The following is a 144,179-nucleotide window of genomic DNA, read 5'->3' as shown; positions in this document are numbered from 1 at the left end:
TTCAACTCAAAAAGAATAAAAGTAAGGATTGCCAGCTGGGGAGAAAACCCAACTGTTCCTTCAGCAACTTTTTCTAGTTATATTAGACATAATCCTCTTATTCTTCAGGGGTATTTTTAAGATGTTCCAGTGAGGTGCTTTAATAGTTGGCAAATTAAACAGATTCTCATCTAGGCTTCCTTTCCCCTGAAAAGTTGGACTGCATGACCTTTTGATGTCCCTTCCAACCTGGCCTGTGCTATGATTCTTTCTAATGAAGGATTTTTTTAAACATACTTTTCCCACATAGGATTTTTCTCCAGTGAAATTGTCTTTATTTACAAAAATTCTACAAGTTCTGCATGACTTCTGTTCCAAAAGGACTATGGGAGGAGAGTCGCAATGAGGCAGTTTTGTTTCCAGTTACAAAAGAAATAAAACATTATATTAGTGCAAAGGATACTAACCTTCAAAATAGCTCATATTATTTTAAAATTTACCATTCCTGAAGCTCTATGGATAGTTCTTCCATTCTCCACATAACTGCAACCTCTGGGGAAGTCAAGAATTAAAAAAAAGAATGAGCATTAATCAAAATTAGTTTTGAATAATGGATTTTCTTTTCGTAAGCCCATTCAAAATGGGAAACAAAGACTTCTTACTTAGAGATTAAACTGTTAGTGACCAAGGGGACACTAAAGCATTTTGTCCCTGGATATATTTTTTAAAGCAAGAGAATTTTTTTCAGAAGATAATAGAGCGAGCACCTCTCCTCCCAAGTCCTCCAGCACCTTGTTGTGTAATTCTCTATTTTCTTCAAACACCAAGATGACGTTTATGCTATTCCCAGCTAAGAAATGTGGATCTCTTCAGCACCTGTCTTCCAGTGTCATGACAGCATGGCCTCTACAGTTAGAATTACTGGCTTTTTTTTTTTTTTAAGACAAATGTGACTGTATTTTGCTTTGGGAAAAAGTTGCTGGGACTTGTTATGGATGGATCTGCACCTTAGCTGCTGCCTGGCTAACCGAGTGATGTGGCTGCAGGCAGACGCCTGCTCAGGACCATTCACATGCCATCGGGAGAGCAAACCTTGAGGGGCTTCACTTTACAGTTAAACCTTACTAACCAGCTTCACGAATACCTGTCCTTGGGCCAGCCATCAGTCAAACATCATCCCAAGCATTGTTCCTCTAAGGAGGGCTGTAAGTGCTGAAAATGGCACGCTTCTCTCTCCTGCCCCCTTACAAATTACATGGAGTGATGGCAGAGCTTACCTGCCAATGTCTGATACAGTATCTCATCATCCAAGCTGTCCTCCCACCTGTATTTTATCTGATTGCAGGTCTTAGTCACACAGTCAATGAATAAACAGTCTGAATGGAAGTTTGAGCAGTAGGAGGAAGGACTATGGAAGGCCCCACGAATCTGCCAATACTCAGCATCTGCGCTCTTTTGTGCCTGTGCTTGTGCCCGCGCCTTGCTGAACCATTCAGTAAAACAAAAGAGAAACACAGAGCAAAACAGCCAGGGCAAAACCAGCAGTAGGTACTGCAGCAGCACGAAACCTGGGGCAAATGTCTTCCCTTGGGGCAGCCGCCTGTTCCACAACCAGAAATTTGGGTCCGTCACCAGATCTTCAAAGTTTAGACATTTTCCTGAAGCAGGTTTTGTGTTTGTCATCTTTAAAAATCCGTAGCAGGGATCAGTGCCGTGGTCAACCTTATGAAACGACGTAGGTTAAAAAAATTGAAAGCTTTAAAAATTTAGTTAAAAACACAGGAGAGGGAATGTTGGTAGCACGGCATCTTGTAAAGATGCGTGTACAAAAACAGGTAAAACAGAAAATGCAGAGAAAAGGTCTTCTTTAGTGGTGAAAAACATTTAGAAATATGAAGTTCAAGTAAGACAGTCTTAACAATAAGTTTTCTAAAAAAAAAATTAATCAGAGAACAACCTCTCTGTGTGAGAATAACTGCTAAGCATGAAGGTTGCAAAGATCAGCAACCTGTGCAGACCATATTTTTCTTCCCAGATGAGAGGTTAAGTGTGTAGGTCACATGTCTCCTGGGTCTGGCTATCTACTAAATTAGGAAATCACCAGGGATCAAGAGCCCCTTCTTTGCACTGAGACAAGATCTGCTGATAAGCACAGCTCTGGAGCAGCCAAATGCTGCTGTGGGGCAATCAAACAAGCTTGCATGCCTCTGTTAATGTAAATGTCCCATGTATCAGGGAAGAGCATGTCAGCTAGCTTTAATCAGGTTGACTCACATAACAAGGCTGGGAACTCCATGGAGGAGAATTTACCCTGTTTCTTGGCTGGGTGAGTTAACCCGTTCAGCACTCCATGCTAATGATGTGGCATGATGTTGCTGGTACCCAAGCTCTCTCATTTCAGCACTTAAACAAATACAGTCTGCAGAACGAACAGACATCTTTTTCTTTTCTGCACTGTCAGACACAGATTTACAGTGGAATAAGGTTTCTGTCTCCATAACTCATCTCTGGAGAAAGAGGAGGCACAGGGAGAAGGTCGTCCTGACACAATTTGGTGGGCAAGGCAGGACTTACATGTTTTGACAGTGTAAGGCTGTACAACTGATTGCTATAAATTCTGCCCAAAAAAGGTTGCAAGATCCAGCTACCCATGTCTCTTGGCTCCACGGTATGGGAAAATACAGCCTACGATGTTCATAGGTTAAAAGTCTCAGGATTTAAGGTAGGGCATGAAAAGAGGAAAGTGAAATGAACTACAAGGAATGAGCTGAACCTTAAATGAGTATTTTGTGTAGTATAAAACAAAAGGGACTTTTTAAATGTACAGTGCTAAGAGTCTAAAGTGTTATGAGAAGTGATGATGAGTTTTATTTTTTAATTCAATAGTCTCTTTAAAGCAAATGATTATAAATTAAGAGTATTATTTATTACAAATTATTACAACTAGAGTAGGCATCTAGTCTAGTTATTTACAAGAAATCTGGGTATTTTACCGCCACAGAAAATTTTATTTATGTCTGGCTAAAGTCAGGATGAAATCTGCATTGAATCCTAGTTTGTATCAGATTGCAGCTCAGCAGCATTTTATGAACTTTCACTGCCTAAGATTTACTAATTTTTTTACTGAAAGTAGATAAAAATGAGTAATCATCTGTAAATGATAATTATACCCCTGCTTGTGGGAGGAAGCATGGTTTGAAGATCGTCACTAATTATTGTTTCTCATTTGCATGTGCCAAGATCTACACCAGAAAAGCTTACCTCTGAAGTGTGATCCTGGAAGGATTTCTGTAAAAATAGCTTTGCAAAACTTCTGGCTTGTGGTCTTCCATTGATTCCAGGTCAGACTGATTCAGGCCCAGGTTTGCAGTGGTTAGGCAAAAGGGTGCATTTTCAAATGAGCTAGTTACATCATGGCAAAACTCATCCTGGAGATTCTTAAATGAGTTTAATATGGGTGTACATCAATTTGGCTTAAGAAGGTGCCTTACCAATTGAAAATATACCTGAAGCATTCGACTAACAGTATGCAGTTTCTTATAACTGGAATTTCAGGTTAGAGTGTAATTGTTTTCAAATATAATGATCTTGAGCATTGCCAACATGACAGAAGCATTTATGAAGTGGATGGGAAGAGTCTGTAGGAAGCTGCATACCTGTGGCAAACTGCATCACTGTATAATCTTTGTTAGAGAAGAGTGCAGCCAGGAATTTCAGCAATGAAAAAAACAAATTTCTCCCATTTTGAGGACATAAAGGCTGGGAGCCGAGACACACTGAGGGAGATGAGTCTTAGTCCTGACCTCACCCTGAGCCAGAGCCTCTCTTGCCCCTCCAGAGAGAAGATATGATGGGCTGCTATCTGCTAGAGTAAGCGCACATGCACAAATCTGGCCTGCATGAGCACTTGTTTTTGCTCTTGCACAGGTGGGAGGACACAGTCACACCTCATCGCTCCGAGGAGGTGGTGGGTAGCTACCAATGCCATCAGGTCTGGTGCAGGCACCGACACGGTGGCACCAGGGTGCTGCATCCCTCCATCTCCTGGTCCCCATGTCGGTCAGCATGGGGAAAAGCACACATCCCCCTGGGCCTCCTGACCATGGTGGCAGATTTGACTCGTGCTCTGGTCTGAACAACAGGTTGGGTTATTGTCCTGATTTCGGCTGTGGGTGAGCAACGCATACCTCCTTTTATCCTTGTTATCCCTTCTTCCACTTCTCCATCCCTCCTTTTCACCAGCCTTGACCCTCCCTTTCTCCATCCCAGTCTCTTCCCAGATTGACAACCCTGCCTGAATGACCTCCTCCCCATCAGTCCCCATTTTGCAACATCCATACCCAGCTCTGGTATTTCTGTTATATAGGCAAGCTCAGCCTTATATGTAATTACTGATATGGTGACCGAGGTGCTGTGGGTCTCACAAAGCTGTGCTCCCAAAAGCGCCCCAACCATCCCTCTCCACTTATCTGTGAAGCCATTTTTCACATAACTCCATCTCAACCACCTGCAAAACCCAGCCATCCCCTGGGGCACCATCTGTGACTTGTCAGGTGCCTGCACTGGTATTTGTCAGGTGCCTGCGCTGGTATCTGTCAGGTCCAGCGATTTCTCATGTCGTGCCCAGCAGTGTCCCCCGTGCTGTTCACTCAGCCCATCCTCTGGCCAGGACCGAGCCAGGGGTTCCCTGCAGCCCTCGTAATTTTCATTACACAAACACGCTGAAGAACAGGCTGCAGGCCATTATATCCTTGATTACAACATACTGTGCTCTGGTTATTTATGTCAGGGTGAGTTCATGTATGAGCGTTAGTTGGATGCCCACAGATGGAAATACAGAGACAGCTGTGCCTCCACACGCCTTGCTTAGTGCGGAGTTCCTCTGATCTGTCTTCCCATCACGCTGCTCGGTTCACCGGCGTGCACAGGGAAAATCTAACTTGAAGGTCAAATTCATAGCTCAGTTCATACAAGCTTCATAGTAATTTTATTCTTGGCCTCGTTCAGTCTGCGCAGAAAAAGGTCTCATCCCTAAATCTGAGGCCCTATAATGCAGCTAGGAATTTCTCAAAGACAGGTTCTTACAAAATTTCAGATCTCACACAAAAATAGCCATTTCATTTACTGTCTTACCCCAGTTTATGCTGTTGTAAGGTTGGTTACCAAGGAGCCATGAAGTCCAAGAAGATCGGCTGACTTTACAAGAGCAGGATGATCTCGAAAGTTGCAAGATCTTGCAAAATAAATTTGAAATGAAAGGCTTGAATTTTAGTGCTTTGTATATGAACTTGGAAGAGACAACCTCTTTGAGATAACAAGGAAGACTACTGGAATTTTAGCATCTTCCCATAGTTTGAAATATTAACGTGATCATAAATGTGCTAAGTCATGTTTTCCATAAGCTAACCACCTGTCATCACAAAGCACGTCACAGATTCTTGCCCTTCACAGCTACAGTCATGGAAATATTGAAAGTGAAAAGCACTCAGACCAATTCAGGGTTTAACAAAGTCAGATTAATTTATCGCTGTCCAGGGCACAAAAATGTATCATTTGCACAGAGCCATAATTGCTTAGAGGAAATGTAAAGCTGTGGATGTAAAGGAACTAACCTGTCCTGCACATATACATGTGCAATGCCAGTTCCTCTTGTTCTCTTCAAGTGATGGTATTCCATTTCTTATGGAATGGTGAAAAGTTCAGTGGCCAAGGAGTGGGAGTCAGTCTGTCTATCAGAACTCTGCTACACAGTGGTCCTCTGCTGATAAGGTGGAGATATTTTCTGGCAGGAGCAAACATGGACATTGACACCTCACAGCTTAAAGCTGTCCAGTTGCTTTTAAGGAACAATTAATCATCCTCTTCCCACTTTCCTCCTCCCAGACAGCACTCAGTGTCATTACCAATAATCAGCTAATATGATACGTGATTGATTCCCATTTGGAGGAACCCAGATGAGTTTCTCCCACCAAATCAGTAAGATTAGTCTGTGTGTGTAAAATTCACTCTGTATGAAATGACTGACAGCTTAAAGGGATACAGCCGCAAAACACAAACATGGCAATGCTTTTAGTGAGAGTACTTTAAATAAGATAACTATGTTATTAATGTCCCTTCCAAGAAGTCAGTTATGAAACCACAATCAATTACTATAGTGATATAGTAATTGATAGTAATAGTACACAAGAGATAGACATACTGGAAAACAGCTATTATTGACTAGATATAGTAACATTCTCCTTGTTAACATGCATGACTTTTTCACCAGATTCTTTGTAGCTAGTCTCTCTACATGTGTTTGTCATAAATGACCTAACACTCAGACTATAAATTTTAAAATACTGTGTTTTTATGAGACCAAATCTCAGAGTCCCTGTGCCCCTTCCCCAGTGCTCCAGGACTGGTACCTGTCCTGGCCATGCCAGCCCTGCCTTTCATGTAGGCTCAGCTGAGAAGCAAATCATGGAGTTGCCCTGGCCAGACCAGAAAATGAGCGCAAAGAATATGAAGCCACATCCGTTCCCCAAGCTAATCCTAAACTGAGTGACAGGAAGCCCTTACACTGGGATTACCCCAGCAAGCTTTGCCTTCCTTAATCACAGCCTGGGTTCTTCTGTTCTGTTTTGGACTAGATGGTCCCTGACTCTGCTCAGGGGCGGCCAGGTACTGCCAAAGACAGGCAGTAAACAAAGGATTAAAATACAAGAACTACAAAGTATATGACAACAACCACACCTGCATTTTTAAAGATTAATGACAAGTAGCATTTAAATCCTGCCCTGTATTAATAAGCAAGGTCCATCACTGCCACCTTCTAGTAAATCACTTCCCATTTTAAAACCCCATCTCTTTTCTGGGCCAAAATATTCCATATAGGTTCCTTCTAATTCAAAAGCAGAGAGCAGAAAGCTGGACAAGTGAGGACAGTGAGGGACAGGCTGGGGCACAGGCACTGCGGGTGGCTAGAGACGAGCCCTGGCCAAGCTGCTGGAGGTAGCGGCTGAGATGGCAGCAGCAGGTCAGGGGAGCATCAGGCTGCTCTGGCACAGGAGGCGAGCTGGGAGGCGAACGGCGAGGGCTAAGGGACTGCGTGTGCTCTGGGAGGCAGGAGTCGGGATTAGATCGTATAGAAACAAGGATGGCTTGGAAAGGGGCGCAGCAAAGGGAGCAGCAGGAGAAATAAAACACAATGCCTACAGTCAATGTTACTAATTACTGCTATAATGCCAGTGTGTATCCTCATAATGTGGGTAAGGGATGAAAAGAGGCGCAGACTTAAGCCGGAGAGGAAACCTTCAGCCCAACATCTCTAGACTTTTCAGCATGTAAATATACTTCCTTAATAATGTTGGTTTCATACAGTTCTTGTATGTGGTATTTATATGGTCTGAAGTGCTAAGCGCTCATTTCTTATGAGGAGCACAAGAACTAAAACCAAATAACTCCCCAGTGATGGATTTTGACGTGAGGCGATGGGCCTGCCTGATCTGAGGTACCTGCAGGCTTGTGTTCTGCCGTGAAGATGCTTTGTTTATGTTTTTCCCCATCTTCAATTATTGCAGTGGTTTTCCAAGGAAAAAAATGTTGGCCCTGCTGAGCGGTGAGCAGACTTAAACAACCAAACTCCCCTGTGTGATCGGCGGTACCCTTTGTCGTAATAGAAACCTGGTGCTTGGGCCTGATAAAGTGTGATGGGGTTTGTTTGAAGACAAGTTCATTAAGGAAAGGAAGAATTTATTTTTCAGAGTATCCTTGTGGTGCAGAGAGCGAGCAGAGCTCAGAAAGGATTTCCCTGTGGGTACATCGGTGTGAAGGGCCGTTTGGGGAGAGAACCACAGCAATTTGGTTCCTACTGGATGAAAGATGGATAGAGGCAGTGCTCAGCAGAGAATAAGGCGGGGACCACACAGGATGGGGAGAAATGCCAGGGCCATGAAACTTCAGGGCTCCCAGAGAAGTCAAGGACAAGCAGAAAAAAATGCCACTTACATCAAGAAGCAGCAGGAGCTCTGTTGTGCATGGACCAGATCAATAGGTGGTTGTGGAGGACGTGCGAATCCCATGGTGTCTTCCAGTACCTTTGAGTGTGCTTGTGGACCAGAGGGCACTTGCTAAGTGATGACGCTGAGGAAGGCATATGGATTGCAATTGCTTATGGTCCATGCTCCAGGGATGCAGAGAGGTAGAGAAAATCTCTTTGCTTTATCCTCTGGTCAAAGCGTCAGACATAATCAGGGTGCAAACTAATGAAATCAAGATCCGGTTTGACAGAGAAGACTGCCATGAGCCATTTGTGAAGGAAGTTTGAGCTGAAGTTTTGGCTTTAGGCCTAAATGACCAAATCGGCATTTCCAATGCAGTAACAAACCTCAAGATCGATGGATGAATTTCCATCTGGCGTGTCCAGTCTATTCTTAATAAGCAGACCTGATACTTTTCTCCAGGGCTATTGATACTTTAAAGCAGTTTCTGAAGAGCAGAGTGTAGTTTGGGGGAGGGCTTTTTCCGTCCCTTGGGTAGAATTTAAAACTCACATTTTGCTAACCCAGAGTCTGTGATGATACAGATCTGCTTTCCTAGGGCCTCTCTGCAAAGAACAGGTTTTTTCCTGAGGTTTCTATTTTTGGTTGTTCCTCATTCAGCTCATTCAGAAGACAGCACTCCAATTTCTGAATAGGAGCATATGTACACAGAGCTAAGCAACTAACTAGCTTTAAATTCATAATTCCTCATTCAAATTCTTAATTCCTCATTAGCTTGCATGTGAAAACTCTCTCTCAGAGCCTAATCGAAGTCCCACTGGTGTCAGTGAGAATGGGTTTTACCTCTCAAATTTAGCCATCTAAATATCAGGCATGCATTCTAAATGCAACTGTGGTGGAGCCACTTGTAGTCAAAATAAGATCAGCATTTCCAGGATGTGATTCACACCATCTGCCTTAAAGACTTGTCTTGAGAGGGGACAAGTGTATTTCTGGCAACCACTGTCTCATTCTCTTGCCTGTCGAGGGAGCCTGTACAACTAGCCTAGAGGAGTCCTTACTCTTCCATAAGTGAAGCCAGGAGAAGGAATACTTCTGTTTATTTTAATGGAAAAGGATTCAGGCTTTCAGTTTTCTGACAGCCTTGATGCCAAGGTAAATTATAAATGAGTAAGCAAGGCCTCACAGTATATCCCAAGTTGCATCTCACAGACTGCTAAGTCTGGCTTCAGTCAACATTTGGATGTATGTAAAGACATATGAACTCCTGAAACAAAATTAAACCTTTTCTTTTTAATTATTGTTTGTACCTTGCATCGTACTGGATTGCCTGACAGGGAGCACAATTTGGTAGAAATCTCAAAGCAAAGGCAAAAGCTTTTTGTCTGTCTCCTCTGAAGACACACACAGTGGGGTATGTGAAATGTCAGGAATAATTAGACAAAACTATATAAGCTCCTAGCAACACTAATGTGCTGTGTAAAACTAAGCATTTGCCATAAAGCTTTAAACATTGTTTGAAAGCTGCATGTTAAAGGCAACCTGAGTAATTTTTAAGTACAGTTTCCAAGATATTAATACAGACATGGATTTGAAAAAGCAGAATAGAAAACTATGAAATGCTGGTATGCCTTCACGGAGATAGACTGCTCTGCTTCTTTTTTCCAAAGGTGATATATCAGAGTAATTGATCCCTCTCATATGGCAATTAAAATGAAAAGGCAGATTTCCTCAGCTCTTCATCTGCTGAAGCCTATTTAACAAGCAGGAAAAGGACTAGCTCCTAGTATCAATAATTCACAGAGATCATAGGAATGTTTGTTGGAATGGACCTCTGGGGGTCCCTTACTGCAACCTCCCAGTTTAAGTGAGATCTCCAAAACCAAAGGAGAAATAACCAGTTCACATCAGCAGGAAATCTGGCCCAAAGTGCCCTTTAGAGAATAAAGAGAAACAAACTATGAATGCAGAGAAAAAGGGGAAGAAAAGGCAGGAGAGGAGAAGAGAAGGAAAAACAGACCAAAATTTTCATTTGAGGTGGTAATATTAGAAGCATAGGGCTTTTTGCCAAAATGTGGGGTTTTTCTAGGTTCACTAACAGATGTGTTTTTATCTTCTAGAAAAACAATGAACAGGAGGAAATCTGGAAGCTTTTTGCTGCTCTGTTGAATATGGGATTATAAAAAAGGATTGCACCTGGAGCATCTCTGTCCCTCTTTCAAATGGGTGACTTCTGAACCTGGAACTATTCATTACCAGAAGCAGCAACTTCTTCTTTCACTGTGCATCCTGGAGGGGAAAATGAATTTCACAAACTGCACCACTGAAGCCAATGTGGCTACGAAGCCAAAAACAGTAACTGAAAAGATGCTCGTTACCCTGACCTTGGCCACAATCACAACCTTGACTATGCTGCTGAATTCTGCTGTAATTGCAGCAATCTCCACAACCAAGAAGCTCCACCAGCCGGCAAATTATTTAATATGTTCACTAGCTGTGACAGATCTCCTTGTTGCTGTTCTCGTCATGCCCTTGAGCATCACTTACATAATGATAGATAAATGGACTTTGGGATACTTCATCTGTGAGATCTGGCTTAGCGTCGACATGACCTGTTGCACGTGTTCAATCCTTCATCTGTGTGTCATCGCTCTGGACAGGTACTGGGCAATCACAGATGCTATCGAATATGCCAGGAAAAGAACGGCAAAAAGGGCTGGGCTGATGATAGTCACCGTGTGGACTATCTCCATTTTCATATCAATGCCCCCTTTGTTTTGGAGAAATCACCACAGCATCAATATTCCCAGTGAGTGTCGCATTCAGCATGATCATGTCATCTACACTATTTATTCCACATTTGGGGCATTTTACATCCCCTTGACTTTGATCCTGATCCTGTACTACAGAATTTACCACGCTGCAAAGAGCCTTTACCAAAAGCGGGGTTCGAGCCGCCACCTCAGCAACAGGAGCACCGACAGCCAAAACTCCTTTGCCAGCTGCAAGCTCACACAGACGTTCTGTGTCTCGGACTTCTCCACCTCTGACCCAACCACGGAGTTCGATAAAATCAACGCGTCCGTGAGGATCCCTCCTTTCGAGAACGACCTGGACCTGGCTGGTGACCGGCAGCAGATCTCCACGACGCGGGAACGAAAGGCTGCTCGCATTCTGGGGCTGATTTTAGGTGCTTTCATTTTGTCCTGGTTGCCCTTTTTCATCAAGGAGCTGCTTGTGGGCCTCCACGTTTGCACTGTCTCTCCAGAAGTAGCAGACTTCTTCACCTGGCTGGGATATGTCAACTCCCTTATCAACCCTTTGCTGTACACTAGCTTTAACGAAGATTTCAAGCTGGCCTTTAGAAAGCTCATCAGGTGTCGAGAACATACTTAAAAGTACTGGGAGATGATATGATGACGTGACTCCTGGCCTTAAGAATGAGCAAAATAATTTGACTCTGTCACCATTTCCCTTGATAACGGGGATTTTTGTGTTTACCTATTTGCTTGACTTATCTTTAGCCTGTAATTTAGCCTGCCTTTTTTTACCTCTAGTGTTATTCATGGTAAAGAGTTTGAAATAAAATTATTCCACAAAGGAACAGATTTTTTAGCAATGAAACAACAAAAAAAGGAAACTATTAGATACTCATCTTTAAGACATTTTGTGTAATCAATGATTCGAGTAGCAAACAATGATATTCACTTTTATACTTTTTCCATTTAAGAATCAAATATCTAAATTATCATGAACTGTAGTAATAGAAAGGCTTATAAACTGAACCCCATAAATGCGTATTAAAAATTAATAAACACTTCATGGTCATGACAGCTAAACGGCAAATCTTTACTGTGGCATTCTGAGAAAACTGTAACAGTCATTTAGAAGGAAAATAACCACCATTTCCAGCTTGGGCTAAGGCAGAATAAACCATTCCTTTCTTCAGGAATACACTCCCAAAACAGAAAGCAAAGTTCAGTTCATTCCATCTAAAAATGGATCCCATTTTGTACTCCAAAGTAATTATTTAAGTGGCTCTTTTTGTGTAAGATTCCTGATTTATGTTCAAAGTACCAGGCAGACACCTGTGCAGTTTGTTTGGCAATTGAGAGGACACAGCTAGCAAGTGTCACATTTGTAAGACCAGCTGTACATCTGACTGGTCACGTTTTTAATACCACTAACCATATTTCTTCAGGGCTCAGGCCTTGTGCCTTGGTCGATTCTGGGGTGGCATTATTCACTTTTGCCACACTTCACCTGGACCATGCGGTGCACAACCCCATGGATCGATCGATTGATCTTACCCTGCTGACTTAAACAACTGGATATCTTCTCAGCAGGCCAGCAATATACAGAAACTCAGAAACATCATCTACAAACAAATTATTTTCTTTTGGACAGCAGCGGGAAAAAAAAAAAAATTAGGGAAAATAATTTTTTTTAAATTGCAGTCTGCACGTCTGCCTTACTGTCATCTTACAATTCACAATGGCATTCTTGTCAGCTTAACCTATGATCAGGTCCTCTAGCAGGATTTCTTGTTCTGGGACTCCTTCACGGAGTTCCTTCCCTTATCTTGAGAGACAGACAGAGAGTCCTTCGTACCCTGTCTTCTGTGCTTATGAAAGTTAAAATGTCCTGGTTCAGATATTGTGGAAATCAGGCTGGGAAGGGGCAAAATCAAAGCTGAGTAGCTGGTATTGTCCATTAGCAACTCCTAAGCACTGTTTAAATATTGATTACTTACCTTGCACCATAATTTTCTTCCCCGTCCATCTTTCTGGACAAATTCTTTTTGAATTATACCGATATACCACACAGAAACTATCACATACATCAACCTGACACGCAATAACAGTGAACTATGGCATGGCAGCTCCAAATCCATCAAAACAAATACTAGAGGTAGGAAAAGTGTTGTAACAGCACTGGAAGCCATCTCTGAAAAATGCTTTGAAAATTTACAAGATGACAATCATTTGTCTTATCAAGAGTCAAGGAACTGTAAGTAACATGTGAGTAATAAACTCCAGATGGAGCTGAGAAATGACATCCTTATTTCTGAGAGAAAGTGTTTGGTTGGAAAGATGCAGTGCCACAAGCTGAGTGTAAATCAAGTCTGAAGGTGACAAAAGTGTGACCTACCACTTACCCATATGCAGTGGGATTCTGCTTTAAGGACTCCAAGTTTTCCGTGCTTGAGTTTAGGATGTTTATCTCCAGCTCCCCTTCTGAAGCTATTGTCACAGCTGCCTCCTCCAGCTGCCTTCGGGTTCCCTACTAGCTAACATTCATATCTAAAAAGAGGGAAAAAATTATCTCAGCCACTGAAAATGTCTTCTAGTGAGGAAGCACAGAGATCCATTATGGTTTTTCCCTTTTGCAGCTTGTTGGAGGTGGAAACTGTTGATTGAAGCTGGAAACTGTGATTGAAGCTGGGGAAGAGTGGTCTGACCCTGCCTATCTATAAAATTTCCAAAGCAGCTCCCCAGAGTACATACACTATTAGGAGAAAAAATAGCCGGGAATTAAAATAAAAAGTAGTATTTGTAAGAACTGCTGCAGAATAATTTTATTTTTTCTTTCAGCAAGCTCAATAGAAATGATTAATAAAGAACACGGATTGTGCATAATTTCCCCAAATAAGGTGACTACTGCAGGGAAGACAGGACACACAGGCAGTGGTTGCTAGAAGAAAGTACGTTTTGGTGTCCCTCGGGCAGTTTGCTGCTCTGCTGCAAGGGTGCCCAGCTACAGTAATGATCAGAGAGGGAAAAGTAAAAGTGCAAGTCTGCCCCAGCAGACAGTTTGAGTCACCCTGAGGCGCTCGGCTAAGATGAGGCAGAAGCTGCACCCCAGCCAGCTTCCCTGGGGCTGTCTCTGGGGCTCAGATTCAGCCGCGGGGTGGGCTGCATGGGGGTCTTTGCTGGGAGAAGGGAAGAGGTGGGAGTGACAATGCTGGTGAAAGGTGCTTCAGAGGGGAGAAACCAACAAAGCGAGATAGGCTGCCAGCTCTGACTGCTGCTCCTAAGGGCACACCGGCACACAGAATAATTTAGGTTGGAAGGGATTGCTGGAGGCCAACTGGTCCAACCCCCACTAACAACAACCCTCAAAGTGGAGCCAACCCCACAGCTAGACGCTGCTGCTGGCATGCCGTGTGCAGTCACGTTTCTCCTGCAAAAGTAACAGCTCAGTTAACTCTGTCACCTATACTGATGCTCGTTTAAAGCCAAAAGTACGGCTGAAGGACCAGAAATGGTGAACGTGACCTCCACAGCAGCTGTTTTAGGTAGGTAGAAATGTTTCAGAGACAGGTATGAAAGCTGTAAAATACAGGACCTGCATCATCATTTCTACTAATGTCTTTCTTTTAGTATCTGATCTCCACTATTACCACTCAAACTACCAATCAGGTTGAAGACTGTATTCAATTTTAATATTTAGCGGTAATTAACAGGAAAAAACAGATGGATGGCTAATTTTCGTGCTTCCTTGTTAAATAAAGACTCACCATTCACTGCCAGCTGACTACTGCTTTTCTAATTAAGTCATTAGCTAAACACAGAGCTATGTTTTCCAACAAATGCCACCAGACTGACGAAGATGTCCTGTATGTTTTCCCCAGGCTCAGACTCAAAGTCAGGAACAATTTAAAGGATTGTTTACTTAAAACAATTTAACTTGATCAGAAATTACCTGTCACATGGAAATAAAAACTTTTACTAGTCTGGCACCGTTGTTTGGCAACTTCATTTTTTTTCTGTTATGTATTTGCTGATTTTACAAAGGGTTTGGAGACATTTCCTAATTTGACTTCCATGGCAACTCCCCATTCATACCTGTCCTGGATCAAGCCCAGCCACACCACTCTTTGCAATGCAAGCTCTTCCCAGCAAGCTCTTAATGATGCATCCAAGACGTTCAGCCTACATCCATCTTCCTTAGCCTCTCTAAAACATCTTTCCTCCTCAAAGTCTTATTTTCCCTAATGCTCCCCTTGCATAGTTGTCTTCCTACCTTTCTTCCTATATTTCTCAAAAGGTTTTTCCTCCCCTCTCCTCCCCTCTCTACAGCAGGGTTCATACAGACCTGCCTGTTCAGGCTCTCTCATCACTTCTATGTATTTTCTCTGAGTGCTGTTTCCTCCTATCTTTACACCCCTAACTCACCATCCTGCCTTTGGGTTTCTGACTCTCTCTAATCCCTAAATTTATCGTGGTCCTACTGGAGCGAGCCCCTGCTCTCTCCCCCCATCTCAGTGCTGCTACCTGGATTCCCATGGCTGTGAGTGTTCAAGTCTGTCAGGTTTTACTCTCTTACATGTGTCCAGGCCATATCCAGAAGTTTTTCCCTCTGTGTAAGCAGCCAGTGCTGTGGAGTTAGTTCATACATTCCCTAGCACCCATCAACCAGTTGGCCTCCCCAAAAGACACTCTTTGAATGCTATTTTACCTGCTATTTTTATCTTGTCACCCTCCTTCTGTGCCATATCTTTGTTGTCCCCTTTCTACCACATTAAAATCAATGTGGTATCTTCACTTTTAGGGACCTGTACCTGCATGGGTAACTCAGGTTGCACTCAGCTTCTGCTCTTCTGCTTGTGCCAACCTCAGCTCTCTTCTCTGCAAGCTTTGTCTTCACCATCTCCATACAGTGCAACCTCTCTCCTGTTCCTTGCAGCTGATGGTTTTTTCCTTCTCAAACCCACTTCTGACATGACTCCTGAAAGGAAAACAGTCAACATGGGCAGTGGAGGAATTATTGTGCATGTATAATTTGTACTTTTTCTCCAGCTTTCTCACATAGATCACATCATCTCCCGAGGTGAGCTATCTCTCTCCAGTGCATAGCACATCCTAGACACAGCAAAAACATGTTAAAAGCTATGTATGTCCTGAGACACTTAGATCTGGCTCATCCACATTCCTTCAGAGCTTGGGGGTTCCCCACCACAATGACGTACCGAGCTGTTCACAGCACGTGAGATTAATTTTGTTGATCTTCCTGAATGGAGGTAGATGATGGGATTGAACTTTCCAAATGGGAAAGTTTCAGCCTGTTTCAACAAGTTTATGTAAAAGGCTGCCACTATTCAGACTTCACTGCCATGTACCTCAGCTGTCCAGTTTTCCACAGTTGCCACTCCTTATTTTTCTATACTGCCAGCAGACTCTGTCCTTTGCATGTAACAGGAGGGAATAAAAAAAAAGTGGCTTTACTTGGTATTAAAAGAATAAGGGAATCTTTTCCAAGGTCTCTATTTCTGCTCCTCTGTTTTCAACCCCAGTTATCAAAAAGCAAACAGCATTGCAGTGTTGAGGGGAAATACAGGCTTCCAGCACAAGTGCAGAGATTGTCCTTGTGCCTGTGTATTTAACCATTGCAAATATCAATAACAGACAGGCTGGTTTACATTCACCTTTTACACACCCAATTGATTTGTATGAAGAATTATCTTAAACTGCTGTATTGTTTAAGTGGACACAGTAAACATTGTGATATCTTTTATTGGTCTAGCCAATATATTACAAGTTGTATTTCATAAGAGTCCCATATAACACATACTCCTTTCGTAATTGCTATCTGTTTTTCTCTTAAGGCCAAAAAGAATAAAATTTTTAAAAATTATCTGAGTTTGGATAAATGCCAGGTTCATCAGCTGTAAAATTATTCTTTAACATTTTCTATTTTATGCTACGTACATAATTTTAACAACATTGCTCCCTTCGCCCACCCCCACCCCCCCACCCCCACCACTGCCAGGGGATTTTTACTTTTTCATGAATCCCATGTAGGTGATCACATGTAAATGGTATTATATGATGAAAATACTCCTTCCCACTCAGTCTAAACTAACCATTTCCTACATTCAAACTAATGTAAACTGGAAATTGTATCCTGCCATGTCTATCAGCCCTAGAGAACAATTTATAAAATTTCTCATGGTTTAATGTGTCCCCACCCAAGTATGCAGTAACTCCACTGTGGATCACTGCTCCGTAAGTGTGACTGGGAAGAATTCTGCTAAGTTGTATAAGCACTGAATCAGCCCTTAAAGGTAAGCTTTTAGTGTTGCTACTGTAAGTAGAAGATGTAATCATGAGCAAGCTGTGGGAAAAAACATATACTAGCAAATGATATGAACATCTGCTCAAAGACCTAAGGAAGAATGATTTGTTTCAACTAACTTTCTTCTTAATCACTTTTCTTTTCTCCTCATCTCACTATTTCCTGGTCTGTGGCTCCTGTTCATGATTTTTTCCGTCCATTTCTTATCTTTCTCTCCTTCCTTTCCTTTGCAGCCTTCCTCAGCACCACAGTGGCATCTAGTAACCTGCAACAAGAAGCAAGGCTACTTTGTGCCATGTTGATACGCACCTCCTAAGCATCACTCTGCTCTTGATTTCAGGAAATCAGGTTGCAGGCTCTGCTCCATGACACTGCTCTGCACAGACTCTGCTACTGTTTTATTGCAGTTTTAATACAAATCAGATTTCTAATGTGCGTCAAGATTCTTCCAAATGAAGGATGCTGCATAACACATGACAATGCCTTCCCATGTGTCATGATTTTTTAAGATCCTTTAATAATTCTGTCTCTTCTCCTCTCCCATGGGGCTTCTATCAGTGGAAACTAAAGCCACAGCTAGTATGGTTCCCAGATGCAATAAGCAGTGTTGGAAATGCCCCCCTGCACCACTCCACTACTCCCCCCCCCCATCTTTCACCCTCTTCCAGTTGCTTGCACTGCATTCTTAAAATACATTAGCATATAGATCAGCTCTCTGAAGTTTTTGTGGATTAATTTCCTGCATGACAAATTCTCACCCTCATTTCTATCTGGTGCAAGATTCCATGTCATTGGGGTACTCAAATCTTCTAAAGCACTATGTCTCCCATACTCATTTCATACACCACGTGACTGCAAACAGACACATTTCTATGAGGTGAGGCAGAAAGCACTCCCTCCTTGCAACTACGCTTTATAAAAAACGCACATTTTGTCAATTAAGAAACAAAATGTAACTTCTGGGAAGAAGGAGGACAGAATTCCTATTCCTTTGTAAACTGTTGTTTTGCACGTAATTTGAAATGACTCAGCTTCTGGCTGTTAATTTTAAAGGATCACTAAGAAGAAAAACACAAAATCACACGTGCATGCCTGAACTACCTGCAACAAGCAGAGTGACCTTCCAGTGGATTTTACAAGAGAAAATTGTTTCTCTCCAAAGCTTTCTACAACGACCTTTTCAGGGGAATAGAAAGTTCCACACAAATGACTTCCACTTCTGTGATGCCACTAGAAATAATATCTCGGTCCTTTATAGAACGAACAGCCTGCCAAGCTGCTAGAGTGCTGGCATAAGCCTCAACAAGCTTATTTCTCCAATAAATAAAAAAATCAGGCTAACACCTTCAGCTTGAGAGTATTTAAATTGGAGAATTTGACCACTAAAACCAAGTCTGTCAGCTAGAGTTTTACTTTTATTCATACACATTCCAGTGCAATTCCTCATTCTTTCATTGCTAAGTCTGCGTATAAGAAATAAAAAGACTCACTTTTTACATTTAGAGTAACAAGAAAATACTCTATCACTTATTTTTGCAATTTCAGGAGAACATTTTTGTATTATGACTGGATGGTCATTCTGAAGCAGACAGAAAGAAAAAATTAATCCAATTAGGTCACAGAACTTAATCTATGATTGCAAAATTAAGCATGGTTGTCTTGGTCCAATGCTTGCATATACACACAAGTCACAGATCATAATCCTTTAATTTTTCACTACAGCAGTTTGCTGCTTGCTAAAGAGCACGTTATCTGTGGTTTTAATTAAGATCGGCAAGAGGCTGTACCCCTTCCTACCATGCACGCAGAACTCATGGGCAGGAAGGGGATTGCGACCCACGGCTTCGTGGCTGGCAGAGGCTGCGCCTTGTCTTCCACTGCGCAGCGGGGACACGGTGCTACCGCTATCGCCTGCCTTCCTCAGAGCCCGGTCTGCTCTCAGCCACACCACCGCTTCCACCTTCACCCGGGGAACTCAGGGCACCTCTGACCGAAATAAAAGTGGGGGGTGTGAAGGACAGGACCGCTGCCTCCCCTGGGCTGTGGCACTAAGCAAGTGGCCGGAGTTGTGTGTCCCCTGACCCCCTTACAGCAGCAGGAGGGTGACAGAGCAGGACAGGCGTCCAGACAGGTGACAGACTGCAAGCAAGCCGCCTGCATCAGCATCGCGTCCCAGGCACCTCTCAGCAAGGCACAGTCCCCAAGGCAGCCACTGTCCCTTTCCCTGCAGCATGGCACAACACACCACACCTGCTCCACGCCAGTGGCTCCACTCAGACCGGCAGCAGAAACCCTCGGGAGAGCAGACCTGCCTGGACTGAGCACATGCTACTATATCCCCATCCCTGCTTCTTTAATCCAGCCTGCATGGCAAGTTACCGCAAAGCAGACAACAGCAAGGGATAAGCATTGTCCCTCACGGGGCTGTACTCATGTGTCAGCCCATGCAGAAGCTCGGGCCACAGCATCTTGGACAGATGTACCCCAGTTAATGTAGAAAAGACCCATTAGCTTGTGTTACAGGGATGCTTTTGCTTTGCTCAGTTGACCTGCTTTTTTGCCACCAAACTCTTCTTCGTACTGCAGAGAGGCACATACCGCACGGTCAGTAACAGATGAACTCAGGTGGTAAAACAGCCATGCGGAAGACAGTTTCTAAGCCTCCCCATTCCCTAAAGCAGACTAACAAGTCCTGATTTTCCACAGAGCAAAACGCTACCAGGCAGGAGATTTGAACTCACAGTAAAAGAGAGCATTGCCATTCTCCTCCTCCACCTCTCCTGGCTGGAAATAAGCCATTTCCCCAGTACAGACACCGCAGCGACTGTTCAGAGATACCGACAGCACAGACACGTTACTGAGACCAAACCTAGCCCACACACAGAAAGCCAAGGCACACAGCGGCCGTGCCAGCCAGTACTCATCACCAGGACATTTAAAAGGCTGTGATGACAAAACCGAAGGAGGGGTTGATAACACCCACCACGTGGTGGCACCATTAATCCCTGAGCACTGCACCTGGGCTTCCCAACACCTCGCACAGCGGCCACCAATGTCCACAAAAGCAACCATTGCCAAAGCCTTACTAGTCTTTAAAGGGGCTGTTGTGGTGACAGCAACTTCTCAGCTCAGCGCCCAGCTCGAACAGCTGAGGAAATGCAATGGAAGATACCAAATGCCCTTTCTCTCCCCCTGCTTGGGGAATTGCAAGTTGGTGCCACTGCAGCCCCAAAGCAGCCACAGACCTGTGGCCTTGCCACTCACCACCTTCCAGGTGGGCACAAGTATGGAATAAGGGAGTTTTGGTCACAGCTGACAGCTTAGCTCACTCTTAAATCTGCCATGCAGCAACCATCAAGAGCAGCAGTGGGACTCAGCAGCAGTCAGGCATGTAAAAGCACATGAAATAGCTCATGGGGCACAGAGAGTGCTGAGCAGCTCCCACTGGCTTTCCTGGCTAATTGACATCCTCTTGCCTCCTTCCACATCCGTGTTTGCTCGTTTTCCTCTCCCTCTTTGGAAAATCAATCGTTATTGATGGATCCTGATGGAGCCAGCACAGTCACCCCAAGTCAGTGGTGTTGACTAACAGCACATAAAGGCTGGAGGTCCTCTGGGCCAACTGCACTCCCTTTGAGTTTACAGTTATTTCTATATTGAAGAAACAGCCTGTAGGTATCTTCTAAAGGAGAATTGCTTTTAGAGGACAAAGTTTTGAGAAGTTCTGGAGCATGGTGAACTACTCGTCATGTTAATTTTTTATATATTGTACACCCATAAAACTTTGGGAACTGGATCCAAAGTCGCACAAGTCAGTGGTAGACCTGGTCCTGTCTTCGACTACCTTTGAATCACTCTCTTGATGCACAAAATTTGGAGCTACTTTTGAAGGTTGTTTGAAAACTTGACTTAAAATCTGCCTTTTGGAGTTACAATAACCAACAATGTCTGAATGCTGATCATTTTAGATGAGAGATCTTGTCTTCACAGAATCACAGAATCACCACGTCATTAAGGTTGGAAAAGACCTTTAAGATCATCAAGTCCAACCATCCTGATTCCACCTCTCCATTTCCTCCCCATTCCATACATCCCCCCTTTATCCTGTTGGACCAATATTTTACTGTGAACCATTACCTTAGATCCAGTGGGGCAACTTGACTTCAGCAGCAGCACATAGATTAGCATGTGCATTCCCCAACCAGTTAACCAAAAGCCACAGCAAACATGAGCAGCAGGACCTGGAACACCACCAGAGGTAAAACATACCCAGGATGAGGGTTGATTTGCCCTTCTGATTTGCTCTCTACCTGTCTTCCCTGTATTTCTCAGCAATTCTGTATCTCTGCAAGAGCACTCTGCTCTTTGTAGTACTCTAAGATCAACACTTCCGTCATTGGAGTGACAGGGAAAAAGCTAAGCAAGCTGAAAAAGTGACAGGTGAAATGTATTCTGCTTTTACAGATATATGTGCACCATTAGGGACAGAACTACCATCAGCAGCATGAAAACCACGGGCTGCTGTCATCTCAGCTAAAAGGCGTACTTTTCTAAAAAGAAGTCTTGCCTTCTTGGCAGGCCAGCAGCTGGAGGCAGGCGTAATTGCATGCCCCCACACAGACCCCCAGCGCAGGAGGCAGGGGTGGGCTGCCCGGCCCCGGCCCCAGCCCCAGCCCCAGCCCCAGCCCCGATATTAGGCTGTCACAGAGCAGACACGCGCTGCATTGCCACCCCCGTGGCACTTGTCGGGGACGCTCCGCTCACCTTGAACACTGACACAGCTCAAGTCTGGGTTTAATTCACAGTTGTCGAGCATTGTCTTTCTCTGCTTAGGAGTGTGATTGCAGAGTGGAGATGATACCTGGCGGGGAAAACAGAGGTATGGAAGTGAACCTCCTGCCAAAGCCTATTCCTCATTCATCCAGCTGCAAGGGACTTTGCCATGGGGCTGGGGACCCCAAGGAAGCTGGATACAGGGCTGTGCATCCTGCTCGCTCATGTGCTATTAGCTAGAGAAACAGCACTTTTACCTATACCGAGTTTGACTTTGTTTTCCCCCTTGCAACTGACATCACATATTTTTTATAACATCGCCAAAGAGTTTGATTCGAGGCGACCGACCCCACCAGGAACACCCCGCTGGGTTCAAAAGCACAGCCACCAGCCCCAGGAGCGCGTCCGTGTCGTGGATGTCACTGCCCTGTGCCAGGGCAGGCAGCGGGAATGCAGCACAGGCAGTGGGAAGGCAGCGGCTGCATGCCCGGCACCCACAGCTGAAAACTTCCATTTCTCAGGATGGCCATGAGACAGTCGCCTTTGGAAACACTCCCAAACACCCAGCTTGCTTTGTATTGTGAACAAGCGCCTGTGTCAGAGCTACAGTACCCCGAGGGGAGTTTGGGCTGAAAAAGGAAAGCTACTGTTTATTAAGTTAACTATTAAGTTCTCTTTATTAGAAGGGTTTATTTCACCAACAGGCTTCAAACATAATTTGCTAGACATATAGTTTGCCAAAACACTATCAAAAATTAACATGCACAAGCCTAAAAATCAAGCAAATCCCATTTAAAATGTTCATTGAAAGCAGCACAAACCCAATATTTTTTAAGGGCATTTCGAGCTACATAGAAGGAAACAGCCGGGGGTGCTCTGGAGATGAATCTGTTCCTATAGGCCTTCACTTATGTTGATGAACTGACTCCGTGCTCTAACCTTCCCAGTTACTTTACACTGAATACTCTCCAATGGTAGTTTTCTGGCTTTTAACCAACTTAGTACACACGTTATTTTCACTGCTCATCGGGTGTGTTAGGCACACAGTTCTTCACATTAGTCTTTTCATTTTTCCTGGTTACCCACAATTTCGCGATCTTTTTAACCTATCTAGGTTAAGGTGGTTGACAAGTGAGCATTTTGAGAAGCCACATTAATTAAAGAGCAAAAATCAAAAGCTTCCATAGCTATAAGACCTCTCATCGGCTCTAAAACAGCTTTGCCACTTATTTTTCTAATTCCTGCCAATGTAATTGCTACATTATGCCTTACATGAAACTCATTTTCTTGCTAGAACAGGAAATGTAGTACTTGGCTTTCTGGGATATAGAAAATTCAATTATCTAAAGCTTTTTGGTGCCCAATTCATGAACACTTTGTTTTCTAAAGACAAAAATGAAAGTTCTGATTATTTCACGTAACCCTTTGCTTAAAAAGGAGAGAGCACAGAGCTCAGTTGCTCTTTGCCAGCAGATGCAAAATGAATTGAAATCCCAAATGGTCAAGGTTGCATCATATCCCCAGCCTAATGAGATTGCGATTGGGAGCACAAGAGGGATATCAGGGAGCGTCTGGAATGGAGACAGACAGGATGGGATCTGGCTGCATATGAAGACACCCAAATTTAGATGTATACTGAGAAGTTCCTACATGTGTGCGGGGTTTGTCTGCTCCCATTACAGCCAAGAGAGACTTGTCCAAGGCAGCCTTTGGAGTCAGGGGTTGTGATTCATTTCATCCTGGAAGAGACACCCATACCCAGGCATGACACAGGCCTCACCGATCTGTACCCTTGCAAAGCAACAGCAGGACACTTCAGGGCACCTCAGGTATCACTAGATGCCTACCTGTAGGCAACTGACTTAAGCCTTAGATTCTCACTGGCTCCAATGGGAGCTCGGACTCCTGCCTTGTCTGTAGGCAACTGCACGTACACACTTGAATGCTGAAACACGGTCATCCAAGAATGAGTTCTCTAGTTTGACCTTTTTAAAATAAAGTCTTTAAAAAACACGTTCTCTGTGAACAGCCTGTCTTCTAGGGAGAGACAGTTTTCTTCTTTTTCCCACTAAGCACTTGCTTTGGTCTGTCTTTGAATTACATAAAAGTATTTTCTACTTAACTTTCTCAAGAGAGTCACGTGTAGATCAACAGGGTGCTGGAAACAGCAAGGCTACCCAAGGAAATAAAGGTGAGAATATATGTTCAGAAGAAGGAAATAGCCACCTTTTTGCAGTGAATACATGAGCACACAGGGGAAAAGGGATGCAAACAAAGCCAGTCTTGTGGGTCATGTAATTCCAAGCAAAAGACATGGAAAACTGGACATAAGAGTGAGTTTCTGCACACACACAAAAAAAGGCTTAAAAATAACTGTTGCAGCCAAGGCAGTACAGTTTCTCTGCTCACAATCTCATGTGCTACATGTGGCTGTGTTAACACAATTTTCCTTGAGGGTATTTTCTTTTTTAACTGATAGTGTATCTGTATGGTTTTGCTAATGGACTGTATAAAAACCTCCTTTGGTCTATAGGCAGAGAATGGAAACATAAACGTGGTGGAAACGCCTTGCCTTGGCAATAGCCATGAATCCATGTGTAAGCTGCAGCCTCATGCAGCTGCTCTCCAGGACAGCCTGGTTTGCACAGCTGCACAGGAGAGAAGCACCAGCGCTTTGAGGAGCAGCACGGTTAGGGGATTAGTCTCCAGGACCATGGCTTCACTGCTCTGTCAGGTTGTCATGACCACATCAACACTGCTGGGCAGAGAGGGTAATATCAGTCACAGCAGCTACCCCACAAGTGGTTTTAACACTCCAGCTAGGTTCCCATCCTCATCTCATCTCCAGTCAGAGACTCCTGATCTCACTGTGTCGTCCTCCCCTGCCCGCTCAAGAAGGGAGAGAAAAGCAGCAGGACATCCTTGCATGCTCCAGGCACATGAGGTCATGCCACAGTACTCTCTGTCATCTGTACTGCCGATGTCCCAAGGGTATCTTAGGAGCTGGAGCCCCACCACTGACACCAGCAACAGCCAGTCTTTCACACAGCAAAAGCCCATTGCCAGGAGCTGTTGCGATGAGTTGTAGACATACTATGTCTTGACAGTTATGGACACGTCACAAGCACCCTGTTAGGATTACCCTATACTTCTGATTTGGAAGAGTGCTAGGCCACTAATTTGAGGAGGTGGATCTTCATGTTCCTGGGCTCAGAGCAGCCACCAGCTTTGCAGTGGCAGCTCACCCATGTCCAGCCCTCAATCCCTGTACAGATACAGGTAATTGCTCTCTCCTGAAAAGTGGTCACATCAGTTTCCTATCCCCCTGACCCATAGTAGGAGCTAACCATCAGCAAGTTCATCGTGGCCATCCTTATCACGGAAGCCTACAAGTCATACTGTCATCTGTTGCCTCTCCAGCTCGTTCCCCCCCTTTCCCCAGCCCAGGCCTCACCACCCCCTCCCATGCGAGCAATATGCCCAACTGTTTTGGAGCCATTGACTGGACACCTATTTCCCACCCAGCATCCCTCAAAGCAAAGTAGGGGTTATTGCAAACACGGGACGAGCAACTTCTTCATAAGAAGATTTCTTCACCAGCCACTGCCACAATTCACACACATCAACATAATTTGCAAATAAGATGCTGGAATACTCTGGAGCCCTGTTTTTTCTCTAAAACATGTACCTATACTGACACCTAGGGCGTAATGATGATGACACTCACCAATTTTACCACCATTTTTACCATCATTCTGCTGTCCCAGCAATCACAGCGGTCACTGGAAGACCGACCGTGTTGTCATTTCCCACCTGATGCTGTCAAGCACAGATTTTGGTGGCCAAAGGCCAGCTGGTACTAGCTATAAAACCAGCCACAGCCGAGGAGGCTGCCTAGATCACCATGACCAAACTGTGCATTTCACACACCACGGGGAAAAGGTGGGAAGCAGATGCTGAGCAGGTGGAAGCAGACTGGACACTGTGAAGGGCCCTTGCCCTGCCAGCTGACTACCTTGGACACAGCTTAGGTTCATGTGGCTCCTGTAAAGGACATATATCATGTCACCTGAGGCTCTGTTCAAAAGCCCAGCGAGAGAGGGAGAGCCAGGAGGGGAAGCACAGGGAGCACCCGGGGAAGGGGCACCATGCACAAGGCAGTGTCAAGAAGATGCTGTAATTCACACAGGTCTGTCTTACACCACTCACATCCTACCTGAATCAAGAATAACTCACACTTCAAAAATAACCAGCAACCCCTCCCCAGTTCTTTAGAAAGTGTAGTGCTGTATGACCCAGTCTGCAATATTAGAAGCAGCAAGTGTTACACTCAGACCTTTTAAAATAGGCTTCCTAAAAGGATTCCCTTATCCCTCACTTCATTTTAGGAAATTAACCCCAATTAAACATGAAGTGTTAAACTCGTGGCTGTTAGGCTTACTGTTTGTACTCACAGTGGTCTAACAGTCTGACAAACACATTGCTGTGGTGTTGATGCCAACAGACTTGTACGTAGCAGATAATCCATCTCAGACAGCCAGCAGATCATAAGGCTGGAAGGGCCTTATCCATTCTCTAGCCTTAAGGCAGGGTCACCTACAGCCACGTCACTTCTGACAAATGTTTGTTCAATCTTGTCGTGGTTTAAGCCCAGCTGGCAACTAAGCACCACACAGCTACTCACTCACTACCCCAGTGGGATGGGGGAGAGAATAGGAAAAGTAAAAGCGAGAAAGCTTGTGGGTTGAGATAAGAACAGTTTAATAAGTGAAATGAAATAAAATAAAATAATAATTATAGTAATAATGAAAATTGTAATGAAAAGGAAAATAACAACAACAACAAACAAGAAAGGCAAGTGATGCAAATGAAAACAATTGCTCACCACCCTCCGACCGATGCCCAGCCCAAGCAGCGGTCCCCCGGCCAGCTTTCCCCCCAGTTTATATACTGAGCATGACATCATATGGTCTGGAATATCCCTTTGGTCAGTTGGGGTCAGCTGTCCTGGCTGTGTCCCCTCCCAACTGCTTGTGCACCCCCAGCCTACTCGCTGGTGGGTTGGTGTGAGAAGCAGAAAAGGCCTTGACTCTGTGTAAGCACTGCTCAGCAGTAACTAAAACATCCCTGTGTATCAACACTGTTTTCAGCATAAATCCAAAACATAGCCCCATACTAGCTACTATGAAGAAAATTAACTCTATCCCAGCTAAAACCAGCACACTCTCCACCCCTTATTCCACACCATTTATGCCATACTCAGGTAGCACACTATCCAACACATTTTCTACCTACCATAACCCTTCCCATCCTTTGAAATCGTACACAGATATCATTCCCTTAGTCTATGAATCACCCCTGTGAAATGTCTGCAAAGTGTCCATAAATATCCACAAATGTCCATAAAATGTCCATTGAGTTCATTTAGTCCATGACTTTGGGCTCCATCTGTTATGGTGGTCACTCAGGACAGAAGAGGTGTTGTATTGCACGGAGATATTGGGCACCACAGCCAGCTCAGGTCAGGTCACTGCTGCACTCACACTGCTTCTTGTAAGGCTTGTCCTCCATTGGTTCAGGTGGTTCCTGCTATAGTAATTCCTGTAACATGTAACTCAAATCACGGATTAGTCTCACCCAGAATTAAATCACCTTGAGGTACGCACTGGACTGCCCCATCCTTCTGCATTACCCACCAAGTGCACCCAGGTCCTTGAGCAAAAACAACCCCGCGAATAGGTTTACCTTTTCCTGAGGAAGGAATAGCCCAGACTGTTTTTCCCAGCAAGTTCTTTATATGTACGGGGATCTTATCTCCTTCCACAGTGCACAGGGGTTTTGATTGGGCAGGGACAGGTCGACTGGCAGAGCCTCTAGTGTTAACTAGCCAAGTGAGAAAAACGTGTTGGCGATATCTATTGTTGCATACCATTTGGCAGCCTTTGACTCCAGTTCATATTGAAGTTCTAGCATGTCTGGTACGGCAGCACTCAGCGGCAGTGTGACTTCATTTAGGCCTCAACAGTTCACTGTTAACCGCTGCTCTCCGTTAGATTTTTGCACGGGCCATATGGGACTATTAAAGGGTGAATGAGTCTTACTGATCACTCCTTGACTTTCCAGTTGATGGATCAAGTTGTGGATGGGAACCAGGGAGTCTCGATTGGTGCAATATTGTCGCCGATGCACTGTCATGGTAGCAATTGGCACCTGCTGTTCTTTAACTTGCAGCAACCCCACCACAGAAGGATCCTCTGAGAGACCAGGCAAGCTAGACAGCTGTTTAATTTCCTCCGTATTCAAAGCAGCTATACCAAAAGCCCACCGGTACCCTTTTGGGTCTTTGAAGTACCCTCTCCTGAGATAGTCTATGCCAAGGATGCATGGAGCCTCTGGACCAGTCACAATAGGGTGCTTTTGCCACTCATTCCCAGTTAGGCTTACTTCAGCCTCCAACACAGACAGTTCTTGGGATCCCCCTGTCACTCCAGAAATACAGATGGATTCTGCCCCCTTGTAATCTGATGGAATTAGAGTACGCTGTGCACCGGTGTCCACTAGAGCTTTATACTCCCGTGGGGCTGATGTGCCAGGCCATCGAATCCACACAGTCCAGTAAACCCGATTGTCCCTTTCCTCCGCCTGACCAAAGGCAGGGCCCCTCTATTCCTGGTCTGAGTCTTCATTACTTGGTTTTTGTAAGTGCAAAACAGAAGTCCCTTCATCAGGATCAAAAGTACAGTAAGCCCTTCTACTCTGCCCAACAGACACTGGAGCAGTCATTTTTCTGGACGGATGCCTTTTGGCTGTTGTTTTCCCTTGCAGTTCCTGCACCCGAGCTTCTAGTCTCCAGGTAGGTTGACCATCCCACTTCCTCATGTCCTCCCCCTGGTCACGCAGGAAGAAGCACAGGGTTGCACGTGGTGTGCGCCACCGGTACCCTTTCGCTTGAACAGGAAAAAGCTGACTCTTAATAGCTGAGGCTTTGGTTGGAGTGCATGAGGAAAACCTACCCTTCTCAGCTTGCTCAAACATGTTTTGGGTCAGTCTATGTCTGTCCACAGCCGAGACACAAGCACACATGGAGGGAGCAAGGTTATCTTCATATTCTCGGAGTTGCCTGGCCAGTTCATCTATAGTTGGTGCCTCAATGTCTGTCCAGTTCATTATCGCCAGGGTGTGGGTGTAAGACGTCGCTGCATTTCGTACAAACTTTCGCCACATGGACCGTGTGCACCAGATTTCATCCGGGTCTTTGCATGCCTGGTCATTATAGATCACCTCCAACACAGCTAACTCCCTCAGATACTGGATGCCCTCCTCAATGTTGGTCCATTTCCTTCGAGAATTTGCAAGTTCTTCCTTGAAGGGATACCTGTCCTTCACACTTGACAGGAATCGCTGCCAAAGACTGAGGACTCCTGCCTTTTTTCCAATCCCTTCGTCAATGGCCTTATCCTTAGCAAGGGATCCCAACTGCCGGGCTTCCTTACCCTCTAATTCCTGACTACTGGCCCCAATATCCCAGCATCGAAGCAACCAGCTGAGAATTAGCTCACCTGGTTGACGGCTAAAATCTTTTCGCATATCTCGCAGCTCACTTAGGGATAGGGAGCGGGTGGTTTCTGTCTCATTGATTATCTCAGTCTCTTCCTCCTCCTGTTCTTGTGGCTGCTCTGCCGCAGAACAGGCTGCCTCTTCTGATTCTTTCTCCTGCTCCCTCTTAGGAGAAGCTTCTTCATCCCTTACTAAATGAGCTGACTTCCGCTTCCACTGTTTCTTTTTAGTTATAGGGGTGACTGATACAGTGCCTGCTTTAGCCACAGTGTCTGTTGGTTTGTTTTCCCTCTCTTCTCCCTGAGGGTGCTGCATGATATCGAGCAGTGTTTGGTAGATGCTGGCCAGGGCCCAGCACAGTGCAGTAAGTTGTGCCTCTTTGGAGTAGCCACTGCATTTTTTTTTCAAACATTCTACCACTTCATCAGGATCCTGTAGTTGTTCGGGAGTGAAGTTCCAGACCATTGGAGGTGAGAAGTTCTCTAGATACCTGCCCATATTCTCCCACATGCCGTGCCACCCATGATCACACTCTTGTGGAGCCTGGGTCATATTCCTAAATTGCTTGTTAACCTTAGACAAAGCTGAAGCAATATTTCTAAGAAATACCAATAGAAGTATTGTAACTACCCAAGGATGTTCAAGATACTGAGAAGTCATTGTAACGAGGGAGACAACGTCACAGATAAAGGTAGCAAGGGTGCCGTTCTGTATTTCCTCCACAAAAAACCTCTCAGAGGAAGGAGTGTAACTGTTAAATGTCTCCATGAGATGGTACCCGAAGTACAGTAATGGCTTCAGTACAGAGACCAAATACCAGATTAAGCTCAAGGTCAGTGTTTTAAAAATGAACCTCCCAGGCAAAACATCACTAATCACTACAGAGCACAGCAAACTGAAAAAGCCAACACCATCTTTAACAGGTACAGCAAAATAAAGAGCATGGTGCAGATCAAATAAACTAATGTCAAGAACAGATGAATCAATATTGTGACTTGTAACTTTTAACAGATAGAAACCCTTTCTAATAAGTTCTGTTGAATCTGTTATTATCTCAAACCCTTTGAGCCCCACGTTAGGCGCCAAAAAGGACTGTCGTGGTTAAGCCCAGCTGGCAACTAAGCACCACACAGCCGCTCGCTCACTCCCCCCCGCCCCAGCGGGATGGGGGAGAGAATAGGAAAAGTAAAAGCGAGAAAGCTCGTGGGTTGAGATAAGAACAGTTTAATAAGCGAAATAAAATAAAATAAAATAATAATTATAATGATAATAATAATAAAAGTTGTAAGAAAAGGAAAATAACAACAACAACAAACAAGAAAGGCAAGTGATGCAAATGAAAACAATTGCTCACCACCCTCCGACCGATGCCCAGCCCAAGCAGCAGTTCCCCGGCCAGCTTTCCCCCCAGTTTATATACTGAGCATGACATCATATGGTATGGGATATCCCTTTGGTCAGTTGTGGTCAGCTGTCCCGGCTGTGTCCCCTCCCAACTGCTTGTGCACCCCCAGCCTACTCACTGGTGGGGCGGTGTGAGAAGCAGAAAAGGCCTTGACTCTGTGTAAGCACTGCTCAGCAGTAACTAAAACATCCCTATGTATCAACACTGTTTTCAGCACAAATCCAAAACATAGCCCCATACGAGCTACTATGAAGAAAATTAACTCTATGCCAGCCAAAACCAGCACAAATCTGTTCTTAAAATCCTTCAGTGATGGAGATGCCTCATCTTCCTGAGACAGCCTAGCTCCCTGCTTCATTTCCTTCAGCAACAGAAAGCTTTATTCACCGTCTAACCTGAATCTCCCTTGCTCCAACCGGAGCATGTTGCTTTTCATCCTGTCTACCACAGACAAAGAGAAAAAAAAAAAATACACTATTCTTTGCAGCAGCCTCTGAACATTTATCATCTGACAAATCTTCCTTCCTATTCTGCTTATGTCTTGCCCATAAACAGATTGCAGCTATTCAGACACTATGGTCGGAAAAGTTTCCCTCAAAATGTCATGTGTTTTTAAGGCTTCCAATCTGAAGACTGCTGCTTTGCTGCAATTGCTTCACAGACCCCCTGAGACCTTTTCTGCTCAGTTCAGCCATGGAAGAAGGCACTAATACTCCAGCTTCTGTGGAGAGTGTTTGCTGACAGCAAATTTCAAATTTGCTTAATATTAGTATTTGCTGAGTAAACTTTGGCTGCACAAAAATATATGGGAAGCAAGCCAAGAACTTAGGCTGTAGACAGACATTCGGTGTTCAGTGCCGGAAACCACGCACTGCAAAAGAAGGTATTTAACACCAGTCTTCACCACCACCTCCTACCTGCACCCTCGCCCAGGGTCTGCCTCCTGGGCTCCTCAGTGCCCTGCATCTCCTGACCCATCAGCCTCCTTCTTGAGGCACCACCAACCACCTCTTCTTTTTCAGTGTCCTCCTCTCTGTCTCAGGCCCCAGCAGTGCCACTGCAAACCCCAAACTAGCAAGCTGAGCACAGCTCAACAGGGTGGATGCTGCTCTACCGTCATGATGTATAATGGTGGCAGCACTTTGAGGTTCATCTCACCAGTTAGCGACTGGTGCTGTAAGAAACAGTCAGGTGGGATTTGTTTCACCTAGTTTTGGCCACTGGGAAATGAGGCACCTGAGCTACTCATGTAGTCTTCTTCACTACATAATGAGGACACAAATGACCCCTGTAGAGGGACACGCCTCTCTCCGCTGATTATAGACGTAGCCCTAATACCAAGGCAATTTAACAAATCCCACTCCTAGTGAAGAGAAATAGTTTCCATCATCAATGCCAAAGCCATTGGATTTTACATGGTTTCCAACAAAACTCAAACAAGGAGCAGAGTTTGAACAAAATATGACTATCTCATACCTAATAATGAAGAGGTCAAGGTCAGTATCAAAGCCTCACTGCACAGACAATTCCCTTTTCTTAAGATGCTTGTTTTTGTGCAGATCTCAGTGCACAAGGAGACACACTAGTTGTAAGTGAAAAAGATGACCATCAACTTCCCCTCAAGTCAACAGGAGTAGAAGACAAGAAACCAGCCTACATTCAATAAGCAGTTCAGAATGACACATTTTCTTTTTATTCCTCTTTAGTTGAGTGTCTATTACAAGTACTTACAAGTATGAAATGCCCCATACAGCGTACATTTAACTATCAGAATACTCTTCAGCAACTCTTATCGCAGGAGATAAGTATTCCGGGAAGCACATCACTTAAACAAGCATGTGTTTACCAGAAGAAGAAATTACCTTTAGCTCTTATGCATATCTCTGAGCTCCAGGCTTTACAGCCAATTTCTTTTCATATGCCTCACATATATGCATAAAAAAGTTGTTTTTCAGTAAAGCTTTGTCTTGTAGTGATCAGTACTTAAATTAGCACAGGCTTCAAAATATTCTGAGTCTACCCTGAGTGACTATGATTTCTGTGTAAATGGTAATGTCCCACTTTTCCTTGCTTCTGCACCCACCCCACCCCGCTTTCCGCTTCAGAGACCAGCAGTAAATCCACTCTCAATCCTCAGTGTATTGAGCTTTCTGAATGTAGACATCAACCACGTTCTAGGCCTCAGACCATTCTGAAAAAGTAGTTCTTTTTCTTTTTTTTAGCTATGAATCACATGAAGAGAAAAGGTCTAGTTTCCTTTCCAGATCGTGGGGCAGGGAATGCCTTTTACTGTTCTTCCATACAGCACCCACCGCATTTCATTATTGCTGGTAGCAGATTTGACGGTAACAGCTAGCAATGGCACAGAATTAGTAAGGCATGCTAAGATTTCACGAGTTGTCCTAAACACACTGTTTAATGAAAACATCAGTGTGTATTTTAGCTGGACTCTATGATAATAACTACAGTATTTCAGTTGAAATACATAAATATGTGCATGCCCATCCTTCTCATTTGAATTTACAATTTGGACATAGAATTTGAACTTCTCTCCATCTTTTAACTCTGTTATAAGATACCAGTGTGATAACCAAAATATCAGCCTGGGTAAAACAGCCCCTCATCTTCTAAACTTCTTACCAGAGTTCACTGACCGATTTTGGGTTGTGAGTTCAGCTGGCATAGCTGTAGCTCCTACTTGTGTTCCCCACCTCTCTTCCTCAGGTTACCATTCCTGTTGCAGGGATGGCTTAAGAGGACAAATATCTCAGTTCAGTGATTTAATTATGTATGTAATATAGCATTAATGCAATTATATACATTCTCCTTTTCCCTCTACGTGGCTGCACAGTGCAGTGGCAGCTGCAACCAGTGGGAACTTAAAAGGTCATCAAAGACAGACTAGAACAACTATGTTTCCTGAAGTCCATTTTCAAATATTTAATCAGCGACGGTGGTAGCGCCTCTGGGATAGCGCAGAAGGGGGAAAAAAACCCTGTGCAAAAGCAGCAGAGAAAGGAGTGAGAATATGTGAGAGAAACAACTCTGCAGACACCAAGGTCAGTGAAGAAGGAGGGGGAGGAGGTGCTCCAGGCGCCGGAGCAGAGATTCCCCTGCAGCCCCTGGTGAAGACCATGGTGAGGCAGGCTGTGCCCTGCAGCACATGGAGGTCCATGGTGCAGCAGATATCCACCTGCAACGCGTGGAGGACCCCACACTGGAGCAGGTGGATGCCCGAAGGAGGCTGTGAGCCTGTGGGAAGCCAACGCTGCAGCAGGCTCCTGGCAGGACCTGTGGACCCGTGGAGAGAAGCCCACGCTGGCAGGTTTGCTGGCAGGACTTGTGACCCCACGGGGGACCCATGCTGGAGCAGTCTGTTCCTGAAGGACTGCACCCCGCAGAAAGGACCCACGCTGGAGCAGTTCATCAAGAACTGCAGCTCACGGGAAAGACTCATGCTGGAGCAGTTCGTGGAGGACTGTCTCCCATGGGAGGGACCCCACGCTGGAGCAGAGGAAGAGTGTGAGGAGTCCTCCCCTGAGAAGGAAGGAGCGGCAGAAACAACATGTGATGAACGGACAGCAACCCTCATTCCCCGTCCCCCTGCGCCGCTGGCAGGGAGGAGGTAGAGAAAATCAGGAGTGAAGTTGAGCCCAGGAAGAAAGGAGGGGGTGGAGGGAAGGTGTTTTTAAGATTTGGTTTTATTTCTCATTACCCTACTCTGATTTGATTGGTAATAAATTAAACTAATTTCCCCAAGTCAAGTCTGTTTTGCCCGTGACAGTAATTGCTGAGTGATCTCCCTATGTCCTTATCTTGACCCACAAGCTTTTTGTTATATTTTCTCTCCCCTGTCCAGCTGAGGAGGGGGAGTGATAGAGCAGCTTTGGTGGGCACCTGGCATCCAGCCAAGCTCAACCCACCACACCTCCTTTGGAGAAAAATTAGACAAAGGAAGCTATTTCAAGAGATTTTCAATACAAACCAGCAGTATGGCCATCAGCCACTCATGCTTTGGGCATCTTGAAACAGCAGTCTTCCCAATTAACCTCAGTGTTAAATCACTAATGTTTATTTGTCAGATCTTAATTTGTTGAAAAGTTTCCATTAAACAAGTGGTAGAAACACTGTGAAAATGTGGTTTTCAAAACTGGCAGAGTCCCCAGAAAAATCGAAGCCCAGGCTTCATTCATGGCTGTAGAAGCAACAGGAACGCAAATGACTTCATGAAGTGTCACCTAAAGTTTCCATTCATTTGCATTGCAATAGAGCATTGACCGGAGGCATTTGTTGGAGAAGCTCTGCAGATGATTTCTAGACAAGAGTATTGACGCACTTTCCAGTAAGGCAGCAGGAGAAGTTTCCTAGTTAAAAATTTAACAGGCAGCCACAAAACTGTAACTTCTCATGCACATTCTCCCACCCATCCTTGATGGACTGAACTCTGCCAAACTCACTTTCTACAGGGAAGAGGTTTCAGCCCTGGATTTCTCTTGACAAAGAAACTAAGTGAACAATGGTGTGGTCATCTTCTACAAGGGGAAAGACCCTTCCAAAGTGCAATCTGATTTGGCTTATTGTCCTGTGGGGTTGTTTAAGTTCAGATCCCCCTGGTCCTTGGGGTCTCTGATGCTGACTCTCTTTAGCCTACTGACATTTAAAGCTCCTCTTTCCCAAGAGCATTCCCAAACCACCAGGGCAGAGCCTCAGCTCTGCACTGACTGGAGTCAGATATCTCTTTCCTGCTGGATTGGGATTACTTTGCAGTCCCAGTTTTTTTATCCGCTATCCATCCACCCCAGCCATGTACTCAGACAATTCACCACAAGTCTTCAGGAGAACAACTGAAATGCATTGCCATAATGATGGAAAAGGTCAGTCCACAGAAGAGCAACAAAACTTCTTCAGCTGACTTCAGGTTGGGCAGGTCGGGTTCACAGGAATCGGACATAAATAAAACTCAAGTGCAACTGAAGGAAACTCAATTAATTCAGTAATCGCTTCTGGGAACACAGGTGGGACAGGGCTGTGCAGCTCCCGGGTGAGAGAGGATCCTCTCCCCAAGCACCCCTTGGCCGCTGGCAGGGGTATGCTCAGCCATTTCCCCTCCGTGACGATCGAAGCAGGCTGCTCCGGCTGCCTTTGTACTCACAAAATTTTTCTCCCTGATTTTTTTACCTAAATCTTCCTGGTTGTACATTAAGCTGTTTTTTTTTTTTTTTCTTGTCCCATCCCACCACCCTTTCTACTGTTGTCTGTATAGGAAATTTCTGTCTGCTAGGAGACTATTAAGTTCCCTCCAGTCATCTCTCTCCTGGGCTAAACAAGCCCACATCCTCCAGCTTTCCTTCACAGCCCATGTGTCCTGCACCCCTGATGAGACACAGTCTGCCCACAAACACCTTCTCCCCCAGAGCTGAACAGAGCCAAGTAAATAGCTTTCTCTCGTACAGACTCCTGTCCAGCTAATTCAGTACAAGGTGTCATTTGCCTTTTTTTTTTTTTTTGAGTTAGCAATGCCGGTTTTACTCCATGCAGCTTGTGACAAGAGGCTTCTATTCTGTTGCTGCAATGCTTTTATATAGATAATTATTTTTAAATATGTGCTTCACATTAGACTTCCTGTGTGTTGCACTTTCACTTGCCTTTGTTTTTATTTCGCTTCCTTGAGTTGGAACATTTGCCCAATTTATCAAAATCAGTGTGAATTCTTCTCCTCCGATGTACATAAAACCACTGACCACTTAATGACATCCACAAACTTCGCAAGTATTGCGTCTAGTTTATCATCCAAGTTATTAATAAAAATAATTATTAGAGCTGCCCTCAGGTGTTGTCCCACAGGACTGCATTTGCAAAGTCCTTCTTTGACAGTGAATCCTTGAAAATGATTTATGAGCACAGTTTTTCTGCTAGCTGTGCACTCATCTAGGAATGAAAATTTTCTCTAGATCCAGACATGATTTGAAAATAATATATCCCATAGCTGTACCAGAATTTTTACTTAAATGCAAGGTAAATTACATTTCTCACTTCCCCTCATAGAGTAGGCCATTATCCTGTCAAAGAATGAAAATAGTTTTCTTTGACACAATTTATTTTCAACAAATCTATGCTGACTATTTCTTTTTACTTGAGGAGGTGTACACAGATTGATTGCTTAAAAGTGTGTCCTACATCTTCTCAGGTGTCAGAGTTAGTCTGTCTGGGACTGTAGAAGGTTTTTCTTTTTTAGGAATAATATTATTCAAGCTCTATTTGCACTTTTCTAAATGCAGACACATTAAGCCTCCCCACGCTCCTTTAATTCTCTGTGATAGTTGTTAATTACACAGAGGTAGCTTTGACTGGTTCTTTCCACACTTGTTTAATCAGATGCAGTCAGCCTGAAGACATCAAACTTACATGTTCTTTAACCTGTTCTTTGAATTAATTTTAGCCTATTTTTAATCACTCCTTCCCCTTTCTGGCCTTGCTGTGGAGAGCAGAGGAGTAAGTGGAAAAGAAGCAGGGCTGTCCTCCCCTCGTGTACCTGGAGCTTCTCGCGTTCTGATGGCATCTGTTGGCAGGCACTAGATATGCCACTGCGAGGTAGAGAGGAGCCAGCAGACAGACACGGACTGTCAACAGGAATATTTGCACCCCCAGTGACAGAGAACAAAGTGAGAAAGAACTGTAAGGATAGTTGCTGGTGAAAATGGGGATGTTTTGTGAGGAAATTTTCTCTACCCAGCATCCAAGCTTGCCCACACTGGAGATCTCTGCTGCCTGCTGGTATCGCCGCCGTCCTGAGCACCAGCAGGACACGTGGCAATGACTGCAGGGTACCATGCAGGCAGGCACAAACAGCCATGCAAACAGTACCTGTGCCTCTCTGTTGTCAAGATTAACTCAGTGTAGAAGTCCCATTCCCTCTCTGCTTCCTGAATCAGCTTCCTCTATCCCTCTACCAGGAATTAGTGGCTAACCCCAAAAACAAAGGGAGACACTGAACCCCCCTGGGCAGCCTGAAAAGGACAGTCAGCACTGGGGAGCAGAGGCAGACACTGGAAGGACCAGGCACCCTGGACCACAGGCAGCCCTGCCTGCCTCTGCCTTTCTCTCTCCACTTGGGTGCCTTCCTCCAAGATGTGGGGGTATGTATTGGGTCTGGCTGAGATGGAGTTCATTTTCCCCATAGCAGCTCTCATAGTGCTGTGCTTTGTATTGGTAGCTAGAGAGGTGTTGATAACACACCAGTGTTTTGGCTACAGCTGAGCAGTGCTCCACAGCACCAAGGCTGTCTCTCCAACATTCCCCCTCACCAGTAGGCTGGGAGTGGGCAAGATCTTGGGAGGGGACGTAGCCAGGACAGCTGACCCAAACTGACCAAAGGGGTATTCCATACCATATGACATCTGCTCAGCAATAAAAGCTAAGAGAAGAAGAAGGGGGGGGGGGGGTGGGGGGGGGGGGGGTGGCATTTGTTATTTACAGTGTTTGTCTTCCAGAGCAACCGCTATGTGTACTGAAGCCCTGCTTCCTGGGAAGTGGCTGGACATCTCCTGCTGATGGGAAGTAGAGAATAAATCTTTTGTTTTCCTTCACTTCCGTGCACGGCCTTTGCTTTTGCTGTATTAAACTGCCTTTATCTTGACCCACAAGGGTTTTTTTTAATCTTATTTTCTCCCCCCATGTCCTGCTGAGGAGGGGAGTGATAGAGCGGCTTGGTGGCACCTGGCGTCCACCACAGGGTACAAGGAAGGCAGGGAAGCTTGAAAATATGGTACTGCTAAAGGCTGTAAAGCTAGCAGGCAAATAAACTTACAATCTATTACTGCTAATAATTTCATTACTTTTATGCCAGGCTCTTAATTTTTGAGGCTTGATCTATGCTTATTTTTCAGCACTTGGAGAACTGCTATGAATCCTCGTTTCTAAGAGCACTCTGTTCCTTGAGAGATGCGGCAAATAAAAGAGAGATGTGATTTGCCTCATCAAGAGAAGTGTATGCAGGATCTTCATGAAAAAGGCATTGGGAATATGCCTGTCAAAGCAAAGGGTAAAGAAAAGTAACACCAACAGAACTGAGTGAGACCTCTTTCCTGGGATTACTGTTCAGAGACAGGCAGACTTGGAGTGTTAATCCCAAAATGTATGCCACTGTTGTTACGATAGCTTCCCTCAAAACTGTATCTAAGGAAGTCAGTGGCATTGCTGATCCCATAGTCCTCATCCCATAGCAGTCCTCCCGAACATGCAAATGGTTTAAACACTCAGGATGAAATGAAACAGGAGTAGGTACCATTTTGTGCCTCACCACAACATCTGAGGACTGAGTAGCCATTAATGCCAATGTCAAACATAACTATAAGCAGTGTGTGGGGTTCAGGAGCTATTTGACTACTATATTCTAGAGGCCCAGGACTTGTACACAAAAGGTACAGACACTCAGCCAACTAACAGTACAAGTCCTTGCTCCCTGCTCCTGAGGCCAGCTCAGGAGCTCTCTGTCCTTCTCCAAACTTGTCCTCCAAAACTGGAGCCATACTGGAACAGTCCCCAGTGCTCTCTCTTGAACCCGGTCTGGGATTTGTGCTAGATGGCATAAACCAACACAGTGTCATGGATTCTGCTAACAGGTCCCAGGTATGAATGACCAAGTAGCTGGGGATGTCCCCGGCACTGTTTGATAGTAGCCAGGGAGAGGTGAACTGTTACGTGGAAACAGCATGAGTATCCATTCATCCCTGCACTCCAAACCCTTGCAAGGTAATTGGTGAGGGAGGGTCCACATAGGAGCCTGAGGCTTCAAAACAAGGGTTGACCCTCATTGTCAAATTGGTGATCTAGCACCGGGCAGCATTAAGTGGTCCCAGCTCAGGGTGCAAGTGGGGAATTTGCTGGAGGGAAAAAAATCATAGTTTGACATGAATCTCACTGAAAAGCAGAGGTGACTGGACAGAAAATATTTTAAATAGGAAAATTTGCCCCAAATGACATGAATTTTTAAAGACTGAAAATCAAAATTTTGCAGGGATATAAAAGAGAAGATGCTTCTCTTCATTAGAAGAAATAAGAAAATAAGGATTTGTTCTTTTTTGTTGTTGTCTTGGGGTGGCTTTTTAACTGTTTCTTTCTGTTTTCTGGCCATTTACCTCTTTGCTCATTCTGTATTGCCATCATTAAGTGGCAGGGATGGGGAAAAGCAGACACTGGATGAGGAGAGAAAACAGTGAAAACCTGACTTTTGAAATTGTGGTTTAAGAACTGAGCAATGATAACTATTTGAAGAACTGTGCTTATTCTGTATGTTTGTTGTTTGGGGTTTTTTATCAAAACCAAACTTTTCAAAAAACAGGATATCTTTCTAACTTCCAAACAAACCTGCTGTTTATTGGACAGGCTGAACTGTCAAAGTTAGTTGTTACCTGCAGTCTGTATTTTCCTAATTGCATAGAATCAAATCCTTATTGAATCCACACCATTGGAAAGGTAGAAAGTACTTTTACTTAAGTAACAATGTACTCTCAACAAGGCATATTTTGCAATCTCTGCGTGTCAAGCTTCTGAAATACCCAGTTAATCCAAAGCCCTGCATGCAAATGGTTAACGAAGCAGTCTCCCTCCACGTGAGCACACATTTTATCTCTCCCGATCTTGCAAATCCCAAGAGAAAATTCTGCCGAAAAAAATCATGATGAAGATGAAAAAGTCAGCCCTTGCAGTTGTTTAAAGCTTGAGCTTTAAAGCTAGACAAATTCAAATTATAAATAGAGTATATTTCTGTCTCACATTTTAAAGAAGTGGGAAACACCAGCTGGCTTTTCGGTTGCTGTGACCTGCCATATAAAATACATTTTTATGGTTTCTGATTTCACTACAAATAGAGCACAAGAATGATACGCTGTTAATGTAGAAATAATTTTACGTGTGAACTTGCCGTGGCTGGAGGCATTTATCAGCAGGCTGGGAGATGCCCTGCCTCTCCACCACTGGATGGCATTCAAGGGCCGTAAATACTCACACCGGCAACTGCAGCAAAAGAAAATGCCTCTTAGAAAATCAAACCGCAAACCATCCAAAGCCTTTGGATTCTTGGTAATGCTACTGTAATATATTCATGTTTTCGAAGTTCCAAGGAAATGAATCCGGAAAAATGAAAAAACAGTTTCTGAGGAGAAAGGAGCTTTCCTTTGAGATGCAACTGAATATGCATGTAGGACGCGGGACAGATCTGAAAGCAGTATTTCAGTTAGGAGAAGCCAACAGTCATATCTAGGAATCTCAGTCTACACCAACATTAATAGAGGTTGGCAGGAGACAACTGCATGGGACTTTTGTTTTTCCTTCCAGATATGGACCCAACAGGGAAAGAAAAATTGAGAAGTTTTAACTTGACCTTGGATCTACACAGACACAATGCCCTAGTTGTGTGACATCTGCACACAGGAAAAGCTCTTTAAAGCATTTCTGCCTTTGTCTTCTTTCTTTAAAGCTCAGACCCATCCCACTGCCAGGCAGCATCATTAAGGGCCACCCCATCTCACAGCTGAGTTGGCTGTGAGCAGGAGGTCGGGCTGGAGACCTCCTCAAGTCCCTTCCCACCTGAACCGCCCTGCGATTCCACAGCTTCAATAAGAATAAAGACAGATAGACATTTTTTAATAGATAAGAAGAGCACCCCACAGTGGTAACGGTATTTGTGGGGGTGTAGCCATAAGGGTCTGGGAGTGCGAGTAGGGTCAGGTTTGCTGAGAGGCAACTGCTTTTACATGCCAGCTGATAAACCCGGGAAAGAGGGGTGGGCTCTGGAACAGACGAGCATCTCCTCAGGTCTGAAAGAGCACAGCAAACTTCAGGCTAGCTGCAGGCTGGCAGTATTTGCTGAGTTTTGCCAATTAAAGTAATTGAAAGGAAAGGATAGTTTGCACCTCTGTGGTATAAAGAAAGGCTCAGAAGAGGAGAGGTGACAGAGCCACAACCTCTGCGGTGTAAAGATAGGTAGAAGCAGCGAAAGACTCACAAGCTGCAGTATTCTAGGAAACCAGTGTCCTGCCAAGTCTGTAATTTTTGCTATGAAGCCTAGCTATGAATTTTAGTTCCCTCTTTAGTTTTTTTAAGTCTGCCTTGGGAAACCACTGCTCCTGCCACTTGCTGAGAGTGTGACTGGTGCCGGTGGTCTGGTCTCACTCACACCAAGGTGTTTGGTGAGCTGTGTTTCTCAGGCTGTACTCCCTGGGGTACTTGTCACAGTGTTTCTAGCGATGGGCTCAGGACTCAGTTTAGTTCTGTTTGGGATACGATGACCACAGGATATGTTTGCTTCTGGAGAGGATTTTGCCGTGGCTCAGCGGATAGATGTCTGAGAGTAAAAGGGGGCATCTGAGAACACCTAAGTTATAATGAGATCTTCTCCAATTATTATATAGGGCATTTTGCAACAAAGAGAAGTGTACAGTTGATGGGGCTTCATCTTCATGTAGTAGTAAATGTGTATGTGGTGTTCAGGTAGTGGATGAGGCACTTAGGGACATGGTTTAGTGGTGGACTTAGAATCATAGAATCATTTAGGTTGAAAAAGACCTTTAAGATCATCAAGTCCAACCGTAAACCTAACCCTGCTAAACCATGTCCCTAAGTGCCTCATCCACACGTCTTCTAAATACCTTCAGGGATGATGACTTAACCACCCTGGGCAGCCCGTTCCAGTGTCTGACAATCCTTTCAGTGAAGAAGTTTTTCCTAATATCCAGACTAAACCTCCCCTGGCACAGCTTGAGGCCATTCCCTCTTGTCCTGTCACTCGTCACTTGGGAGAAGAGACCAACACCCACCTCTCTGCAACCCCCTTTCAGGTACTTGTAGAGAGCAATGAGGTCTCCCCTCAGCCTCCTCTTCTCCAGGCTAAACAACCCCAGCTCCCTCAGCCGCTCCTCATAAGACTTGTGCTCCAGACCCCTCACCAGCTTCGTCGCCCTTCTCTGGACACGCTCCAGCACCTCAATGTCCTTCTTGTAGTGAGGGGCCCAAAACTGAACACAGGATTCGAGGTGCAGCCTCATCAGTGCTGAGTACAGGGGCACGATCACCTCCCTACTCCTGCTGGCCACACTATTTCTGATACAGGCCAGGATGCCGTTGGCCTTCTTGGCCACCTGGGCACACTGCTGGCTCATATTCAGCCAGCTGTCGATCAACACCCCCAGGTCCTTTTCTGCAGGGGAGCTTTCCAGCCACTCATCCCCAAGCCTGTAGTGTTACATGGGGTTGTTGTGACCAAAGTGTAGGACTCGGCACTTGGCCTTGTTAAACCTCATACAATTGGCCTTGGCCCATCGATCCAGCCTGTCCAGATCCCTCTGTAGACCCTTCCTACCCTCAAGCAGATCACCACTCCCGCCCAACTTGGTGTCGTCTTGCAAACTTGCTCGATCCCCTCGTCCAGATCATTGATAAAGATATTAAACAAGACCGGCCCCAATACTGAGCCCTGGGGAACACCACTTGTGACCGGTCGCCAACTGGATTTAACTCCATTCACCACAACCCTTTGGGCCCGGCCATCCAGCCAGTTTTTTACCCAGCAAAGAGTGCACCCATCCATGCTATGAGCAGTTGGTTTCTCCAAGAGAATGCTGTGGGAAACGGTGTCAAAGGCTTAGCAGGGTTAGGCTTACAGTTGGACTTGATGATCTTAAAGGTCTTTTCCAACCTAAATGATTCTATGATTCTCTATCAGTTCATTGTATATACATGTCCCTGGAGATGTGTCCTTTGTTCAGAGAAGATCCCCAGCTGTGCACAGGGTGCTCTCCTTCTAACAGGCTGGTGGTATCTTAAAACCCAGCTACACATAGCTTTTAGGGGTGTTTGGTTACGGGTTTTCTGGAGAGGATCATATTGGTCTCCGGGTCTTTGATATATGATAACTTGTAATTATCTCTCTGATACAGATTATGAGGCCTAGAAGGAAAATTATGGAGTTAAAACAGCCCTGCAGGTACAACCTTGTTCTCCCAGCCTGTGCACTATTCACATCAGGGCTTCAGGGCAGGGAGAGGCTCTCAGGGAGCAATCTTCTGGTCTTCTTTTACACCATCTGCTCAGAGGACTGCTTATCAGATACAGACCTTGTCCAAACCCTCTTCCCTGTAAGGCTCATTTTATGTTACCTGAAGAGGTGGAAGTCGGTGCTGTGGTTTCCAGTCTTAAACTATTATCTATCTACTATGCACAAGATTTTCCGCCCAGCCCATTGAAATGAGGTTTTAAAATAACAAAAGCAGAAAAACACACTTTTTTACCCTGGAAGAAAACAGTAACGATTTTACTTGACACTTTATACTGCAGTGTAATATAAAACAGAAGAAATAGGAAACATCAAGGGCAGAGTTTTAACAGTAAATATCAAAACAGTGACTGCAAATTGGGTTTTAGAAACTACAAAGCACAGTTCAAATATATGACCGTTTCTCAACAGAGATTATATATACAACAAAGGCATTATGTTTTAACACATTCCTCATTTAAGATTCCCAGCATTATCTTCGCTCCTTAGCCACTCTCTCTTATCAAACGCTCAAAAGGAAAAAACCCTTTGTCATTACCTGCACTACGTTCATGGCCACATGGACACCCAGAATCCCATCAACTAATAAGAAATGTTGTTCCACAGTCATCAGCTTCTGCCTGTAGACCCTAACATCCAGTTCAACAGCTGGGAACTACAACTCCTTCCTGAGCTGATCCACAATGCAACCACCAGACTGATCCAGAGCATAACCACGGGACTGACCCATAACATCACCATCCTTTCTCTTCCCAAGCACTTCATAGAAATCTATTGCATCCACAGCATCAACAAAAAGCCAACGGGCTGATGCTGCCCAAAGATAGGGAAACTGCAGAGTGCCGAAAGGCTACTTGTTATAGTAAATAGCTTTACACTGTCTCCATGGGCTGCTTTGGTATTTGCAAGGACTCTTCTGTTTTTTATTCTTCCCACTGCCTGACAACACATCCAGAGCAAGATCATGTTTTCTTTTCCGCTTGGGACAGAAAATATCCAGTAATACTAAGGAAACTAGAAAGAATCTGTAATAGGAACACTGTCTCACTAGGAACCCCTGTATCATCACCCCCAGCAATGGCCAATACCTCACGCCCAAGAAAAGGTAAAAAAAAAAAAAAAAGAAAAACTGTCATGAACAGTATTTGCTCTGACCAAAACACAATGAAGAAAAACATTGTTCCTAATGCCTACAGGGCCAATTTACTTATTGAAGTGCTGGATTTGTTTATGCTTGGCATTATCTTTGCATTCATAGCTGCAAATGTTACTAATGGCCATGCAATTATGCATCTCTTTTAAACGTTAAATTAGAGCTGTTTCAGACTCTGACCTCCAGCCCTACGCTTGGAGGCCCCATCAGCTGGAGCTCCTTCCCCCAGGCTCCCAGGCAACTGCGCATCCCTTATGACTTTTCAAGAATACATGGCTCAATACTTTGCACTTTAATTTATTTGGTGACTTTTCAGAATTGCTTTGTTTTTATATCTTCCTCTGAAGTATATTTGCATGAAAGGAACATTATGAACCGCTTAGTATAAAGACATAAAACAAATGAAATGACAAACACATGTAAAAACATAGCTATTCCAAATCAAGCTAACTCAAAAACTTGCAGGGGAAAAAAAATAATTCTCCCTTCATGCCCTCATCTGGCCTTACCTTACTTGGCAAATTAATGAGTGTACACTCATGTTAAGGAGTGAGAACAAGGAAGAACATCCTCTATCCCTGTCTACTGAGGATGAGAGCTGATGGGCCTCTGCACTCGCTCGAGTAACACTATGGAGAAGATGGGAAGAGAAGGATGAAGGGGGAGAAAATGGAAAGAAAAAAAAAAAGAGAAAAAGCGCATATTCGCTCTTTCTCTTTAAACACCGGTTAGCTTAGCTGTGACCATGTGGTGGAAGTTATTGTGTTGCTATAGGCTAGCAGTAACTTACTATAATCATTTCTGGAAGGAGGAGAAACAGGGATAGGAGCTGTGGTCAGAGTGGTGGTTTTATTTCTGGACCAATTCTTCTCCGGGCTCTCTCCATGCGGAGGTGTAGGAAGTGGCGATGCAGCCAGTAAACTCAAGCCTTGCTTTCTCTGAGCCTAACTATAGTTAGGCTTGCTCCAAAAGAAAATATCCTTACGAAATTTTCAAGAGAGGAAAACTGACTCAGCTGTGAGGAGACCTGACTCCAAACGCAGCGGCAGGGTAAAGGCAGTCTTAGCAGCCACTGGGCAGTTGTTCCATCTCTATCAAGCAGCAGCCCGAAACAGCTTGAGCTGGATACTAAGATTTGGTATGTTTTACAATTATAACACTGTAGAAAATGGAGACATGCCAAAATAATGCCAAAAGAGTGTTTTTAAAGAAACTTAAGTGACCACAGGGTTGGAGGAAGGATTTCTCTTATGAAATAAAAGCTGGCTTAAGGATAGAAAAAAAAAGGGTAAGGCTTAATGGGACTTTTTACTTCCAAGGAAAAATGCTGGAACCAGTTTTATTCAACATATTCATCAGAGATCTAGTGAAGGAAATCCACAGTGAATTTTCCAAATTCACAGATTGTACTAAAGTCTTTCAGACAGCCAAATCTTATGCTGATAGTGAAGGACCCCAGAAAGACCACACAAAACTGAACAGGCAAACAGGCGTCAGATAAGCTTCAGAGTAGATAAATGTAAGTTAATGCATCTAGGGAAAAATAAGCCAAACCACACCTACATGATGCTGAATACAGAACTGACAGTGGCATGTCAGAAAAAAAGATCTTAAGAGTCATCATTGACAAGTCTCTGGTCATCAATAAAAGCCAAAACACTATCATGAAAAAGGGTACCGAGAACAAGACAGATGGCATCATTTTGCTGCTACCTATAACTTTGGTGTAACCACACTTGAGTATAGTTCATGGTCTGCTCTCTGCATCCCAGGAAGGATGCAGTAAACTTAAAGCAGGTACAGAGAAAAAAAACCAAAATGATCAAGCAGCTGCCTAACAAGGGAGAACCTAAAAATGCTGGGCTTTTTGTGATGGAGAGGAAAATGCTAAGAGGAACAGCTGAGTATTACAAAATAGTTGAAAACAGATTAAATTAAGTATTTTTTATACTTCTCTAACTTATTGTGACAGGAAATTATGGATGCATGGGCAGAGACAAAAAGGACAAAGCAGAGAAAAACCCTCTAATACCCCCCAATAAGCAAATGTGGATACTGGGCATGGTACAAGGAGAACTGACTGCAAGAAGTGGCCAGACTCACGTGCTCCCCTAAATAGCATTTGATATTGCCAGAGTCAGAAACAGAGTACTTGGGCTAGAAGGATGTTTGCTTTGACCAGAAAGGCATTTATTACGCTTTTAAAACAACCAAATCATGCAGAGAGACAGATGTTTTTAAAAACAAATGCTCAAACAAACAAACAAAAAAAAAGCCCAAGAAATTATGCTGAGTTGAAATCCTCTCCCAAAGTAAATTTGCTGGCTTTTTTGTTTCCCTCAAGCAAAAGAATACTGGTTTATCTCATACCTCAACACCAGAATGGTTTGGCAGGACAGTAACTGTTAGATTTACTGCTTACACATGTGCATATAATGAGATGGCATCTTACTGCAACCTGACCACGGGCCAAGTGCTGGGTTAACATATGACGGAGACATGGGAAACTGTGGAGCAACAGGGAAACCCCTTAAATGGGGAAATCCTCCAGACACTAATTAAGTGATTAACTGTTAGTTTTATTCTATCACTAAATGTGTTTACGTGTTTCCTGATGTCATCTTCAAATCTCTCTTTTTTCATGGCAATCCCCTCTGACACAGCCAAATGGCCTTCCCTCCACTGCAAGAGGCTCCTGCTATATATGAATATACTTAGGTGACTTCCAAGTCAGTAGGGAGCTTTCACCCAGCTGTAAATGGGAGATATATAGCCTGCATTTAGCCACCACAAGTCCTGGGATATCCTTCTCTTTTCCCCTCACTACTATTTAAAATCATTGTTTAGGCAGGGTGACAGGGAGAGAAAAGGAAGGCTACTGCTCACTTGGAGCTTCTCAGGCTTGCTAAAAGTAAGAAGTCTGGTCTGAAATTTCAGTTTGTTAAAATCCCTGCAGCTCGAGAGCTTTGTCTTTCTGCCGAGAAGACACCCCTCCTGCACTCACCAGCTGTGGACTGGAAATCGCAATACCTCTGAATCATCGGAAGGATTTTTAGCCTGGCATCTTGCAGCAGTGAGACACTCACGCTGTCTGTCTGTCCACACAGCTGTCTGACAGCCGCTCCTCAGCAACTGTTTAACCCTTTGGTTGGTTTTGAGCATTTCTGGGTGACGGGTAATGACCTCAGACCTTCGAAGATCTTGCCAGTTTGGGGAACATCAACACCTGCTCATGGCAAAATATAAAAATTGGGGTCTGATTGAAAAGAAGTCAGTAGCAGCCTATTCCCAGCTCTAAGAAAACACACCGGATGCACAAACGGCAGCATGGCCCTGGCGCTGGCTGACAGCTCTGCACCAGCTCGGGAGAGCACCCGATGGGGCTGCCCCGGAAGGAGGGAGAAGGGTTTACTGAGGACAAGGGAAAAATGGGGCTTTGGTGATGCAGGGCACAGATTGTCAGGAAATCAAGCTTCATTAGTCCCTCTGCTCACAGAATGAATTTGTTATTAGGACTACGGTGATGTAGGTTTATATAGGTCACTGTGACAGTAAAAACATATCATTTTTATTTTCAGCTTGCTTGACCTTCAGCATTTTTAATCCACGGTATCAGCCTGACTGATTTATTGCTACTTATAAACCCCACTGACAAGGACTCCATTTTATCTCCATGCAAAAATACCCTGTTCCTAAAATATAGAAGATGCATGTTGGCTATCACTGTAAACAAAAGATCAGTCTCTCTTCTGAATTTGTGATATTGTCTCTCTGTGCCCTCTCGAATATGTATTATTGATCTAACCTCTATCTCAGCCATTTTCTAATGTAAGGAAACTATATTGTACTTTTTTTTCTGTTTTCCTTTCCTACTGGAAATCTGGCATTTAATCCCTACAGATGTAAATCTAGATTGTCTTCCAACATATATTCCTATTCATATCCCATTTATTCTCTATTATGGTCAACTATACTAGCTTCCTAACAACATACAGCATTGTTTTTCCTAGACCTGACTGTGTATAGGCTCACTGACCTACCACCACCCTCCTTCTGACTATGGCTTTGGTTTTTACACTCACCTTCAAACATAAACAACTAAATTCTGTCCTGATTCTAACAGCTACAATGTCAAAAAATATTTCTGGATAATAGATGATAAGGATGTAAAAGTTGGCTGCTGAATCCCACATACTCCAGGACCCAGGGATCCTTCCTTGCTCACTGCTGCAGCCCAGCCAGGGGCATGCAGGGACTCAGGAGGTCTCTCCATCCCAGTCTGATGGACACAGCTCCTGTATCTGCGTGCAGGTTTGGCCAGCAGCGAAGCTGAGCATCTGTCCCAGACAGGCGCACACACACACACATACACACAGAGGACACCAAGGCAGCCAGACACACAGACTACCCGACAGACCACTGCCTTTAGCCACACTCACATAAAAAAAAAAAAAAATAAACAACATTTAAATTAAATGTAAGCAAGCCCAGTCCTGTTCCTCCTCTCTGGCTGATCAGGATTGAAGCCCTCTGTGAAAACGTATGTCTCCTTACTTTCTAGATTCACAAGCACACTTACATTCACAGATCCTTGAATATCAGCCCAGCCTGTAAAGCCCTCTAATACTCATGCCCGGGCTCCCTTACAGGGTAAGCAGGTCTCTGTCTACTTGCTAGCCAGTCCAGCTTGAACTTTGCTAGTAAGCAGAGGTGTGCACTACACACTCGTCTCACAAGCACCCCCATAATCACAGATCACTTGAATATTAACGCAGCTTCAGCTTCTCAGCCCACCTGTGCCCAGAGCCTGGGTCCCCTCACCCAGCACAGGCTCTGACCTCAAGTCCTTCCAGACACAGGCTTCCTCCTGCTCACCAACTACTCCAGCTTGAACTTCGTTAGCAAATTACACATACACATGCACACAGGATTAAATTCACTGAGGGAAAAATCAACACACTTTGGTATTTACAGGTGTTACTATTTAGATCTCTCCCACATAAACATATACCCCGGTCCCTCCAGTTGCCGCCACCTATCCCTACAAGCCGTATGGCCCCTGGTCCCTCCAGTTGCTCCCACCCACACCTCTCTTGCATATTGGTCTCTCTAGTTGCTGGCACCAAGACCAGGGTCGCTTCTCCAGTTGTTAGCACTTACACCTTGCAGCACTCACACGTAGGATAGAAAGTGAGATTAGACAGGGAAAAAAAAAAGTTAAGGAAAGGATTTAATAAGAAGATAGGACAGACTGCAGTGATCAAGCAGAGGGCTCAGTCAGACAAGCATATTGGCTGGCAGCTTGCACTCACGACTGGCCCCTTTAATACCCCTCTCCTCTGTCCTCCGCCGCTTGCTCCTCGCCAATCCAGCCTGATCCCCACCACCACCTTTCTCCACCTTTGGCCCTTCCTCTAACCATCCCATAAGAAGTTTTGCAGAGTCCCACGAGCCCCTTCCGATAGCCCGTAACGAGTTCTGCACAGCCCCCCGTGCCTCCCTCACCCCCCACCGCAGCGAGGGCAGCCCTGCTCCCCCTGCCCACCGGTTAGAGAGCCGGGGCTGCCCCCCCGGCCGCCGTGCCCCGGGGCCATGCTAACGGCCCATCAGTCAGCGGCTGAAGAGGGCTGGTCATCCCTATTGTCTCCCCTACCGCCCGCTGTCAGGTTTGTGTATCCGCGTGTTTATGTTATCACTTTCCCCGTGTTACGGAAGATTCGGAGCCAGATAACTTAACGAGGCGGGTGCTCCCGCGTTCCACATAGCCTCACAATACACACTTTGCCAGCTCGTGATGCCTGAGGTGGCCTTAGGGGGGGAGAGGGAGCCATGAGTTGAGAAGTTCATCACTAAGTGGCTTTGTACAAGCAAGAGGGAAAATCCGCGAAGCACGAAAAAGAGACCAGGCATCCTAGAATGACACAGGGCTACAGCATCCCATGTCTTCTTTAAAGCACGGGTTTCACTCTAATTGGTTACTGGTTTTCAAGATTTCTACGGTTTTACAATGCAAAACATGGAAGTTGATTCAGAAGATGCAAACAGACGTTTGTCACGACACAACCTGCTATTGTGGGCAGCACAGGCATAAATAGACAAGCAAGTACTTGATACTGCCAGAGGAACTCACTTGAGTAAGAGGTCATCCAAGAAGTTTGGCAAGATGAAAAGGCACATCTCCCCTGCAAGTGAACTTCAGAGAATGTGTTTCCCTGCTCTCCCTTTCAGTCCTGTCAAACTTATGAGAAAATGCAATACCATTCCCAAAGGTAATCATCTTGCAGCTTCAGATCACTCCTCCCTCATTGCCCAGAAATCCCAGGGAAGACCTGGTTCTCTTGCGAAAGTACCCGCATCAATCACGTATAATAAAATTGTACAACTTGGAATTGTGAGTCAGCTATAGCGGCTGCTTGACATGTATTCCCATAACGTCTTGAGTGATGATCCAGAATGAGAAATTAGACTTCTCATTGTGAAAACCTGTGCTGCTGATGTTGTTAAACTCATCCTAAAGACCACCCTACTGGACTACCTCCCTTCTGACCAAAAGTAATGTTGAAGCAAATGAGACATAGATAAAACATTACGGAGAAACTTTCCAGAAGACTGAAATTTTCCAGCATAGTAAGAATAGTGAGGCAACAAGATCGTCTCCTTGGAAGATTCTGGAATAACCACTGGAGGTTTTTTCCAAGATCAAGTCAGGCAAAATATTTCCCAGGGATGGCACGGTGCAGCTGATTCTGCACTACGACATGGTACTGGACCAGACCAGTGCTTCCCAGGGGGCAGAGACTGAATCACAGGGTTAAGGCATGGAGATCAGTCTAATAAGATTTACTGGACATATGCTGAATAATGCCTCTCTAAGAACCTCATCTCTCCTGTCTATGAGAAGTCTTTTCTTCTCCACAAAGCCCCATTACTGTATTCTTAGGAAACAGCACTGAATTTGCACTCCAATAGACAGAAGGGTGGAGGAATAGTGGATTTAAACCATCATTAGATCCTGCAGGTCTTGGGCTCCTCAAGTGCCCCATCACACCTTAGCCCCGGAGGCCTGTCTAAACTACTTGAGTCATTTGGCACTGATGCAGATATCAGCCATGGCCATGCCCCAGGGCACACCAGCCACCCTCACAGCCTGACCCCAGGCAACCTTCCCCGTTCCCATTAGAAGCTCTTACTGCTACCTTCACAGCATCTACTGCAGGGAAATCCCCCACAAATATATCTGAGGCTTTTTGAGACAGCACATTTAAACCCTTGCAGCCAGTGACCGCAGCAAGGCTGACGTTCTAACCCCAGATATTAGGGTGAAGAGCAGGGAAATTCCTTCACTTCAGTTCCCATGGGCAGGCTCCAGACCTGCAAGCAGTTCCTCCAGAGACCCCGATCCAACCCACTACAACTGAACAAGTGCTATCTCTAAAATCCCAGTTTATGATATTAAGGTCATGTATTCTGAATACATACTCTGTGGTCCACTTCTCACCTAACATATTCCCTACCTTTCCCATTTTTATATCTGGGTCCAGCAGATTGCATTTGGGAATTACTAAAGCCCTATACCATGCTGCTCAGGCATACCTTAAATAGCTAATATTGTTGTAGCACCCCTCTATTCTACCATTGCTACATCAAACTGTACAATTCTTTGTAACGTCCGATTCTACATCCATTTATCTATCCATATGAGAGGAGATTAAGTCCAAAGAAAAATAAAAGATGACACAGAAGGACAGAGTACTGCACATAGATGATACACTGTTAAACTTTCTGCCCACAAGGTAAAGAAAAAAAGGAAGAGAAACAGGAGAAACAAAATGTTGAGTCTTCAAAAAAATGTAATCGCTAAATGAATAACGGGAAATTATTGCTTCTTTTTCTGTCCACTTTCCCATCTCTCCCTTCCTCCTTCCCTCCCTCTCCCACAAAAAAGAAGAAATCTAGAAATTAACTGCAGCAGAATCTTATTTTTTGTTTTAAGCTATTAAATCATCATTTTTCCTCAAGAAACATTGATGATTTAACTGACAGTTTATTTTAAAAATAGATCAAGCCTTCAGTTGTCATGCAAGTGCTGTATTTTATCCCTAATGGAAATAATTAAACTTACTTAAATGCATGAAGCAGCAAAGAGGAAATAAAACAGCCATCCATCTTATTCAAAGATCTACCCAGTGTCTTGACTAGAAAACATAAGCTTTTACACAGCGGTGCTATAAAAGCTGAAAAACAAATATTCCGTTCACCGTTGTCCTTGATCATTAACAAAGAGACAGGCTTTAGGATTTATGATAGTAGCAGGTACTGCAGTGACAATCTGTATGGTTCTCTATCTTCACATTGTCCTTAAGGGTAATCTTAAAAAAAGAAAACACACACACAGAACAAATAATTAGGATTTGCTAGACAGTAAAAAAGCATTCTCAAGTTAAATATGTCTGAAGCCTTTTTCTTAAACACAAGGTACACAGGTTCTTTGGGGTACGTCTATTAGAACAGCCTCTGAACGCCAGCCTGTGAAGCTGCATTATCAGTGGCTTTCAGAGCCATGAAGAGAAAGTTTTCAAAAGTGACATAGTTTGGTGTCCTTAATTTGGCACTTCTCAAAGTGTCTAATTTCCAAAAAGTGTCAAGTAACCAATCTATAAAAAATCAGGAAGTGTCATTAGAATTTTTCACATGGGGATTATAAAAGCAGAGACCACAAACACGATGAGTCATTTTTATTTTTAATCTCAATTAAATTCTAGTTGCTGCCTCAGGGCAAGTATAATGTCAGTGGTCTAGAAAAAGATCTATGCTCTACTCAGATGAAGAGCCAGGATTCAGCCAGCTTCAGCTGTAGGTGTCTATAGGTAAGTCAGGTATCTGGGCTCTCATCACAGCCAGTGGAGACACAGAGCTCTGTTCAGCTGCGCACACAGAGCTGTCAACTGCCACTTCAGATGCCAGAGGGAATCCCACCAAGCCTCCAGCTGCCACTTCAGGTCTTTTATGGGTCCTGTGTCTGCCAGCCCTACACTGATGTCTTGAGTACCCCAGGGTACTTCAAATGGCACCAGGTCTGTGAATGGGTATCTGAACTGAGCCTCTAGTAAAAACACTTACTGAGCCTGATTCGGACCATCACAGGACAGACACCTTAGCTTGTTCCAACTACCTCACCATTTATTCAATAAAATTTAAGGTTTCTTCACCTGGAGCTGAATCACTCCCAAAATAATCAGCTTTAGCAGAATCTCTCTTTAAGAGAACCTTCCAGATGAGAACGTTAAATGCTCAAAGCAGTTGCACGTGTTTACAGTTCCTTCTTGGTTATACTATTAGAAGTAAACACAACCTCAATTAATCTAACGAGCACAGATGGTTTTGGCCCCTCATTCCCATATATGTAATTGACAGTATCGACCAGCCACCTTCCCATAGAACTCCTGCCTATGCAGGAAAGACGCAAGGAAAATGACTAATTAAAATAAAATACACACTGCATCATAGCATTTAAGGGGAGGGTGCACATCCAGGAGAGTTAAAAACAAGGGGACAGCAAGTGTACCACCAGAACTTCAGGTGTCATGAGTCAAAGTAGTTTCACTGAAGCCAGTGACACTGCATCAATTTCTGCATCCCAACTGAATATCAGACTCGGTACTGGTTGACACTTTAATTTCCTCTTTAGAAAAAAGAAAGAACCCAAGAGCAAAGGATACAAATGGCAAGGATGTTTCCCTCAAATAGTTCTCCAAACATATTCTTTTCTATTCACTGGTTCAGCTATACATTGCATCCTAAAACAAGCTTAAATGGGTCTCATTCACAGCCTCACCTTGGTAAAAGCCTTTGCTACGCAGCACGTTGCTTCTGATGTAATGTTCTTTGGAACGAGCATGGTCTTCTTGGACCTCATCGGAGTGGGATAGGCCCGGGAGAAACAGCACCCAGTGCACTGGTAAATGGGTGCTCCTGGCTTGGAAAAGAATCTGTTCTCCCCTAGCTTGCACTCTGGACAACCTGCCATAAAAATATAAGGAAGAGACTTTTACTTGGTCTCCAAATGTATTTTCATCTCCATAAAGAAAGGGAAAGTGTGGGCAGTAAGAGGAAGTACTGGCCGCATTTTGCTGCTTGACGTCTGCAGAACAGAAAAGCGCAGACAGCAAAGCTCTCCTCTTTAGGGCCCTTCAACTCTGCAACACACACCATCTGTAAAACCAGAGTGTGGCTTTCTAGGTAAGGCACAAGCACCATTGTATTTTTTCTCGTTTTCTAACTTAATTTTGTTCACAGCTGTGGAGAGATTTTTTCCATGTCTACTACACTAGCCGTCCCTAGAAAACTTCCTACTAGCTACAGATAGTTAAATAGCACCAGCAGGATTTGTAGTACTTCTTAAACATTGCCTGTTTTCGGGCAAGACTTTTATCAAGAGTTTTAAAAATGCCCAGTTATCCCAACATTTTTGTAGCTCGCATTTTTCTATATTCAGTTTGAGGCTGAATGAAAAAAACCCACAACCTCCAAAACATCCCAAAAATCTTCCTAGTATCACAGAACCACAGAATGATAGGGGTTGGAAGGGACCTCTGGAGATCATCTAGTCCAACCCCCCACCAGAGCAGGTTCACCTAGAGCAGATTGCACAGGAATGCGTCCAGGAGAGTTTTGAGTATCTCCAGAGAAGGAGACTCCACAACCTCTCTGGGCAGCCTGTTCCAGTGCTCTACCACCCTCAAAGTAAAAAAGTTCCTCGTCATGTTTAGATGGAACCTCCTATGACCAAGTTTGTGCCCGTTACCTCTTGTCCTATCACTGGGCACCGCTGGCCCCATCCTCCTGGCACCCACCCCTTAAGTATTTATAAGCATTGATAAGATCCCCCCTCAGTCTTCTCTTCTCCAGACTAAAAAGACCCAAGTCCCTCAGCCTTTCCTCATAAGAAAGATGTTCCAGTCCCCTGATCATCTTTGTAGCCCTTTGTATGCCTCTTTTGTAGAATGCTACACCACCAACATCCCATATTCTGGGATCTACAGAGAAAAAAATTCTGCATATTATGAGGAGAAGCTATGGTTCTGCTATTCCTGATGTTACATTGCCATTTAGATCTCAGGAGTACAAGAAACCAAAACGTTTCTATTTGACAGTGTTTCAAGGATTAAGATCACCCATGTCAACATGAGGACATGGTCATCTGGGAGACTCTTGACCTGGAGAAATCAAGTTTAGAGAAGAAATAGGAACCATACTCACACCAAAATTATCTTGATTTATTATACCATTGTATCTCAGTGTCAATAAATGCAACTTAATGATAAGATTTATGACCACATTTATAAAACATGTGGAAGGTTAATTAATACTCTTTATGAACAATTGCTCTATTTCTGAATGCTGAAAGCAGCTTACCTTGCATGAGAAACTCTCCATCTGGGAAAGCATGAAGAAGATGCAGAAACACAGACAAAATGGTCAAAGTGACAGCTGCATACTTCCCGTAGCAATCCATGATCTTTCTGGAAATACAAATACATACATTTTTAAGGGACTGTTTTGCATTGGGTACAGTACCAGCATCTAGGCCACACACTGATACAGCATTCAGTGCAAGTAACAGAGACAATTTAGAACCAGGATTGGAAACCAAAAATACAGTGTACTGATGTGCAGTAGGTTTTATAGGCTCAGAAAATTTACTTCATCACCATAACAAAATTGTGTCTTTCTTTCTGGCCTTAACAGTGTTTTCTGAATATTAACATAAACCACAGCACATAAAGTTCAAACGTCATAACTACCTAATATTTATGGTAGACTGGATAAAGCCAGCAAATGCTTACGGAGAGGATGAAAGAATCTGCAGAATCTGGGCCATGAAAAGACTAATTTCAGGGGAAATAATTTCACATCAGGACACAATTTCCTGAACCAAGAGTCAGGTTATTTGTCCACACAGTGACCTCTTTAGTGTCAAAGTTCCCATAAACAGATTTTCACAGTCCTGTCCCTCGGTGGGAGAAAGCTCCTCCAACCACTGTAATTAGAGAGGCACTACATGCTGTGCTCCAGAGCGCTCAAGGAGACACGGTGCCGGGAGAGAGCTCAGGCGGGCTTGAAACAGCCCCGGGGACACCGGCATCACATGGAGACCTCATCAGGGCAGCTCAGGGTCAGGGTGGTCCCAGGGAGTTCAGCATCGCTGCGACCTTCTGGACCAAGATTTCTTTTAGGCTTAATTTTACTGATGCAGCAAATTGCTTTTGGGTTCTGGTATAAACACACCACAGTTGGCTCAAACTTTTACAAACTTTTTTAGTAGATTCATTTTGTGCAAGAAGGCTACATGCAGCACTGCACATCTGTCCTTCTACTGCTAGCACACAAGGTGAAGTGGCCATAAATAGCATATCGCATGTTGTCTGGGTAAGTCAAGAGAAATGCAGTTGTGTGGCTATATTTGATCCAGATCAAATCTATACCACAGGGTAATGCATATCTTTGATACGAATAACTGGGGGAACCATAACATTAAAGATGCAGAATATGTAAGTTGCAACCGTAGGAATATCATCCCAAATTCTCTGCTTGATTTTTTTTAAATGAATTTACTTTTTTTCATTATTATTCACAATAAGGTTTCGGAGGGGGAGGGGCAGGGATGACACACACACAAAACCTCAGTTCTCTCCATATCCAAACATCAGATGTACTAAGAGCTACATGCAGATTGGCAGGATGCTTTTTGGTAATTACCACAGGACCTTTAAAATTATTCTGAAGCATTTTGAACCAGCCTGGTCAGAGACAAAAAACTAGTCATAAACTGGTCATAAGAAGCTGGTGTTTCTTTCGAACCAGAGAACTCCTGTGTCTGTGGCATGGCCTGGGAGGACCTCCCTTACTGGAAAGCCAGGCAGGATCTAAGTTAGGCTAAAGATGCCACATGCATTTTTGGATCTTTATGTTATAAACATCTGGTCAACTAATGCTACTTTTAAAAATCTTGGATTCATCTGAGCTATGAACACATAAAACAAAATACTGAACCTCACTTCTGCTCTTGACAGTATTAAAATGTAGTATTTTAGGCATGAAGTTTGTAACCTTCCTTCTCAAGCACTAAGCCTCTGTATTGTACTGACAACTTCATTGTGCTCAGTCAAAGGCCGTTTTGGCCCAGTCTCTCACTCAGAAAACAGAATTTCCCCCTTAAAACTTATTTTCTTCCAAAGCATAGACCTGAGCCCTTCCTTTAGAAATGAACAGGAATTATTTATATCCCATGGTGAAGTAACTGGGTCCATGGAGAAAAGAGCCGTATAAAGGATGCCAAAGCATTAAATACCCAAACTGGGGCAGCTTATGCAGGCGACAGAGACAGCAGCAGTCCTTCGCCCAACCTGGCTGGCTGGGGACAGCCTTGCCTTGGAGGACTGAGTTTCAGAGTCTTTTTATTGCTGAGACACAGAGCACATTTCAACAGGGGAACTTTCCCTGCCCTTGCAGATTATCCTGTGAGGGATTCTGAGCTGAGCACTGCTCACCTTCACCCTGAAGAGATGGTCCTTGGCTGTGGCTGTGCAGCAGTGCCTGGTTCACCCACCCCAGTTGTTCCTGACTGGCTTCAGTCAAGCACCCCAGGCAGCATCCCAAGCCCGCAGCTCCTAATCACCAGACTCTTTACCTGTCTTCTCAGAAATGTTATCTGATCATGCAGATCTCTCCACCTCTGCAGTCACCCACCCAGTCCGTGCCTGGAGCTAACTGACAGCTTGTTTGGGCTGTGTCTGAACTGCAGTGCCAAACTGCATCTCCAGACTCTTGCAGCTGGATCTTTTGAACAGTTTATTCTGTGCCTGCATAGAGCACCTGATCCCTTGACTTTAAAAGACTGAAATTGTCCCAGAAGAGCATGATGTGCTAATGACTGATGTGTAGGATAAGGTCCCAAGCTGACAACACTGATATATACATTCTAGATACTGAAAGCTACTGTGCTTAGCAAGCAACAACAAAAAAAGCATTCAATCCTTAACTACTTAAGATATTCTCTTCTTCCAAATACACCAGTCGATGTGTATGAGGTGGCAATGAGAATGACAATAATACTAGCAACAAAGAAATTGATCTTGAGATTTGGTGTAGAGGTTATTTAAGCATGTGATACTGATCAGAAAAGGCACTGACAACCCTAACCAGGAAAGATGGTAGAAAATCAAGAGGAGAAAGTATAATTAAACAAAGATAGCTTTTGCATAATGGAAACATATTTTTTTTCAGATTATGCACCTACCCAGCAGAATCCCTGCAACAACTGCCACAATGATGCAAATGTTCAAATAATGCCTGCTCACATCTACAGGGACAGGCAAACTTGAGGTGGTCCAAGGAGTGAAGCTACTTGCCTTCTATGATTATCTGAGAGTGAACCTGGAGCACTGGGATGTGTGCAAAGAGAGTATTGATTAGCAGACAGACACTCCATCACTGCACAAAGTCCCAGAGATATATGGGGACATGAGGCTGCTACGCACAGGTCAGCAGGTCTTGGTTCATTGATCAAACAGACGTACAATGCAGTCATCAAAGGTAGCGGTTCAGACTGCAGCAGAGCACAGGCCCTACAAGGTAGCTTTGAAACCAGGACAATGATGGAAACAAAATCAAAGAGAGCTCCATCCTTGTAGCAATCAGAAAAAGATCATGCCGAGGCGGATGAGGCTGAGACCAAAGGCAGGATGATGAGAACACGGCCCTTGCCTGACTGGGGTTAGCAAAGTGGAAAGAAACAAAGTTTATGAGCAAGACCGATGCGCAATGCTCTCCAGTGCAATGAATGAAGGCACAAAAGTGGAAACAAGCCTCTTCCTAATTAAGACAGCAAAAGCTAGAGGTAAGAGACTGATCTGAAGCCCAGCTAAACTGAATGGCTAAGAGGCCAATGAGGTTGCAGTTAATGGGTGGCAACGGTTGGGTGCTGGGTACAAGTAATTTCGCCTCCTCCCTCCCACCTTCCCAGCGAGTCAGTCCATGATGGCACAAAACAGAGGATAAAGGAGTTAAAAGCAGCTGATAATGAACAGGAAGAAAAACCATTGGCAGTAATTGTGGAAGCACTGGAAAGAAGTGTTTGGAAGAGGTATCAAAAAGCCAGTTCAATGTATGTATGTATGCATGCATGCATGCAGGCTGAACGCAACCTGTAGTTACTCATCTCTGCTTGGGCTTTTACCAAAAACCCATCCGAGAACAAGAAATAGTATTCTGACGTTAGTCAACAGTTGGCAAAGGAAACGGGGGGTACCATTAACACAGTAGTCCCACGGAAGCATTGAACACGGCTCTCAAGTTTCTGAGAAGTCGCTGTCAGCTCTCTGCACCCTGTTCCCTCAACAAGAGTAACCTTTGTCCGCAGGAGAGAGGTGGTCCTTCACACCATTTAGATCCACAGCCTCCTATGGTCCTGCCAAACATTTCGGGAACTGAACTGAGCTCAGTCACATCCATGGAGTCGCACTGAATAAATTGGCTGGATCCCTCCCTCCAGCATATAAGGCTTTTTTTAAGGTTATTTACTGTATATGCTCCTTCCAGCCCCACACAGGGGGTGTGACTGCTGGCAGACTTGCCTGCACTGGGACACAATCCCACAGTTTAATGTCAAGCCCTGCTCCATCCAAGGGGACATTCCCCAGAATGCAAGGAGCCAGCTGGAGGGGCCCATGCACCAGCACGAGAAGACAGACAGCCTTTTCCAAACAACCTGTTTCCACATCATCCTGAGCCTTTTGATAGCCTGGATTCCCCAACAGCTCCAGTAAGATGCCAGCCACAGGAATAACACCACAACCCTTGACTGATTATTCCATGATTTCATGCTCTTTGCTGAAGGCACCGTGGCATTCTCCATCCTAATTTTTCTAAGAATGCATAATGCTATGATTTGGTACATTAGAATGGTTTGACACAATCCCAGAGGGAAGTAGTTGAAATTACATTAACCAAAAGGGGAATTGAAATTGCAGTTTTGCACTTCCTCTATTGAGTCAGACTGTCAGGCTCATATCAAAAACACCAAAGATACCTGTCAGTAAAGCCCAGATGTGATCTTCTCTACTCTTCCAATGTGGCAGCCATTTTGCCTGATGATCTTACTTGGTTTTCTGAGTATGCCTGCGCTGCTAACCCAGTTAGTGTCTACACCACTCATTTCATCTCACCATCAAATCGAAGGAAGCTTTTACTTTGGTCTATTAAATATTACCTGTCTTAAGCTATTGGAACGTTATATAATGCATAAATTTCAGAAGCTCTTTGGAAAGATGGTAATTTTAAGTCTTCCCCAGCTGTTAAAGTCTCGCCTCATTATTTACAGTATCTTGTCTTTTTCTGTAAATAAGTTATCATATTATCAGTTACCATCATAAAGACAGGCGATCATCTGTATTTGCAAACAGGTCTTCTGTTCAGGTATGAGTAGGACTCTGTGGTTGCCTTTACTTTCATGTGAAGCTCCACTGGATCAGAATCACTCATCTAACTCTGTGGTCCATGTCCTGGCACAGATGTGCCAGCAAGCTCTGTTCAACGGGCATCCTTTGTACTGATTCTACGAAATAACCTAACGTTTTCAGCATAAACTTGGGATGCCCCTCTATACTTTTCCATAGGGTGATGGTGGTGCTGTCATACCCAACAGCAGTTAAACACTTTGCACATTGTGTTCATTTCTTTCCGGAATACTTGGCCGTGTCACAGCAACGATGAACTACAAGTGCCAGCGCTTCACTTGCAGCCCAGTGTCATGTACACAGTAACCTGTGAGCAAATAGCTGAAGACGGAGAAATCTTCACTAACATTTTTTTTTTTCTTCCCTTAACATATTTAATCATGACTGGCAATTTAAAGACTCTAAAAGATATGTTAGTACTACAGGTTGTGTAACGTTTGACGTTTGACAGCAACACCATTGACCAGGAGAAAAACAAAAAGTTACTGATGAAGAATTACCAGACTCAACCAGAAATCACAAAATATCAACATTTAGCTGCAATACAATTCTAGAAACTTGTTTTCTCTTACTTACAAAGCTAGTTTAACCCCAAGCACTGATATTTTAGTCCCAAAGCAACCTTTAAGTTAATTTTCAAAGTAAAAACTTTGACAGAATGGAAAAAGAAGAAAACTTTTTGAGTGAAGGGAAAGAGAATGTTAAAAAATATGTAACTGTTCCTCTTTAACAGTAACAAAAATTTTAAAATACGTTACCTCCCTTGTTCCACAAGAATAAATTAGACAGCTGAGAAACTGCAGGACGGTGTTTGAAGGTGAGCTGTCCTTGACGCTTGGATGTACGTTCCCAAAACTGATGTATGAAAAAGTTGCATCTTTCTTTTATACCAGTAAAGCTAGATCATATTCCTTGCCCATGTCTAAGCCATGGGATCAACTGTACATTTTATCTAATGACTGAACATTACTTTATGTAATTGCCAGCCCACCATGCTGATCTTATCTTTGACTTGACTTTCATAAAAATTATTTTTTTTCTTATATAATGAAAGAAAGGTCAGTTTGCGAGCACGAAGTCAGTGCTGTATGAGTTTCCTGGAGAACTCAAATATCGAGCATCCAGTCATTTGCTGCAGTTTTCAGTGAACAGAATCTCATTTTAAAAAAGGAAGAGTTACTGAGGTTTCCTAATGCTTCTTATTAAACTGGAGAATAATATGTTTTTTAAAAAACATAAAACACTTCTACAGCAATGGCATTGTTTTAGCAAAGAATAGCAAAACAAAGAGCAGTAGAGATCTATACAAACATTTAAAAGAATAATCTCCATTTGGATTTAATGCCCAGAGAATGAATGCATGGACAAATACAGAAGGATTACCTTTATAAATATAAGATTTCTGGCAAGATCTCATCTGGTTTTTAGAGTAAAGCTAATGCAATGGAGGCACTTGTGAAAACTGCACCAGAGTGCAGATTTTTAAGGCTTAGGGACTTGCAAGTCCTCAGTTTCAAGTGACAGAGTCTATGTCAATGCTGGCTAAATAAGACAGGTCCCACTCTGCCTTCTGGCATGGAGGTGAAGTGGCACAGCGGGGCTTGCATCCACTCTACTCTTCCTTTCCCCTTCCCAAAGGGGAGGTGCACATCCAAACACCTCCTGGGAACAGCTCCTGGCAATGCAGACAGTCCTGGGTCGGTGCTCAAGGCCATTCCTGCAACCCTATTCTGCTTTCAAGTCCTGGAGACTTGAGGGAGATTCACTTCAGATGTCAGAAGTTCACTTCAGAAGTTAACTGCCTAAACTTGAGTTACTCGCGCTAGACTGCCTTTATAGTAAATGGAGAGAAATAGCCCTAAACATCTATTTCGATACAAGATTAAGTCACTTTTCTGGTGCGCCTATTTTTCACCATTGAGAGCCCAGGGTAACTGGCTTGGAGTGCTCACTGTCCTACACTTATTGCTTTACAAATATTTTATAGCTTTAAGAAACTCTTAAACATCCAAAGGCTTAAAATTACTTTTTACACACCTACTTTTTGTCACTCACTGTTGGAGATGCGATATTGAAAGAGACCCCCGTAGCTTCTTGTGGTCCTATGAAAATGAGACTTTGATTCGTGATTCAATCAATCTCTTCCAAAATGTTTATTGTGTAGTTGGATTTGGTGAATCACACCTGTCCAGATTTCTGCTGTTCAGTTTTCTTGTCCCTTGCCTCGACTCTCTTTGTAATAACAGCAGCAGCCCTGGACTCTGTTAGCTATTTCAGACACATTCATCGCAACCTTATCACCTCTGCCTTCACTAACATCCTCATTTGCTTCACAGTGTTGGACACCTTTTTCTCTTCTATTTGTTCAGCTGATCACTACAACAAAGTTGCACTCAAGACAATTGTCCCCAGCCTACACTTGTCTTGAAATTGGCTTCTGTTTCAAAACTGAAGATGGATTTCTGCACCTGGAAGCGTGTCTGTTTTTTATCCAACAATATGAGCTGGTCTAAAAAAGGATAAATAAAAAAAGTCTTTCTCCCTAAGATCTTGCTTCATTTAATAACAAAACCATAAGGCTGAAACTTGAAAGCTATTGGTAAACATAGTTTACTGAGAAATATTCCCCTGGAAGACAGAAGCCTAATATTTCTTGTCATTCAAAGCAAAATTGATTAAAATTGCTGAAGTTTATAGAATGCCTCTGACTTGGCTCTGCCCTGCCCATTTCATACTCACCCCAGCTTGCAGTCCTATGGGAGACCCAGGATGACTTGTGATGCTTCACAAAAACCAGAAAACTCTCTTCATCATCAGGAAAACAAGTAATGATTGTATTGTATATTCATATGTGGTACTTACTTAGCTATGTATTGTAGCATGTCATCAACTAGTAAAAAGGAAATGCTATACAAAATAGTTCTTTCATTAGAAGGACTCAAGCACAGTGACAATGTTACCTCCACAGCATAAAAGAAAAATAAAAGTGCCCACAACCTGGTACTCTTTTCCTATCAGAATGTATTAGGAACAAATCTTGTGAAGTCAATGGAATTACACTGGTATAAAAGATAGTTTAAAAAAAGCTCCTATTTTTATTAAGAGGATTTCTTACTTTAGCCGCTCCAAATCTCCAACTAAAAATACTTGGTCAAATCTGTCTTAATGTATGACTGAATGAGAAATGAGACAATGTGGCTCACTGTTTTAGATGAGGACAAAAACCCTCCAGTTTATTAAACAGGGTATTCTTAAATCACTTAGCAATACTCTTACAGCTTTTTGCTACACTGTGATGTTATGATTTTACGGTCTATGTAAGTATATGGATAAAAAGATAGGTAAATACATATGCCAAACTGGACCATTGAATATGCTTTGCCAAGACCAGTATTTTGTTTTCTATTTGTAGGAGCAGAAAAAGGCATTCTGAGGTGGAAAAAGGCAACAAACTGCTAAAATTTTCAAGTTTCTTTGAGGTCACTGTGTTCCTAAATTGGACTGGGACTCTATTAAGGGGCATAAGTTAAACTAAATATAGCATTTGTTAAGACTGAAATCAGTGTGAGGTCAGCACCTAAGTATTATGGAGTTTTAGAACTTTTGGCTCTTTTCTAGGAGCTGGGTCCTTCTCTGGCTTTCTCTGGAAAGGAGGGTTCATGCCTCTTCCCTTGCTCTGCCAGATGCTGTCTCAGGGTATCTGTCCTACTTCCCTACTTAGCGATATCTGCTTATCTACAGGCTGCTTCCTGATGCTGCCTCTTCCTCGCTAGAGGAAACCTTTTCTACTTTGCCACTCAGTGGAGTTGCAGGGCATCCCCCAGCGTTGTCAGTAAAAGAATGGGAAAGGGCTCCCTTGCTTCAGAAAATAAACTCTTATTCAAAGATAATGACACCACTTTATCAATAAACAGACACCCCACCCCACCCCCCCCCCCCCCAAGTGTGGTCACAGATTAGCACTATTAAACAGAATTTACCTACTTTTAATAAGGGTAATACAAGGTTTGCTATACTCTATACCAGCAGAAAGGACAGTACAGAGCACATCTACTTTTGTTTTTTACCACTGCTGCATTCTTCAGAACCATTCCTGCCATCTTTCTTGATTTTCCTATTCTTTGTAGATAAGCAAATGAGAAGAAAAAACCTTTAACATGAAGTTCTGATAGCATTTTTGCCTTGGACAGACAAGCAGGTTGAGTTCTGGAGGATTTTTTTTCTAAGAATAACTAAATCACTTTTCAGAACTTCCTGCAAATGCGGCCAAAACCCACCCTTAATCACTCATGCAAACTCAGAAAACAGCAGCCCCCCTTCTGAGAGTGGAAGCTATCATGCACGCTCACCAAACATCAGAAACTCCTCTTCCTTTCATCCTTGCGATCTTCAAATACCTCCTTGGCTTCTTTCTCCAGCCCTGCCCTAGAAGCTGACACAGCACCCACAAGTCCGAGCCTGCACCAGGCCCTGCACCAGAAAACATCCCGAAGCCCTGGTACTATCTCTTGCATTTTGGGTGTCACTTCCTTCATTTCTCATGTTATCTTCCAAGCGTACCAGGAGGAGAGAGGCTCCCACATACCACAAGCTGCTCTGCACTGACACAGGCAAGTTATCAGAGTTCCTGAAGAGAGATAACAACGAAAGGTCCCACTAGAATGACTTAGAGCAAGATTTGCTGGGGATTCAAGGAAAAAGAAGAAACTTGAGTGTTAAACTAAAAGATATGCAGGTATTTCAATATTTCACTGAGTCGCCCAACTCCTTCATACAGTTCGCTCATAATTTTTCCAGTCGCCATCTGTCTATTCTCAGAGACAGTAACACCAGCTCAGTAGATATACACTTAAACAAGGCTCCCAGGACAATGGAAAATACAGATATAAACCATTCTGAAATAAATCTACCAAAATACTTCATACCATATTAGGCAGAGAGTGAAAGTCAATTTTTCTGTCCTTTTACAGATGTTTTCAGCTGATTACCGAAAATTATCTCTCAAAGCAATACTTTTTGGCCTCATCCTCCTTCGCTTAAAATCAATAGGAGTTCTGCCATTATTTCAAATGACACTGGATCAGGACTTTTAAGATTAGCTATTAGTGTTCTCAAGCTTCAGCCAAACATTGATTATTCTGAGATAATAAGGCTTTCAGTACTCACTGCACATAAATAATTGACTGCAAAGCCTCTCCTATTCTAAAACCATAGTGTAAAGAGGGTTTACTAATACCTATCTTTTTTCTGATTTTTAAAAGAATTAATATTGCAGATGATGGCACTTCAGACATATGTGCAATAACAATTATTTCACCAAAGCTAAGTAAAAATTGTGCCTCTGAAGAAAAATAGTATGATTCTAAGGAACACATATACTTTCTTCCCCTTTTTTACTGTAACTTGTCAAGGTCAAAATGTTTAATCATGGCATGTTATTAGGCAACTTACGATACTAACAGGATGATGACTTCTGTTTAGCTCTGTTTTCATGCTTCTTTTTGGAACAGGTTTATTTGAAATCCAATTCCTTTGAGCAAAATTAAAATAGATAATATTACAAGTGACACAGCATTGTGGAACAGCAAACAAAATGTCATTAACGTATAGGTTTGACCTCGAGGGCTTTAGAGATTGTTTTTCAATATTCTTTTTCTCTACTTTTAGCTAATAAAAGTAACTACACCTCATATAATGACTAAACCAGCTCACAAGGTCAGGAAAGACTATTCCTGTTCGTATAACGTTGCTCAGTTGAAGTAACCAGGTTTGTTAGACTCCTGAAACATTAAGTGCTTATCAGACAGAGGTAAAACAGTAGACTAGATAGGCTACTGATCAAACTGATTACGTCAGTGAATCTGTTCCTGCACTGTAAGGGTAGACCACGAGAGACAGATAATGCAGCCTTACTTTAAACATATTTCAATATTTAGCTTTTTTCATGAAAAAAAGATAATTACCATATGAATGGATCATTGCCTGTCAGGTTTAGATCAGATAAATAGCCATGTAAAAGCGAAATATATACTTTGAGTGCAGCTAAAACAAAGAAGCCTGATCAATAATGCAGGATGTCTCATTTATACAACTAGCAATTTCAGCAACTCTCATTATCTAATACAGAAATAATTGTTCAGACAATTAGCTATTATCTTTCTCTAGCCAGAAATCTGAACACTTTCATATGCTCGCTGTATCACCTCTTCTATTAGTAGAGATTAGTAGAGATTTCTATTATGAATTGCTTTCACATTTCATAGAACTTTATTGCCTGCTTTCTTTATTTCACATTTTATAGAACTTTATTTCTTGCTTGAAAGCAGAAAAAATGCTTAAGTTCATCAAATTCCGATCAAATCGTGGCAAGCAAGAAGTAGCCTACAGTGCTGATAATAAAGAAATGCACTGACATAGAAACATACCTGGAAAAGGGATTCTGAAGAAAACAACTTATTTCTATCACATTATCAAAAGTGGCTGGTCACCAGGTTGCTGTTTCCCTCTCTACTGTCACTGCACAGAGAAACCTGGTTGCCCGGTCATTCAGCTAAATAAAAAATTCACCATACTTACGATCCATATTGCAGCAGCACCTAAGAAACCCACAAGGAGATTAAGCAGAGATGGTCCCCTGCCCCAAAGAACTCACTGTCCCGTACCGGGTTTGGAGGAGTAAAGTAATCCCCCCAAACTCCTCCTGTTCCACCCACCTCGGCATTTTTCTGAAGACATCAGATCTCAAACTGATGTTCTGGGCTTCACCCAAAATTCCAGATGAGGTTCTAGGTCTACGTAGTACAGTGGCTCAGTTCCCACACTCACAGCCGTCTCTTCTGATCACACATCTAAGCAATCCCTCCACACAGCCACCTGCCCCTCTGAAGGAACTGTGCATAGCATATGTTTCATATTTGTGAGAGACTTTCAGAGCAACAAATGAAGAGAATTATATGTGGTATTTGGTTATCAGTGTGACTCAGTGCATGGAAAATGGGCTAGTGCAGTATAATTAATGCCATATTGGAAAGTAAAGCAGGCCAAAATTGCCCACCTCCATACAGTTACCTTTCAGAAATAAAAAGGGCTTGCATTTACATAATAACACTTCAACACAGATCTTATGGTACTTTGAAGGCTGGATATTGAGAGTTGATTTCCCACGTCATTGAAATGTAGCCACTCTCAAGAGGCAGAACCACAGCCATTTTCTGCCAGCAACATTATACGGCTGTCCTCAGAGGGCCAGCAATGAATCATAGCAATGTCTCAAATTTAAGCTAAATGTCTAAGTAGACTGTAAAGGTCTAAACTGTAAATTTGGGTGAAGGGAGAGGGCAGAGAAGGAGGTCCGATAACCAGTAAAAATTTAAAAGATGCTGTTTTATATAATTTTGTGGTCCAGGCTATTTCTTAAGCTAAGCTTAGATTATAAAAGGAAAGAGCTGAGAAAAGACTAAATAAAAATCTCCTAGTTCAAATGGTCTAGATGATGCATGTGTCCTCTTTCCAGATACGAGAAACACAATGGGAAATACTCCAGGGGATCACTCTCTGCTTGAACACTCAGAAATTATTTTGTTCATGCAAACTTCTGTGTGCACCTCAATTATAATCTGTCAAGAAGTATAGTTTACTGACATTTTACCCTTGCATTAGTGCACAGAGAAAAGATACCACAGTGGGATTCAATTCCCCCCAGCTTTAGACATCTGCGGTGCAGATGGCCAATGTCCAAGCTGGTTGCTCTGGCTAGCTCTACAGTCAATGTGAAGACACAGGAATTTTCAGGGTGCAGTTCACCTAATCTATCTTAGCACTGTCCTTAGAATGAAATGGGTGATGCCCTACAATTGCTTCTTCCTCTCCACTGGTTATAGACAGGTCTAGAAAACTGGCTTAGATAGTCATATCCATTTTTTAAGATATTTGCACTTGACCAGATGAATCCAGCCTAAAGCATCTTTCATGTTATGACTAATATGCCAGGAATAGATACAATCATGCTTTTTTTTTTTTTTTTTTACACTTAGACAATCTGAGGTCCATGATGTTTCCCAAGTTCTCTGTAACTTCCTACAACCCATCCAGGAGGTTACGAAGGGGAGGAAGGTGAGAATTGATCTTATCTGTTAATTGCCTCCTAGATTCCTTCCCTTTGTCTGTGCTCATTTGTCATCTCTCTTATTTGGTATTTAGCTTGAAAATTCTCTGAAGTAAAGGCTATCCTTTTACTAAAACTATTTTTATCCATGACAAGGGCTCCTAGACAGTATAACTATCACAGACCAACACTTTGCTTTCTTGATACTGAGAAGGGAATGCACCGCATCCTTTTAAAGCATGGTGCTGCAAGTGCAGCTGCTGTGATGACAGTAAGCAGACTTGCAGAAACATAATCATCTTCCCAGAGCTATTCCCAGGTAGGGATAAGTTCACAGAGACCTGGAGCCTGACAGGCATAGAGAAGCCCACAAACTAACAAAAAATGCATTTAACAGTACTTGTTTTGGTTTCACAGAAATACATATTGAGATCCCTCAGCTTTTAGAGTCTTTGGTACAGGCAGATACTCAGACTGGTGAAAAACTATGCTGGTAAGTGCCACACAAGATCCTGCAAGCAAACCCTCAGCTTCCAACTTTGGGATGTTGACATCTTTTTCAGGAGTGCACTACACACTACCATAAGAAGGCAGCCAGAGTTTTTGGCTAGCAAGCTAATAAAAACATTTCAACGCCACCATTCGTTAACTGACTGTACTTTCTCCTGGGAATATCCCTTGGAGTTGTTTTGGTATTTTTTCAACATTTAAAATGCTATATCTAAATGTTACACGGGAAATTCAGAGACAGCACAACTTTGCTACTTCTATTGGCTAGTACCAAATACTACCACATGAAATATAACTAGGTAACAAATGTTAGTATTTGATATGATATACCTTATCAAGCTGAAACATGCATTTTTCATTTTAAACAGTGCTTCACTGCAGCACTGAAGCAGGCAGAGCACACTGGCCAGTGAAATCAGATTTGCTGCTGTTTGATATGCTGCAGAACATGGCAATACAACTGATTCATTACAGCAAATAAGGTCACGATTTTGCCATTGATTTATTGGTTTAAAGGGTCGCATGTGTGAAATCAGCTCACTCTTGACAGGGAAAAGTAAAGCTCAGTGCCAGTATCTTTTTGTTTTAACAGTTTCCTGGCTGTCTGCTTTAGCTCTTCCACCAATGCTGCTTTAATGTGCAGTGAAACAGAGGAAGCAATGTCTTTGGGAACTTTTTCAGCCCTGATACCCATAGTAATGTGCTACATCAAGCAAATCATGAATTAGGACTCATAGCCATATGATCAGTACTCCTCAGAGCACAACTTACAGAATTGGTCTGTGCAAACGGGCAGGACAGGGAACGTAGTAAGTGATGGGTTCAGTTTCCTGGGGTATACAAGAGAGTCTTCTGTACCTACCTTCAATTAACTTCTGAGTTACTCATCCTGCTGTCTGCAAACCACTGCTGGGTCACAAGGTATCTATCTGAGTGGTGGTCTAGCAAACGTCTGCAAGAAGTTGTTCAAATCCTATGCACATGCTTCCCTTCCCACTCAACCAAATCCTACATACAAAGTTGCAATCAGTACCATCTACAAATGAGGAATGAGCAAGCACTAACCACGGAGAAAGTGATTCATCAGTCTAGCAAATTAAAGTCTAACAAAATAAAATTGAATGCAGATGAAAGAGTGGGGAAGAGAAATGAGACAGGCGTGGATATGAACTGATACTTTCATTATTTACCATATTTGGTATGTATCTTTGAGGGTACGGCTACCCGTATTCTGCAAAATTTACTTGAATAAGCCTGAGATTTGTCTGAATAAACACAGGCAACTGCAATGCCATATAGACACCTGAGCTGACTGTCTAGATTCCCTGAGAATCAATAGAGAAAAAAGGCATTTTCACACCTATTTTTTACAACCATCTCAGGACAAGATAAACTGACCACTCTCCTTGGTTATAAGGGGAACACAGACAAGTAGCTGAGATGTAGGCATCTACAGCTGCACTTCAGATTCTTACAATTGGCCAGATAAAGCTCACAGCAAGTCCCAAAAGATCAAAAACTTGCTTTTTAGCAGCCTGCCTAAATTTACTCTATTCCATATTTCAACCACTACAGCTTTTCTCAGAGCACCACTACAGATACCGAGGTTCTGAAAGCAGGTTAAAAAAAGCCAAGGAAGGTATCAACACAGGATCTAGAGGCATTCTGCAGGCACCGAATGGCGCCAGGACATCCACCGGTGTGGTATGGCCCCATACAAACACACCAGCTCGGTCCCCAAAGAAACAGAGACACAGCAGCACGCTCCCACATCTGAATTACTAAGTTCAGCTGAGAAGCAAGGCTTGTCACCAGAGTCACAGACATATCTGAGTGCAACTGTATTGCTCCTGTACCAGGGACCAGTACAGCTTAGGCACCTCTGCACATGCTTCCCTGCTCGGCGTGGAGCTCACCTGATCCATCTATCCAAGGCCAAAGACAAGACTCGGTGCTTAGAATCATAGAATTGTTTAGGTTGGAAAAGACCTTTAAGATCATCGAGTCCAACCGTTAACCCAGCACAGCCAAGTCCACCACTAAACCATGTCCCTAAGCACCACATCTACACGTCTTTTAAATACCTGCAGGGATGGTGACTCAACCACTTCCCTGGGCAGCCAGGCTGGCACACACCCTAGTTTAACACCTCGGCACCCAACCTGCTCACGCCCAGCGGTGACTACGCTCACCTCTGCCCTCCTTCCCCACCACTACGCTTTCTCCTTCTGTCCCAATATGCAGAGAGAGAGATAATTTCCAACAGCAAGTAGACATTCAAATACAATTTAGGGCAGGGGATCACACCAGGTCCCCGACTGAGCAGTCTGTGGTTGTTTGCAGAGCAGCCACTGGTGTGAAGTCTCATTAACTTTGGTAATTTAGCAAGTCCCAGTGATTTCAGAAGCATTTAATCATGTACTTACACGTTGGCTGAGCAGGGGTGTACATAAGCACACATGCTTTGCTGATTACAACAATTTTTTTACACTAAGCACACACACTGCAGAATGGTATCAGGATTGTCAAGTACAAGCTTAGAGAGCTCAGTCCTTGATCCCATAGAAACAAAAAAAGTTAGAGGTGTTTAAGTTAGAGGGCTGTGACAAAATTCACCATGAATGTTCAGAGAACTAGCTGAAGTAATGTTTGAATCATTGATGATCATTTTCAAGAAATAACAGCAAGCAAGGAAGGTTCAAACCCTAGAAAAGTATAAATGCAATACTTATTCTTAAAAGAGAGGATAGAGGACTTAGACCTGTCACCCTGACTTTTATCCCTTGAAACGGAAAAAATTATTAAATAAAGAATTTGTAAATACCTGGAAGATGATGATGATTATTAAAAAACAGTCAAAATGGGTTTGTCATGAAAAGAATCATATCAATTGATGCTAATCTCCTTCTCTGACAGGATAATTGCTCTAGCAAATAAGTGCAAATAGCAGATATGATGCATCTTGACAATGACGAGCTTTTGACACTGTCCCACACAGCATTTTCCTAAGTAAGCCACGACAGTGTATTCCAGAGGTAATTAGCAACGCAGTAGGTGCACAACATTTGAAAAATTGTTCTCAAAGTGCAGTAATTGATGGTTTGCTGTCAATCTGCGAAGTTTTCTCCGAAGGAGAGCCACAGGACTTTGTCCTGGGGCCAGTTTTGTTCCCCACACCCAGTAACAGCCTGAGTGATGGCACATGGGTATGCTGCCACAGTTTGGTGGTGACATCAGGTTGGGGAAAGTGGCAAAGTGCTTTGAAGGATGGAAATAGCACTAAAAACAGGCCTCAAAAATTGAAGAAACAGCCTGAAATCAACCAGACAAAATACAAACCAGGCAACGCTTTGGGAAGAGAAATCTAATGAGGGCAGAAAGTTAAATATAGAATAGGAAACGACTGTGTAGGCAGAAAATAATGTGGGAGATCACAAACTAAAGAGTCAACAATGTAACAGATGACACAAAGAGTAATTATTCCACTTAACTCAGCTCTGGCAAAGTCCCAGTAAGCGTAGTACTGGGTTCGGCATTGGTCACTGTACTCCAAGAAAGGTAATGGCAATGCACTGGGAGGGACAACAGCAAGGAGCGTTTAGGAAATACCAACCGTGAGGAAAGCTGAAGGAACAGGGTTTACATGGCTTAGAAATACAGCAGTAAATTGAGAAATGAAGAGATCAAGGTGGAACATTATAGCAGCACTCCTAAATGTAGGAAGCTGCCATAAAACATTTGGTGGCCATTGTTCCACCATGACAACAAGAGGAAGGACAAAGATCAGACGAATATGCAGCAGAGATTTAAGTCGGGTATTATGAATCCATTCAAACAGTTAGGATTGCGAAGCATTGAAACAGGCTATTTCAGAGGCTGTGAAATCTTCCCTCCAGAAGTCCCGACACTCGTTCTTTTGAAATAGCATATAGCAACTTTGTATGATTAATAAAAATACAAAAGGTGTATGTGGTCATCAGTGAGTTTGAAAAGTCTGTTTGGTCTCTGTAAGCCAGAAGTTACTCAACTCATAATAACTCTGCATCGTTGCAACTCCACATCGCAATGATTCAATGTTTCTGTAAGCATGGGCTTTAACGGCAACAGGATCAGACCTACATTTTTCCTTACACAATGGTGCCTAAGTAATGGAATGCGTGTCTCAGATCTTTTAATGTAACATAATTTAATGCAGTTTTTGTATTTGAATAGCATGCATAAATCACTGCAAAAGAACTGCTATCTCACTGTAAGAAGAGAGCTACTAAACTGTGTGTCCTAGACAAAGGAAATATTTTTCAAGTGGTTTGCCTGAGGGGGGATTTAACAGAGGAAGTTAATGCATTCCAGCAAAAATCTCCATCACTATAATACCAGTGGATTAATTGTAAGTAAAGCTAAAGCTGTGAGTGAGGAAAATTTGCAGCATAAGGAATGTTGATGAAAAGTGTGGGATGGCTGTTGAAGATAAATACATAATTTGAAATGAATTTTATTTAAAAATGGTTATATTTTTTCAGCATTTTGTTATTCCCATGACTAACTCTCAGCTATAAGAACGAGTTTTTCATTCTATTCCAAGAAATCATTTTTGGATCAAGAATTCATTACATTTCCATCTTTTCATTTTCACTGCAGTGGTTTCTTTGTGCAATGATTTTATCATCTGATTGCAATCAATATTGCTGTAACAGGCAGTACATGTAGTTCATCATCAGTCAGAGAATGGTAAGGGATTACAGAGCATTTATACTACCCGTGCGTAAAATCCATTCCTCCACCTCCTCCTCCTGCCCTTTGCAGGCTGTACCTTTTTTTTTCCTTCTATTGACACTGGAATCTGTATTACACCAAAGGTTTTCAGTATTAATTTGCTGAAAAATTCTATGAAATACTCTTATTTAAAATAAATATGTTGCTGTAAAACATACTCTTGAAAAGCATTTTTATGCTTTATCACAGTGAAGAGCTGTGTGCCACTGCTAATAAACTGATTATAAAATAGCTAAATCACAAAGAGTCAGGAATGCAGAATGCAGATCAACATGAAAATCAAAATCTTCTTCTAATTGACCTCGCACCTACCAGCAAATTCCTCCTTTACCTCTTAGCAGGATATTCACAGTTGTTATTTTAAATGAACTCTCTCCCCACCCTCCCCTAGTTGTTCACAAGGACTGCCCTGTCCTGATGCCCAAACCCTTTTTTCTGTGCTCATGAAAAAGATACAGTTCTTAGACATAAAATTAAAAACAAAAGAATGTTTCTGTGGAATCCTCCTAATTTAAATGCCTATCTTGTCAAATGGGGAAGGGAATGAAGAAAAGAGTGCGATGATGGGAAAACGTATCCATCTCCAGGACACCATTTCTTTCTTTTAATACTTTTTTAAAGTACAGCTAGAACTCTGTTAGATTCTCTCAACGAGAATAAAACTGTTGAGGATTCAGGCAGTGTGCTCTGGGAAGTGAACAAAGGAAAACGATAAACAGAAAAGACAATTGGAATGGTAGAAAGGCACATTAATTACAGGTAGTAGTATTGTGGTTTGTATTAAATTATGTAAAATGAGAACATAACCACTCCCTTGCTTTTAAGATAGCTCTAAAACTATTTTGTAAGATTCCCTTTTGAGGAAACAGCTCAAGCCATGACCCAGGCTGTATTTTCAAATGTGCTGCCCTCCCTCATCATTAATTTGCTCCCTCTGTAATAGGAAGATTCTCCATGCAATCTCCAAATGGATGTTGCAAAAACTTTCTCCTTTCCTCCTCCCAGCTCATGCAGAAGACAACCTACAGACCACACTCTGCACAGTTGTTTTTTTTTCTTGCTGACAAACATTTAGACCACTTTGATTACTGACTGAGTAATATATAGACCTACACCAGTGATTTTGAATATGTGCAAAAATGGCCCCAGCCTTGACAGAAGCCAGCAGTATCATTAAGAAAGACGTGACTACATGAGATTAAATTTCTTCCCCCTTTGGAGTTCATGCTTCATTTGTAATCAATTTTCATGATCAGATCCCCTTACACAAATCTACCATTTTACTGTTTTCATGACGTTTCTTTTGTAATGTTGTGGAGGAACACATAAGTGCCTTAGAAATAGCACTATTTATTGTCTAACATGATAGCTATGTCTGTTTCGACATATTCAGCAATCAGTTAACAGCAGTTTTTCTTCACACAGTACCATCCTTTAGCTTGAAAAGCTTTTTTCTTAACTGATGCTTACTTTTAGTGTTTCTAGACTGAAATGATATTTTTCACCTTTTGTTTCACTAAGCTAAATGAACCATTTTTATTCTCCTCTCATAAAACAGATTCTCCATTTTACTGATCATCCTTTGAGTCCTTCTCTGTAGCTCCCACAGTGCGATCTCATCTTTTCTGAGTAATACTGACCAGAATTGCACAAATTGTTTCAGATGAGATGAGACCAAAGTTTTTATCTGCAGTATCTAATAGGAATAGCTGACCTGGCATGTCATGTGATTTTAGCAACTTTTTTTGCAGCTGGATCATATCTATGACTTGGTCATCGTCAACTAAGACAATGAGAACTTTCTACCCACTGTCACTTCCAAATAATGAGGTTCCCCCCCAGCAGAAAGTACTGCTATCGGTCTCCTTGAGTGTTGTGTTATTAAAATCAACCCATTCAATTATTTAGGTTCTCAAGGTCATCTAGTCTTGATCCTTCTCATATTGAAAGCATCTCACTATTTCATGTCATCAGCACATTTCATTGTTACAGCTTATATTTTTGTACCTAAATCATTAATGGAAATTTCTGGCTGAATAAAGGTCTTCTGATGTTTCAGATGGGTGTGTGATAGTTTTTTTGCTTTCACCTCAAATGTGGAAACATTCGTTTTCATATCTTCTTTCTCATTAGCCCCTGCTTTAATTTCCTTTGTAAGAAACTCAGCTGGGCTTCTGACAATTCTCACTTTATTCTCACCCTTCTTAATATTTTTCAAGCAATCATTTTGTTCCATTCCTTTCAAGCTTTTGATTGTTCCCAATAACCCTTCTGAAGTGGCTATTTACCCAGCTGGGACTGACTGTCCCTCTTGTTTGAGATATGAATTCCAGATACTTTTTTGCAGAGAGACTTGATAGATGCTAAGCCTTCCACACATGAAAGTTCTCGACCACTTAGATGCAGTTGTCAGCACCAACTCATTCCCTTAATTTCAAAGGTCAAAATTTGAGAAATTAAGAACCTTAGTTATCAACCTACTTTTGCTCCAAGATTTTTCCTAATAATCTTACAAAAACTATTTCTCTCCAGACTTGAACCCAGACATCTCTAACACGTCTTCATGCTCTCTAACAGAAGCTCTTTGCTGCACTTCCCCAACACTGACTCAAACAAGTTCTACTTTATCTTTCCTATCACTCTTTGTTTCTTTAGTATCTATCAACACCCCAAATTCTAATCCTCCATCAATCCCCTTTGCCTCCCAAACACCATGAGTGTTTTAATATTTAGGTGTTCCTGTCCTAATATCTATTCTGTCATATTGTTTGTTACCCCTAAAAGATCTAGCTTTGTTGCCAGGGCTCCAATGATATACAAACATCACAGATGTTTCTTGCTAACATGACATTCTCCCTGCAAGAGTTAATAGTCCTCCTCCCAAGCTACATGTAGCCTTAGCAACACTCTCATCACTATTCCAACCCTTTCTCCTTGCTGTCCATCGTCCTAACCTCTGGTACTCCTCTTGCTATTTGTTTGATTTTCCTCTTCCAGCATCTTAAAACTAGTAGTGGGACATCACACAAATTGTTTCTTTTTTTAAAGCTATTTCAAACAGCTGATAGGTAAATAATCCACATACAGGGGAGCTTAGGTCATGAAGACTCATTTTTCTCTTATGCATTTCTAGCCAGGCCCAGCATCCCAAAACATACAACCAAAGTATCTGAAGAACCATAGCCTATGCCTCCTCTTAATGACAGGTTTATTTGAGACGTGAGAATCAAAGTGTGGAGCTAGGAAAACACCACACTGTGGAAATACTGAGTCAGTCAAGGAAGTGGCAAGAGTAAGAGAGTGGGAAAGAGCATATCTGAATCCCAAAGAAATTTTTGATGATGAGGAATCTTTACTGCCACAAGCCCTTAACTTAAATCTTTATTTCTAGCACACCCTAGTAATAAGCCTGTCAATTCCTCTTAACAGGAAATTCCATCTTTGTACTGGTGTAAAACTCAGGTCCTTCCCTTTCCAGTCTTCCATCCTTTTTCTGTTCTTTCTCACAATCTCCACCCTCTTTTTATTCCTTGGACTGTTTTGGTTGCTTGGGTTTTTTTCCCCCTCATGGGATTCATTGTCCTTCCCCATACACACATCTTCCTCACCTGCTTCTTTCTTCTCTGCATTTTCCAGTACAGAAAATGCCTTCCTTGACTGTATTTACCCTGCAACAGTAAGCCTCCTCTCTCTCATAGTCACATTCTTTCACTGTCACGTAGTCTGCCCCAGAAGACCATGGAGAAAACAGGTATCTGAGAAGACTCTCTTTGCGCAATCCCTTTCCCTCCTGTCACCATCAGGCATCAGCTTCTCTTCCATGAGCTCTATCTACCACAGTGTAGCTTCTGTCAGGATTCAAAGACAGGACGAATACCGCAGCTTTGTATCTTGTCATGCCCAGCATTTTTTCCCCTCTTCTTCAGACCACTGCCACACTTGCCTCAGTAGCCGTCATTGTATTCTCACTGTTGTCAAACAAGAAAAAAAAACCTCCTCCTTTATTCATCTCTGTTTATGGTCATTCCTTCTACTTACTAATTCCTTCCTTGGTCTCTTAGGTGCAAGCTTAGCAATTAACTACCTGTGAGCCGTGATTAAAGACAGGAATCCTCCCTTGCAGAAGGCTCCTGGAGGCCTAAGTGCAAGTCCTCTTCAGGGTAGGACTGCTGAAGGACAGGCTCCTTTCTGCTTGACCCTGATGAGAACAAAACAAACAACACTTACTCTACCATCTCCGAGCGCTAACCTTTTACACGAGCAAGAAACTCATGCTCCACGTTCCTCCTTCCTTCCTGGCCTGGGCTCAGTTCAGAAAACCCTCTGGGCAAGGAGGAAACAAGTCAGCAAGCTAAAACAAGGACAGACTATGAATGTGAATTTGGCTATTGTGGTTTACCCTTAAGTGAAAACAATTACAAATAGCGCAATATAGGACTGAAACAGTTATCCAGAGGAGAAGTTATTCTAGCTGCTGCAGATAAATTAAGTGATTGAGAAAGAATAAATAGGTCTTTGTGCAGTTGTTTCTAGTATTTGCATCACTCATTCGTACTGGTGTTATAGGCAGTTTGGTGGTGACGAATACATGCAAACCAGTCAGATTTTTCTTGTACTACATTAAGCCTTAAACGGGAAAGCTGAAAGTTTTCTCTTCTTCTGCTTGGAACAGAATGGGTTTCACGTACAGTAAAAATCAGAAACTTTTAAAAAAAGATTTCAGGCTTACAACGACAAGTAAGATATTTACTTGGTTACTTGTATGGGAAACTAGTAACATACCACTTTGGGTTTACTGCTATGACCCGAAATGCAGTCATTTTTGGACCCAGACCCCCAGGCTTGTCTCCAAAATGTTGCATATTCAGTACGATCACTGTGAATGTCTACGCTTGCAGACTAACGTTCCTGCAATCTCAGAGGAACCTCTTTTCTTTCCAACTCCAATTTAGTGTTCGTTCCATCATATGCGTCACTTTCAAGAAGTAGGTAGTGCCATTTTTCCTTTGTGACAAAAAGTAAGAGGAAGTCCGATGGTCATAAAAGATAAATTAGTGGGTGTAGGGTATTGTATAAAACCTGGGCCCAAGCAAAGCTGACTGGCATACTGAGGAGTCTGCAGCTACACTCTCTTCCAGCCAAAGAAGTGTTACACCTGATTTAAGTTAGTGCAAAATACCAGAGTGTTCCTTATTTTCCAGATGATGTGAAATGCCTGGCTTAACAGTGTACCTTGTCCCACTACTGGGTGACTAAGGGAAATGATCCAGTCCTGACAGACAGTTCTCTTGCTGCAACAAAACATTTCCTCCTCACTTCCTCAATGAACATTGGCAACATGAAGAGTGTGAAGCCATTGACCTGTGCCAACCTATACAGCCTAGAAGACTGCAAAACATGTATCCATGCCACTTTAGTGCCCATCAGGTCCATGTTTTCCTCCTCATCAGATTCAATGCCTCAGGCCAATCTCCAGCATTTCCAATACTTGTGACAGGCAAAAGAGTCTCCTCAGCTTCTTGGGCAGATGCAGGGGAGGTCAATGCCCATCACTGGAGCTTTCCACTGTTCTGAGGACATCACCAGTGTGAGAGAGGGAGCTCGGGCTAGCACCAGGACTGCGTGGTCAACAAAGCCCTCCAGAACCTCCATATTCCAATTCCTTCATTTGAAGAGCGAAGCCGAACTTCTCACTTCCGATTATAATAAAAGCAGGACAATCCAGGTATGAGGAAGACAACTCAGGGGCATCCTTGAGACTAACACACCCCGTTAGTTCCTTCAGAGGAAGAAAGAAGAGGGAAAAACATGCAACAAAACTCCAGCAGTGTTGACCACAGCTGACCCAGCAGCGGTTGGTGCCACGCAGCGCTCTCAGGCAGGAGCGGGGAGGAAATAACCCATTCAGGCGCCTGGGGAGAGCCGCGCCTCGCCCCACGCAACGACGGCCGGTGAGCTCAGGTACAACCCAGGCCAGACGTAAACTGCTGCTGCCTTCAGAGCTCGAGGGACAGCAGCGAGGGCCACCCCAGCGCGGCCCTTCCTCAGCAGCCCCGGGAGGCAGGGCCGCCCCCGCCAGCACGGGCCACCGCCATTTGCTGCCATTTGCCGCCAAAACCCGTCGGCGGGAGGGCGGGGAGGGCCGTCACGTGGCCGCGCGGCCTCCAGGCGCGTGGCGTCGCGTCACGTGACGCGCGGAGGCGCGCCCCCTTAACGCTCTCGCCCCTCCCCGGCCCAGTCTTGCGCCGCGGGGGACGGAGGGCGCGCGCGCGCGCGTGCGCGCGTTCGGTCGTTCGTTCGGTCGTTCCCCTGGGTTCTCCGGCACGTGACCCCTCCCCGGAACGTCCCCGGAACGTGGCATTGTGTAATCACGTGACCTGGAAACGGAGCGGGGGGGCCGGGACGCCGAGGCAGGCAGGCAGGGAGGGGGGGGCTGCGTACGCGACGGAGCGGGGTGCGAAGATGGCGGACGAGGAGGCCGAGCAGGAGAGCGGTAGCCTAGGTGGCGACCTCCTGGAGCTGCGGCGCCTGCGGGAGCGGCTGGTGGAGCTAGAGACGGGGCTGCGGGAGAGCCCCGAGCCGGCGGTGCAAGCGGCTACCGAGTACTGCAAGCAGCTCTGCCAGGTCAGGCCGCCTCTTCCCTTCCCTTCCTTCCCTTCCCTGCCCCCGCCCGCGCTCTCCCCTCCCCCGCGGGGTGTGTGTGTGCGTGTGCCCGGGTGAGAGGGAGTGCGGGGGGCGGGCGGGAGCAGCGCCGCCCCCGCCGGGGCGCCGCGGGGGGAGCCGCAGCCAACGGCCCGGTGCGGCGTTTGGCCCGGGCGGGGGGAGGGGGCGCGAGGAGTTAGTGCTCCGGGCCGGCCCGGCCGCCGCGGGGCGATTGACGCCGCCGCCGCCGCCGCTCATTGTGGGCTGAGATGAGGCGGCCCGCCCCCCTGTGCCGGGAGCCGCTCCGGCCGGGCCTGTAATCCCCTTCCCCCGCCTCTCCTCCCCCCCTCCCCGGCGGCCGCCCCGGTTCTCGCGGTCTCTAGGCCCCTTTGTTGTGCTCTGCGGCTCGGCTTATCGAAGGGCCCTTTGTTCCTGGCGGTGGCGGACCGAGGCCTCCCCCCGCCCCCCGTCCCCTTCCCTCCGGCACCCCTCCTCCTCTGGAGGCGAAGCGCGGGGCGAAGGGAGGGAGGCGGCGGTCCGGGAGATGAGGGCTCCGCTTCTTCTCCGAGGGGCCGGGGAGGAGCTGAAAGTCCCTCCCGGGTTCTCTCTGCACGGGGCTCTATTCCTGAGTATACCCCCCATCTCCCCCGACCTTTCCCCTCTCCCTTCCCTATCTCCTACCCTAGAGGGATAGCGGAGTTTTTGCCATCCTGGGAAAGAGAAGGCAGCGAAGTGGTGGCGGACTAAACTAAGCCGCCAGCGATGGTGGCAGGTCTGTAGGTCTGCGATGCTGCTCACCGTTTTCTCGCCCTGTCAAGGGAGCGCAGTCCCGCCTCAGGAGAGGGCTCCTGAGCTGGCACTGTTTGAAGCACCATTGTGTGTAATTGTTCTGGCTGTGACTGCCGTCGGGAAAAGGCCTGCTTCCCGAGGGCTTGGGCTGGTCCTGAAGCAGGGATGTTTGCAGGTGTTTCTTCTGAACTGGTGACCCTGCTGAGTATCCCTTTCTAAACAAACTTTGTGGTGCTAGCTCTACAGTTAAAATAAACTGCTCTATTTTAGTTACGTTTGTGTCTATCCATTGCCCTGATTTCTCTTAGATGTCCTTTCTCAGCTAGCATTAGGTATGCCACAATGTATAAGAGGAGTTCTTAAATATTTTAGACCACAGAAATTCACAGAAACCGCTACTTCTGTAGCTTTACTGTGGGTTTAATAGTTTATCTGACAAAAGTGATAATGTTTGTTTACGCGTTACTGTCACGGAACGTAGGCAAATTGTTAAAAGGTGGACTGGATAAGAGTGAATTCACATGGTCAGTTTGAATTGTGTTTTATTTGTGATTTTGTATCTCTTTTCTTAAAGAGTTGATTCTTGGTGGTAGCCATTGTAGCATGCTAATTTATATGACTGTCACTTCTGGATTAAACTGGGCTCTACTTCTAGTTAACCAGGGAGATTTGCTACTAAGTATTTTAAACATATACCTTTCTTGTATTTTATTTCATATGTACAGGAGTCGTATTTCAGGTTCTTTTTCTCCAGTCAAAATTTATCATATTGTATTTGGGTAGAATGTCGGTGTAGATGCACAGAAACAAGACTGGTTTATGTTGTTCCAGACCACCGTGTTCTCAGTCTATTTAATCTTTGTGCCTACGTTCTTAAATTCATACACTGGGAGGTGGAAATCTGGCTTTCCTGGCTCCAGCTCGACTTCTAACTTGTGAATGAACTGTTCATTGAACTGAAGTAGTTGGGTAGGTGAGAATGAAGACCCTATCCTTGACGTGTGCAGAGTAGATTACTGGTGTCTAAAGCACATTTATCACTGAAAATATGGTTGTATGTACTTAGTGAGTGGCTTCAGTAGTTGATTGGTTGATTTTAACCAAAATTAATATTCTCATTATTTTAATGGCTGTTGCAAAAGTCCATTGTAAGGCCTAAGTTTACTAATTTTCTTAAACATACACCTTTTAAAAACAAGTCTCACTGAACAGAACAGCTTTGTAGAAACTTAGATAAAAATCCATGCTGTTTTGAAATGAGTTACTGTCCCTTCTATACCAAGATTTATAGGAAGGCTGTATCTGATTTTGCAGACTGAAGATGTGTAACACTGCGAGTTGAGACATGCCATTCAATATTGAAGGATCCCACTTTTCAAATTTTAAACCGAGGTCTAAACAGATGTTGTTGTTGGGCGGATATTTTTTTTATACTGGTTCAGCAGAGATTTTTAAAATCTGTTCACCTGGGCTGGTAGTGCCAAAATACTTATTCCACCTTTTCTACAGTTTTAATCCTTTATTGGGGCTAACACAAAATAGTGTTCATGATTCAAACAGTAGGCTTAACTACTTAACTTGCACTGCATGACAGAGGTTATAGAAAATTCATGTAATAGTAAAAGCCATCTCAGAAATCTCTTTTAAATAACAGTTTAAAGGCATCTGCCATGATTTCTAGAATAAAATCTTTGAATATATATGCATGAAAGAATAATTTGACTGGTCATAAATACAAAACTTAAAGTCTTATTTATATCTTAAGTCTGGAAGTGCAGTGCTGAAGAAATATTTTAAAGTTTATCTCAGTATGATTTCACCTGGTGTTATTTTTTTTCATGCTTAGTTTCTAGGCATGAAATAACTACACAAAACTTGGAAAGTCTTTTGTCCTTATTTCGTTTTGGCAGGTAGTGACTCTGGAGCCCAGCAACCACATAGCTTGTTGCCATAAATCAACTTTTTAATTTTTTTTTTAAATGAAGTGGGTAGCATAATGTTTGAGAAATAAGCTTATTTTCATACTGAAGGAAGCTAAAGAATGTGCAGTAGAGCATTGAAAGATCCCTAGGTTCAAAGGCGAATAAGGGATTTAAGTATTCTACTCTAATAAAATGAAGTGGGAGTTGTACGGCCAAATCCCTTACCTGGTTTTGAAAAATCTCAATTTGAACTATTTCAGTGTTTATAACCCAACAGTGCAGTACAACTGTTACAAACACAGAAAAACAAGACCCCTTGTACCTTGACAGAATATAATATTATAGAATTGTTTTCTTCTCTTCTAAGAATAAAGTTTACTTTGATGTAGTATATATGCAGTATTTCATTAGCTCTAAGTATTTTTGTGTTTTGCTGCTGATTGCACTGTGAAATGATGCAATTACTCTTAAATTTTAAGGGGATTATAGACTGGACCTTAATCCTGTACTATATCTGTGTGAATGTAGTTGTGTTCACCGTTGTCAGCATGCAATTGAGAGCATTATTTTTGTTATCAAGTGAAATTCACATCCGTACGGATATATATGTAAAATCACTTTTTAATTGCAATTCATGCTCTTCTGTTGCAACTTGGTAATTAGCAAATCTGTGACAAACGGTTATGTTGTCACAAACAATATGTGTGCAAACTGGGGCAGACAAAACAAGTATCTTCAGCTGTAGTGACTAAAAATTGAAAGTGTGAATTTTGCAAGAATTCAGAATGGTCCAAAGAAAGATTGATGTTCTTGTCACCATGTGGTGGCTGATTAGATTATTTTTAAACTTTGCTCTTAAAGGTGATGTGTTGATTATATTCAGTTAGAGAAGACCAAAATGTTTGGTTTCTTTCCCTGAGAGCTAAGTGGATGTGATGCTGATGGGTATATCAGGGTTCTTCACTATGGGGTGTGTTCCCTTTCAGTTGGTCTTTACCCAGTGTAACCTTTATTTGCTTAAATACCAAATTGCAAGCTGGTAACAGATTTTTTTTTGTAGCTAGTTAATTGTGAAATCTTTGTGGTACCTCTAGTTATCCTGACTATTGTTCTGTAGTTGACATGTTGCATCTTTGAGCTTATTAGTCTTCCCTCCATTGTTATTTTTGACTTTTCATCTCTTTTCTGAATGTGCTTCTGAGGTTTGGTGTTTTTTTTTCCTTCATGCTGTACTTTGTGGTAGAAATTCTTCAAAACTGTAAGGTGGTCAGGTTTGTTGTACTAATGTACAAGTTGTCAACATATAGTGAGCTTCAAACAAGTTGTCAATATAGAGTAAGTCCAAAATATTTCGACTGTTGTGCTATCCATCCTCAATAACTTTGCCTGTACTTTCTGTCTCATCTGTTGGTTGTCTTGTTATACCTGCCTATTACAAGAAAATCCTGTGTTAAAATAAGTTAACAAGAGTGCTTAGCCTTCTAGTGTAGACAGTTAACTCAGTAACTTAACCTAAGATTGTCTTAACACTAACAGCAAAACTGTAATGCTGATGAAAAAATGGGGGGAGCAAAGGTTTTTATCTACTTAAAAAAACCAACCAATACTTCTTTTAAAAAAAAGCTTGTTTTTAACTGGTGTGACTGCATAGAATTTGTTCTTACTGTTTTAAACCGATTTTTATTCTGTTTTGAGGTATTAGTGAAGTATTAGTTGGGGAACAGGTGCATATTTGTCCTACCTTAATACCTTAAGGTCCTACGCTATTTTTCTTGTGTGCTGACACGCTAAGAGTAGATCTCAGTAATGTTGGGGAATATATACTTTACTAATCCAAATGTAAGATGTCCCTCCTAAAAGCAAACAAATGTAGCTCTACATAAAAAGCTTTTTTTATTACATACCTGTAATCAATATTCAATAAAGTTATAAAGTTTTCACTAATGATTTGTTTCTAGTGGAGGTTAGTCTTATTTTCTTCTCTTATACCTTACTACAGCAGGCTTTCAGTTTTTGCACCTCACAGACTTCACAGCTTTCTGGTGTTGTCACCCTCTTCACTGTTGTCATCTTCTTCCCTTTTAGTCTCTGTATTTTCAGCTTCCTCTTCAGACTCAAGATGACAGAAATAATCTTCAGTACTGTCCACAGAATTTGAAATAAAGCCTTTCTTAAACCTTTTAGCTACAACTTCTGGATTTATCCAAACCCAGTCCGTCTTAATCCAACGACAAAGTGTTTCAGTAGGCTGCTTCATTTTTCCTGTAGGAGTTAGAGTGTGATACCTTGCCAAGAGTCTTTCTGTGTATAAAGACCTCAACAGTCTTTGAAGGGCTTATTTGCCATTTCATCAAGCACCTGCAGTTGTGATGTCCTTCCTCCTGATGTGACTGTAAGGTTTGTATTCACAGGCAGTGAAAAATACCATCAGCAAAATGTCAGGTGCCCTTTTAATACAAGTAGAAGACATTTCCTCTTTTTCTTAACATCGCACCTGGTCTCTTACTCCAGACAACATTCATCAAACTCTTCATTGAGTGTGTAGGTAGACGTCCACCCTTGATTTTGTTTGGCTCAACAGCTAATAGTGATCTTTACGTAATACAGTCACAGACTGCTGGAATGTGAATGTTAGTAAGGTTGCTATTTTTTTGAGCTTTCAGTTTAATGATTTCCTGTGTAACCAGGTCTCTGCCTCTTCTTTTGAGTATGCACAAATTCTGCAACTTCTATTTCTTTAAGTAAAAAGTGTTTTCTTTTGAGTCCAGTGAGTGATTTCTACACTGAGCTAATCCTTAAAAGCTTCTGTTTTGATGTTTCCGTCTTTGCACATTTGCCTCTACCACACCCCCACTCCTGGGTCTCACAGTTGCTAGTTTTTTCTGTATACGTTACCGTGAGTGTAAGATTTCCGTCATACCTTCTAATACTTTTCCATTTTGCTTTTGTACCTGTGACCTCCAGATGATCTGCTAGTCAAGGAAAGACGTACAGCTGCCAGAAATCACAAGGAATCCGCTAAGCTATAGTACACCACACAGATTCCCAAGTGCATGAAGAAAAACAACTGTCATCACTGTGTCATCTCATGCAAACTTTGAGTTGCCTCGGGCATTTTTGTGCTCCTTCATTACTATAAGACCTGCCATATCAAACAGTCATATCTTATTGACCTGGAGGGGGGGGACACACATAGAAATGACACCCCCTGATTTTTTTAAGTTAAACTACAGGGAGGCAGGGACATGGTCTTGCTTTCAAATAAATATGGTATGTGTGCATATCTGGATATAATGTCTATGTGTTTAGAAAAAAAACACCCTCACTGTTTAGGGTAAGTCTAACCAATGAGCATAACTGTTCTAGTCCTTGTCCTCAGTAATGGCATCAAGCCTCAGCATCGTGCCAGATTGGAGCTGGTCTTCATTAGAACTTCTGAGCTCTGTATTCTAAGTTTTTGTTAATACAAATTTTCCTGTATCAAAGTAAGTGGATATGACTGAAATAGTTAATTTTTTTTCTACTTGTGCATCTCTCTGGAAATCAGCATCTCATTGATTTGCTTTTCTAATCATGCTAATGTCTAAGCTTTCTGCCATACTGTCAGTCCTTTTTTGGTTGTGATAACTTAAATATGTTTGAGCATGAAAAGTACCAAGATGTGATACACATGGATTTTTTTTTTGATAGCTAACGTGTTTAGGCAGCAACTTCAGTTCAGCGTGTGTTTAGCTCATATCTTACCAAGTGTAATGATCTTGTAAAATGTAGCTTTCTGTAGTTTATTTGAATTGTTTCCCAGTTACATATTAGGTTACTTGGACAACCAGCACTGGTGCAGTTAGTCTTAGGTGAGTGTTTTCTTTATAATCTGCTTATGAAAAAACCAAATCTTTAATAACAGCCTTTTAATATTATTGTTGGGCAGATGAGGGGGAGCTCAAACTCATTTGGTGACAGTTTTGAGTTAAAGAGCTGCTGTAATACAAATCGAGTCTTTTAATTTTTGTAAATTGCCATCAGTGTAAAAGGAATCATTTGTATTCTTGATTTTTGAATAAATTGTTTCTTCTGTATTAAAAACTCCTTAAATATAGATAGACGGTTAGGAAAGAACAGTCATAACAACATTGTGTTTTAGTTTTGTAAACGTTTGACAGTGTTTTCCCCATATGGAACATGTATCTGGAAGAGATCTCAGTCAGCTAGACCGTGATTCCAAAGCAGGAAAGTACTTACTTGCAGGGAAGGTGACAATATAGTAAGAATTCAGTAAGAAGGTGACAACCCATGTAAGGCTTAGGATTTAGGTACTTTTCCTGTAAGACATACTATTTATCCTTCCAAGTACAAATAGTCCAGAGAAGAGCGATAGTTCTCAAAAGCTTAACAAATTAAGGTAGTTAAGAAGATGACAAAATGTAGATGGAGGGATTAAAATTAAGAAAACTTCAGAATCTTTACAAAAGCTCACCTTTCTATGTAAGGTGCTGCATATCACACTAAAATCAAGCATTCCACTTGGTTACTGCGGGAGAGAATAAAAGCTTTCAGTTCATCAAATAGATACTTAGTTTTGTAGTTACCCTGATGCACAATTTTTGCTGGGTTTAAATTATTTGGTGCATTTACTAAAGTTATTAAGAAAACCCCTCCTATCAGCAAACCATTTCTCTAAGAAATACTTTTAGCCAAAAGTTAACACTTACAGGGTATAAAGTCTGGATACAGTTAGTTTTCCTCCATAATATCCTTGATTCGTACTGCCCATTCAAAGACTGTGAGGCATTCTGCTCTACACAGTCCTTCAGCCATTTAAAAAATAAATCTGAAGACCTTACTGTAGACTACAATTTACCCATAGTAGTTGTCTGTAAAAAATAGCTCCATGTCTATGCTAGCACAGCTAAACGTATTAGGTACTTTCTGTATTTCTGTATTGGCACATAAATTCCTGCCTTTACCTTTTCCTACAGAACCAGCCTTTTTTCCCCACTTTTGAATAATGTGTATCCATAATGTCTAGGTTGCATTCTAAAACTATGATTGTTGAAGAGTCACTGTTTAAAAACCATGAAATACTGAGTAGTCCTTATAATAGTCCTTATTGTGCAGGACTGTACAAGGAAAATATATATGTTAATGTTCAGTAAGGCATCTCATTTTATCAAAATATCCACATTATGTCTCTCAGTTTCTTGATAAGAAAGTTATATATCTACTTGAATGTTGTCCATTTTCTATCTCTCTCAATTTTTTTATTATTATTTTGTTAGAGAATGAATACCTCATAAACCTTAGATCTTGAGGGAAGACAGAAAAAAAAAGTGCTCTTCTAGGGAATCTTTGCTTCCATTGTGACTAAGAATCAGGGAATTTCATCTGGTCTTTTCCATTTACTCTGCCATTTAAATGTCGTAATATTTTTTTTTTACTCTAGGCTTTATGCAGACATGCTATATGTTGTAGGTGGTTTCTACATGAGTTCGCTAAATTAGGGATCAAACTGTAGTGGTTAGGAGACATCAACATATTGTTTCTTCACTGTGATGTATTACCTGAACTGACACGCAAGCCAAAGAAACTATTTCAATTTCATGTATGTATGGAGCATATCTTCAAGAAATAGTGCTCCAGGCATTGATTTATATCTATAAAAAAATTTGTTAGCATTGTTTTTAAAGGTCTCCATATAAATCCTTGAGCAGTTACAGTATGGTGTGTATAATTTTTCAGTTTTCAGAGGGAAACTAGCATGACAGTCTTATGCCGTCAGCTTCTCTAAAATGATGATATACAACAACTTGCAAATTTAAGTTTAAACAACAGGTAAACAATGTGACTTGAAACTATCTCTTGAAATAGTATTCCCCATTTTATTGGGTCTGTGCTTTTGCATATGTTAAGAACTTAATGTCTTGCGTTTTAAGAAGCACGCGGGGGTTTTTTTGAGGTGTGGAATATTTTATTTGCTATTTGTCTTTCCAAATATGCATTAAAGAAAACGCCACGGTATTATTTCTGGGATCTTTCGTCTCTAAGGATGAACTGCAATGCTTTCATTTGGGAAGAGTTAATCTAGTAACACCTAGTACTCGGCAGAACAAAGACATTCAGAAAGAAGGTATATATATATAACATAAAAAAAGCAATGGAGCTTTAAAAAATTATTCTCTGAAAATAGGCCAGATCCAATAGGAAATTGGACTAAACTCACAAAAACATGTGCCTGTAGTTTTTGGTAAGAATAGTTCGATCAAATTTCTTCTCCATCTTTTCTTCTGTAACTTTTCTATGGTCTTCTGGTATGTAGTATTTCTGACTTCATGATTTCTTGTATGAAGCTAAAGTAAAATTAATCTTTCATCAGAGAATCAGGAAAATCCTGTGCTAAGTAATGTAGTTCTCACTTGGTTATTTTGTTAATTAATCTGAGCTACTCACACAATTCTTTGTCCTTATAGGGACTCATGTAACATGGACAACTGCCAAAGCTCCATCCAGCTTCCGATACTGACTCCTAGTGTTCGTTCTCTCCTAACTGCTGGACAGGTGCATTTGTTGCTTTGAGAAACTTAACTCCCTGGAGTAAAATTCTTTAGGATTTGTTTAGGGTAAAGACCAATTTTTATTTTGTAACTCTGTTGCCTTTTAGGTTGAATGTAGCAGTTACCTTAAAGAGTTTTCATCTGAGCTGATAGCCAATATGGTGTTGCTTTCTCAAGTCTCCTATATGTCATAAAGAACAGAATTTGGTAGGACTCCTTTTGTCTTATGTTTATTCAAAGTGGTGGAGAGAATTGATTCTGGTGAATCGATAAATCCTGTTTGATATCTATGTATCTAATACACTGAATACTGTTTTGATGAATTCAGTGATCAGGCATTAAATCAAATGACGAGTAAGGAGTTCCTCAGTCTTGTGATTCCTACTTGCCTCAGAAGCTTGTGATAATACACTGTGTTAGAATGAACACAAGGGCGAGGACAAGAAGAGATTAAATGTTCAGAATCACAAAAGACATAATCTGAACTTAATTTTTACTTTAATCATTGCAGGGTAGCTCTTATGAAGAGAATAGCTGGGATAAAAAGTAACTACTGATTATGAATCCATAATAGTGAAGATGGTAAAACTTAAATATCCCAATTCTACAGACCTGGAACTTGCATAATGCTCTAGTTGAAACTGGCATGGCAATTGAACCCTGCTTTTGGATACCCAGCCAGACTTCATGAACCACATCAGTGTGATGGTAGGAGTTCCGAGTTCTGCTCAGGGTTGCTAACATACTCAGGAGAAAGTATAATCTTGGCTCCTGTCCTTCCTCACACGTGGACACAGTGGCAGTACCTTGACACTGGTATAAGGACACGGTTATTAGACTCTGTTTGAATCGGGTTGCCTTGTTCCTTCACAGGAAATGTAGATCAGATGGAAGCATCCTTTGGGATGCCAATCGACTGTGCTGAATAGACAAGCTTAAAATGGCAATTAAGTAACCTTTCTACTGAGGAAGAAGATTATCAATTAAGTTCTCATCAGAATTAAAAAGGTTTGAAGTAGCAGTGGGAGAAGTTGCATTGAGCTGATAAAGACAGCTGATACAAAAATGTAATGCAGATGACCTACAGAAATATTTGTAATGTCTCATTTCACTTGACTGAGAGAGCAGGTTGAAGTCACCTATATTGCAGGAAATGCACATATTTTCAGATTAGGCACAGTTATTTCTGGCTATCTTCCTATTTTTAATCTGCCCATATGCCAGTCTGATAATTAAAAGAATAGGTAATTTAGATTTCCTGGCAGTGGATAAAAGTTTACTGTAATGAACATCCCACCACATTCCTGAAATGTCTGTTTAATAGCCAACTGCTGAATATTGTTTTTAACTAAACAGACTAAAATATGAAGGTTGGGATGGCAAGTTCAGATCTTCCGTAAGGATGCAAGAGAGAAATCAGATGCTACTGACAAGATCAGAAAGAGCATATTGAATGCAAAATGTTGCAAGAATAAGGGCAAGCCTAAAGAAGGATAGTTTCTACTACTGTATATGACAAAGCATGAGGCTTACTGAAGTTATTTCCTGGTATTTTAAATCATTTACTTGTTTTAAAACAGTTTATGTATGTAAGCAGAGACTGTCCATTCATTTTCTACGTTTTTCTAGTTCTTTTTCTAAAACTAGCTGGGTTTTGAATCTTAAGCAAAATAGTGACTAAAGAATAATGGGAGGAATAGCACCAAGGTAATTTCTCTTTTGTTTTGCCTCTTTCAATTTAATAATTAGCAATTTGAGCTTGTGCTGTATGTTCAGCATGCCCAGGTGAAAAAAACATACAAATTGGTTTCACCTTTTGACTTATATTTGGGGAGAGAAACATCTCTCAGTTAACAGAAGGTTTTATGTTTGGTAATTAGCTTTCCAGAGTCAGTTGTCTCTATTCCTTGCTGTGTTTTTTGTGGTATTTTCTTGGTGATGGTACATGACACAATTACTACTGAGAGTTGTAGCAGAGCCCCACAAGCTTTTCTTCTATTTTTGCTTCCGCATCTGCTGAGGTGCTTTTTTTTTTCCAAACCTTCCTCCAGTGTAGACTCTGCTTTAAAAATGTAAATATATTTTTCGACAGCATACTTACATCTGTCTTGGTTTTGTATCTGTAAATTGGGGGCAGCGGTACTTCCCTGCTATTCAAAGTTACATGCGTTAGAAGACAAACCTAGATTTTTTTTTTTTTGCTGTTGTTACTTCATCTGCCTAGGGAAGTAGAAATAGTTGGATATGAGGCATGGTTAACTTCTTACGCTTGTGTACTGAAGACTCAGGGTGATAATGTCCATATAAATTGAATTGTAAAAATAATTTAAAAAATCTTCAAATAAGTTAATCTTAAGCGTGAGTTTCGTTACGTTGTTGATCATCATTACATGGATTCTTCCTGCAATTAGTCGTAGCTCTCTTTACCAGACATGTGCAACCATGAGAGTGTGAGTTACAGTCTAGGAGCTGTTAAGAACCATCAAGGTCATTAACACCTTATGTGGTGTAAATAAATGTAGGGAAAGGAGTTCAAATAATCAATGCACTCGTGCATTTTCAGAAGCGTTGAAATCTGTTTAGTTATTACATATTCATGGTAACTAGAGCTTCAGTGAGATTTATTTAAAAAAAAAAAGTAAAATATCAAATTTCCATGAAGGGAGAGCTAAGTAGATGTGATTATTTGGGGAGAATCTTTTTAGGCAAGAGTCAAAAAGTAGCTAATGATAATTCTCATTAACTGTCTATCTTTCCTCAACTTTCGTGTTTTGTAATGTTCATGGAATAATATTCAAGAAACTTATTTTGCATAATAAACTACAATATCAACTATTATATAGACATATGAATGTGTAAGGATTGAACAAACTGAGAACATGAATCATTCATTGCGGGGTAGTTGATCACCTTTACTGGATTTCAAATGTATTCTAATTCTTTCTATTAAATCAAAATTAATGATTTAATAAGCACTGGACCAGGCTGCCCAGAGAGGCTGTGGAGTCTCCTTCTCTGGAGATACTCAAAACTCGCCCGGACACAATCCTGTGCAACCTGCTCTAGGTGAACCTGCTCTGGTGGGGGGTTGGACTAGCTGATCTCCAGAGGTCCCTTCCAACCCCTGTCATTCTGTGATTCTGTAATTAGAAGTTAGTATCAGTTCTTCAACAATTCCCTTTTCCATGTGTGTATTTCTCTGAACTTATTTACTGAAAATCTCCAGGAGGATAGCTTTCCTTCAGTATGAATGTACGCGTGAGTTACTGCAAGATAAATATATATAAGACTTGATTTCTTGCTGTTTCTGTGCATCTCCTTTTCTCTTTCTGGTGAGGCTTGAGCATAAAACTTAGATCTGTTATCTTTATATTCTTGCAGTTTTGCCACAAGAAAATTCTGCAGTTATAATTCAGTTTATTCTTTGTGTTCTGGTTTGATAGACAATGTTTCAGATTTATGTGGTTATTCTGAAAACTCAGACTGAATAAAAAAATGAAGAGGATGGTGAGAGGATAATGTTTATTTTAAAAAATATGAAGCTTGTAGATGGGTAGAATTTCACAACAGTGTTTTGCAGATTACCTTTAAAACTGTCCAGGAAACTAGTACTTGAAAGTATTTGAGCTAGTGGGTTTTTGTTGAGATAACACCTAAACACAGTAGTTCTTAATAAGCAATGGTTATCTGTACCAGAGAGTGTATACCTATGTGTCTGGGTACTGAAGATGCCAGTAATAAAAATCAGTGCCATCGTGTAGGTGGTACTTCACTCTGTGTACAGAACAGAGTGTGTTGGGTTTTTTTCCTGTGGAAGGAGAGACGCTGTAATAGAGACAAGAGTATAAAAACATACATGCTCATACACTATAACAAAACTACTTTTATTGTTCTGAACATCTCTCTTCAGTAGATGAACGAGAAAGTGAGTGGTCGAAAGAACAATTTTCAGGTAATGTAACGTATCCATAGAAGATACATGTGAACCAAAACAGAGGGTGCCTATACATTAACACTCTGGGTCAGACAAGTTCACTCTAAAAGTGATCTTCTGATCATCCCTGCTTAGCACACTTTGTTTTACGTTGTGGAGTGCCTTTGCAGTGTGGAAATTGAATGTATTTTGGGTGAAACTAAACCACAGGCTGTGCTTCAGAAGCGATTGCAGGCAGTCTGCTTCAGCCCCTAATAGGTATCCAGTTAATGGAACGAGCTGAAAGCTAGTCTGAAATAAGGTCTCCTGTGGTGGATACACTGGGGACTTGAGTTCTCAGCACCAGCTTTTCTGCTGTGTGGATCCTCTCCTTACGCAGTGCATTGCACTGAAGTGCTGTAGTCATTATGAGCTTTTTGTGGACCAGCACTTAATTGCAAACTCAAATTTTGGTTTTGAACTTAGTATCTGAATGAGCCTGTCTTAACTGTGAGTATTTCTTGGACTCACTAATTCAGTTCTTACTAATCTTGACTTGACTTTCCTTTGCTTTCAACTGCAGGGTAGAAAAGCCGATGGTGTTAGGATGGGGGTGTGAAGTGTAAAAGCAGCTGGAGTTTTCTGTTTAAAGGAAAAGGAAAAAACAGTGAAGAAGATTGGAACTGCAGCCTATCAGCAGAGAAGAGGAGTAGTAATGGGGAAGAAAAAAATTGGATAGCTCTGCGCCATGCCTGCAGAAATTGAGAATGAAAAAATTCCTTAAATACAATCTTGTAGTGAGTGATGGAATTAAGAGTCTGGCTTTAGTCCTCTCTTCTGGGCACAAGTCAGCATCTGCATTAGAATTAAAGCAACATCAGCTGACTCTTCAGCCAAAGATATCTTGGCTTTCTAGAGCTATACTTTGCTTAACAACTTTATTGTGAAACAATTCAGAAGGCACATTCAAAGTAAAAATAGTACATCAACAGCTTAAAATCTTGAAAGGTTTTAAAAACTAAAATTGAGTAAAAATTGGGATTGAAGTTCTTTGATCATAACCATAATTTAAATAGTACTTGTACACTGGAAAAGATAATCATACTTTGTTATGTCATCCTTAGTTTTGTAAATGCAATCTCATATTCTGTACCTGCTGAAGTTTTGCTGTTAGATTCTGGATTGTGTTGTATTATAATAACAAACATGTAAGAACTAATACTCTCGCAGCACTTGTCTAGCTACAAAATCAAGGTAACAGTGCTAAGCCTTGGTAAACAAATACTGAATCAGTTATCTGGTACCAGTTTTAATTTGCCTAATTAAACTGCCTTGGAAATTAATTAGAAGTACAATGCTGTGTTGACTTGTTGTAAAATGACCTCTCCGTGCATACTTCTAAATAGGTAGAAACTGATTTTGTTGACTTATATTGATATGACCTGGTTCTTTATTTTGGCATAACTGTGAGGGCAGCAGTATTTCAGATGGGACTGTTCTGTCTGATGCTTGTAGTGGACAGATTTGAAATGTCCATGCTTTTCTATGTAAGTTTTGTTCTAGTCTAAAGATCAGTTTGCCCATAGAGCATCCCCTGCGCTTTTTAAAATGGGCAGGGGGTGTGATGGGGTTCATGCTGTATGTAAACATTTAGCTTACTCTTTTAAATGCTTTAAAAATCATCAGTTGTAGTATTTGTTTCTGATGCCTTAAATAGTGAAGTCTCATGGGAAATCTGACCTAGACTTGGTTTAAATTAGGCATTGTATTAGTAAGGGGTTTTTTTAACATGCAGAACTAGTTCAAGAACTATTCAAGTTTTTACTTGAATTTTCTGTTCTATTGACATCTTAGTTGGGTAGTCTGTCCTCATACAGCATGGACATAAATGCTGGTTGCATCCCAGCTACTCATGAGCTGCCTCTAGCCTCCTCCAATTAAAGTGCCTTTCATGGGAACCTTAACCTAACAACTTCTTTTAAAAAAAAGTTGCAGCAGTTATTAAGACTCCTGCTTTTTATGTGATGAAAGGCTTGTTCTCCATCTTCTGGTAAAACGCTGAACAACAAGGTGGAGAGAAAGATAACCAAAAAAAAAGGTGGTCTTCAGCTCTAGGAGCCGTAGATCATCGTGGCTGAGAATAGTGGTATTTCAACACCTGCAAAAATTGTTTTGGTGTCCCTTTAGGATGTAACTTTGCTGTGGGACTTCACAAAGAGATCATCTGGTACTGATGCATTGATACCAAAGCCTCTGGACTCCAGAGATGTCTAAACTGGGATATCTAATATACTTCTAGTATCCCAACTACTTCATTAAAAAGAAAACATGTTATAAGGCTATTCTCAACCAGTCAGTCCATTTTCCTCATGGTACAGAAGAGAGGCATCACAGGCAATGTTGCTGCATTCACTTAATCAAGTTCTGATTGTCTGGAAATGCTTCTTGAACCAATTCCTTTTTAGATGCTGTGGGGCTTTGAGGACATGAAAGCCCAATGCATCTTCTTTTGCTCATTGGTCATGCTTGCTGTGATCTAGTCATCTTCTAATTTACAGTGGGTTCTTGGGGCAGGGATGATTTCAGTAGCGCACACCAGGACTAATGCTCCACTTTGAAAGGAGGGATCTGTTCACTTATTTACAGGTTTGTTTTTATTTTAGCAGTTGTTGCAGTTTAACCCCAGCCAGCAACTAAGCACGACACAGCTGCTCACTCACTCCCCTCACAGTGGGATGGAGGAGAGAATCGAAAGAGTAAAAGTGAGAAAACTCATGGGTTGAGATAAAGATAAAGTTTCATAGGTAAAGCAAAAGCCATGAGCACGAGCAAAGCAAAGCAAGAAATTTGTTTACTACTTCCCGTAAGCAGGCAGGTGTTCGGCCATCTTCAGGAAAGCAGGGCTCCATCATGCATAACGGTTACTTGGGAAGACAAACGCCATCACTACAGATGTCACCCTCCCCTTCCTCCTTCTTCCCCCAGCTTTATATTGCTGAGCATGACATCATATGGTATGGGATATCCCTTTGGTCAGTTGGGGTCAGCTGTCCCGGCTGTGTCCCCTCCCAACTTCTTGTGCACCCCCAGCCCTACTCACTGATGGGGTGGTGTGAGAAGCAGAAAAGGCCTTGACCGTGTAAACACTGCTCAGCAATAACGAAAAACATCCCTGTATTATGTACACTGTTTTCAGCACAAATCCAAAACACAGCCCCATACTAGCTACTGTGAAGAAAATTAACTCTGTCCCAGCCAAAACCAGAACACCAGTTAAGTTCCATGACTGACTTTTCATTTGATTCTGTAATGATACTGGCACAGGGCTGCAGTTGCACAAAACAGTTGAGGCCAGAAGTCCAGCTTAGTTTGTAAACTATCATAAATTGCCCTTTAAAAGTAGACTGTTATCAGCTTTCCAGGAATTTGAACAATGCTATTTTCATAACAAGCTTAGTTCTTTAATGGTTGTAGCAGCCAGTGAGATTATGCTTAGGCTCACAGAATTTTACTCTGAAAAACCCAGCCCTCAAAAATAAACTTTATTTGAATGACATGCATGCGTAGCTCCAGCCTAAGAATTGGCATATTAGTTGTGTTTCCCCCCAAAAGAACTTTTTTATTCTCCTATCATTAAGTTAGAAGACATCGTCACATCATGACTGTATACCTAGCTATTTGATCAAGAATACAGATCAAGTCATCATGTTCCTCGTGTTTCATCTCTTAGGATTCAGGGGCTTTGCCATGAACTAAGTTGTCTTGCAATTTGTAGCACTTGATTACTCTCCAGTACCAATGCTCTGTTGCTGTTTGGGGGCTTGTCACCTCTGCATGGAAGTTGAGAAATTCCTTCTTGCCTATCCTAAAAAGAATAGAGAGCATTTCATCCATCCTGTTATCTTTTTTCCTGGAAAGCAGTGTCTTATACAGTGGACGTTCCATGTTTTTTGACTCCTTTGATGAAGGCATTTTGTTTTTCACCATATTGTTTTGTCCCTGATCTGAGGAGTTGGTTTATGTATAATAGCTTTATTTTCATATCACCGTTTGAAATAGTCTAACCCAATGATCTGTGAAATACTTTCTGTTTATATATATCTCCTGTAGATATTTCACTAGTGAATCTGTCACTATTAGAAAGCACCAATGTATTCATTTTTTAAAGAAATGTGTTCAGCTCGGATATCTCAAAGCAACCATATAAACCTGTATATTCATGAAATGGTTTTTGAAGCTTCTGTATCTGATGGCCTAGCTGCAAAATTATACTGAGATCTCAAAATATTTCGGTGTCCCTAGTATCAGGATGTGTGCACACCCTTAGTGTGAATGTGTCTAGAAGAACTATGCTTCTGCACAGTTGCCTTGCATGCTTCTGTCTTGGAGTGCTGCACATCTGAGATGCCTCAGTATTTCTCCTTTAAGATACTGGTCCTGAATGCAAGAGCTTTCAATGAGCGTATTTACTGTGTAGATGTAACTGGTGGAGACTTTTCAAGTTTGAGCATAGAGTTGTGTCTGTGTGTGAGTTCCAGTACTGATGAACAATACCTCTTGCAGAACCATGGATACTGCAAGAACTTTACTGGCTTAACAAATATTTCGTGGTGCTCTTAACTCCCCTGAGAAAGGAAAGTTAGCAGCAATTTCAAATGTTGTTCTGTTTTCTTTTGAGTAATAGTTAAACATAAGCAATTAGTTGCGACTCATGACTACCATACCTAAAAGGTCAATAAGGTGAAGCATATGCATGGAAAATACTGTTTCAGGAAGAAGCAGATAGGTTTTAGTTTTGGAAGTGAAAAGTGACTTAAGATTACAGACCCTGGGAGTTAGTATTGGAGGGGTCTTTACTCTTACTAATTGGGCTATTTTTGTAACTGAATAGTAGACAGCTCCTTTGTTGGAGAAGGAATACAGCAGAGAGAAATTTTCTAGGCCTTCTAGTCAGACTTTTAAATCCTTATGTTCAGTTAGTGATTATCTGCAAGGTATGGAGATAAATGAATAAGGGAACAAAATAAAATACAGATTCACGATGGGGAAAAAGTGTTTTTTACAAGAGATACAGTGAATCTCACTTCTCTGAGCTTCAGTAAAATTAGTAAGTGTCAAAAGCAGAAATACGGCAGTTCAAGAATGAGGAAATGCGTAGGGTGCTGGATAGTGGGATACAGTGGCTGACATTTCCATTTTAATTTCAGTTGAAGTTTTGGTAAGAGTCTTACAGCTTACTTTCAGGACTACATTTCAATATTGTAATACAAAACAGAGAACTGTGCTGGTAATACAAAGTTGGGAGGCATCATCATTCATAGGTCAGTATGGCTGCATTGTCAGCGTTCTTCATATTCAGCAGCAATCGGTTAGCATAGGAAGACTCTCTCAATAGGCACGATAAGCATTTTCATATCCTTACAGGCTGCCATGTCTGGCTTTGCCAGGTTCACTTGGCTCATCATTGTATGCTTTAGTAATTTGGATATTGACAAGCAGGAGGTATCTTAGCTTATTATTGTGCATTACATTCTTAAAATACAGTTGTGTGTATTTGAAAGGTAGTTCTTGCTCATCTGGAGTAGTACACAAGAAATTTGAGGAAGTGAGAGCTGAAATAATTGCAAGCAGATAGTAACATGGAGCTTCTAAAGGTCAGAGGATTAAAGTTACCACTCCCTTTTTGTGCCATTCATTAGCTGACCACAAGCAATGTATTTCATGACCTGAAGGAAATAGATTTATATGGCCTTGTGTTTCCCCATACCACACAGATGTTGAGTAGCACTTGAGCAATACTTACGTGGAGCAAAGAGTTCATGGTACCACAGATTCTACTCCCTTTCACTTTTGTTGTATGTTTTTAAAAGGCCATGTCTGGCAATGGATCAGAGTTTATAACAAGGTAATAATGGAAGACAGCTGTTTCCAAGGAACATCTATTTAAATAATATCAATTTGCATATCTCACTTGCCTTGTCTTATCATCAGATAATAGTATCGCCACAGTAAGGTGATTTATTCCTTCAAATAAAAAAAAAAGCCCTGTCTTTCAGGATATTGACTGACCTTTTATGAGATGACCTTTGTGAGATATGCATATCTCTGGCATTCCAAGTTAAATTAAGAGAATTGTCTGCTTTTCCCAGTGTCTGAAAAGTTACATAGGATTTTGACAAGAAACATCTTTTCATGTACTTTTTAGAAAAGAAAAAATAAAGATTTTGGCAGTTAATGTTTTTGAACTAACTCTTTGGCAAGAATAATTATATGAGATTTTTCCCATAGCAGTCTAGTAAACTTAAAGCCTTAAACAGACAGACTTCAGACATTCAAATACAGAAAGAAATCATGGATATATCTCTTCCCGTGCTTTTTAATTTCTCTTCCCTAGGTTATAATCTTCTAGGGAGGAAAAAAATACTACAGATCAATTTCAAGCATTGTCTCACTAAATTGAGAATAATAAAAATTTATCAGAACTGTTTGGATGTAACAGTATTTGTACAAGATTGATTTGAAAATTGAGAAATAAAGCAAGTAGACTGTACAAAACCAGAGAAGGGGCCTGTCTAGTGCAAGGATTGTAATTCTTTGGGGCTTATATCGAGTCTTTTTGCTTTGCAAATGATGCCTGAGTGAGTTGCTCTGGATAGGGTGCAGTTTCTGCAAGAGAACAAGCAACTATCACTTGTCTTCAGCTGAGCTGGTTAGTAGCATACTGAGGTTGCAGAAGAATACTGAAGTGAATTAGAAATGTAACTCGGAAGACTCTTAAGAAAGCAAAGGGGAGAATTTTAGCCTTATGACCAGTGAAATTCTTGGTAGTTTAATTACTAGTCATATTCAGTTCATAAATTATGAATTGAATGTATATGAAACATTTGTGGCCAGATCTTAATTTTCATATTGTTTTAGCGGAAGTTCTGGTTGCTCATTTCAAAAAGTGCATTAAAGTGGATCTGAGTTGCATGTTTTACAAGTATTATCCTATAGAAGATAAAATTAGGGAACATGGATTTAATAAGCACTGGACCAGGCTGCCCAGAGAGGTTGTAGAGTCTCCTTCTCTGGAGATACTCAAAACTTGCCTGGACGCATTCCTCTGCAACCTGCTCTAGATGAACCTGCTCTGGCAAGGGGGTTAGACTAGATGATCTCCAGAGATCCCTTCCAATCCCTATCATTCTGTGATAGCCAAGACTCCTGTGGGCTGTAGGCTGGTGGATCAGGCTCCAGGGTAAATTTTCTGGCCTGGATCAGTGTATTGGGACCTGTTTTTGCATATGTTTTTGTGCACATGCATCTTTCTGAGATACTCTGTGTTTTATGTAATCATAAGCCTATATTTCAAGTCTAGATCTTCAAGAAAATACAAGCAGTGACAAGTATTTTCACAAGCTGCTAATTCTTAAAGCATGTTTTATAATAAAATGTAAGTGCTGTGATAATAGATTTTACATGAAGTTGGAAATTTATCGGGTTACCAAAAGTCTGGGTGGCTTTTGATTTAGACAGTCAACCAAAATTTTTTTGTTCAAGTGTGAAGGGTTATGACATCACAAGCTAAATACTAAATAGTCACATTTTAAACTAATGTCTACCTTATGTTCTTGCAGTTGCCAGCAATGTGATTTAAATAATCAAAACTCCTTTAACTTTTGTTGTGCGACTACTTACTAAACCTGGAAGATCTGTTCCTGTAGTGGACTACTTGCTGGTAGAAGTTTCCACCTTGACAGGTGGAAAAATTTCAGGGTTTTTTATTTAAAAACTACGGATGAGTTTTGATTCCAGGCAGTTTGAAGTGAAAGGTTGCGAGATTGGCTTATGTGCTTCACTGGTACACTCAGTATTTAACTGTGTTTGGATGGAAATAAAGACAATGTCAAAATTTTAAAAAAAAATGTGTCACTGAACACCCTAGGGTGTCACACCCTCCTTGATAACTATTTTTATAATTATGTAATATTATTTAGCTTAGCTATCTAAATAATATGTGGATTTGATGGATTTGTGTTGTTTAAGAGTGTAGGTGTTAACTGTCATATTCTATGGTTGGTGTCTATGGGTTTACACAGACAATAAATGTGAAGAGTCTTGCCTCTTTTTTTTTTTTGGTTGGGATTTAAATTACTTTACTTTCTGCCACACTGAGGGGAAACACAACAGTCTTATCTGAGAAAGGAGGAGCATTGGTGTAGCTACTGTAACATGCAGCATGCTGTTTTGTTTGCATTCATGCAACAGTTTGGCAATAATTCCTGTGCATACTAAGTAGCACAACTCTAGAACATACCAACTTTGATAGGAGTCCATGAGAGAGGTTATAACTTGTAAATTATCTCATGCTATTGTAAATGCTTTATTCTTACTATTCCCACCATCAATAAATACCTCAAATCATCTCCTTCATCCACCAAAAAAGTATACACTTTTTCAAATTATAATTCCCTGTTTGGTTTGGTTTATTCCAGTACTGCTGAATTTAAACTTCTTACACACCACATAGAGTATACATTTTGCTATATAAAATTTTCAGATGCCACAAAGATGAGTTTTGAACTTTACTCACATGGTATGCTAGCCAAAAATGTTTACCATGTATGTTAGCCAGTGTCATTGTCTTTGGTTTTTCGGAGTAATTGATAACATGGAATTTAGAAAAGGACTAGTTTTCTTACAAAGGAGCCATAAGACTCAAGTAAGTCTTCTTGAGTTGTTACAGAAATGCTTTACAGATAACACACCTTAAGGCTGCCGTCTCTGAAACTGTGTTAATTTCTTAAATTTACTTATAGCCCCCTTGGTTATGTAGCTTATTCGTCTGATTTGGGTTTTTAGGTAAGAAAAAAAAAAAGTTTGGTTTGAGAACAACAAAATTATCATAGTCCCAAAGCAAGAAAAATGTAACTGTCTTAATATGATAGCCTATATATGTATTTGCACATACGTGAATTACATATATATTTATTTAAGACAGGGAAATTTCTTTACTCTTGAAGTGTTGCTAGAGGTTATGCCCCCTACCCCATCCAGTTCAGTATTTGGGTATGTGAAGGAGACTTCACCTAGTCTTTTTTTTTCTCGGAGATTTGTCAAGACGAAGTGTTCCAGAGTCATTGCTGCAGTACCTTAGTTCCTTTGCTCACACTGCTACATCTTCCATCATCACTATTGGCAATCCTTGTTGACATTCAGTTCTTGGCATTTTCCACTAACAAGCCTCATGTAGATGGGCGTTCTACCCAGGGGTGGAATCTAACAGACCTTGACCGCACACTCACTCATGCTGCCTGGTGGCATTGTGCATAAGCTGTTCTTCAATACCTGTTTGATATAGGGTGCTCTTTGTATAAGAGTCTCATGGCTGACTGCCTTCAGTTTGCAGGTAGTCTCCTGTTCCAAATGTTTCTTGTTCCTGAATGATCCCTCACAATCTCCATACAGACCCATTATGGCTACACATTATTCCTGACATAGCATCTTAAACCACATTACCGTGATAGACCTTATCTGCCATGCTGCAGTCCATACTTTGGGGTTGTTGACATTCCAAGGCATTTAGCAGAGTTTAGTAAGCGATGTCAGCTTCCTTTCTTCTGATCTTGTCTTTAGGATGCCTTTGTTCTGGATCAGGTTATGGTATATGTAGTCTTCCCTTCAGTCCCTTTAATCCTAAGCATCCAATTCTAAACCAGTCCAGAGCAGTCACTGGAACCTGATTTGACTGAAGTAGTTACAGTGTCAGACTCATTAGGGCGTACAGCATATCTCTGCATCTTCCCCTATATGATGATACCAAACTCAGAATCCCCAATTCATTTTCATTTGCTCATGATCCATCTAATGATACAAGTTGTGAATGGCTCTGGTCATTAGAGCATACCCAACTTCCTCACAGGGGAGAATCTTAAGCCAAGACAAAGGTTCTTAAATCATATGCATGGTTGATACAGGAGACCTGCTTCACTGATTTTCTTATGTTATCCTCTTTCTTTACTGTAGCCTTCACTTTCTTTTGAAATTTCTGTTGATGCTGGCAGAACTGTAGCCATTCTTTACCAGCTCTGAATAAAGCTTGCCCTGTTTTCTTGAATCAGACCCTTTGACAGTTCCTGTGAAAGCAACTGCTTTTTTGGATCAGTCAGTTATTGACAGGTACTGGAGGTGTGAGTAGTGGGGTTGTGCCAGCCCAAGGGGAGCCCTGCATTTGTGGGAGTGTGCTCCATGTGAAGTGGCAGAGTGATCTCACTGAGAAGTGCTGTCCCTCCTGAACCTGGCTACTTGTGTGGAGCTTGGTCATCACTTGGCTACCCCTATTGCTGTGGAAGTTGACCTTATGGAGGGAGTTTTTGTAGCCACTCTTTATGTGCAGCTCCTAAAGGCACATCTCCAGATACCTTGATTGTATCAAGCTTGTGGCTTGGACTCTTATCTTGTGTGGATGTGCTTGAGAAAAGTCACTGAAATAGAGGTTTTGCTGGTTACTGGAGTGGTTTGAGAAGTGCAGCTTAGCTGTGTGACCGCTCTCTGTCACTTTCCTTGCCTCTTAATCCCTTGGGTTTAGCAGGGAATGGAAGTGGCAGTTCCAGGCATGTTCCAACGTATTTAAGTAAGCTTGCTCTTATCCAGATACCTACGGGGCAAGAATCTGATCTTAAAAGCTGAAGAAACATGTAGATGTGGACTGTACATGTGAAACTCCAGTTAATAGTAAATAATGCCTTCTTTTAGCGTGAAACATATTTTAACACAGTTTTGGTGTTGTAGGGCTAGTTTTAGCAAAGATGATTGCTCAGTATAACTTTTGAAAGTGGAAGAGCATCCTACAGTGGGTGCATTGCTACAGCAACATTCATGTAAGGGTTCTGATAAAGATTGAAAAGAATAAAATACATTGTCTGAATATTACCCATAGCTAAATATTTTCCACAGTTTAAATCACAGATATAATACTTATTGATTTTTATTGTACAAATTGAGATTATTCCATTTTTTGCAGCATTCTTGACTGTGTAAGCTGCTGCTGAAATAAAATGCCTGTTTTGGTCTTGCAGAGGAATAAAACTTTGCTGCTGTGCTCTGAATACAGTACTTGGCTTGATTAACAAGCATGTCCTGACTAGGAAGATAAATAACTTAATGAGGCCCAGGGCTGGGGGTAAAATTCTTTCTTTTTATGGTTGTAAGCGGAGCACAACAATGATTCATTAAGCAAAGCAGAATGAATTTTATTTTCTTTGTACAGTGGCAGTGCTGTATAGTCTAGGGACATCCAGACAAGGAAGTCTGTCATACTGACAAATACTTTTGAAGGGCGTGGTGGGCATAACTGCTTAATATAGTTCATGTAATGGCTTGGAAGTGGCTGATCTATATATATGAGATAAAAATAGCACTATTTAATGCTGAAATTAGCACCAGTATGTTATAGTGCAAACTTCTCTGCTTGCTTTATACAGTGTGTTTGCATCTGTACATGCTGCTTTTAAAGTACAGTATTGGTAATAACAGTTTACCAACATACCAAATATTTTTTGTTAGGTGGTCGATTCTGAGAATTTGCCAATGTGTTGATTGTATCTACTTTTGTTTTGGTTAACTACCCCCTAAACCTCATATTTTCAAAATTAAATTTTATTTGCTTTAGTTTAGCCTTATTAATCTGGATGTGGATTGGAGCAGTGTTGGTTAGGTTTTCACAGGTTCTGCAAGTGCTTTTGTAGTTCTTCCCCAATACAATTTTCTGGTATTAATGACTACATGGTATTTCTGTAAAGTTCCTAATTATCTGGGAGAATTCCGGCTGGGTTCCATCATAATGGGCCTGTGGTTTTCAATATCATCCCTTGTGCAGATCGGATAGTGATACTGCCTATAAGGTCTCTCTTTCCTGCCCCATGAAACTTGAGATCTTATGATCTGGTTGTTACAGGTCTCCATGGTCACTTGTCATGGCTTGCTTTATGAATCAGTGTATCTCTACTGAGGCTGTTCATTTCTTCTTTAGATACTAGGTGTTGCTGTGTTTGCAACAGCTGGTGAGAATCCTCTTGATAATTCTTCAGTCACACTTCTCAGATGACCAAATGCTTAGTTACATCTCCCCACTTCCTTCTCCTTCCTCACCCCTTTCTTCTTCCTTCTTCTGCTCAACTCAATGCTTTGAGATTTTCAGGGTATGTTGTCCTGGCTTGGTAGCTAACTTTGAAATGTCCTTCACTTGCCAAAGCTTGCTGTAGTATTCTGAAGAGGACATTAGTAAAAGTAGATGGGCCACATTCAGAATAAGATTTACATCAAGTCTTTAACAGGTAAGCCTAGTGTTTCTAGTATTAAACAGGATTCATTACTTCATATATCAGCTTCCTAAATATAAACTTATCTTACTGGCAGATTTATGATGGCCAGGCCAGCTCTAGCAAGTTTGGACAATCAGCTGGATAAAACTGAGTGGTAGTTTATGCAACCTGTTACTGCCTTGGTCTATCAGCTGGACAAGGGGAAGAACTTGTTGCTTTTTCCATCCAAAACATTGTTTCAAGAGCTACAGAGTGAAGGATGTAAAGTATACTTCTGTAGGCTGTTTTTTCTTCAGCTTTGCTGTTTTACAGCTAGCATCCTTAAACACGTCATGTATGACAAATCAGTAACTTATTAGCTTGTTTATTTAGTCCTCCTTTGTTGCTTCTTTCATGCTTCTGCTCTATTTTACTCTTCCTTGATTTCTCTGCCATGATCTGTAGTGCTTTTTTGCTGCTGTTAGGAGAGCATCATGTTGGGTGTTACAGTAAAATAGACAATATTCCAGTCAGGTTCAAGGTTCCAATAGGGAGCACTAGATGCTTCAGAAGCACCTTCTGCTGCAGCAGAAAGGTAGAGTATGTAACTTCTTTTAAGGTGACTGTGTATTAAGACCTCCTTTAAAACCAAAATAGGTTTTAATGCAATAGTTTGCCAAAAACTGCATATTTCTTACCTGTTACGTCCTTGACTGGGATACCTTCTGTTCGTGTTTTGGCTGTGCTATATATAACCTGGCAGCAGTATTGTGACTGCAAATAACCACATTAAACAGCTTTCTAATTCAGTTTAGTATAGCTTTTATCAAGAGGGTTTATTTTGGACACTGCCAAATACGAGCATTTCAAGTATGTTCTTAATAGTACTGTTAGCTAACTCAGTACAGATATCTAACATAGACAGGGCAATGCTGAATTTAACTTACGCTAAACTTCCCTAGTAGAATTGAAGACTTGCCTTTCCTGAAGACTTAATGTTCAGTTTTCTTACTTTCTAATAGGTAAAGCCAGAGACAACTTGCTCAAAGTCTGATTTTATCGTTCAAGTTGCATTATACCCCAGACATAGCAAGTTCATCACAATTGTTACAGTTGCATATTAAAAATTAAACAAAATTTTAGTATTTGCATATTAAAATGAGTTGAGAACCACTTTGTTCTGGTTTTTGTGAGGTATGTGAGGGATTTTGTAGCAGAAGAGCTTCATTGTCCAGAGGGCTCTGATTCTCCTTGCCAGAACAAACCTTGTCAGATTTGAACCAATACTGTCAAAATTGTTTTAATTACAGCTGATATTAATGAAAAGGGGAGCAGTGACTTTTGCTGAACAGCCTTGACAGTATGAGCTATGTAAAATGCTTTCACACTGACAAACTTGATTTCCTTCTGTGATGCAATAGCGGGTTCTGCAGATGAGGGGATAGCAGCAGATGTTTTTTCAGCGAGGCCTTGGACTTCATCTCGCATAGTATCCTTATAAGCAAATCTATGAAATAGTCCACATATCCAGGCAATATAATAAGGTGGCTGAACTGTGGTTCTCAAAGACTTGTGCTTATTAGTACAAAGTCCAGGTGGTAGCTGGCTACTTGTGGCACCCTGTCAAGGCTTGACACTGGAGCAAATACTCTCTAACTTCTTTATTAGTGAACTGGATGAGGGGACAGCATCCTCAGCACGTTTGCAGATGATACCGAATTAGCGGAAGCAGTCGATACACAGCAGGTCAGGCAGACTATTGAGCGGGACCTCAACATCCTGGGGGCATGGGCTGACATGTAGTCCAGCTCAAGCGAGCACAAAGCCCTGCGTGTGGGAGGGAGTAGCCCCATGCACCAGTAGAGGCTGGGGAGCAGCTCTGCGGACGCCAACCCAGCTGTCCTCCTGAACAGCCAGCAGCGTGCCCTTGCGGCAGAGCACCAGCTACACACACAGCTGTGCTAGCAAGAGTGTGGCCAGCAGGTTGAGGGACATTCATCCCTTTCTTGAGAACGTGTGGGACTGCATCTAGGTACTGGTGGGGAAAAATTCAAATAAATAAGAGTCAGATTCAGAAACAGGTTGCCTACTGAGGCTGTGGAGTATCTGTCCTTCAGGATACTCACAGCTCCATTGGACATGACTCCAAACAACTCCAAACAACTTACTCTAATGGCCCTGCTTTGAGCAGGGTGTTGGACAACCTAAATTGCAAACAGCAAAATTGATCGTCTTAATATGACAGGCTGCAACCTGCCGTAGTATAGGAATTAGTTTGCAGTCCATTAAGCTGCCCCAGGCTTGAGAGCAGAGATCCAAGGGGAGCATGGTTTGGATGCTGACAGGAGAACCTTACTAGCTACTCCACCTTAATGTGTGTCTGAGCCTGAGTTCCCGGTCCCTGACTGAAATGATGAACAGCCTTTTGTACTCTGGGTGGCTGTGGTTATTCCATCACTCTCATGAGTTTTATTTCTAAACCATTGTTTGTAGGTATTCATGTGGCAAAGTAGGAAAACAACTTTTTGACTAATGAGTTTTGGGTGTATATATGCTGTCTTTAAAATGCGTACTTCATATTCCTCTCAGGACCATGTAAAAAGTGACACCCTGAAGATACTTGTATCGGCAAGGTGGCAAGAGAGAGGGAATATAAATCTGTTCCTGGAAGTAGACAAATTAAAATAAAGGCTAATGCTTTCAAATTTACTTGCTTTAGAAGCTGAACTGTAAAGGTGAATGTCTAAAAAATGAGTTTGCAGTCCCTTAAGTATGTTACGTTCCCAGATACGCTCTTCAGGCTTTTGTTTATGGAAAATATGAATGTAAACTGAATTTTATGGTGATACCATAGGGGGGAAGTGTCAGTCATAATATTTTTGTATGATAAGAGAATGATTTCTGTGTGGAGTTTTAAGTTCCAGTTGCTAATGAAACAATAAATTTTAAGGAAAAAAAGGCATGTTTTGATAACATGTAATTAATATTACAGTATATAAAGGAGACAGAGGTAATCATTAAGAAGGGTAGTCTACTAGTGAGGAGTATAAAACTAAAAACTTACATTTGTTCCTGAATTTTGGGATTGTTTGTTCCTCTCCCTAAACAGACTTTGCTGGAATATGCAGAAAAGTGGAAAACATCAGAAGACCCTCTGCCCCTGTTAGAGGTGTATACAGTGGCTATCCGAAGTTATGTTAAAGCACGACCTTATCTTACCTCTGAGTGTGAAAATGTAGCCTTTGTGCTTGAACGTTTAGCACTGTGAGTATGTTTTTCAGTTACTAAAACCAACCTGTATGGTATTAATGTTTAACTGCCTAAATGCTTTTCCAATCCAGTTCACAATATATAGAAATTCTAAATAGGATGGGAAGCACCTCCTTTTCCTCATGGTGAATGCTGTATGTGGGAGGTAATATGTTTGGTTGTTAGAAATGGAGCAGTCTTGAGAAGGACTCTTCTGATACAGGATGAACCAACATCCCTGGCTTGAAATACTTTGTTACTATTGATCTGCATGCAATCTGAGAGTGCATCAATTTACACACAGTGTTACAGTGTTGAACCTCAATGACAAATTATTATTGTTGTTGTTGTTATTATTATTATTAGTTGGGGTTTAGAGAGTTTGCTTTTACAGCTTCTGCAAGAGTGGCCATGACCACCTTTTCTTTATACATTCAAACAAACCAGACTTTTATGGCTTTGGCATGTCAAACAAATAATTGTTTGGATACTAGAATTAAGAATTGTTGATTATACATTTTAAAAGCCAAAAATTGCATCAAATAATATTCCTATTTGCCTTCCAGAAGCTGTATTGAACTTCTACTGTGTCTGCCTCTTGATTTACCTGAAAATAAATGGGAAGAATTTCAGGCTTTTGTACAGGTGAGTTTGATTCATGAAATGAAGACTTAAGAGCTTCTAAGAATGATTTGGAAACTTAGGGATATTATGTAGCATGTATGTAGACTTATTTTCCTGGTGGCTGATAAAGATCAAGGCCTCCAGCTAGAAATTCCATGTACTCTGCAGTAATTGCTGTCAGCCGTATCACTTGTCTGTCATAGTTCATGTGGCAGCTTTGGACTAAAACTATGTTTAGATACTTGAAAGAAAGCTCATTTTTTAAAATATATTTGTCTATTAACACTGTTAGAAATGAAATAATATCATATAAGTCATTCTTTACTATTTATGGTTGTACATTTGAGATTTATTATGAGTGAAAAATCTATTGATCCTGTAGGATTGTTAGATCTCCCCCAGGGTACTAGCAGGTTAAGGAATCGAGCTCTGCCTTAAAGGAGGGTGTTGAAACAAGTTCTGCTCCTCAGTATTTATCAGAAATATGTAGTAGGAGGTCCTGCCTACAGTTTGGAAAAAAAAAAAATAAAATGTGGGGGTTAGGGAGAAGGAAGGAATACAGTTACCTCAGGATTCTCAGCTTAAATAACATATGAAGATGCAAGGTTGCTGATTCTTAGAGTAAATTTTGACTATCAACTGCCTGATATAAAACAGTTCTGAAGAGCTGTGTTTTGTGCCAGGAGGTTCCACAGCCTTCAGAGCAAGTGGAAAAGTAAAAGAAAAGTGAGGAGATAGAGATGAGCCCTTCTTTTTTTTTTATGACCAGTGTTATTTCCACATTGCTATTCAAGCCACAGATTTTTCAAGGTAGTTAATTTGCTCCCAAGCATCCCTCTGTTTCCAGAATCTATTGTAGTATCTAAATGCAGTAGAAACTATTTTAACTGATTTTAAGACTCCAGCCTGCCTTCATCATATTTGCATAGAACCATGTGGTGAGGTTTTACAGCTTAAATCTTTCGCCTTTACAAAAATACTTTTTTTTCAGTGTCTCCAGTGCATAAAAATTGAGCTGCTGAAGAGTCTGAAAAAGATAGGAGTTTAGGCAGCTGGTTCCAGACCAATAAGTGGACCAGAGAATTTGCTCATATGCTTTTAAAGAGAGGCCTATTTCAAAATCTAGTTTCAGAAATTTAAGAAGTAGCTCTGTTAATAAATCTCAGGGCCAGTTTGGGGCACTCAATCTTTGTGGTTTCTCTGCCTAAATCTTAGGCGACAGAGGCAGAAGTAAAACCTGTATAGGCTGAATATTAAGATCGTTCTGTTACACATTTAACTCTTCATCTGGTAAGGGTTTTGGGGTTTTTTTGACATAAGGTATAAAGGAGTCTAAAAGACATATATTCGTAATTTTTTCTTAACAATACTTTGTTTTGTAAAACATATCCTTCAGGTGGCTCATAAAAACTTGATGGAAAATGGCAGTCGGGAACTGCATATTTTAACTACACTTACCCAAGAGAAGGGAGTGTGGAAGAACCCAGTGTTGTGTGGTATTCTTTCCCAGGAACAGTTGGATCCAGATAAAGGTAAAATTTAAAATTATGATTGGGATAAAATATGCCTCATTTTTATAATATATTGAACTATTCTTATGATATGTGGAAGTAATTTTGTTGAATATAGTTTATGTGATAATTTATAAGCTGTAAATATATTTCTAGCATTATCTGAATTACTAAGACACTATGTTCCTAGGAATATACAAATAATTTAATGTTGGTATTTTGCATAAAATGTAATCATAGGTGCGGATCTTGTGCTATTTTCTTTATAAGCCATGTGAAGGGAGATTACATACCAGCTATTTTACAGTGGGATAAGTTCAGTACTGGTAGACAAAAATTATTTGACATAAAAAATACTTTTTTTTATGAGTACGGCATTTACTTAGTTATGAAATGCAAAGAGGGCCATTACTGACGATTCATTTAGACCAGAGTTCTGAGAATGGCTAACAGCAGTTGCATAGGGAAGAGTCTATGATCAGCAAAGGCATACAATGATATTTTCCTGATGTATTATTTCCATTGTTAATGATTTGTAATTCAGAAGTGGTATCATTGTGTTAATAAGTTCTAGCTGATTTTTTTGATTCTTTGCATAATTGGTTTTAGAACCTGTATGAACCATCACAACTAAGCGTCTGTGGCAGAGTTACAGTTACCACGTCAAGTAATGTAGTTCCTGTTACTGTCTGCCTCCTTTTAGCCAGATGTCTGCTTATTTCGTGTGATATTCTATATTTATTAAAAAGTAAACTATTCTTGTATCTTTTAATGAATGCATCTTTTCAGTAAGACATGATTCGTTAGATTGCTGTCATATCCCATCTTCGCTCTTTTGTAGTGTCTACTCCGTACCATCTTCTAGTTTTATTCAGCAGTCAACATGTAGATGTACTGACTTTCTGCTTCATTCTGCATTCCTTTCATAATATTTCCTAATATTAGACTTGCTTCTTGACTGAGCATTGAACGATGTTTTCTTAAAACTGTCTGGTTTAGTCCCAATTTCTTTCTTGAGGAGTAATACCTATTTCAGTGTTAGCGTTCTCCCCTAACACATGGCCTGTTTTTCTGTATGTACGCTTGGGATTGCATTTTTGCCCCATGAAAATCTCTTTGGGGTTTTTATCAACATTTCAATTTTGTCTGTCATGTTGTGGAGTGCAGTCCTCTTCAGTCTTTTACAGTTGGCATGTTTTTACCACCCTGTTTTATCACCTTGTTCTCTAACCCCCTTTTCCAAATACTTATAAAAATGCTGGACAGCAGAGGTCCTGGTACAGATCCTCAGGGAATCCCCTGAGAGGTTGTTTTCTTTTTTCCTTTTTTCTTTTAACTGATAATTTATCCATATAAGGATAATCTTTTTATTACCAGGATAGGTTGGTATCTTTAGCGGTTTTGAGGGACTTCTTTTAATGCCTTTAGAAAATTAATTGGGTCTCCCTTACTCATATTATCATAACTACCTCAGTCCCGTAAATGTATAATGTGATTTTTTTTACTTTTTTTTTTTTACACAAAAGTCATGCTTAGTCTTTCACAAGTTTTGCATTTTGCTGCTGCTTTTAATAATTTATTGTGCTTCTAATACAGACGTTGGATTGGTATGCAGTTCTCAGAGTCCCCCAGATTACTCTTTTACTAGCTTCGTGTCAACCACCTTCTAGTCCTCTTAACAGTAAGGTACTTCTAAGAGAGAGGTTTAATTAAGATTTTACTTGCCATATATTTGAGGTTTTTAAGGACTCCCTCATGAATCTGGTTTTGATGACTGTTCATTTTATTAGTGTTTTTCTGCGAAGATTTTTACGGACATTTCAGGATTCCTTTTACTCCTGAACGTTGTTTACTCAAGGATGCTGCTGCCTTGGACTGACTGACTAACTCCTGTTACAGTTCTTACTTGTCTTGATGGCAGAAAATGCTACTTAACTAAGTAGCACAAGATTACATGTCGTGATAACGCATCATCAAAAGTAAGAGCTACCCCTTTTGCAAAGTAGGGAAGGCAAACAGTGGTGTGGGTGATACTCAGGAGGAGGAGAATTTTCAAGCCACCCATCAGCTTCTTGACTCTGAGTTCTGCTCACTGGAAAATGGGTAACAAAGCCATTAATATCAGGGTGCTTGGGAGTTTGTCTGACTTTTTTGTATTCGGAAGCCTCATTTGCCTTCCCATCCAGGTAACAATGGCAATGTGCAAACCATTTTTGACATCTGTACCACTAATTCTTGTGGTTTTGAGACTCAATGATACTGGATGTAAGTTTAACTCACTTTCAAGGAATTAGCTTCCTTGTTAATGTCACTGGGACCACTGCTGACCCCAAGCTGTAGTTACCCAGGGGACTTGTGTGGAAGACCAGAAGACACTGGAACACTGAAGAACTTTGTTTTTCTCAAAATGATTAAATCTTGCTGGTTTACTTTTCCAAGAGAGGGCCACATAAAGGAAACTTCGTCTTTTTGCATGAAGATGAGCAATCTTTTGAACCAAAGAAAAGTTGTCAGTGGTTTCAAGTGGTTTCTTGTTGTAACCTCATTCTCTTCAATTTCAGGGTCCAGGTTGGTAGGTTAGGTGATGTTTCCAGACTGGAGATTGTCAGTCAGCCTTCCATCATTTTCAATTTTATACCGTGTTCTCATCCATTCAGCCAACATGAACCATTTGGTTGGGGGTGGGGTGCCATCCTGTGTATATGTTTGAAGGTTTTTTCCCCCTTTGTATCCGTGGCAAGATTGTCATAATACATACCCATATTTTTGTTACTCATTTGGCAAGCTGTTCTCTAGCTTATTGTCATCCTCTGTAATACTGTGTTGTTTTGTGTCATCATCTTGGTATTATTTTAGTAATACCAAGACTCCATTGCCCAGGGAACTGGCTTTCTTGTCTGTAATCCAGCACTCCCACTGGCTACCACTTAGCCTCTTTCGGTGGACAACCATCTCTCAGCAGTCTTCAACCTTAACTCCAGTATAACAGTCTTTGGAATATTTGTAAACTTTGATTACAGGATTCTGGTTTTGTTCTTAATGTGGCCTCTACTGTTTGCTGTTTCAGAAGTTTCCAAGTATTTAAGTAGTCAGCTTGTTCCACTGGGATATTATCATTTGGCAGATTTGATTAACTGGGTTTTTGAGTAATGGTTAGTGTAAACATTTTATCTGTTGGAGATGAAACAGCTAATTGAGACTGTAGGTGTTTTTCATAATATCATCCTCTTAAGCTTTTGTTGCCTGTATTTTTTTTGGTTGTTTCTTTGTTTGTTTTATTTTATTTCAGTCTTGCTAGTCTTAATTATGACCTGTTCAGAATAATTGTAAGCTATTCAGAATCTCTGACATAACCAGATATCTGCTGAATTTTACATCAGTGATTATCTCTTCCTGAAGGCCTCTGTTGTTGACTCCTGAAGGTCAGTTTGCCTCTTTGAATCTCCTGTAGGAAGCATGAAGAGGTGTCTTGTTTCGTCTCTGAGACAGATCCTTTTGGATTCCTCTATTTTCAAATTGTACAAACTCAGGACATGGTGTCAGAGACAAGTTCATTTTCTCTGACCACACAGCTCAGCTGGTTTGTTTGATTGCAGTGAAGCAAATGCAGGCTTGTCTGAACTGGACTATTCTCTTGCTCCCCTAGTTTTGGGAATGGATTGTTGCATGGGTTCCACCTAAATATGATCAGGAAGTACTCACTTCCTAAGATGTTAGGGAGACTGTTCTCTGAGTGCCATGTCATTAAGTAATTGCTTTACTTCTGACTGCCTTGGGCACAGCTCAATTTTTCTGATGAATGTATGTCTGTAAGAATTCATGCGCTAAGGAGCTCAAAAAAAGTAGAGGTTGGATACCTAGTTGTTAGAAGCACTGACGAGAACAGCATGCCTGTTACTGATTTCTTTGATGCTGATGGGTATTACTGCATTACTACAAGATGTTCATACAATACTATGACATAAAATAGTAAAATCTGTCTTGAACTGTACTGCAGGAACTACATACATACAGTAAATACAGATTTGTGTGTGTGTGCATATAAAATCTTTTCACACTGGAGATATTTTCTGGCCACTTGATTTGTCACCTGCTTGGGTGACAAACATGGGCATTACCCTGGATTTTTAGCCCATCTCTGATCACGAATGTTGGGAAACCTGGCTTAAGTTACCAGATTCTGTGCAATAGATGTCACCAAATAAAAGAGAATTTTAGAAGGGAACTACTGTAATGCTGATAGCCCACTTGAATTGTTTTTCAAGAAAATTTCTCTCTCCCCCCTCCAAGTGGAACATCAGCATTGTCATTTGGGGCTGTGCTTGTCCCCACAATGCTAGTCTGTTTTGTATGGAGGACCAGCCTGGAAATGGGAATTTGGATTCCTAATGAGCTGAGGGATATATTTTTTTCTTATTTTTGACTGATGACTCCAAAGAGAATTTATTTGCAGAAACTGAATTGTCAGCAGGGTCTTCGGAGGCCCACAAATCTCATCCAAAGATATCTGGAGTTGATAGCATTACTCATAGCTACCATCTGAGAGATTTCCTGAGAGAAACTCCTTTTGAGTTTCCTGCATCTGTTTGGTACTGTGTCATGAATCAATCTACATGCATTTGAAGAATGCCCAGGCAATCTTCCATTCCCTCAGAGCAGTTCCAAGCCAAAAAGAGAGATCCTTCCCCCAGTTCCACGTATCTTACTGTTTCTTGCTTATGTCTTTACCCACCAGGACCCACAACAATTCTGCAACCAGGCCTGCCACTTCTTGATTCAAATTCTGGTTCCTCAACAGTATTACCTCTTAAAAGTGTGCTCAGGAGCTGTAAACTACTTGCTTGTTCACGTGAATTTTCTTCTTTTTCCACCTAAACTTGTCTCCTGTGTCTTTAAAGAATGTCTGTCAAATTTTGAGTTTTGTCTATGTATCATCATTGTAGACTTAAGAGATCACCCAAAGTTCCATGATCCCATCAGGTCATGAGGACAGCAAAGTACTGATCTTTTCAAATAATATTTCAGAGATCCATTATGAGCACGTTGGTAACATTCTTTGCCGTGGAGTAGCACTCAACCAGTTTCCATCCACCTTAGATAGTGGGAACAGCTAGTCTCAGTACCAAAGCAGAAAGAAATTTGGAAAAATACCCTAGACGTGAAGATGAAATATCTTATCCACATCATTAAATTCAAGATGGCAGTATTAGCTGTGATCACTGACTAGTCTGAAAGTAAATGGTTCACCTGCTTTAGCATGTGGCAACTGTTTTCATATTGCTATCAGATGTTGCATTGCATTTGCATGTTGACTGGACCTGCTACTACTTCAGGTTTCATCTGCATGGCTACTTTTTTTCCTTGAGATTGCATAGGATGAACAAGAAGTGCTTGTAGTTGGAGAGAGGAATTTTCCACATTTGTCTGCTTCATTGATTGTTTAGGGAAGGAAACCCTAGTAAGATAGTCTTAATTCTTCATGTGATAGTGAGTCTTTTGTCTTATTGGCCTCCTCCTGAACTACCAGATAGCTTAACTTAAGATCAGGACTGATTTTAATCTTGAATTGAAGCTGATCTGAATTCATGCAACCAGAGTTTATGTTTCTTGAAGTTGTGTGGCTAATCTGGTTGGCCTTATTGCTTAGTGTACCAAAGACTGAAAGTTGAAGTATGCCTAAGTGGTTTGGGTTATGTGATAGCCTATGCAATGGTAAAACACTCTACTGCTGCACTTCCACCTTCAGTTTCTGTCCATGTGGCTTGTGCTCTTCAGCATGAACCTGTTTTTCCATCCTTGAGGTTGTCATTTTCTTGTAGGGATGGTGAAATCCTTCAAAGCTGTCGTTGGTATCTCCTCAGCTGACACTGAGGGTGAGTGGAGGAACTGTCTAGACGAAAAGGATCTGAGATAATGCTACAAAAAGCCAGGCTGCTGCTGCTTTTTTTTACCTGTTTCTGATTAGCCTTAGAGATTTAAACCTGGATGTCAAGAATTAAGTTCTTGAATTTTTCATAAGTTTAAATGTAGTAGGAGGACTTCTGAAGTGTGTCTCACTGAAAAAGAGGTTCAAGGATACAACCATCATTATTCAGAGATTATCAAGGTGAATAACAGGCAGGTTAGAATTTAAAAAGCCAACATGGAACCATTTTCAGTAATCAGAGCATCTGCCACCAGAAGTCGAATGATACCAGCAGCCTCACTTTAAAAAAAAACCCAAAAAAGTATTTTCATTCTGGGTATATTCAAAGCAGCCACCTGGAACTTCTTTTACCCTTTCACCAGCCAATATGCCATCATAGAAGCATCCAGGATTGGTGCTGCATTCAGCAGAATTGTGCTGAGATGTTGTTTGCATGAAGGATTCTGAGACCCAGCTCCAGGTAAATATGAAAGTATCAAGTACAGTTCAGAGTCTCCCACAGTGTGAACGCACATGTGGACTAACACTTGAAGATGACTAAAGAGGTTACTGACTAGTAACTGTAGTTCTTTGAGATGGATAGTCCACATGTACATTCACCTCCTGCCTTCATCCTGCTTGGCCAGAGTGAGGTTGAGAAGAAATAAAGGTCTGTGGTAGATTAATCTATACCTACCCAAGTACTGGCGAAGGGTAGAGCTAGTAGGATTATGAGTGCCTTCAGTAAGGCAAAAATGCTTTGCTTTGTGCTCTACAAGTCCTCCGGTCAGCCAAAATGTGACATACATGTGGACTGTCCACCATAGAGAACTTACTACTACAGAGCTGTGTTCACAGCTTATTCATGCTCTTGTGTGCTACTAATCTACATATTATATTTTCTCTTTTTTAATTCATGTATGGTATAAGCATTGCCTGTGATAAAAGTTCATAGTAGTTCTTGCGGACTTGACATGGAATCACTTGGTAGTATGACCTGAGACTCCAACTATGGGATTCAAGGGAATAACAGGGAAACTGTGTCTAAAAGGTTAGGTTCTGGTATCTCCAAGATGATTTGCCAGAATTTGTAGATCATAGTACCATCTGTCAGATGTCATCTGCTTGTCTTTTTTTCTCATATTAGTTCTGTAATTTTATATGAATTCTGCACACACCTTGCACAAACATAAGTTTGTGAATTTTAAGGAGTGGTGGAGCATTGCACTAAAATTGACATTTAATAATTCTTCCAAGAATCATGCTATTGATAAACGATATCATTCTCATTAAATACTTCAGGTTTTGTGCTCACAGAGGTTAACTAACTTGTGCTGAAAAAGCACTTGCGCCTCAAAGCATTGTTATGAAGTTATATTTGTTAAGGTAAACTAATAATTTGCCTACAATAACTTTTGAAATAGACATCACGCTATAAAATGTATTTATGAAATGTTTAAAAAAACCATACAAATCTTATTCTTAAGACTCTTCGCCACCATAGACGTGCTGCTGCTGCAACCTCGGCGCTGTTTTTTGTCTTAAAATGTCATACATAGTTCAGTTATGAAATAAATATAATTAAAACTTGTGTTTTGAATGAGCTTTCAGATATCAACTGTAATGATTATAATCACTTGGATTAGAATAAAGGCTTAAGAGCTAATATGTAGCTTTAACCCCAAGGTCTTCCTATATCTTGTTGAGAAGATAACAGAAAATGTTCTGATGCTTATGCAAGGTAGGCTGGCTGAAGCAGTAAACACTAAAGGAAGGGGATTACTGAGGACTACCAGATAGAACGCAGTCTCTCAAATATTAAATGCAGTAATTATAATAATAAATCAGAGTGAAATGTGTTGGGTTACCAACATGGCTTAAAGTCTAAGGTCTTCCTGTATCTTGTTACAGAAAATAAGGTAAAATGTTCCAATGTTATTCCAGGCATTCTATCTGGGAGTAAGCACTGTGGGTGAAAGGATTACTGGTACCTGGTAGGAGGAAGAGCAAGGCTAAAACTATCAAATGTAATTAATCACTGGGTCATTTGTGGGTTGACAAGCATATGAACGTTTTGTCTAAGGCATTGGTAATGACATTAAAGGAACATTTACTCTGCTACTTAAAAGGCAAATGTCCTCTAATAACCACAAAAATGGTTACCATCTACCAACTGTCTGTTAGTGCACTCTAGTTTTTCTTTGTTCCTACCTGAATAAAAATCTGTTCATATGTTCATCGACGTGGAGAGACAAAGGAAGAACTCGTATTTGACTGAATATTCTTACACATCAGTGAGCCACGGCTGATCATTTGTAATAGTGCGCAAGGATCCTGAACAAATAACTAACAAGTTGGTTGAAATAGTAATTCAACCATAAATCTGAAAATGCATGAGAGATAATGATGGGGTCTAACAGGCCTGATTTCTACAAAAGGCAGTATTTTCTGCCCTAAAATTCTGTGGGCTAAAATGATAAAAAAGAAAATGGTTGACCTAATTTTGATTGCAAGATGGGCTTTTAGTAATATGCTGTATAAGTAGGTAGAAGAAGGAGAAATCGTGAGATAAAATGAAAGACAGTCATGAATCAAAAACTAACTAGGATGGGAGGAAGCAAAGAATAAAATGAGATGGTCTTTTTTCTTTCAGTAAACCTCATGTTCAGTATACTAATAACTAAAATTAATTATTTCATCAAGACCTAACAGGACTTTGAAAGCCAAGAAAACATAAATTAGGTGAATGGGCAATATAATTCAAGTGAAATTCAAGACGAGTAAATTAAGAGGAATATAATGAATATTTCTGCCAAGATGTGTCAAAGTGAGTGCTGCAAATGCCCAGAAGGTTTCAGGAAAGGGTGGTGAAAATACTCAAAGGCTGGAAAAGAATCTCGTTTAGAAAAGATCAAGATTTTACCCTTACACTGAAAGAATATCGTGAATCTGCTGTTTTTCATGAAAGAATGGAAACAAAAAGTAGAAAATTCTGTTGTTTTTAAAAGATGAGAGGATGTGTCATGAACTTAAGATGTGGATAATTGAAAACCAAAAAGATTTTTCATGCAGTGTGTAACTGGCTTGTGGAAACAGTTGTCACGGGGGAAGGGTTGATGTCAAAAGGATTAAACAAAATCTATTGTCTCTGTGTCTGTCTAGTTTTAATAACTATAAATATTTTGGAGGTAGTATTAAACCTCATGCTTCAAAGCTGAAGCAATTTTGATCTTGAAGATGTGGATGAGACCTCAGATGTATATGTAAGAGTAGGAACATTAACCTGTGCTCCCCTTTTTTGTAGGATTCTTATGCCTTTCACTGAAGCACCTAGAGTTGGGTTGTTAGCATGGACGGCAGAGTTTTATTCTGGTAGCAGCATATCTACAAAATATAATTAAATAAAATACAGCCATTCCTGTGTCTTGGAGTTTTAAACCATATATAGTCAAATGTATACAAGATAAGCCTCACTTGGCTGAGAAACTTTTAAAGGAGTTTGGCTGCATTGTATGGATGTGTAATATGAAATATTTAACACCAATAGAAAGGACTTCAGATGCTTCTACACTTAGCACATTTATCCTTCCATAGCAAGGTTTTTAAAAGACAACTATTAGCAAAGGTGTAGCACAAACGCATGAAGAAGTATGTAAGAGTAGTGGCTTTGTGTTATTTGTCTTTCTGTAGAACTACAATCAAATGGTATCTAAATATTTAAATATTTATATACTTTCTAAATCTGTTTTGTGTGCAGCTGTTTTGCCAAGAGATTAGAATGAATTAAAACCTGCAAGCAGATAAAAGGTCTCCTGTAGCAGGGAATCCTTATAACAAACAAGTACAGTTCTCAAAGGCTCTCTTTCTCATCTATGCTTCATACCTTTTGTACTTTTTTTGATTTGTGTAAATTTTTGGGGTTAACCATGAATGAGTAAATGCCATCTGTTAACTCTGTAACCTGCTGTGAAATGTGTATGTAATACTTTGGCTTGTTTTTCTTTGAAGTGAATGAATTTCTAGCGTTTGAAGGCCCTGTCCTGCTGGATATGCGTATTAAGCACCTAATGAAAACAAAGCAATTAACGCAAGCTACTGCCCTGGCAAAACTGTGCTCTGACCATCCAGAAATCAGTGCAAAAGGCAATTTCAAGCAAACCTACCTGGTCTGTCTTTGTTCAGGATCACCAAATGAAAAGCTAATGGAAGAAGTAAGTAAAAAATGGAGAACTGTTTTTTGACTTATTTCTTTAATAATAATAAAATCACTAATCATAGCGTGTTTTTCTGTAGAAGAGGTTTTTCTTTTAAAATACAATCTGAAATATTTTTGGTATTTCATTTTTTCATTTAGGTCACTTTTAAACTGACTAGTAATGACTCGATTAAAACACTTATGGAAGTGTAATATTAGGTTGCTAGTAGGCATTTTCTGGCTCTGCCACAACTTTATGTTTGATTTTGCTTGAAGTACTTTAAAACTCTGCCTTAGATCCTGTTAGTAAGGTGAAGATAATGGTTTTCCCACTCCTAATATTTTAACTGTAGCTTTTTGTGTAGTACATAGAATGGGGCCCTTTAGATGCTACTTTCAGTTCAGAAAATAAATGTAACCTTTTTTGACCCAAATGCCGGGGTGAAATTGAACATGAAATCAGATATTTGATCTGGTTTAAAATATAAAATCCTTCTTATTTAAATGCAAAAGTCAAAGAAGAGATGACAGCTTTGCTCTTCTACATTCTTTCAGCTGACATCTTCATTTCTTACCCTACCCCAAAGTTTTATCTGAGCTTTTTTGCTTCTTAAAGGAAAACTAACTGCAATTGTCAGTTTTCTCGACTATCTGCATCTCTCTGCTGTCTTTTTGTCTCTGACATATTTTTATGTTAATAATAAGTATTAAGCATGTTGAAATTCATCTTGAAGGGATGAAAACTATGCAGTGATTAGAGTTGGAAAAGTTTCCTACTCCAGATATAGACTAAATTCTAAGATAACAGCTTCTCACTGGGCATGTTCTTCTGATGCTCAGTAGGATCGGATCAGTCTTATCCTCCCAGCTTTGGCTGCTGTAGGCCCTGCCAGAGCAGGCTCAGGAGGAGCTGTGACAGGGCTGTGCAATCTCATGTTTGTTTGCTGAAGACTGTCAAAGAAACTTGGAATTTGTGACCCTGCAAACATGCTTCCTTCATTAGTCAGCCCCACCGCATTCCCAAAGCAGAATAGGCTTGGTCAGTGAAGGAATTATGAATCCCGTGGACAAAAGGAATGGGGTAGACTTGTTTCTTAGGATGCCATAACATACAGATAAGTTCAAACTGGGTTATCACAGAAAACCTAATTCAGATATTTCAAAACCTTGGATTGCTTGGGTTGCTTAGCTTTGCAGCTTCAGCTGCAGCACTGTTTGCAGCTTTACTAATCATTCTGGAAAGTTCATGTATTACCAAGAGAAGGCAGATAATGCTATTAACATGTCAAGGTGGACTTTTGAACTGAGAAGGATAGCCGTTTCGTAGTGTGAGAACAGTAAGAAAATGGGGAAAAAAAAAAAAGGTAAGCTGTAAAGAAGTACAGCTCACTCTTTAGTGGTATCGAAATTTTGATATCCATCCAGAACAGGCAGAAAAGTAGCATTTGAGCTGATTTTCAGCTTGGATTAGTCTAATAGTTTGCTTCAATAATGTGAAGAATTCAAATCTGTGGTACATGAAATGCTAGACTGCCAGACTTGATGGCTGGACTGTACAGACCTTTGCTGGAAGCTGGGTCCCATAAGAACTCTGAGAGGCTGGAAAAACATTTCAGAAAAAAATACCCTTTGTTGTAAGTTCTGTTTTCCATATTCTTCCCTAGGCTTTTAACTGATGGTCCCTGTCTGAGATGGGGCACTGAGCAAAGCAGACCTTCAGTTTAAGTTGGTGTTACAGTTATGATAATCCATCCTCTCTGAGGACTTGAGAAATGCAGTTTTCTTTAGAAGATGACTTTGAGGTTATTAAACCTCAAATGATGTTCAGTGAAGGGTTATTAGTGTATTACAAAGTGTTGCTTTACTCTTTAAAATTCTAGTTTGATTGCTGGACCAATAGCTGGATACCATGGTGCCCAACCAAGCTGTGCTGCCACCTTATCCAAAGTACCAAAATAGCTGGGTGTTTGGGTGGGTGCTTCTGTTTCTTGCTTTGGGTGGCCTTGTGATTTCTCAAGAGAGACTTCCAACAGTGCCATTGCAATGGTCAAGTTATTCTTCAGCTGTCAATGTCAAAGGATGAGCAACAGCATGTCCTACCAGATGTGCTGATTGATGTAATCAAACCAGTCTGATGAGAATCAAATTAGACAGTAGTTGTTATAACAGGTACACTGATTCAGTATTGATACAACTGTCTAGTACCACCGGGTGACGGTGTTTTTTCCTTTGTTTTGTGTTCCTTTTTCCTTTGTTTTGCTACAAAACTAAGTGCTTCCATTGTTGCTTGAACAAGTAAGTTACGTTGCAGAGACTGTAATGTTCTTCTAGAAAAGCATTCAGTTGACCACCTTTTTACTGTACAGTGTTCCTTTTCTTTTTATCTTTGATTACTTAAAAATACTGGAACATTCATGTTAAACTTCGCGTTCATTAATTGCCCAGCTATTGTATTAAAGCAGCAGTAACATCCGTGTCTAGTAAACTGGGTTAGATTTTCAGGTAAATAATCTTTTTGTGTTAGGCTGCAATTTAAAGTTACAAATCTGCTTATTACAATTACCATATGTATGTAATATATAAGAATAATTAAAGTTGTATTTCAAAATTTTTAGGTGACTGGGACAGTAGAGACAAATAAGACATGTCTGAGAAACAAGTTTATATTCACTTTAATAAAACAGTTTTTCTGGTGGCATAATCAGTTCTGACACTCTGTCTAGAAACGCACTGATTGGCTTTCAAGCTTGTCTCTATCTGATACAGTTAAATATTCACTAAGTTCTAAATGACTGTCTTTTTGCAAAGGATCAGATGACTGTATGTCTGGAAATGAAACCACTTTCTTAGTCTTGGTCTTGTTTTCTTTCCTCCCTTCTAGATTGCAGAAGTAGATTGCAAAGATGCTCTAGAAATGATCTGTAACCTAGAATCTGATGGAGATGAAAAAAGTGCTCTAATTCTATGCGCAGCATTTTTATCTCGCCAGCTGCAGCAAGGAGAGATGTACTGTGCCTGGTGAGTTGAATATTTTCTGTCTAGTGGAACAAATACCAGTTTTGGGAAGATAGAGCTGATACATAAGCCATAAGTTAACTTTCTTTAGCTGGTAAAATCTATGAGCTAAACAGGAAGGCTCTTGGAAAGCTAAAAAAGCAAAGGGGGGGAAAAAAAAAAAAGAAGTATTTGACAAGATTAGCTTCCATTATGGGAATTTGAAGGCTGCATGTATGATGAGGCATTTACAAATGCCAGTAGCAGGTTAATAATTTTCCTTGACAATAATCTTACACTGTAGAAATAAGGAATTTAGTATCTGCAGGCAGCTAGTCAGCATTATGTCAACTTTTAGTGCCTAAGTACTGTTCCCATCTGTCCTTATTTCATAACACAATATTTCTTTCTCTAACAACCTTCTAGAGAAGAAGGGGCTCTTTACTACTACAACCAAAATAATAAGCTAGGTGAAGATACTTATTGTTTAGCTCTTGCTTTCATCAATGTGGGAACAAATAACTGGTCTTCATTGGCAGATACTTGAGCTGTCAGGGTCTGAATTTCTAACTGCTAACAGTTTGGTTGTACTTCAAAACCTGTATGAGTCCTGAAGGATTTGCTTGCTTCTTGCACCTCCTTGGTATGTGCAGCAGCAGGAGAACATCTGCTAATGCAGGATTTTGCTTTAACAGATTCTACTAAAGTTTTGGGCTTACACCATTCCACAAGGTACCAAATGTTCTTGGCTATTTGCACCTAAGGAGGAATGAACTAGTGAGTTAATGTAGATACAGTAATACTGTTTGGCTTTCAGGGCTAATTCTCACTAAATCGCAGTTAGATTCAGCTCTTAGAGCAGCTCAAGAGAGAAAAGCCATCCTCCTATAGCTGTTAGTAATTACTAATAATTCAGAAGTGTAAAATTTGAGTCTGTGGAGTGAAGAGTAAACTACTTTGCTTGACTTTTTTTCAAGACCACATCATGAGTCTGTAAATTATGTAGCATAAAGTGTGGTAACACTGATTTTATTCTGATCTGCCCTTCTGGAATTGAGTCATTGTAATAATTTTGAAAATTAGATTCCAATAATGTGGGTATATTAATAAAAGCTTTTCTCTATAAGATAGGGTGTGAATAAATTCAGATTTTTTTCCTTTCCCAAAGACACAATAGAAACTGTTCTCAACCTTGCATTTCTTGTTACCAGATTAGTGGTTGAATTGCTGGCCCTGAAATATTGTTCTCTTGTTCTAGGGAACTGACTCTTTTCTGGAGTAAACTGCAGCAAAGGGTAGAGCCTTCTATTCAAGTATATCTAGAGAGATGTCGTCAACTTTCTGTGCTAACTAAGACTGTTTATCACATTTTCTTCCTGATTAAAGTAATTAATTCCGAGGTAAGGATACCCCTGAAAGAATATTTTTGACACTTTAATGGAACTGTAATCAGGAAAATTTATGAAAGCTGGTTAGATATTCTATCTCTTCGTGTAACATCAGCTTTGGGGCAGTCCAGACTGGTTTTAGGAAAGGCCGTAGCCACTTCCTTCTGCAGGCAAACTATAAGTTGATTCATTCTGAATCATTAAAATTTCTGTGTTAGTTTGGAAAAAAAAAGGGGGGGGGGGGATAAACAGAAGAGCTGAATGCTGCAACTGAGATGAAGGAAAAACTAAAGGTGACATTATAGCCTCTACTATTGTCCATGTCCTCTATATGAGGTATTTTCTGTTAGCAGGTCCTAACATTCCTCTTCATTATTTTCTGTATTTCAAATATTACAGAAAATGGAGAGGAAAAGCTTATGAGGAGAGGAAATGAAGGCTGTATATTAATATATAAGAAAATTACAGAAAGTTAAAAAAAAAAAAGCAACAAACCACAAAACCCCCTTTTGAATTGCTGCTAAGAATGCAGTTTGTGTCCATAAATTAAATACTTGCCTTTTGTGGACTTAGATCCAATGTTGTATTAAAATCTCTGTTCATCTATCTCAGCTAACCTTGCCACCTAATTTTCTAGTTTCCTCTCATTAGTAGTTGCACTATTTAATGTTTATAGCTAAATTGAGCTCTTCAGAAAGCTTTTGGTTGGGGGATTTTTGTAATTTGGTATATTAATTCTAAGAATAAAAATTCCTTTTTTCCTTTTGCAGTTTGTGGTATGGCTAATCATGGGCTTCTAATCTTAAAGATGATTTTTTCCAGAGACCTGAACTAAATTGGAGTTAGAGAGGGGGAGGAAAATAACTTTCATAGAGGCTTGTGATTTTAAGAGCTCTGTCTGCTCCATGCCATACTGATTTTTTTTTCTTGTCAGCTGTGGATCATTTCATTGATGGCAGAACTTGGAGACCATGTGGGTAGTAGAACTGTGGATTCATAAATTCACTGGACTTTGTTCTCATGTATACCACAGCCTCTTTGTGCATCCTTGGCAGCATAAGGGGACTGTGAAGTGGACATAAATGTAATTTATGTTGCCTGAGGGTATAAATGAGAAAAGACCACATGACCTTTGGAACACTTAAATGATGGAACAGTTAATTATACTTATTACTTTCAGTTGGAATGAAGCCATGTGTTCAGTTGAGGTCAGTTGATTTTGAAGTGACATAATCTTTAAAAATAAACCTTTATACTTTAAGTGATTTCCAAATTATAGATCTTTTTGAAGATCACGTGCTTCTCTTACTTTAGCTGTAGCACATTTTATCATTTGAATTCTACCCAGTGTTAACTTAATATTCCATAGAAACTCACCTCAAATAACTGTGACACAACTGGCAGGCTTTATTTCTCAGAAAAGGCTCAATATTGCTCTAATATGAACTGAACTCCTCTAATGTACAGTCCTAAAGTCCTCAGACTAGACAGAACATACAATTAATTTGTGTTTTAGTTGTATGTAAATTTCCACATCTTTTTAGTAGCATGAAGACAAATTATGCAACTTAGGGAATAGCATCTAAAGATAAACCACTATGTTTCTTAAAGTAAAAAGTATTATTATAAACTCCAGGTGGATTTTTTCTGACACTTAGGGTTGAACAATGATATATTTTATTTACAAATACAGGAAGGGTTATGATAATCTGACTTACTAAAATTAGTCTTGCTTTACAGATTGATGGTGCTGGACTTGCAACCTGCATTGAACTGTGTGTGAAAGCATTGCGCTTGGAATCCAGTGAAAATACAGATGTCAAGATATCTATTTGCAAGACTATCTCCTGCTTGCTTCCAGATGATTTGGAGGTTAAACGTGCTTGTCAGCTGAGTGAATTTCTTCTCGAACCCACTGTGGATGCATACTATGCTGTTGAAATGCTATATAATCAGCCTGACCAGAAGTATGATGAAGAGAATCTTCCAATACCGAATTCTTTGCGCTGTGAACTCTTACTGGTACTAAAAACTCAGTGGCCTTTTGATCCAGAATTCTGGGACTGGAAAACTCTCAAGCGTCAGTGTCTAGCACTGATGGGAGAGGAGGCATCCATCGTGTCATCAATAGACGAACTAAATGACAGTGAAGTTTATGAGAAGGTTGAGGATTGCCAAGAAGAGACTAAAGAAACTTCTGTGAATGGGCTTGCTGGCACTTTTGATGAAGCTACAAGCCTTCTTAAGGGTATCAGAGATGAAAAACAGAAAAAGAGGGAAATTAAAAAACTCAGAGAGAGGGGGTTCATATCAGCTAGATTTAGGAACTGGCAAGCTTATATGCAGTATTGTGTTTTATGCGACAAAGAATTTCTAGGTCATAGAATAGTTAGGCATGCACAAAAACATTATAAAGATGGAATTTACAGTTGCCCTATTTGTGCCCAAAATTTTAATTCTAAAGAAAACTTTGTTCCCCATGTAACTTTGCATGTTAAAAAATCCAGCAAAGAGAGATTGGCTGCTATGAAACCACTGAGAAGACTGGGAAGACCTCCTAAAATAGCAACTGCCAACGAGAATCAGAAGACTGATTCTGTATCCAAACAGGAGCAACGACCCATTAAGAAGAACAGTCTCTATTCAACAGACTTCATTGTGTTTAACGATAACGATGGGTCAGATGATGAAAACGATGACAAAGATAAACCTTACATACCAGAGATAGTGCCAGTTACAAAGCCACTACCTGTTAATGAATTCACCTGCCCTGTAACATTTTGTAAAAAAGGCTTTAAATATTTTAAAAATCTAATAGCACATGCAAAGGGGCATAAAGATAATGAAGAAGCTAAACGTTTTCTTGAAATGCAAAGCAAAAAAGTGATTTGCCAGTACTGTAGACGACATTTCGTAAGTGTTACTCACCTGAATGATCATTTACAAATGCATTGTGGCAGCAAGCCTTATATCTGCATACAGATGAAATGTAAGGCTGGTTTTAACAGTTACGCTGAGCTGCTGACACATAGGAAAGAGCATCAAGTCTTCAGAGCAAAGTGTATGTTTCCTAAATGTGGCAGAGTGTTTTCCGAAGCCTATTTACTCTATGATCACGAAGCACAACACTATAATACCTATACCTGCAAAGTCACTGGCTGTGGAAAGGTATACCGTTCTCAGAACGAACTGGAAAAGCATGTTGAGGATCACAACAAGCAGCCTGAAAAAGTGCAACAGCCTGAAAGCCAGACTAATCAATCTGATCTTAGTCAACCTTCTAAAGCTAATGAAAATACCGATGGAGTTGCTGTTAAAGAGGAATTGACATCTCCGGCTGACAACCAAAGCAGTTTTGCCGAAGGAGAAAACGTCATCTGGAATCAAATCAAAGCAGAACCAGTAGGGAATGAAAGTGTAAACACATCAGCAAGTATACTGCAGCAAAGCGATTCCTTGCCTAATGTTGGTTCAGAGCAGTCTCCTACGGGTTCAGTGAAGACAGAAGTGGCAATTCCAGCAAGCAGCGTTAAGGTGCCTTCTGTTAACCAGAAGATCCGAGAAAACTTTGTAAAAAGAGGTAAATTGGCTGCTACTGCCAGTAAAGTAGATACTACTAAACCTGGAGCCCAGCAGCTGTGCTCAGCAGTTGACTCTTGTCTTCCAGTTTTCCAAGAGAGAAAGGAAGAAGACTGTCTCAGTCAGACTCAGAATATTCAAAATACTTCTGAGACCTCAGACACACTAAAACCAGAAGCCCTTGAATCAAAAAGCTTAGAAAGACAAGTGAGCACTGTAAATCCATTCAGCATGCAGAGTCAGGCAGGATATCAAAACAGTGTACCCGTTTCCAAACTTGAAATTGAAGACAGTATTAAGGCTGCAGCTAATCTATATAACCTGCCTTTAAAAACTTTAGAAAGTATTACATTTATTCCTTCACAGCCTAACATAAATAGCTCTTTAGTTCCAGCTGTGTCACCAGCAGCCCCAATTCAGAAATTTAATTGTCAGGTTGAGGGGTGTACTCGAACATACAACTCGTCACAGAGCATTGGCAAACATATGAAGGCAGCGCACCCTGACCAATATGCTGCTTTTAAAATGCAGCGTAAAAATAAGAAACCACGAAAATCCAGCAATCTGCAAAATGTGCCGAACGATGGGAAGATTGTATATCTTATGCCATCACAGGTGGGCAATCCCAGTGGTGCTGCGTTTGCTGCACAGAACAAACCTAATTTGAATCCCACCTGTTCCAGTCAAGTGCAACATGTCTCAAGTACACTTTTTCCAACCCACCTAGAAAATTTGGCCAATCCTATGTTGCCTATAGTGGAAAGTGTCATAAATCAAAATTTGTCTACTCGTATTAAAAGTGAGCCTGAGAGTGTTTTATGTTCACAAATGGAAAATCTGTCTGGTGCCACTTTACCTTCCCAGTTGGACGATCTGGCAAAAACAGTTATGCCTCTGAATATTGATGGCAGTTCAGATCCTTTTCTTCCTTTACCTGCAGAAAATGGTCCAATGTCTCTCTTTCCTTCATCAGCAGAGAATCCCCCAAATTCAGTCTTCTCACAACTGGAAAATAACGCAAATAACTTTTCATCGCAACTAGAAGGAAACACTAGTTCTGCTTTCCCAAAGGAGGAAACTGTTGATCAAATATTTCCCTCACGATTGAGTAATGAAAATAACTTCAATGAAGCTAGTTCTCAACATCCAGCTTCAGAAAAGGTGAAAAAAGATCGTGGCCGGGGCCCAAATGGGAAAGAAAGGAAGCCAAAACACAACAAGCGGGCAAAGTGGCCAGCAATAATTAGGGATGGCAAATTTATCTGTAGCAGGTGTTTCAGAGTTTTCACTAATCCTAGATCACTTGGTGGTCACTTATCTAAGAGGTCTTACTGTAAGCCTCTTGAAGGATCAGAAATTTCTCCAGAAGGTCTGCAGGCTAATGGTCAGTCTTTGCTTGCCAGTATGATTCTTTCCTCAAATTCGTTAAACTTGCAGCAACCCCAGGAGTCTGCCTTCAATCCAGAGACGTGTTTTAAAGATCCATCGTTCCTCCAGTTACTTGCAGCTGAAAATCGTTCCACAGCCTTACTGCAGACTATGTTTCCACGGGCCAATGCAACTAATTTTAATACCAGTGGGAATGAGGAAGGAAATCAAATTATTAAACAAGCCTTGGAAACTGCAGGCATCCCGAGTACCTTTGATAACACAGACGTACTTCCACACATAGCTACAACAAGTTGTGTCACTGGTACGACTCAGATAAATGCAGCTGTTCTCCCCAACTCAACCACATCCCCTCTACTGCAGACAGTCTGTAACTCCAGTACCCTGCTAACAGACCAAAACAGGACCCTCAATGCTAAAATTCCTCCAATAAATGAATGCAAGAGTTTGCCTGTTTTTGCAACAGAGGACTTAATGCTGAAGACTATTGAAAATGGCTTATTGCCTAGCTCATTTTCTAATACTGTTACAGCAGCACAAAACTTTGCAGGGAACAGTTCACGAGTTTCAGTTATAAGTAGTCCCAAGAATTCAGGATCAAGCAACTTGAATAAGAAGGGAACCAGTGCTTCAAAGAGGAAGAGAAAAGCAGCTACACCCTTGCTTGCACCCAATACATCACAGAAGGTATCAGGAACTAATACAACAACAATGGGACTTCTAACTAAAAGCACTGGAGGAAACGTGCAAATACAGGGAGAAAGTTTTCAGTCCAACTTGCTGGCAAATTGTGGCTCTCAAGCAGTGGTGGAAAATCTCACGCAGAAACTCAATAATGTTGACAATCAGTTATTCATGGCCAGTATCAAAGAGAACTTCAAAACAAATCTCGAGGCTCATACGACTTTACCCCCTTTAACAGTAAAAACTGAAAATGGGGATTCCCAAATGATGGCTGTAAATTCTTGTGTGCAGGCAAATTCGGAGGAACAGATTTCAGAAGACAATGTTATGCAGAACTTTGAAAAAACCCTGGAAATAATTAAAACTGCTATGAATTCACAGATACTTGAGGTGAAAACTGAAGTTCAGGATACTGTTGCTGCTTCAGGACAGAACTCGCAAGTAAATAATGCACAGGCTTCTTCAGTTAATTCTGCACATAGTGTAAAACTACCCACCCCTGCACAGTTTGCCATGCTTGCGGGGAATGTCACTGCTGCAAAGAGTAGCTCTGCTCAGTCTGAGACATCTCAAAAGGATGATGCTCAAATATTGGAAATTATAGAGCGCTTGCAAAAACTGAAACTAGAAAATGATTCACCCATTCAGGTCTCTGAGACTGTTTCCCAATGTCCTTCAGCAGATACGCTAGCACCAGCAGTTCCTGTTGTATCAACTGACAATAAACCCCTCGTCCAGATATCTTCAGAGGCAAGTAACATTCAGTTTAGTGATAAAGTTAATAAGCCTTTTGTATGTCAGGATCCAGGCTGCAGTTATAGTGCTATGACAAAAGACGCATTATTTAAACACTATGGCAAGATTCATCAGTACACTGCAGAAATGATACTAGAAATTAAGAAACATCAACTGAAGTATGCCCCGTTCAAATGTGTTGTAGCTACCTGTCCAAAAACATTCACAAGAAACTCTAATCTCCGAGCACACTGTCAGCTTGTACATCATTTTACGACAGAGGAGATGGTAAAATTAAAAATTAAAAGGCCTTATGGCAGAAGATCTCAAAATGAAACTGTAAACACAGCCCCACGACCTGTTGAAATAAAAACTTTGCAGCCAGCAATAATAGAAAACAAAACTGCAGCTCCACTGGTCAAAGAAGCTCAGATGAAGGAAGTTGTAGAGCCTATAAAAGTCTTGGAAAAAGTTCTACCGGAAAATAATCCTGAAAGACTGGAAAAACCTCCCCAAGTGGTTTCTGGTCCACTGGAGCAGCATGATGCAGTCTCTTTTGGTAGTACACAGGCACAACCCAAAGTACGCAAGGTTAGGAGGTACAGGAAGGAAAAAGAGGAGAGAAAACGTAGGAAGCCCGTAACAACATCTCTGGAATTTCCCACTAGATACAGCCCTTATAGACCATACCGGTGTGTCCATCAGGGCTGCTTCGCAGCTTTTACGATACAACAAAATCTAATCCTTCATTACCAAGCTGTGCACAAATCGGACCTCCCTGCCTTCTCTGCTGAAGTGGAGGAGGAGAATGAACCAGGCAAAGAGGAACGTGATGAGATGGAAACCAAACCTGCTGTCAGAGAGTTCAGGTGTGAGGTGAGTGACTGCTCTCGCATCTTCCAGGAAGTTACCAGCTTGATACAACATTATATGAAGCTTCATGACATGACCCCAGAGCAAATTGGAAACATGAAATCGGCTCCAGAGGCAGGAAGGTTTTCTTGTGATCAGTCTCAATGTAAGTCTTCTTTTACAGCCTATCTTAACTACATTGTACATCTTGAGGCAGATCACGGTATTAAGATAAGGCCAAACAAAGTAGAAGATGATGGCGTATTCAAGTGTGACTGTGAAGGCTGTGACCGTATTTATGCTACTAGGTCTAACCTCTTGAGGCATATTTTTAACAAACATAATGACAAGCATAAAGATCATCTAATAAGACCCAGGAGACTGACACCAGGTCAGGAAAACATTTCAAGCAAAGCAAATCAGGAGAAACCACTGAAGTCCAAACAGAGAGGACTAAAAAACAGATCAGGAAAAGAAGGTAACAAGCTGTCAGTGAAAACAAAACGAAAGAAAAACATGAACTTGGAAAACAAAAACTCTAAAGGAATGCAAGTTCAGGAAAACAAGGCGTATTCACTGAAACGTGGCAAGCACGTGTATGCAATAAAGGCTAGAAACGATGCCTTATCGGAATGTACGAGCAGGTTCATAACTCAGTATCCATGTATGATAAAGGGATGTTCGTCCGTAGTTACAAGCGAAAGTAACATCATAAGGCATTATAAATGTCACAAGCTGTCCAAAGCATTTACTTCCCAACACAGAAACCTTCTTATTGTATCTAAAAAGCACTCTGTCTCACAAGTAAAGGAAGCCTCCTGTGAGCAGGAGGAAACTGATAAAAAAAGTGATGTGAAAGAGCCTGAACCAAGTTTGATAGTGAGCAATAATGATTCAAGCACATCTACTTTACCGCAAAAGGAAACTGAAAAAGGTGAGAAGGATGAAGTGGACGAACTGACAGAACTATTCATTACTAAACTGATTAACGAGGATTGTTCAAGTGCTGAAAATCAAGCAAAAATCTCCTCCAGTGTAAATAGTGACTTGCAGGAGAGCAGCTCCTGCCCCTCAGAAAAGCAAAAATCAAACAACCTAAAAAGAGCAAACAAAGAAAAAAATGTATCTCAGAATAAGAGGAGGAGAGCTGAAAAAACTGAGGAAGTACTGCCCATTGACGTGAGTAGCATGCATAGGGAGGAAGAGACTGCTGTTGCCATTCAAACAGCCGAAGAGCAACCTGCAGCTTTTGACTGGAGCTCATTTAAGCCAATGGGTTTTGAAGTGTCATTCCTCAAGTTCCTTGAAGAGTCTGCTGTGAAGCAAAAGAAAAACACTGAAAGAGACTACCATAGCAGCGGAACCAAAAAAGGATCCCATTCAAACTCACGGAAATCCAACGAGAAGACCTCCGTAGCAAGTAATAATGTCACTTGGTCGTGTTCTGAAACTGAAACCCTTGTACCGTTTGCCAACCCATCGCGGCTTCCATGTGCTGATAACGTAAAGATAGTTTTAGACAAGACTCTTAAAGACTGCACTGAGCGTGTGTTGAAGCAACTTCAGGAAATGAAACCTATCATCAGTTTGAGAAAGCTCGAAGGACGTTGGGAGGATAATCCAGAGGTTACAGCTGCAAAAGTAATTGTTATGGGTCCCGAGGAAGGGCAGTCAAAATACTGAAAACCTAATGTGTTTAACCTTGACCTGTAATGAAATTTATTTTGAATAGGAAGCCATCAAGCATGCTAGTAACTGTGGAGCTCTTTTATTTTGAAGTGATTTAATCTAGCAAAAAACATGACATGAGTCATGTAAATTTCTTATTTGTTTTTATCCCTATGGGACTTGAAGAACAGAGTAATTGCTTCGGTTTTGTAAATACTTGATCAAAACCTCAACTTTCTATCAGATTGTCCTTCCCATGAACTAAATCTTTGTGAGTTGTCTGTGATTGGTATCTTTCACCAGGTCACTGCTCATGTATAACAGTACTCTTTGTTTGTAGATACATTTTTTTTTTTGTATATATTTATTATTGTAAATCATTTGCTGCCACCAGCAGTCTGTAAGTCTAAACTATTAAATGACACATTTATATTTGGAATTTTAATTTGTAACTAAGTGAGCAAGTTTTTAAAACTGTCCTTTAATCATTTTAAATTAAGAACTTTTGAACTAGAACTAGCTAAGTCTGCCATATCCAGTTTATTTTGCATAAAGCATTTATTTACAGGAGAGGAGCTGGATAAGATCACATTTCATAAGTTAAACGTACTGATGCTCCCATTTTTGTAAATTTTAACATCCAGTATCTATGGATGATATTCATATGTAGTTAACTCATAAATACAATAGTTTTCTTATAGCTACATTTTTCATTGCTTTTAATTGGATACAAAGCATTTATGATTCCATAATAAAAATGGAAATGTGAATAAAAATAGTTTGCTACATTGGAGATTTAAAACAATATTTGGTATTAAAGAATTCATTGTGAATGTGATAGAAAATTAGTAGTGTGGAGCAGTGTATATATTTGAGGTGGTGATTTGTGAAGTAGCCCAGTATTGCCTTAAATAAAATCACATTTCATTTCTTGTTTTATACATGTGATCTTATAAAGGTTATTTTTGTTTCTGTAACTTAGATTGGTGTATAGTTTAATTTTTGTTAAAAAAAACAAAAAAACTTCAGAAACCGGTTTTGTAAATAGTGGGTTTATAAAACAGATGGTTTATTTTGATAATACCAGTTTGGTATCTATCTATAAAATACGTGAGTCCTTATGCCATACCGTTAAAAACTGAATAAACAAGGCACTTTTCAGAAAGGGAAGTGAGATTGTGATCTTACAGATAAACTCGGTGGTTGTGCTCTATTGGTGGCATAGGCTCCCTCCACGCTCTTCTGCCTCTTGCTGACTGTACCTGGCAGCACTCTCGCCACCTTTCTCTTTTCCACACTGGAACGAGCCTCGGAAGCGGTGCCGCTGGTGGTGCCCGGGATTGGAGTGATTTCTCTGTATGCTGCTAACTGAAACGACAGGTATCCAGTTTGTTGAGTAACCAAATGTGTGAATGCGTTGGTGGGAGCTGTCAGTACCCAGGAATCTACGATGTTGGTTTTCATGCGTGATTATGCTTAACTCGGATGGGACAAGCCAGCTGGATTGTGTGGTACCAAAAATTTTTCCTGGATTATTCTCAATACTGGATTGTGACCTACCTTCAGTAATATAAAACAGTCTTTATCTTGGGAGACATTGGCTTGATTTTTTTCCATAAACTTGTCTTGCCATGTAAAGCTTTGCATTAAATGCTACACTTGATTGCTCTTAAGCTATTCACATGGAATCTTTGACAGTTTACTTGAATATCAGTGCAGAGGGCACATTCCTACAGCCAAATGAAGTGACTTGTTGTGAGAGTGAGGATTACGTATGAAAAAGCAGAAAGGCAACAGCATTTCAGCTTGGGCATAGCCCTTGGTTTGCTATCTGGTGCTAAATAGCATACCTTCTCAGAAAGCCTGTGCTTCTATTTGAACGGAGGCCATTTACTCCTCCCACTTTCAGTCCCTCCTGACTGACTAAACTGATAATTCTGCCAAGTTAGTAAATCAAAGGTGCGGTCTGAGAATGATAAAACCAAAACAAATCCCTGTGTTTTAACTCTTAAGATCATTATAATCATTATAAGCACATGATGCCACGTTCTACCTACCAGAGGCTATGCAGTCTTCCTGGATGGAGTTGCTGTTGGATGCCAGCCACAGTGATTGTAGAGGGGATCATCTGCAGAGGAGAAGAGGGCAGAGAACCTCCTCTGCAGAGGATCCACAAAGCTCGCCTGAAATATCTTCTTTTCAGATGTACGTAACCACTGCAGTCACTGTCGGCAGACCTCACAACTGCTATTTTTTAGAAGGTATCTTTGTGTCGTGTAAGTTAAACAGTTTCAACATTGACATTCCCAATAATAGATACCGCATCATTTGCAGTTTTCAGACTGAGAATAGCGTACAATTATTTAGCTACACAGTGCTATACTAGAACGGTATTTTTAAAGAAAAGGAAAAAAATCCAATGTCATAAATATCCAGGAAATAATTTCTGGTTTGGATCTGAATGTAGGGTCTGAATTTCTGAGAATGAAATTTTTAATATTGTCTCAGTCTTATTCCAATTAAAGTGGGTGCTGTACCAATATAGTCAGTGCCCTCAATGGCACACTCCCTTTTAGGTGTGGGTATTGACAGTCTGTCCAGCAGGTAAGCCAGTATGGTATTTTTTCCTTTTTAAAAAAAAAGTATTTTAAACTTAAAGCTGGGGACCGAAGGCAGGGTCCGATTTAAGATGTCATGGACTGCAGAGGGCGCTGTGGTTTGGTAAAGCCACCTACAAAAGTTCCAAAGGAAGTAAATTTGCTATTTGCATTTAGATATTTTACCTTGAGTGATGTCTAATACCTCCTGCTGTAGTTGTGGCAGCATGCCTGAACTGACAGCTCCTCCGGAGCCTGGAGCCGTACCCCAGCCTTCGGGCAGGGTGGGGACCCCAGGGTGGCAGAGCCCAGCTCTACCATCACCACCTCAGCCTGCGGGGTGCCCCAACACCCATGGGTGCTGCCAGCCCCTGCCCCGCTGCCCGGTCGCTCTCTGTCTTCTCCCTTCTCCCCTTCTCTGTGTCTCTGTCTTCCAGAAGTGTCACCCATGAACTGTGGTATATTTGAGCAAAGACGCTTTCTTTGAAACCCCTTGTTACCATCGGGAATGTGCTGGCTAAAGCAGCAGTTGCTGCTGATGGGGAAGCAAGCAAATTAAGGAGCCTGGATGCAGAGTACGGACTCTTTTGTGATTGAGAGACATCTTTAAACTGGCAGTCAGCTTCTCTCGTGGTTAACTGTGTTGTATAAAGAAACCTTGTATTGTCTGAGCCCTAATTCAGTGTAAATAAGAGTAGTGGGCTTGTCCTCACATGTTTTGGGGTGGTTGTTCTCAGCAGGATGGGGGGACCGTTGGTTCTAGAGCATTCTTTGGGGTGTGCTGTCTGAATGTAACACTGAAAACAGTCATTGGTTCAGGTGAGGAAAAGTAGTTGGCTGTATTCTTGCAATTACTTTCTGTGCCAAAGAATTAGTATGGTTGGGGCTCCCACCTGCACAGGCACACTACCCTGAGGTTCAGGCCCCCAGGGCTAGAGGAGTTCACTGAAGCAGGAGTTGGGGCAGCAGCTCCTGCTCTTGCCCTGCTTCCCCCCCCCCCAAACCTCATCTGTCACACGGCAAGGAGAGTACTTGGGTTTTAAAGAAAACAAGGACCTATGTAAGACTTGGATCTTTTAATGTTTGCAGAGATGTTTTGAAACATGAATGAGGTAAATACTTTTGTACGAATGTGCATGGAGTGATCATGTTATTTCTGCATTACGGTATGGGCTCAGACCAGCTTCCTACCAATTGCTGTGTGCTCAAGGCTCAAGGAGACTGTACTTTAACGCTTTAAAAAGAAAAAAACATAGCACTTGAATTGAAATTTTGTTAATTTTGTCTGAGTGACTCGGAAGTTGAATACACGACAAAGCCCTTAAACCTTTAGTTTAAGGACCGAGTCTACAAACTCATTTGAACCAAAAATGTAAGAGCAAACAACTTCAGGGATGGATGGATGGATGAGTAAAACTTAAACTGGAGCACAAAGGAGTATAAAGGTGGGGAGAAGGCTGTGGAAGGGAAGGAGCCAGTAAAAGACCAAATGCTGGCCAAGAGCAGGGTTCAGAAAGTAGATAAACTCTGCTCTCTTGGGTTAAGTAAAATCTGACAGAGCTGCCTTGTGTGATGCTCGTTTCCTTTTCATTAGTGTCTTTATCAAACACTCCTTTAATTTTGCAGCACATGGTATAAAAGCCAGCTGGCTGTTTGCTACCAGTGAGCTGGGGGTTACACAGAGTTGGTCCATAATAATTTTTCAGAATATTTCTCATGTAAAGTACTGGCTTAGTCAAAACTGAAGTATCCTCTGAGACTTGAAACCTGTTGCTGTTGGAATTTATTTATCGTTTCGTGGCTGTTGAAGATAGAAATTAGAGATAAAACCTTGAATATACATTCCAAAGAATTAAAGTTCTTGTTTCACAGGAAAATTTTTGGTCTAAGCAGGAGGCTCTGACCAGCCACAGAGCTTTAGGGGATGGTCTAAAACCCTTCAAGCCCTGACTTAATATACTTTTTTATTAGAGAGCAGCTAATGCAAATTTAATCAGAAACCTATGTTGGCTAAACTCTGTTTGTTTCTCTTTGTTTTCTCTCAAATAAACCTTGCTTTAAAAAAATTAATAAATACTTTTTCATTAATGTGTTGTCTTAATGTCTGTCCTCAATAATTAAAAACAGTCATTTTGGAAGCATTTTTTATTTTCATAGCGTTGCTATTGTCTTAAAAATGATGCATTAGGGTACAAAAGGGCCAAGATAATTTTGGGGTTTGTTCTCAGTTACTCCAACTGTGTCAGTCTCAGTTACACAGGGCTGATGGACAATGGTTTTGCTTAATGCACTGCTTGGTGGGGTTTGTCCAGCAGCTGCAAAAGAGTTTCTAACTGCATTTCTGTCATGAGACGCATTCTGTGTATGTAGAGATTTACGAGAAAATGTTCTAAATTGTGTAAAGCATGTTGTCTCGATATACGCACTGATTCAGCGTCACTCGAGATGTAAAACTTTTAACTGGCCACAAGCTGGCATCTGAGGGGCTGCTGTTAAGTTCAGCAGCAGCAAATGTATTTTCACCTTTTATAAAAGCAGGCTTAATTTAGCAAAAAACCTTGAAAATCACAGTCATTAGTTCTTAAAAGTTAATTCTGTAACTGCTGCCCCAGCACTCACAAAAGTAATACTTCGTAACAAAAGCTGGGGGGTTTTTTTGGAGTGAGAAAATAGTTAATGTGTTTTTGCTACCGTTTCCTCCTCTTTATCCTGGCACAAAAAATAAAATTGGTTGACCATTCAGGCAGCAATAATAGTTAACATGCTTTTGCGACTGTTTCCTCCTCTTTATCCCAGCATGAACAATAAAATCAGTTCAACATTCAGGCAGCTCCACTTACTGCAGGCAGTGTTTTTCTCTAAAGGGTGTGTTTTGGTCAGGCTCAGTACTGATGTATGTCTGAAGGTCTTTCATCCCAGCAATGAAAGGAGAACAACATTACCCTGAAATAAGTCTTTTTAGGTACTTAATCTCTATCATCTCAGAAGTCTAGGTTCAACAGAAGATACATCTTAGCTAATTTCTGTCCCTTTCCTGTTAGCCCGAGTGATGCACATAACAAAGAGCAGAGATGCGTGGTGTGTAAGAGATATTCTGAAATTTGGGGGGAGGGAGTAGGTGATTCTTTTTTACTTTGTTTCTACTGGGGGCTTTTCATATTTTTAGATTTCACATGTTCTTCTGTGGCAGGGAAATCTGCTGAAGCAGTAGCAGCCTTCCTGAAGGGACCAGATTCCAGGCTACTGAATACCAGGACTGCTGGCTACTGTTTTGCTGTATTGTGCAGTCTACATTTTTCTACTTGGATCCTAGGGAACTGGAAATGATCTTTTCCCTTAAATGCCACAGCCACGGAGCAGAAAAAAAGTCTAATGACTTGGGAGCTGCTCAGTGCAGGTAACCAGGAGTTAACTCTCTAATCTGGTATACGCTGCCTGCACAAGTTTGAGCAAGTACCTTTCCTTACAGGATGTGTTCTGATGATAAATACCCTAAAAACTGTGAAGGGCTTAAATACCTCCAGAAGGAGGTGCTCCACAAATACCTAAATAACCAGGTCTGTCTTTATCACCATGGGCTAAATTAGATGTGTCCACCTCTTATTATTTTTCCTTTATTTTTAAGACGTTTTACAGTAGTCCAGCGGAATGGGCTTGTGACCATCCAGCTCACTTCAACACCAGCAGCCACTGTATGCCAGTGCTTTCCGATCACTATTTCAACAGCTATTGGATCCACCCACCTGACAAATGCTGTACATCCCCTTCCTGTTCACCGTCTTAATCAATCCCAGGTTCTTCCAACTCTGCATATGAAAAGCCTCTTTTTGCTTGTACCAAAGCAATTCTGTGTAATATTCAAAACACAACTGTTTGAGCAATTGTTTCAGAATGATTTATCATAAGCATCTGTATTTTTATTAAAACTTCATGGAATTTTCAGACTTCTACACCTCTTGTTTCAACATGAACAGATCTAGATGATTCTATGTATGACATACATAACGCGACTGAATTTATCCACTCAAGTGAGGGGGAACTAATAGAGAAAAAATATTTCCTACCTAACTATAATTTCAGTTCTGTAAAGCACTGATTGGAAAAGCAATTCACCAAATACAGCTTGTGTAACAGGAAGGTGATTTCTAACCTCCTCCTTTCAAGTCAAGGGGGAGCTTTTTTCACGTTTGTCTTGTATATTCAGAGGCAAGGATGGGGAGCTGTCGTGGAACCGTCCTGCAGCTGCTGCTTTGTCATGACCGGTGATTTCTGATTTGTGGCAATCACTTTTTGAGACTTGACGTTGTTTCTTGATGTACCTCTTCAGATAACATTTTATGGAGTATTTGAAAATGAGATAACTCAATTCACTTAGATTTAATACAATGCACAGGCATGAAGTTGCCACCAGAAAATAGAGGAAAATCATCTTCTCTGTGGGTTTGGAAATATAGCAGTCTACGGTATTGGGACATGGTCTTATGTCACATTTCACAAGACGTGGTACTTTGAATCCGTTGTACAATTTATAAAATAGAACAAGAAAAACTATTTCAAATCCTGTTTTTAAAACAAGGCTGATAAGGTAAGTGCACAGCAATCCACCATCTATCTCTCCTGGGCTTTTATAAAGTTTCTGGTTGTGGTGTTTCTCCCTGTTCTCTCGGTAAGCAACATGAAAAACAACCAAGAGGGAAGGGGTGGAGACAATGATTAATTGTAAAGCCCAAAGTCTGATGTGGGAGACAGGGAAAAAATGGTCAAAGCAGACATTTTCACAACCAGGCTGCTTGATATTGCATTCAAATTCATCGTGGTCATATTTCCAGATGTTTTCTGCGGCCGCAACATAAACCAGTAAGCGGAATATGAACACAACTGCTACCCAGATTCTTCCAATTCCTGTTGAATATTTATTCACTCCACTCAGCAGATCACATAGGAATCCCCAGCTCATTTTTCTTCTCCAGGAAGGAAGGAAATGCTGTATCAAAGAAACACAAGCTCAGAGAGATGCTTTTTCTTGGGTGAAGAGAAATGAGAAGTTCATTCAAAATGAAATATAACCAGTAGCTGAAGCAATTTAAAATGATTAAGCATTTGGAAAGGAAAACAACAACAAACTGCTCTTAGTTCTGATAATTTGTACCTTCTGAGGCTATTACACAAAATGTATTTGCTGTTAGAGTAGGTTTTGTCAATTAGGCTGAAACTTAATCATTCTGCTAAACTGTCCTCTGTAAGTAAATGTGCCTGTTCTTCCCAAGGATCTCCTGGGTGTCAGGTAGAGATTTCTCTGGCGAGTTCAGGCTAGCACTCTACCACTGAGGTACACTCAACTTAGCACTGTCAGTTATGCAAACGCTAAGCACAGTCAAATCGGATTTCACTTTCAAATTTATGTATAGGAGCCACGTGTCCCATAATAAGTTGACTACCAAAATGCAAAATGTTTTCTTTTTGCCTGTTGTCTAGCTTCTCGGTAAACTTGTGCAATATTTAAAATCCTGTCCTGCTTCACTGGATTTTATTTGTTGTATTACTTATCATTTAAGAAATACACTAAACTTTACTCCAAGAGTGTTTTTATTTTAGAGTTTGTCTTCTTCACAAGTCTTACCCTGTCCTAGCTCTGAAACGCTTCTTTTGGAAGAGCTGCCTAAGGAGCCATTGGCAGCCAGATCCTCTTCAATGTCAAAAGAGGACCTAAGATAACCACCAAGAGCAAGCCCCATCTCTGAGGTCTGCATGGCTCTCGGAGGATACCAAACTCCTTTGTTTTGTTAGAGCAAAAAGTAAATATATTGCCAGGAGACAGAATGGCTGGGA

General features: G+C 41.3%; 4 protein-coding genes across 5 annotated transcripts; 2 read left to right on the top strand and 2 right to left on the bottom strand.

Annotated features, from left to right (window-relative positions):
- The first annotated feature begins 10,193 nt into the window (after window positions 1-10,193).
- Window positions 10,194-11,357, top strand: HTR1E (5-hydroxytryptamine receptor 1E). The gene has a single exon (XM_009809880.2). The coding sequence runs from the start codon at window positions 10,263-10,265 to the stop codon at window positions 11,355-11,357; it is 1,095 nt and encodes a 364-aa protein (XP_009808182.2). The 5' UTR covers window positions 10,194-10,262.
- A 41,912-nt stretch (window positions 11,358-53,269) lies between these two features.
- Window positions 53,270-56,493, bottom strand: CGA (glycoprotein hormones, alpha polypeptide). The gene is made up of 3 exons (XM_009814999.2): window positions 56,394-56,493; window positions 54,814-54,998; window positions 53,270-53,347 (listed from the first exon to the last, which is right to left on the bottom strand). Exons 1-3 carry the CDS (start codon window positions 56,491-56,493, stop codon window positions 53,270-53,272), a joined length of 363 nt encoding a protein of 120 aa, XP_009813301.1.
- Window positions 56,494-81,344: 24,851 nt separating this feature from the next.
- On the top strand, window positions 81,345-136,047 carry ZNF292 (zinc finger protein 292). Its single transcript, XM_059833806.1, has 8 exons — window positions 81,345-81,506; window positions 110,090-110,244; window positions 110,796-110,874; window positions 112,250-112,385; window positions 122,278-122,480; window positions 125,346-125,482; window positions 126,717-126,858; window positions 128,587-136,047. Exons 1-8 carry the CDS (start codon window positions 81,345-81,347, stop codon window positions 135,766-135,768), a joined length of 8,196 nt encoding a protein of 2,731 aa, XP_059689789.1. The 3' UTR covers window positions 135,769-136,047.
- On the bottom strand, window positions 136,040-143,307 carry GJB7 (gap junction protein beta 7). 2 transcript variants are annotated; one of them, XM_009814705.2, is made up of 2 exons: window positions 142,611-143,307; window positions 136,040-137,009 (listed from the first exon to the last, which is right to left on the bottom strand). In XM_009814705.2, the coding sequence occupies exons 1-2, from the start codon at window positions 143,305-143,307 to the stop codon at window positions 136,912-136,914; spliced, it is 795 nt and encodes a 264-aa protein (XP_009813007.2). In that variant the 3' UTR covers window positions 136,040-136,911. The 2 variants fall into 2 exon arrangements, with proteins under 2 accessions (XP_009813007.2, XP_009812999.2); XM_009814697.2 differs by lacking the exon at window positions 136,040-137,009 and having other exon boundaries at window positions 142,510-143,307.
- Between the last annotated feature and the right edge of the window lie 872 nt (window positions 143,308-144,179).

The sequence above is a fragment of the Gavia stellata genome, chromosome 2, assembly GCF_030936135.1.
Source record: "Gavia stellata isolate bGavSte3 chromosome 2, bGavSte3.hap2, whole genome shotgun sequence".
Classification (NCBI taxonomy): Eukaryota; Metazoa; Chordata; class Aves; order Gaviiformes; family Gaviidae; genus Gavia; species Gavia stellata.
This window is presented reverse-complemented; position numbering and strand designations above follow the sequence as displayed.

What these genes read in the sequence shown, in the direction of transcription:
- GJB7 (XM_009814697.2), bottom strand. Translation starts at nt 143,307, where the DNA reads ATGAGCTGGGGATTCCTATGTGATCTGCTGAGTGGAGTGAATAAATAT.
- ZNF292 (XM_059833806.1), top strand. Translation starts at nt 81,345, where the DNA reads ATGGCGGACGAGGAGGCCGAGCAGGAGAGCGGTAGCCTAGGTGGCGAC. An exon ending in ACAGTTGGATCCAGATAAAG is followed by an intron (nt 112,386 to 122,277) that starts GTAAAATTTAAA and finishes TTTTCTTTGAAG; the next exon opens with TGAATGAATTTCTAGCGTTT. An exon ending in TTAAAGTAATTAATTCCGAG is followed by an intron (nt 126,859 to 128,586) that starts GTAAGGATACCC and finishes CTTGCTTTACAG; the next exon opens with ATTGATGGTGCTGGACTTGC.
- HTR1E (XM_009809880.2), top strand. Translation starts at nt 10,263, where the DNA reads ATGAATTTCACAAACTGCACCACTGAAGCCAATGTGGCTACGAAGCCA.
- CGA (XM_009814999.2), bottom strand. Translation starts at nt 56,493, where the DNA reads ATGGATTGCTACGGGAAGTATGCAGCTGTCACTTTGACCATTTTGTCT. An exon ending in TGGAGAGTTTCTCATGCAAG is followed by an intron (nt 54,999 to 56,393) that starts GTAAGCTGCTTT and finishes TTTTTATGGCAG; the next exon opens with GTTGTCCAGAGTGCAAGCTA. An exon ending in TAGCAAAGGCTTTTACCAAG is followed by an intron (nt 53,348 to 54,813) that starts GTGAGGCTGTGA and finishes TCTTTTTTTAAG; the next exon opens with ATTACCCTTAAGGACAATGT.